Consider the following 144179-nt stretch of genomic DNA (forward strand, 5'->3'; position numbering starts at 1 on the left):
TCACGAATTGAGCAATCTCTCGCTTCATTCGAGTCCACCAATACGACTGCTTGATGTCATGGTACATCTTCATACTTCCAAGATGAATGGAAAGAAGGGAATTGTGCGCCTCATTCATAATGACTTTCCTTAGATCACCTTTAGGAACCACAATTCGGTCCTCGAAGAATAGAGTGTGTTTGACATCAATGCGATAGCACTTGTATTTGGGTTAGCTCTTGGCAATCCCATGTTTCATCTTCTTCACCATGGAATCCAGGAGTTGTGCCTCACGAATTTGATGTTTCAAAGTAGGAGAGACTTGGAGATTGGCAAGAAAGCCTTGAGGAACAACTTGGAGGTTCAGTTTGTGGAAAGCTTCATAAAGGTCCGGTTGGAAGGGCTTGAGAATTAAGCTGTTGTAGTAAGCCTTCCTGCTCAAAGCATCTGTAGTGACATTGGCCTTTCCTGGAGTATATTCAATACTCGGATTGTATTCTTGAATCATTTCAACCCATCGAGTCTGCCTGAGGTTGAGGTTCGGTTGAGTGAAGATGTACTTGAGGCTCTTATGATCTGTGAAGATGTCCACTTTCCTTCCCAACAATAATGCATGGACAACTGCCGCCAACTCAAGATCATGAGTGGGGTAGTTCCTTTCATTGGGCTTCAACTGGCGAGAGGTATAGGCCACAACTTTCTTCTCTTGCATTAACACAGCACCGAGACCTTGCAAGGAAGCATCACAGAAAACTTCGAATGGCTTGGATTTGTCAGGAGGAGACAAGACAGGAGCTGTGACCAGCTTCTCTTTCAGGGTGTTGAAGGCAACGTCACACTCAGGCGTCCAGACATACTTGACATGCTTCTGGAGGAGGTTGGAAAGAGGCTTTGCAATCTTAGAGAAATTCTCAACGAATCGTCGACAATAACTTGCAAGCCCAAGAAAACTACTGAGCTGTTTGACATTCTGAGGAGGTTCCCAATTCACAATTGCAGACACCTTCTCGGGATTAACAGCGATGCCTTTGGCAGAGATGATATGACGAAGGTAAAGAACCTCATCAAGCCAGAACTCACACTTGGAAAAGTTCGCATAGAATTGATGCTCTCTGAGTTTGTCGAGCACCAATCTCAAATGCTTGGCATGATCCTCCTTATTCTTGGAGAAGACCAAAATATCATCGAGATACACCAGAACGAAATCATTTGTGTAAGGGTTGAAGATGAAGTTCGTCATGCGAGAGAACATTGGAGGAGCATTGACAAGGCCGAATGACATGACAGTATATTCATAAGAACCATAGCTTGTTCTGAATGCTGTCTTGGGGATATCTTGTTCAAGAATGCGAATCTGATGATAACCCATACGGAGGTCGGGCTTGGAGAATACTTTGGCACCTTTAAGTTGCTCGAATAGCTCATTGATGTTGGGAAGTGGATACTTCTTCTTTATTGTCTTCTTGTTCAATGGATGGTAGTCGACGCAGAGTCGTTCCGTTCCATCCTTCTTATTGACAAAAAGAACACCACAACCCCATGGATATGAACTCGGTCTAATCACACCCATACGCTCTTGTTCATCGAGTTGTTTCTTCAATTCCATCAACTCCTCTGGTCCAAGCTTGTAAGGACGCTTGCAAACAGGTTCCGTACCAGGCTCAAGATCGATAACGAATTCAACTGGCCAGTGAGGAGGCATTCCCAGAAGCTCTTCTGGAAAGATGTCTTGATATTCACAAATGACTGGAATCTGAGAGATGGCATTCAACTCACCCTTCTCATTGAGAGAAAATAGTCGAATGGTATCATCACGAGCGGCATAGATGATCACATCCTCAGAAGAGTGTGTCAATTAAATCTGCCTGGCAGCACAATCAAGCTGAGCCTTGTGCTTAGAAAGCTAGTCCATGCCAAGAAATAGATCAATATCCGAGTGACCAAGAACAATTGGAGAAGACAGAAATTTATAGTTTCCCATCTTGATAGAAACATCCAGAACCATGGAGCTTGCGTTCATGCATTTACCCGGACAGACTACTGATAACGGTCGAGGCAAAACTTGGAAAGCCAACTCATGCTTAGATACAAATGGTCTTGAGATGAAACTAAGTGATGCACCGGTGTCAAAAAGAAGTTTTGAAGGAAAGTCATTAACAGGAAGATTACTCATGATCACTTCTGAAGAATCCTCTGCCTGAGCTGCGTTCATCATGTTCACCTTTGCAAACTTGGAATTATGCTTGACCAATGCATTGTTGGAAGATCTCACAGGAGGAGGAGGAGGCGGAAGGCGCCTTTGGTTGAAGCACTTGTTTGCATAGTGCCCTTTCTACTGACACTTGTTGCAAGTAACCTCTGAGAGCGAACGATGATATGGAGCACTTGACCTTGGAGTTTGAGACTGAGCTTTGTTCTGATAGCCTGGGTTGGGTGGGTGGGAAGATCCATTGCCACCTTTGCTCTTCTGCTGGTAGGGCTGACGAAACGGAGGAGGAGGCAACCAGAACTTCTGTTGCTTAGCTACCACTTGTGATGAAGAAGAAGATTGAAGTGCATCCCTGACTCTCTTCTTAGAAGCCTCACACTTGAGCTGAGCAGCTTCTTTCTTTAGTGCCATGTTGTAGAATTGATCGAACTTAGTCGGCTCAAGAAGCACGAGAGCTAACTACAGATCTTCTCTGAGGCCACCTCTGAATTGATAGATCATACTCTTTTCGTTAGGAACGTCTTGTTTAGCGAAGCGAGCAAGTTTCTGAAACTGGATATTGTATTAATACATGGACATGCTGCCTTGCTTGAGATTGTGGAACTCCTCACGCTTGCTCTCAGCAACACTTGGTGGGATGTGATGAGCTTTGAAATCTCGGCGGAAATCATCCTAGGTAATCACACGACCTCCTCTGGAATCTCTGTATTGTTGTAACCACTCAGCAGCTTGGTCCTTGAGTTGAAACGAAGAAAACTTGACAAAGTCCTCAGGTCTGACATTGCTACAATCAAAATGCTTGCAGATGTCCACGAGCCAGTCGTCGGCGTTTGTGGCCTCGATACAGTTGCTGAAGGACTTCGGCTGGTTGGCGAGGAACTGGTTGAGGGTAGCAAGCTGAGGCTGATTGTTGCCTTGGCCTTTATTTCCTTGGTTGCCTTGACCTTGGTTGCGCTCTTGCAAGAGTTAAGCATCAGAGTGTTGGCGTTGGTGGCTGCCATGATAGCTTGCCATGCCTCCGGAGGTGGAGGTGGTGGCGGAGGGTTCGACTGATCCCCATCATTGCGGTCCAGATTCTGACGCGTTGGAGGAGCCATCTTGAAGAGGGTGACATCCGTTAGAAACTTGAAAGGCAGATAGACAAGTTGAATCAATGGATCAAAATTGCAACATATAGTCTTAACATTCAAACAAGGATGAATGAATGAATTCCAAAGTAAAACATCACACATCCATTAAGTTGAGAAGCCACTTAGATAAAGGTAGATGAATAAAGCAACAAGGTACATATATGAACAAATTAGTGGTATGGATTACCCAATCACATACCAAATATCTGCGGGAAGAAATACTAGAGCTACTAGAATTCCCACCTATGAAACTCCTGGAACTTTCTGGTTATGCAATAAAGTGTTGGGGATACAGGGGAAGCATAGTATCTCACCCAAACTAACAATTCCTACATCCAGCTGTATCCATCCTTCAACACATAACCAAGAAACCTTCGGAAATCATGTACCTCAACCTTCAAAAAGCATCCGCTATATGAGTTATTGCAATACTCCCAAACTCCCGCCCTAGTACTAGGTGGCATCGAGGTTATCTCACCAACAACAGCATAGAAGAGATGTTCGATGTCGGCAAACTCAAGTATTCCAGAACTGCCACGATAAAATGTGACGACAACACCTTGGAGCTCAACTCCCCGGGACACTACCACAACCCCTAAATGACAGGAGGCACCAACAACAATGTTCCCGTCACAAGACTATCGGAACGATTCCAAGATACCCGCGTGATCCTAATTTTTTTCGTGAAATTTGAGGAGAGGGAAGTCAAAACTTCTTCGTCAGGAGGCCTCACCAGAGCGATGAAGGGATTGAGGAGTAAAAAGAATCCTACTCTCCGATATATATATAATCCTAAGACTCGAAACATTTTGTTCTAGACTCAACAACATCAGCGATTCGATCTTGCATGGGGCTCCTAAGTCGGACCTGGCTCTGATTACCAACTTGTAACACCCACAATGCGGCTATATCTCCCACGTGTCGGGGCACGACTTAGAGGCATAGCCGCATGGTAGTTTTGTCGCAAGAGGGGTAATCTTCACACAATCCCATGTACTGAATACGAAAGGGATAAAGAGTTGGCTTACAATCGCCACTTCGCACAATACATAAAAAATCCATACATCATCCAAAGTACAATAAAAGGTCCGACTACGGAACCAAAATAAAGGAAGACAACCCCAAATGCCAGATCCCCGATTGTCCCAACTGGGTCCACTACTGATCATCGGGAAAAGAAACATAGTAACGGCCCGAATCCTCGTCGAACTCCCAATTGAGTTCGGTAGCATCACTTGCACGGGTATCCTTGGCATCTGCAACTTTTTGGAAGTATCCGTGCGTCACGAGGACTCAGCAATCTCACACCCGCGAGATCAATACTATTTAAGCTTATGGGTAGGAGAAGGTAGTGAGGAGGAGCTGCAGCAAGCACTAAGCATATATGGTGGATAACATACGCAAATAAGAGCGAGAAGAGAAGCAACGCAACGGTCGAGAAGTTAGAAGTGATCAAGAAGTGATTCTGAAAACTACTTATGTTCCGGCATAACACAAAACCGTGTTCACTTCCCGGACTCCGCCGAAAAGAGACCATCACGGCTACACACGTGGTTGATTCTTTTTAATTAAGTCAAGTGTCAAGTTCTCTACAACCAGATATTAACAAATTCCCATCTGCCACATAACCGCGGGCATGTCTCTCGAAAGTTTATACCCTGCAGGGGTGTCCCAACTTAGCCCATCACAAGCTCTCATGGTTAACAAAGGATATTCCTTCTCCCGGGAAGACCCGATCAGTCTCGGAATCCCGGTTACAAGACATTTCGACAATGGTAAAACCAGACCAGCAAAGCCGCCCGACAGTGTCGACAAATCCCGATAGGAGCTGCACATATATTGTTCTCAAGGCACACCGGATTGTCCAAACTTCCGGTAGGCCAGCCCAGAGTTGCCCCTAGTGGCCACCGGCGGTTGACAGGTTGGACCAACACTCAGAGGAGCACTGGCCCGGGGGTTTAAAATAAAAATGACCCTTGAGTCTGTGTAACCCAAGGGAAAACGCTTAGGTGGCAAATGTTAAAACCAAGGTTGGGCCTTGCTGGAGGAGTTTTATTAAAAGCGAACTGTCAAGGGGTTCCCATAACACCCAACCACGTAAGGAACGCAAAATCAAGGAACATAACACCGGTATGACGGAAACTAAGGCGGCAAGAGTCGAACAAAACACCAGGCAAAAGGCCGAGCCTTCCACCCTTTACCAATTATATAGATGCATTAATTAAAATAAGAGATATTATGATATCCCAACATAACCATGTTCCAACATGGAACAAACTTCAACTTCACCTGCAACTAGCAACGCTATAAGAGGGGCTGAGCAAAAGCGGTAACATAGCCAAACAACTTTTTGCTAGGAAGGTGGGTTAGAGGCTTGACATGGCAATATGGGAGGCATGATATAGCAAGTGGTAGGTAGCACGACATAGCGATAGAACGAACAACTAGCAAGCAAAGATAGAAGTGATTTCGAGGGTATGGTTATCTTGCCTGCAAAGTTCTCAGAGTTGTCGAAAGCTTGATGTCGTTAGCGTACTCAATAGGTTTGTCGGTCACTTACTCGTCTCCTGGCTCTACCCAAAGCAAGAACACAAGCAATGGAACAACAATCAATCACGGTGCAATGCACAAGCAACATGATGCAATACATGGCATGATATGCAACATGTGATATGCAATGCATATGCGTGCTCCGAAAGGTAAAGAAAGATCAAGGCATCAACTTGGAAAACTAAGTATGCCACTATAAAGATGAGAAGATTTCAGTCGAAAATGATATAAAGATCACCGGAAACGGATGCACGGTTTACAAATGGCAAGCAAAGCAAGAATGACACAATTCTGCGATTAACAGCATGATGCCATCTAGAATGCAACAAGGAACTAAGGTACTGCACTCCAACATAGCAACAAAGCATATGGCAGTGATGTGCTAGAGATGCTTGACAAAACATGAACACTGAGCTATGGCTAAATCACACTAGAACAGGTTCAAACAACCATGGCAAAAGTGCAAAAGATATCAGGTTCGCAGACTTGGTGAAAATACTAACATGTCAAAAACAACATCAGCAAGCACTGTTTATAGTAAGCAAACAACATGCTACAGGAACATATCATAGCAAACAAAGCATGGCATGATTCTACTAAAAGCATAGAACAAAAGTCTCTTACTGATCATGAGCAAAAAAGGCACAGAAGATATGATTGCACCCATGTAAACATAGCAAGTTTTATTAATAGTCTCAGACTTAGCAGAAAAACAGAGCATGACATAAATAGATTCACAATAGCAACTTTGCGAGCTCATACCACTCACTACAAAGCATTAAATGACAATATAAGCAAACCAGCAAGATGACATGTTCATGAAGCTAACCATGGCAAGAGCAAGTTCATAGGACGCATGGGTCACTAGAAACAACCATGGCAATTTTGATTAACATGTTAACATTCTGGCAGGAACATTTTATAGGAAACATAGAGTAAGAAAAATACATACTAGGGCACTCCATAATTGCAAACAGGGGCATGCATAGATAGAGAATAACCACATGTTCAAAACATGCCCACTGAAGTATCTCAAAATAAGCATGGATCTCAAAGTAGCATCAAGTTTACATACCATCAAAATAACAACAGGAGAAGGACTTTGCAAAAACCAAAGTCCCTGAAAACAGCAACATTATGAAGCCTAGTTTGCATGATTGTTCTAGTCCCCACATAGCTCACAAAAATACAATACTTGAACCCCTATAAAGATGGCATGTTGTGCTTCAAAACACATGTATACCTCATGCTCATATGATGCACACATCAAATTGAAGAGACTAGACCTCAACCAGTCTGATCTCTGTGCATCAGTGTCATCCCTGGATCGGTAATGCTGACACGCACAGTACTTGAAGGATTTATAACAGAGTAGCAATCACACACTTATTACATCGAATGACTCAAAAGAGAACTTATTACAATAAATATGGCTTAAGGCCATCTAATAACGATAACAGTGGAAGGCTTGGAAGATAAGTGAGTCCATCAACTCCAGCGGCATCACTGAGTATAGAACCACGACCTAAAGGCACCTTACTCGTCGTCTGAAAAGTCTGCAACATGAAAATTGCAGCCCGAAACGGGCCAGCACATGGAATATGCTGGCAAAGTAACACATATAGAGTAATGAAAGAATAAGGCTATACTACATGCATATTTGGCTGGTGGGAAGCTCTATGGTTACAGTTTTGCGTAAAGCCAATTTTTCCCTGCTGCAAAGGAATAAATTTTATTTAACTATCATGGTAGTTGTTAAACATTGAGAGTGTAGACACCCTCTCAATCCCAATTAAGCATCATCATTAAAAACCCAACAAAATTAATTAGAGTAACATGATGAGATTCACATGATAATCCAAGTACTAGATACTCAAGTTGTCCATAACCGGGGACACAGCTAACCATGATTAGTTTATACACTCTGTAGAGGTTTGCGCACTTTTCCCCACAAGACTCGATCTCCTCCGTTGGGATTCTCGCACTACATGGTGTTTGAGAAACGGTTGACCGAGACGTAGTCTTTCAGAAGTGCTAGCACCTTACGAACGGGTAGACCGTTACACCTACTTTCCCCTACATATACTAGTCTACCACTGTAAGAGTTTACATGACTTAATCAACTATGCTAGAGCCCATAGTAGCTCGTGGCTGCACACGGAAGTTTCTAGTATGAATAATCTCATGATCCCTTTGAGCCTGGGTGGCGGTCCATAAAGAAAAACAGGCTGGAATACCCAGGTGCCTCAATCCACCCAAATGTGTGTTTAAGTTGCCACCTTAAATAAACCATTAATTTAACAATATCAGATCTGTCATGGATACACTCACCCAATCCACGTCTACTAGCATAGCATGGCAATATAAGCAAACGTAGAAGTAAATCCCAAGGGTTTGATAATAAAACAGGTAATAGGTACTACCTCATCTACTTCCCAAAACCCACAATTTAATTAGATCCTATTAATGCAATGTTTTACGATTGATCTCATACAATAAAACTGGGTAGTAGGAGGTATGATCAAAGTGTTACATGCCTTGCTGATGATCCGCGAAACCTAGCGATTCAAAGTAGCAAGAGGCGCACTCCGGGTACTCTATCGCAAACATACAAGCATACAATAAGTACTCATCTAATGCACGGGTAAAACTCAAATAATAGAACTAACCAGAAAGTTCAACTTAAGAACTCCGGTTTGCAAAAGAACCAAATTGAACGAAGCAACGAATGTCAAACGGCAAAAGAAACAAGCTTCGTTTACTAATCTGGATCTAGGTCAAATTTTACAGAAGCAAAAAACTTGTTTGAGTTGGTTAAAAGGAAAGAGGGTTTCGAGACGAAACTCCAGGCGCTTGAATCGCCTGATTCCGATAAACGAGTGAAAATTTATACTAGAACGAAAATCGGATCAGAAATCGCGATGAGAAATAATCGCGGAAAATCCAAAAAAAAGAAAAAATGACGAACAGATTCACGAACGAACATTCGTTTTCTGTAACTAAACGGTGAACGCGTTCGTTAAAACGAACGAACGAGCGAACGCTCGGTAAATAAACTAAACCGGAAATAAATTGATCTAAATAAAAAATGGATTAAAAAACCGACGAAAAACCGAACGGAAAACCGAAAGGTTTTCCGGGGAAAACCGGCGGCGGCGGCGGGGTCCAGCGGCGTCGGGCGGCGGCAGGGCGGCTCCGGGTGGCGGCGGCGTCGGCGGCGGCGGCGCGGGGCGGCGGGGTCTGGCGGCTGCGGCGGCGCGCGGCTGGCTAGGGTTAGGATTAGGCGGCGCAGGCGGCTAGGGCTTAACGGGCTCGAGGTGGCGCTATATAAAGGCCGGCCCCAAGAGTCCGGGCCGAAAGCGGCTCTAAGTCGGTTGCGCGTTTTTTTAAAATAATTATGCGCAGAAAAACAAATAAAAGAAATACTAAACAGACTCCAAAAATCCCAAAATAAATTTTCCCTGACTTCTAAAATCAAGCCGAACAGGATGAACATTTATATGGGGCCTAAATGCAATTTTGAAAAACGCGCATTTTTCCTAAATTCAAATAAAATAGCAAATAACTCCAAAATAAAATCTTATTTGATTTTATTATTAAATCCTCAATATTTCTTTATTTTGGGAAAGTCATTTTATTCCCTCTCTCATATGTTTATAATAGAAATAATTGAAGATAAAATAAATAAAATTAAATGATCCTATTTTCAAAATTTGAGAAAACTCAAATATGAAAATAACGAAATCCCCCAACTCTCTCCGAGGGTCCTTGAGTTGCGTAAAATTTCTAGGATCAAACCGAAAACAAATAAAATATGATATGCAGTGATGATCTAATGTATAACATTCCAAATTGATAATTTGGGATGTTACAAACCTACCCCCCTTAATATGAATCTCGCCCTCGAGATTCGGGTTGGCTAGAAAATAGGTGAGGGTGGTCCTTTAGCAGTTCTTCCTCTCGCTCCCAGGTGGCCTCATCCTTCGTGTGGTGGCTCCACTGAACTTTGCAAAACTTGATAACCTTGTTGAGGGTGACTCGGCTAGCATACTCAAGAATCTTGACTGGTTTCTCCTCATATGTCAAATCACTGTCCAACTGAATTGCTTCCAGCGGCACTATATCTCTCAGCGGTATATCAGCCATCTCTGTGTGGCACTTCTTTAACTGGGAAACGTGGAATACATCGTGAACTCCTGACAATTCTTCGGGAAATTCCAACTTGTAGGCTACTTCTCCCATATGCTCCAAAACCTTGTATGGTCCTACAAAACGTGGCGCTAACTTTCCCTTAACTCCAAAATGCTTAACTCCTCGAAGTGGAGATACTCGAAGATAAACTCGGTCTCCGACTTCGTAAACTGTCTCCTTGCGTTTAGAATCTGCGTACCTCTTCTACCTAGATTGGGCTACCTTGAGCCTATCGTGAATCAATTTCACCTTCTGTTCAGACTCCTTAATCAAATCCGGTCCAAACAACTGGCGGTCTCCAACTTCATCCCATGACAATGGGGTCCTGCACCTCCTTCCGTACAAGGCTTCGAAAGGGGCCATCTTCAAACTGGATTGATAACTGTTTTTGTAAGAGAACTCTGCATACGGCAAATTGTCGTCCCAACTAGATCCATAATCTAGCGCACAAGCTCTCAGCATATCCTCCAGAATCTGGTTGACTCTCTCGGTCTGTCCATCTGTCTGCGGATGAAAAGCTATACTGAACTCTAGCCTGGTACCCAAAGTTTCGTGCAACTGATTCCAGAACTTTGAGGTAAACTGGGTTCCTCTATCTGATACAATGCTCCTCGGAACTCCATGCAGACATACTATCCTGGTCATGTATATCTTTGCCAACTTTGTACTAGTGTAGGTAGTCTTCACTGGGATGAAATGAGCTACCTTTGTCAAACGATCGACTACAACCCAAATCGAGTCATAGCCTGAACGAGTTCTGGGCAATCCCGTAATAAAATCCATGCCTAGCTTATCCCACTTCCATTTGGGTATCGGCAATGGCTGTAGCAATCCTGCTGGCTTCTGATGCTCTGCCTTTACTCTCTGACAGACATCACAAACTGCTACATACTCCGCAATATCCTTCTTCATTCCGGTCCACCAGAAAATATCCTTCAAATCCAAATACATCTTGGTATTTCCTGGGTGAATCGAATATGGTGAATCATGGGCTTCCTGCAGAATTAACTTCCTGATCTCTGGGTCATTGGGCACATAAACATGGTCTTCAAACCATAGGGTATCGTGTTCATCCTCACGAAATCCTTTAACTTTTCCTTTGCTCATCTTCTCATTTATAGAGGCAATCTCCTTGTCAGTCTTCTGAGCTTCTCTGATCTTATCCATCAAAGTAGACTAAATCTCCAATGCTGCTACATAGCCTCTCGGAACTATCTCCAAACATAGCTCACGAAGGTCCTCGGCTAACTCCTTCGGTAAATCTCCCGTCATTAGTGTGTTGACATGGCTTTTACAGCTCAGCGCATCGGCTACTACGTTAGCCTTTCCGGGATGATAATGCAATCTCATGTCATAATCCTTGATGAGCTCTAACCATCTTCTTTTCCTGAGATTTAGCTCCTTCTGTGTGAAAATGTACTTCAAACTCTTGTGATCCATGTACATTTCACAATGGTTTCCAATGAGAAAATGTCTCCAAGTCTTTAATGCATGCACTACGGCTGCTAACTCCAAATCATGCGTGGCATAATTCAACTCATGAGGCTTAAGCTGTCGTGAGGCATATGAAACAACTCTTCCCTCCTACATAAGCACTGCTCCTAGTCCTCGACATGAAGTGTCGCAATATACCTCATAATCTTTGGTCTGATCCGGCAAAATGAACACTGGTGATGTAACCAAACGTTTCTTCAACTCCTGGAAACTGGTCTCACATTCCTCAGTCCATTTGAACTTGGTATTCTTCTTCAACAACAACGTCATAGGTTTTGCAATCTTCGAGAAATTTTCAATGAATCTCCGGTAGTATCCTGCAAGTCCAAGAAAACTCCGGATTTTCTCCAACTATTGTTGGGGCTTCCCAATTTTTCACAGTGTCAACCTTGGTGGGATCTACTGCTATACCTTCTCCGGATATAATGTGTCCGATGAATCCAACTTCCTTCAACCAAAACTCACATTTGCTAAACTTGGCATATAACTGATGTTCTCTGAGCTTCCCAAGTACCAAACGCAAATGCTCCTTATACTCCTCTTCATTCTTCGAGTAAACCAGAATATCATCAATGAACACTATGGCGAACTTATCCAAAAACTCCATAAACACTTTGTTCATCATGTTCATAAAATAGGCAGGTGCATTAGTCAAACCAAATGACATAACGATATACTTGTACAGCCCATACCTGGTGGTAAAAGCCGTCTTAGGTATATCCTGTTCTCGAATCTTCAACTGATGGTATCCTGATCGCAGATCGATCTTGGAAAATACCTTAGCTCCTTGCAATCGATCAAACAGATCATTGTTCATCGGTAGTGGGTACTTGTTCTTGATTGTTACTTCACTCAATCCTCGATAATCAACAACCATCCTTAATGATCCATCCTTCTTTTCCACTAGAAGTACTGGTGATCCCCAGGGCGAAGAACTTGGGCGAATATAACCTTTATCCAGTAACTCCTTAATCTACTTCTTAATCTCCTCCAAATCCTTTGCGGGCATCCTGTATGGTCTCTTAGATATTGGCCCTGTGCCTGGCAAAAGCTCAATCAAAAACTCAATGTCTCTATCCGGTGGCATGCGTGGCAACTCCTCTGGAAATACATCAGGAAAATCCTTTACCACCGGTACTTCCTCCTGTACAACTCCTGTTAGGGAATTTACTTGAGTCCTCTTAGGCACATGTCGTGATACATACTTGATCCTTCTTCCTTCTGGGGTGGTAAGCAAAATCGACTTACCGGGGAAATCGATGTTTCGTCCATACATCGACAGCCAATCCATACCCAGAATTACATCCAAACCTTGTAATTCCAAAATGATCAAATCCGAGGGAAACACATGCCTACCTATACTCAATAGCACTTGAAAACACCCTCGGCTGGCCATATACTCCGCTCCTGTTGAGCTTACTAGCATAGGTGTTCTAAGAACCTTAGTGCGCAGGTTATACTTATCCACAAATCCCCATGAGATGTGTGAATGCGATGCACCAGTATCAAAAAGAACGATTCCAGTAAAAGACTTAACCAAAAACTTACCGATTACTGCATCCGACTGCTCTTCAACCTCCTCCACGTTAACGTGGTTCACCTGTCCCCTATTGAAAGGGTTCGACTTCTTCCCAGAGCTTCCATTGCCATTTCCATTCTGGGATTCAGGACATTCATTGGCATAATGTCCGCTATTATGGCACTTAAAGCAAGTGACTTGGCTCAGGTCTCTCTTGGCTGGGGTTGATGGGTTGGTACGGTTCTGGCTATTGCTTCCTCCAGTCCCATTACCATTCTTGGGGCCATTATGATTATGCGAACTTCCACCTCCATGAGTATGCTGAAAAGGTCCTCCCGGTTTAGGGGTAAAACGCGGCTTCTACTGCGCTCCAGAATTGTACTTCCCTTGTCCATACTTCCTCTTGCGGTTCTCAATCTGCTGCTGCTTCCCTTCAATCATAAGAGCGCGATCTACCAACTCCTGGTAGTTGTTGAAGATTGTTACCATCAACTGGACGCTCAACTCATACTGGCTTACTAAAGTCATCCACATACTGGCCAACTGTCCGTCCTCCTTGGCGCAAGTTGCGAAACTCACGCTTCTTCATGGCCATAGCTCCTGCTGAAACATGGGCAGTACGAAAAGCCTGCTGAAACTGGTCCCATGTGACAGTGTCGATAGAGTAAGTGGCTGTGAAATTCTCCCACCATGATGATGCGGGTCCATCCAACTGATGTGCGGCAAATTTCACCTTTTTCGCATCTGTGCACCCTGCCGTGGTCAACTCCCTTGCTGTCTTGCGGAACCAATCATCTGCTACTATAGGCTCGGTGCTACTGGAGAACACCGGTGGATTCAGCCTAAGAAAACGGGTTAAGTGATCAACAGATGGTGGTGGTGGTGGTGGGTTATTGTTGTTGTTCCCTTGATTTTGATTCTGGACTAGCAACTGCATCAACGTATTCTGCTGCTGGATCAACTGAGTGAGCTCCGGTGGGAAGGTAAATCCGGGGTCACATCTCGGAGGCATCTGATGGGTTTAGAAAAGATGAGATTTAAGAATAGAGAGAGGTCTAGAGAGAAAACACCACCCATATGCACATGAGGCACATGTAAACAATTCACTTCATTCAATCAAACAAGGGCATACAATCGGTCTAACTATCGCAAAAGTGCTCGGACTACTCTATTTACATGGGGGAATACTACTACTGATGGGGTGGTCTACTAGAAATATTCTTCGGTTGCAGACTCCATGATATCTACTCCAGCTTCATCAACATAGTTATCATCACTATCGTCTGGGTCCGAGTCTCAAAGACTTATATGAGCATGATACAACTTTTGCCATTCCTTATGCCAAGTGTTTGTCAAATACATCTTGGGAACGCTATTACATCAAAGATGGCTACTTTATGAGAGCTAACAAACTTTGCATTCCCGATTCCTCGCTTCGTTTGTTGCTTTTGCAGGAATCTCATGGAGGATGCTTAATGGGATACTTCGGATGCGACAAGACGTTCGCCACGCTCTCGAAGAGCTACTTTTGGCCAAAGATGTTTCGGGACGTCAATCGCTTCACCAACCGGTGTTCTACATGTTGCAAAGCTAAGTCCAAAGCTCAATCTCATGGTCTCTATATGCCTTTACCGATTCCATACCAACCTTGGGAAGACATTAGCATGGACTTTGTACTTGGTTTGCCTAGGACTCGCAATGGGAAAGATTCCATATTTGTCGTTGTGGACCGTTTCTCAAAAATGGCACACTTTATTCCTTGTAACAAGATAGACGATGCTTCACATGTGGCTAATCTCTTTTGTAGGGAAATATTGCGTCTACATGGTGTGCCAAAGACTATCGTCCAGGACCGCGACGTCAAGTTCCTTAGCTACTTTTGGAAGACCCTATGCGCCAAGCTCGGAATCAAGCTACTCTTCTCCACGGCATACCATCCTCAAACCGATGGCCAAACGGAGGTGACAAACCGCACACTCTCTGCTCTACTTCGAGTACTCATCAAGAAGAACATCAAGGAGTGGGAGGAGTGTCTACCCATTGCTGAGTTCACCTACAACGGAGCAAGACACTCAACAACCGGCAAGTCCCCTTTCGAGGTCGTCTACGGGTTCAACCCTTTGTCACCATTGGATATTCTACCTCTACCACTCCAAGAGCGAATCAATTTGGACGCAAGTGCACGAGCGACCCATATCAAGAAGGTGCATGAAGATACAAGAAACACCATCGAGCGCCAAGTACAACGCCTTGCGACCAAGATCAACGTCAACAAGCAACCTATGGTCTTCAACATTGGTGATCTCGTGTGGCTACACCTTCGCAAGGAGCGCTTTCCACAAGAACGCAAGTCTAAGCTTCGACCTCGAGCCGATGGACCCTTCAAGGTGCTCGCACGCTACAACGACAATGCTTACAAGATCGACCTCCCACGGGACAAATACAACATGAGCGACATCTTCAACATCAAAGATCTCTCTCCCTTCCATGGTGATGAAGAACTCGATCCGAGGACGGATCTTCCCCAAGGGAGGGGACATGATGCGGAGCATCCCACGACCATCCACATGGACGCCACCTCAACTATCCAAGCTCCAAGTGGACCAATGACAAGGGCTAGGGCACGTGCTATTCAATCCGAGGTGACATCACTCCTACTTGAGTTTTCCCCCTCTTCAAGTGAGACATGGCTACTGCCTAAGTCCGAGATACTATGTGTCATCAAGTACAACGCTCAAGACTCGGAGCCGAGGAAGGTAGAAGAAGAGACAGGCGTCAACACTCTGGACAGCCCAAAACTTCCAGCCAGAGCCCGGAACTTCCGGCCCCCGGAGCTTCCGGCCGACCCGGAGCTTCCGCCCGCCGACGACTTCGACCAACCCAGGCGTGCCAACTCTCGGGTTAGCCCGGACCTCGTCCCGGACCTTCCGGCGCCCGGAACTTCCGGCCTGCCCGGACCTTCCGGCCGCCGGATGCCAGCACAACTCCACCGCACCAACTCTCTGGTTAGGCCGGACCCTCCCCGGAACCTCCGGTGTCCGGAACTTCTGGCCTAGCCCGGAACTTCCGGCCCTGCCTGCGCGCAGCCACTTGGGCCGAGGCCCGTGTACCCTTTCGTTACCTAGACTTTATATACTCTATCTCTTACAACTTTCTAGGGTTAGCATTGGTTTAGCTCATTGAGAGATAGAGCATTGCTCATCCATATCGGATCTACTCCACGAGAGAGACCGCGGCCCCTCTACGGAGAAGATCCACCTTGGATTCAAGACCCCTTTACGGGAAGATCCCCTTGTGGATTCAAGACCTCCTCTCGGAGAAGAACCGGCTACCCTTTTGTATCGTCCTTAGTTGTCCGTGGATTCGTGTATCGTTTTATGTATCCGAGGATCTAGCACATGTGTGACTTGTTCTTGTTAGTTTGAGTGTTTTCTGTCGTGTTTCCCCTCGTGTTCTTCGTGTTTCTCTTTGGGGATCCGCTCCTTTCATGAAAGATCGGCCATCTAGGGTTCTACCCTACATCAGATCGTCAAGGTTGACTCCCACAGAAAACTATAGCCACCATCTCATCGAAACATCGGGACTCCTTTGCCTCTATCACCAAGAAACGAATGTATCTGATAATTCAATTGGGGTGCACGAGCTCTAGTGATTGGTCTAGTATGTATAGCAGCAGGGGTTGTGGGTGTAACAATGGTATTGATGTCCTCATCATATGTTCTTTCATTTTGAAGGATTCATAAGGCGATACCGTCATGAGACAATTTGGTCATGTGAAGGCATACACGATGTGCAACACCAACATTTGCGAGAATCTCCTAAAGGTGAACTCCTTCCCATTTGAGCCATCCTCAATTATGCATATTGGATGGGTCACTCTTTCATTGTTGTCTCCTTCTTGTTGTCTACATGATACATCTCGCGAATGGAGGAGCGACATGGGAGATTGGCTCTATGGGCCTTCAAGTTGAGGATCGCTCGGACTTATTGGATGCACCTTCGAACCTCGACTCATGCCACGACATTGAGCATTGGTACACCAACACCTCCATATTTGTTGATTGTGTTCACACATGTCATGCTCGATGGACATATCATACACATGACAAATTTGCATCTTATGCATGGATTGACTCACATTATGATTGCCTTGTTGCATCTTGTATTCCCATGTCATCCATGATATATGAGCTTGTGCATTTCCTTAGCAAATTTGTTGTGATCTTCCTTGATGGCATATTCATACATGATGATCATATTTCCCACCATCAATTGCATGATCACATCACATTGAGCACCAATTATCATGTTCATGCTTTTGATACACCATCCCATTATGACATCGTTTTGCACAATGGTTGCATTGATCATATTCACAACACCTTTGTGCACATGATAAATGAATTTGCTCCCATGAATGCTTTGCATACCATTCCATATCTTTTGGATAAGCTTCATGCACCTTGTCATGATCAATCTTTTCGCACGGACTCATTCTTACATGATGGACACTTTGTGTGCGCTAACCATTGTATTTCCGAGTGTCGTTTGTGTTCGCTCTTTTTGCATGTGTACCACTCCGGAGACACCTTGGACTACTTGGATTGCGCCATGTCTTCCACTTTGTCCAACTACAAGTTCGTCCACGACAACCGTTTCCATGGTGATGAGGTTTTTGATCCGAGGTCGGATCTTTCCCAAGGGAGGGCAGATGATGCGGAGCATCCCACGATCATCCCCATGTACACTACGACTACTCCCCAAGCCCCAAGTGGACATACGATCATACCTCGACCATTCGCCATTGGACACAAGGTGAACCCGCTCCTAGATGCTTCCGCTTTCCATTCATGTGAGACATGGTTGCTACCTAATGCAAAGACACTACGTGTGCTTAGGAACCGAGGTGACCATGGAGATGCTCGAGACACACACCAAGTCCTCACAGAAGCGAAGCGTGAAGTGCAAGTGGAGTCGCCGCGATGCTACAATGGCCGGACATCCGGCAGGAGCCCGGACATCCGGCGCCACCAACTAGAAGAAGAACAGAGAGAGACGGACGCCAGACGACTCTACAGCGGCTGGACATCTGGCCGACCCTCGGACATCCGACGCCCCACGACGGGCCGGACATCCGGTGCATGCCCAGAAATCCGGCACAAGCAATCCCGAGAGCAGAAGAATCGGCCACTCCAGCCTGGACATCCGGCACCCAGCCCGGACATCCGGCTCCTCGTGAGCCGCCGGACATCCGGCCCCCAGCCCAGACATCCGGTGCCTGTCTGCGCACAGTGAACGGGCCAAGGGCCCATGTATCCCACTTACCCCTTCGTGGCTTAGACTATATATACTCCCCCACCTCCTTCTAGTTAGGGTTAGCGTTGGTTTAGCTCATTTGAGAGATAGAGCTACGCTCATCCATATCGGATCTACTCCACGAGAGAGACCGCGGCCCCTCTACGGAGAAGATCCACTTTGGATTCAAGACCTCCTTGCGGAGAAGATCATCAAGACCCCCTCTTGGTCGGCCCCCTCAAGACCTCCTCACGGAGAAGACCGTTACCTCTTGTATTGTCTGTTGTTGACTTTGGATCTTGTATCTTCCTTTGTGTTCGAGGATCTAGCACATGTGTGATCTATTCATGTTGGTTTGAGTGTTTTCTCTCATTTTCCCCTTTGTGTTCTTCACGGGATTCCGCTCCTTTCGTGAAATATCGGGCCATAGGGTCCCTACCCTACATCAGATGTCCTCATCAAATGGCTTCCCAAGGTTGGTACGGAATTGGTAGAGGCATATAAAGGCTGTGTGATTGAGCTTTGGACTTAGCTTTGCAACATGTAGAGCAACGGTTGGTCAAGCGATTGACGTCGTGAAACATCTTTGGCCAAAAGTAGTTCTTCGAGAGCGTGGCGAACGTCTTGTCTCATCCAAAGTGTCCCATTAAGCCTCCTCCATGAGATTCCTGCGAAAGTAACAAACGAAGAGAAGACTCGGGGATGCAAAGTTTGTTAGCTCTCATAAGGTATCCATCTTTGATGTAATAGCGTTCCCAAGAGGTGTGCGACAAACCTTGGCATAAGGAGTAGCAAAAGTAGGATCATGCTCATACAAGTCTTTGATATGTTCAAAACCAATGACATCCAATTCAAGTTGAGTAACAAGCATGCATATGCGAGAAAGTGCATCTGCCACAATGTTTTCTTTGCCCTTAATGTACTTGATGACATAAGGAAAAGACTCAATAAATTCACTTCATTTAGCATGACGCTTGTTCAACTTGGTTTGGCCTTTAAGATACTTGAGCGTTTCATGATCGGTATGAATGATAAACTCAGGTGGGCGAAGATAGTGTTCCCATTCATGCAAAACACGGACTAAAGCATATAGCTCTTCGTCACAGATGGGGTAATTGAGTTGCGTGCCGGAGAGTTTCTCACTAAAGTAAGCTATGGGGCGCTTCTCTTGCGTTAACACGCCTCCTATGCCATTACCACTAGCATCGCAATGAATCTCAAATGGTTTGTCAAAGTTTGGTAAAGCAAGCACAGGAGCATGACCTAAGCAAGTTCTTAAGCTCATTGAAAGCGGTAGCTTGGGATGGTCCCCAAACAAAAGGTGCGTTCTGCTTGCTCAAAGCATGCAAAGGCGAAGCAATGGTGCTAAAATACTTCACAAAGTGACGATAGAAACCCGCAAGGCCAAGAAAGCTACACACTTGTTGCAAATTGGTTGGTTGTGGCCAAGTCTTAATAGTATTAATTTTGGACTCATCAACATGAACACCATTAGAAGAAACAACAAAACCCAAGAAAATGAGCTTATCAACGCCAAAAAGGCATTTCTCCATATTAGCATAGAGTTGCTCTTTTCGAAGAGTTTGCAAAACGGTTCGAACATGGGTGACATGATCTTTAAGAGATTTGCTAAAAACAAGGATATCATCAAACTAGACCACAACAAATATACCGATGTAAGGGCGAAAGACATGATTCATAAGACGCATAAAAGTACCCGGTGCTTCCGAGAGACCCATAGGCATGACTAGCCACTCATACAAGCCAAACTTGGCTTTGAAAGTGGTTTTCCATTCATCACCCTCTTGTATACGGATTTGATAGTAACCACTCTTGAGATCAATTTTAGAAAAGATGGTGGCACCACTAAGCTCATCAAGCATATCATCTAGGCGTGGAATGGGATACCTATAGCGAACTATGATAGCATTGATAGGTCTACAATCGGAGCACATGCGAAAGCTACCGTCACGTTTTGGCACAAGAATGACCGGGATGGCACAAGGGCTCAAACTTTCACGCACATGTCCATGGTCTAAGAGATGCTTTACTTGCCTTTGTATTTCTTTGGTTTCTTCGGGGTTGACGCGGTAGGGAGATTTGTTCGGAAGCAGTGCTCCGGGGATGAGGTCGACGTGGTGCTCAATGCCTCGTAGCAGAGGTAGTCCCAGAGGTAGCTCGTCGGGGAAAACATCGTGAAATTCCTGCAAAAGAGAAGATAACACTAGAGGAAGAGTGTGAGAAGTGTTAGTAATGCGGAGCATCCCACGACCATCCCCATGGACGCCACCTCAACTATCCAAGCTCCAAGTGGACCAATGACAAGGGCTAGGGCACGTGATATTCAATCCGAGGTGACATCACTCCTACTTGAGTTTTCTCCCTCTTCAAGTGAGACATGGCTATTGCCTAAGTCCGAGATACTATGTGTCATCAGGTACAACGCTCAAGACTCGGAGCCAAGGAATGTAGAAGAAGAGACAGGCGTCAACACTCTGGACAGCCCGGAACTTCCAGCCCCCGGACCTTCCGGCCGCCGATGACTTCGACCAGCCCAGGCGTGCCAACTCTCGGGTTAGCCCGGACCCCGTCCCAGACCTTCCGGCGCCCGGAACCTCTGGCCTTCCCGGACCTTCCGGCCCCTGGATGCCTGCACATCTCCACCGCGCCAACTCTCTGGTTAGGCCGGACCCTTCCCGGAACCTCCGGCGCCCGGAACTTCCGGCCCTGCCTGCGCGCAGCCACTAGGGCCGAGGCCCGTGTACCCTTTCGTCATCTAGACTATATATACTCTATCCCGTACGACATTCTAGGGTTAGTGTTGGTTTAGCTCATACTCAGAGATAGAGCTTCGCTCATCCATCCGGATCTACTCCACGAGAGAGACCGCGGTTCCTCTTCGAAAAAGATCCACTTGGATTCAAGACCTCCTCACGGAGAAGATCCCCCCGTGGATTCAAGACCTCCTCATGGAGAAGAACCGGCTACCCTTTGTATCGTCCTTAGTTGTCCGTGGATTCGTGTATCATTCTATGTACCCGAGGATCTAGCACATGTGTGACTTGTTCTTGTTAGTTTGAGTGTTCCTCTTGTGTTTCCCCTTGTGTTTTCCCTCGTTTCCCTCCTCGTGTTCTTCGCGTTCTTCGCCGGATCCGCTCCTTCCGTGAAAGATCGGGCGATTAGGGTTGTACCCTACATCATCTTGGTATCTAGAGCAAGGTTGATCACGATTTCTGAGCCTCCCCGTTGTATTTCTAGCCTAATTTTGTTGTTTTTCGTCCTAATCCGAAAATCCAAACCAAAAATAGCCCCAATATTTTTTTGTGATTTGTTCGTGTGTTGAGATTTTGTTGGTTTTGATCCGTGAATTTTGTGTGTGGCTCGTGGATTTAGCCTCCCCACCTTTCTTTTCCTCCAATTTCTTCTTTTCCCCTTCGGATTTGGGCCTTTCCCCCAGTTTTTCAGCCCAAATCCACGAACCCGAAGTCTCTGTTCTTGGCAGAATCCCGACCACCGGAACTTCCGATCCAGCCCGAACTTTCCGGCCCCCGTACCTTCCGGCCTTCCCCGGAACCTCCGGACCACGGACCCTCCGTCTTGCCCGGAACTTCTGGCTTCGACAGAAAGTCTGCACTACTTCCACAACTCCGCCCAAATTCCACCAAATTTTGTTCCAGTGCTCACCATATACCATATATACTTCCTCATACCTCCTCCACTTCCGCATAACCCAACTATTTTTAGACCATTTCGCTCTCCGACACAATTGCTACTTTGAGGTTTGAGAATTTGAGTTGCAGTACCGTATCCTTTTGTGTTTCGGCTATCTAGGTACGGTTCGACATCGACATCACCGCTGCTCATCTCCACCACGGAGGCGTCATCAACAACGACCACCTCGACTACGACTTGGTATTCGTGCCACCATTTTGACACCATACCGGAAGCAAGACCGGTAACCTCATCTTGGTATTGGACATATCACTCTTGCCACTACATTGATAGCCATCATAGCCTTACTCCTTTGCGTTGCTTACCCATCGAGACTAGCCATTGAGTATTGTCGGCAACGAGACTTGTGCACATTAGTGATCATACTTCTCATAGCATACATACATGATTGTTGCCTATATTGGTATCATCTCTTGTGTCACAAAGTTGTCATCGCATACTCACTTGCTATCTTGGTTCGTCAAGCATTGCATGAGAAAAGAGCTCAAACATCAAATAGCCAACCAAGCGTTTAAGCAAAGAGGAAAGATAAGCTAAGAGCTTTTAAGCAAGAACCATAGCATCATACAACATTAATATTTTCATACTCGATCATCTTGGATCATATCATAGCAACACCTTGCATTCAAAATATTTGGGATAGAAGTCGCTGCATTTTTGCTAAGTAGGTTGTGCACAAGTTCTTGTATCCGCCTATCGTGCAATCGTGCTAGCGTCTCTCTAGTGTTGTGCAACAAGAGCATTTTTGTGGATTCCACATTTTGGCTCACCCTTGGTTGCACAACCCCACTTATCTTTTTGCGGGTGTGTTTCCGTGTACCTTATATGCTTGGTCTACTTGTTACATTGCATCTTGTGAATCTTTTCCAACATTATTGAAGCTCACTTACAATTGCATCAAATTTTGTGCCACCATCCTAACCAAGCTCCACCAAAAGCTTTTACTTGTGTAGGTGTGAGAAACCGATAAGAACTCGTACCAATTGTGCTATTTCCTTGTCCTACATTGGAGTGATCCTCGATCCACTTTCAACTTCGGTCAAGGTACATTTGGTACTCGTTCCTCTCTTTCTACCACTCACATTTGTCTTGGAATGATGGATAGGCCAAGTACTTCTACCAACCCACTCTTCATGGAGCAAGACGACGACATGAACTCCTTCGTCACCAAGAGTCATCTCTTTGGTGCACAACGAGCTTTGCATCAAGAGCAACAAGCTATGAGTGAACGCATCGACAACCTTGCCGCCGACTTGCGACTTTCCGAGCAACGTACAAGGGACTACTTCGACCACAAGCTCGACGATCACAAGAAAGAGAATGTGATGAGGACATCAATACCATTGTTACACCCACAGCCCCTACTGCTATACATATTGGACCGATTACTAGAGCTCGCGCACGCCAATTGAATTATCAGGTACTTTCGTTTCTTGGTAACGATTCTAATGTTCATGAGAATATGATGCTGCCTAAATTGGATACATTTGTTTTGCTTACAAATGAAGGGCCCAGCTTGGACAAGAAAGATGAACCTTGGAGCAAGTTCAAGCATGGGGATGATGGCATGCGCAAGGGGAACAAGAACGGAGTTACAAGTGATGATTCCAGGACTTTGAAGCCACCATAATGAGTGCATGAAGCATGGGATGAAATATATAAGATGCCACTTCATAAATTTCGTCCAAAGGCTATTTTAGGTGCTGCGTCACCTTATTATTGGGCCAGGCCCATGTATTTTCGAAGTACTTAAGCTTAGGCTGTTTTTAGAGTCCGTATGTGTGGGGAAAACAAGAGTTAGGGTTGGTTTCGGACCCCTCCACCAAGGGCCACGAAATTCCCCCTCTCTCCTCCATATATACAGCCCTTAGGGCATCGTTTAGACTTTGGGTTTTGTCTAGATTAAAAGTTCGCCATAGCTGCAACTTCGCGTACTTCGTTTGTGTTCAACGACCAGACCAAGGCGTCACAGAACCCCACCTTGATCAATTCCATCTTATATTCGCAATATCCAGATTGCAATCTCAGTTTCTTGCTTGTTCTTCGTTTGCTTGCAGGAAACAGACCCTCATGGTCAGGTTGATCGTGCTCCGGCGTGGTCAATAACCCTCGGAAGTTGGTTTAGCGATTGCTAAGGCGCGACGTCTCGCACGTTCGTAGTCGGATCGTCAAGGTCGACTCCCACAGAAAACGATAGCCACCATCTCATCGAATCATCGGGACACCTTTGCCTCTATCAAGTGGTATCAGATTTCCAAGTTGCTTGGTGAGATTTTACCATTTTTCATAGATTAGATCGAGTCTGTTCTTCATACCTACAGTCCACGAAAAAGCCACAAAAAAAATTAGGGTTAGTTCATCATATCCGAACCAATCTGAGCCTTTGCATAATCTTTTTAGGGTTTTTGCTTTGTTGAATTTGCGGTTGCATCATCGTGTCAAGTTGCTGGTCTTAGAGTGCCGAAAGAGGAGTGCAAAAAAAAGGAGCGCAAAAAAAAGAGCGGGAAAAAAAGTTCCAGAGTGTGCTTTTCCCTTGTTTACGTGCATCACCGTGATTTTGTCAGTGTTCTAGGCTCGCGTCTCTAGCACGGTCTCGTCTAGGACCAGCACAGTACCGTCGTTGAGCGTTTATTCAACTTTGCATCTCTGAATTGATTATTGCTGACCTTTTTTGCTGCCATATTATAACCCTTCCCAACTCCACATACATTTACGTCGTGCATTTGACTCTCCCTGGTAATCGCTCTATCCAAGCTTTGAGAGTTTTGACTACGCCGGTTGCCGATCAGCGCCTGCTGCTGGGTAAGAACTGGTAAGAATTTGAGATTTGCTTGACGGATTTGTGACACTCCACCACCGCCGTTTTTTAGTAGTCTGTAGGTTCATATTCTTGTGTGTTTCTATTGCTGAGACCATGGCAGGATCACAACCCGACGCGATTGACTAGGAGAACATGACGAACAAAGAGTTACATGATAAGTTTCAGCAAATGATGAGGGACAGGTGGAAGATGTGCTAAACAGATTTGAAGAGGCCATGGAGAAGATAGATGGCATGGAGAAGACGTTTGAAACCAAGCTCGATAACAAGTTTACTGAATTGCTTTCGCGTTTTCCACCACCGGCTGCTCCTGCCGCACCTCTGCACCAACAGCAACAACACTGACTACCTCCACGTCGGGAAACAGCCCTCCGCCGAGCAAGCTGTGTCCCTCTTCAGCCTGGCCAAACTGCTGGTGCTGCTGTTGATACTTCTATGTCTCCTGCTGCTGATGTGGAGTAGGATGATTATGTGGGAGATTACGAGGATGAGGTTGATCAAAATCAGAACTACGTGCAACCACCAGCACCACAACCACCAGGTCGTCCACATGCAAATAATGGCAATGTTAGGGCTCCCCCTCAGGTAAGAGATCATGACCATCTCCCTAAACTAAAATTGAATATTCCACTATTTGAGGGTAGATATGTTCCTGATATATATCTTACTTGGGAGTTAGAAACTGACCAACGATTTACATGTTTACAATATCCTGAGGAGAGACGTGTTCCTGCTGCTGTTTGTGCTTTCACTAGCTTTGCATGTGTTTGGTGGTCTGAACATTGTAGATTATATCCTATTCCAGCTACTTGGGCTGCTTTGAAAATTGCTATGCGTACTCGTTGGGTTCCACCATATTATCAACGTGAATTACTTCAAAAATTGCAGCGATTAAGACAAGGAAAAAATTCTGTAGAAGAATATTATCAGGAATTGCAAACTGGCATGATTAGATGTGGTATTGTTGAGGAGAATGAAGCTATGCTTGCACGTTTTATGGGTGGATTAAATAGAGAGATTCAGACCATTCTAGAGTATAAGGAGTATACTAATATCACTCGTTTATTCCATCTTGCTTGTAAAGCTGAACGTGAAGTGCAGGATCGACAGGCATTGGTGCGGACTAACTTTTCTGCAGGTCGACCTTCATCATGGACACCACGTGCATCATCTACTTCCACACGTTCTGCTACACCAGCACCTCCGTCGGCTGCCACCTCCAACCGTGATACAATAAAGCAGGCACAATCACCACTATCTGCCAAGAGCACACCTTCCAGGCCTGCAAAGAGCTCTTCTTCATCCATGGCATCAACAGGGCAAACACATGATATTATTTGTCGACATTGCAAGGGTGGAGGTCATTATGCGAGAGAATGCCCATCTAAGCGTGTGATGATTGTTACTGAGGATGGTGGGTATGAGTCCGCTAGTGACTATGATGAGGAGACTTTGGCTCTTATTACACGTGACGAGCACGGTGGAGACGATTCTGATCATGAGACACAATACATGGCTCCTGAAGATGCTGACAGGTATGAATGTTTAGTTGCTCAACGTGTTTTGAGTGTGCAGGTTACACAAGCTGAGCAAAATCAAAGGCATAATTTGTTCCATACAAAGGGAGTTGTGAAGGAACATTCTGTTCGCGTGATCATAGATGGAGGGAGTTGCAATAACTTGGCTAGCATGGAGATGGTGGAGAAGCTATCTCTCACCACAAGACCACATCCACATCCTTACTATATCCAATGGTTCAACAACAGCGGCAAGGTTAAGGTAACACGTACTACTCGTGTGCATTTTAGTATCTCTACATATGCTGATTATGTTAATTGTGATGTGGTACCTATGCAAACATGTTCCTTATTACTTGGTCGACCATGGCAATTTGATAAAAATTCTGTACACCATGGTAGAAACAATCAGTATTATCTTGTTCATATGGATAAAAATATTACTTTGCTTCCTATGACTCCTGATTCCATTTTGAAAGATGATATTAATAGAGCTAATAAAGCAAAATAGGAGAAAAATAAGAGTAAAAATCAGATTGTGGCAAAAGAATTTGAGCAACAAATGCAGCCTAATAATAAACAATCTAGTGTTGCTTCTGAAATTAAATTGAAAAGTGCATGTTTACTTGCCACCAAATCTGATATTGATGATCTAGATTTTAGCAAATCTGTTTGCTATGCTTTTGTGTGCAAAGAGGCATTATTTTCATTCGAGGATGTGCCTTCCTCTTTGCCTCCTGCTGTCACTAGCATTTTGCAGGAATTCGTTGACGTCTTTCCACAAGACGTGCCACCGGGATTACCACCTATTCGAGGGATTGAGCATCAAATTGACTTAATTCCCGGTGCATCATTACCCAACCGTGCACCATACCGTACCAATCCAGAGGAGACGAAGGAGATTATGCGTCAAGTACAAGAACTGCTCGACAAAGTTATATACGCGAATCCCTTAGTCCTTGTGCTGTTCCTATCATTTTAGTGCCGAAAAAGGATGGTACGTCGCGTATGTGTGTTGATTGTAGTGGCATTAATAATATTACTATTCGTTATCGTCATCCTATTCCTAAGCTAGATGATATGCTTGATGAATTGAGTGGCTCTACAATATTCTCCAAAGTTGATTTGCGTAGTGGATACCATCAAATTCGTATGAAATTGGTAGATGAATGGAAAACAGCATTTAAAACTAAGTTTGGATTATATGAGTGGTTAGTCATGCCTTTTGGGTTAACTAATGCACCTAGTACTTTCATGAGGTTAATGAACAAAGTTTTACGTGCTTTCATTGGACGATTTGTGGTAGTTTACTTTGATGACATATTGATTTATAGCAAATCTTTGGAGGAACATTTGGAACATTTACGTGCTGTTTTTATTTCTCTACGTGATGCACGTTTGTTTGGTAACCTTGGAAAGTGCACCTTTTGCACCGACCGAGTATCTTTTCTTGGCTATGTTGTTACTCCACAGGGAATTGAAGTTGATAAAGCCAAGATTGAAGCTATTGAGAGTTGGCCGCAGCCCAAAACGGTCACACAAGTGAGGAGTTTCCTTGGCCTCGCTGGTTTCTATAGGCGTTTTGTGAGAGATTTCAGCATCATTGCTGCACCTCTCAACGAGCTTACAAAGAAGGATGTGCCTTTTGTTTGGGGTACCTCACAGGAGGAAGCCTTCACGGTATTGAAAGATAAGTTGACACATGCTCCTTTACTCCAACTTCCTAATTTCAATAAGACTTTTGAGCTTGGATGTGATGCTAGTGGAATTGGATTAGGAGGTGTGTTATTACAAGATGGCAAACCTGTTGCATACTTTTCTGAAAAATTGAGTGGGCCTAGTCTGAACTATTCTACTTATGATAAAGAATTATATGCTCTTGTTCGGACCTTAGAAACATGGCAACATTATTTATGGACCAAGGAGTTTGTTATACATTCTGATCATGAATCTTTGAAACACATTAAAAGTCAAGCAAAACTGAACCGTAGACATGCTAAATGGGTTGAATTCATTGAGACTTTCCCTTATGTCATTAAACACAAGAAGGGTAAAGAAAATGTTATTGCTGATGCATTGTCTCATCGTTATACTATGCTTTCACAACTTGACTTTAAAATATTTGGTTTGGAGACCATCAAAGATCAATATGTTCATGATGCTGAATTTAAAGATGTATTGCAGAATTGTAAGGAAGGGAGAACTTGGAACAAGTTCGTTCTAAACGATGGATTTGTGTTTCGTGCTAACAAGCTATGCATTCCAGCTAGCTCCGTTCATCTTTTGTTGTTGCAGGAGGCGCATGGAGGAGGATTAATGGGACACTTTGGCATCAAGAAGATGGAGGTATACTTGCTACACATTTCTTTTGGACAAAGATGAGACGGGATGTTGAGCGTTTTGTTGCTCGCTGCACTACATGTCAAAAAGCTAAGTCACAACTCAATCCTCATGGTTTATATATGCCTTTGCCTGTACCTAGTGTTCCTTGGGAGGATATATCTATGGACTTTGTTTTAGGGTTACCTCGAACAAAGAAGGGGAGGGATAGCATATTTGTTGTCATGGATAGGTTCTCGAAAATGGCACACTTTATACCATGTCATAAAAGCGATGATGCTGTTAATGTTGCTGATTTGTTCTTTCGTGAAATTATTCGCTTGCATGGTGTGCCAAATACTATTGTTTCAGATTGTGATACTAAATTTCTTAGCCACTTTTGGAGATGTTTATGGGCTAAGTTGGGGACTAAGCTGCTTTTTAGTACTACTTGTCACCCCCAAACTGATGGACAAACTGAAGTAGTCAATAGAACATTGTCTACTATGCTTAGGGCTGTTTTGAAGAATAACAAGAAAATGTGGGAAGAATGCTTGCCTCATATTGAATTTGCTTATAATCGTTCATTGCATTCTACTACTAGGATGTGCCCTTTTGAAATTGTGTATGGTTTCCTACCTCGTGCACCTATTGATTTGTTGCCTCTTCCATCTTCGGAGAAGGTTACTTTTGATGCTAAAGAACGTGCTGAATTGATTTCAAAAATGCATGAGTTAACTAAGGAAAACATTGAGCGTATGAATGCTAAATATAAACTTGCTGGAGATAAGGGTAGAAAAAATGTTGTGTTTGCACCTGGAGATCTTGTTTGGTTACATTTGCGTAAGGATAGATTTCCTAATTTGCGCAAATCAAAGCTAATGCCACGTTCTGATGGTCCTTTTAAGGTGTTAGAGAAAATAAATGATAATGCATATAAACTTGAGCTGCCTGCAGATTTTGGTGTTAGTCCCCACTTTTAACATTGCATATTTGAAGCCTTATTTGGGTGAGGATGATGAACTTTTGTCGAGGACAACTTCATTTCAAGAAGGGGATGATGATGAGGACATCAATACCATTGTTACACCCACAGCCCCTGCTGCTATACATACTGGACCGTTTACTAGAGCTCGCGCACGCTAATTGAATTATCAGGTACTTTTGTTTCTTGGTAACGATTCTAATGTTCATGAGAATATGATGCTGCCTAAATTGGATACATTTGTTTTGCTTACAAATGAAGGGCCTAGCTTGGACAAGAAAGATGAACCTTGCAGCAAGTTCAAGCATGGAGATGATGGCATGCGCAAGGGGAACAAGAACGGAGTTACAAGTGATGATTCCGGGACTTTGAAGCCACCATAATGAGTGCATGAAGCATGGGACGAAATATACAAGATGCCACTTCATAAATTTCGTCCAGAGGCTATTTTAGGTGCTGCGTCACCTTATTATTGGGCCAGGCCCATGTATTTTCGAAGTACTTAAGTATAGGCTGTTTTTAGAGTCCGTTTGTGTGGGGAAAACAAGAGTTAGGGTTGGTTTCGGACCCCTCCACCAAGGGCCACGAAATTCCCCCTCTCTCCTCCATATATACAGCCCTTAGGGCATCGTTTAGACTTTGGGTTTTGTTTAGATTAAAAGTTCGCCATAGCTGCAACTTCGCGTACTTCGTTTGTGTTCAACGACTAGAGCAAGGCGTCACAGAACCCCACTTTGATCAATAAAGCTTCCATCTTATATTCGCAATATCCAGATTGCAATCTCAGTTTCTTGCTTGTTCTTCGTTTGCTTGCAGGAAACAGACCCTCGTGGTCAGGTTGATCGTGCTCCGGCGTGGTCAATAACCCTCGGAAGTTGGTTTAGCGATTGCTAAGGCGCGACGTCTCGCACGTTCGTAGTAGGATCGTCAAGGTCGACTCCCACAGAAAACGATAGCCACCATCTCATCGAAACATAGGTACACCTTTGCCTCTATCAGAATGACGCAAGGATGGACGAGATTCGCGCTTTGTTGCTCAACCGCTCTTCTTCCACTTCAAGAAGGAGCCGTTCAAGTCGCCATTCTGACTCAAGTACACCGACATCGAACAGTCTTCGTCGAGCCGCGCGCACCGACCGTCAAGCAAACCTCAATCCGCTTCGGGATACTGACTCTCAAGAGCGCCGACGACGTCAAGCTGAAGAAGCCTTTGCGCTAGCTCGAGAACGGCAACAACAACGCCAACATGAAGAGGAAGAACGCATGCGTCTACACCAAAATGCACAAGATGCCGAGGCTCAACGTCAAGAACAACAACTCCGTCATGCTCAAGCACTTGAGGCGCAACAAGCTCTACGCGATGCGAGTCGAGCCATTGCCGACCGAGGCCGACAAGCCCATGAAGAAGAGGAAGCACTTCGCGAAGAAATTCACGAGCGATGATTTCAAGCTCGCATGCATCGTCTAGTTCCCCCTCGAGCTTGACGCGTTCCTCCACAAGCTCTCCAAGACCATCAAGTTCATCAAGAGCATGAAAACAATGGGAATCCTCTGCGACAAGAGCAACACGAGGTTGACAAGCCTCCGCGTTAAGAGCACCACGAGTTGGAAAATCATCTTCAACATGGGCGTCATCATCCCCGACCCCAATACAATGAAGAGCAACGCTACGATAAGCTCAAGTTCACCATGCCCAAGTTCAACGGAAGCAACGATCCTGAAGAATACCTTTCATGGGCATTGAAAGTTAACAAGATCTTCCGTTTGATCAATTATGAAGAAGAGAAGAAGACGCGATGGCATCCCTTGATTTCCAAGACCACGTCCTCATTTGGTGGGAACAAGTCATTGAGCGCCGTGAGGCAAGAGGTGATCGACCCATCACTACTTGAGCACAAATGAAGGATGTCATGAGAGCACGCTTCGTGCCTACCTACTACAACCGCGACCTCTTCAAGAAACTCCAACAACTCAAGCAAGGAACCAAGAGCGTTGAAGAATACTACAAGGAGATGGAGATTGCAATGATAAGAGCCAATGTGACGGAAGATGATGAGCAAACTATGGCACGTTTCTTGAATGGACTCAATCATCCTATCAAGAAGGTCGCCGACTTCCAACCATACTCAAATCTCATTGAGCTCATGCACCAAGCTACCAAAGCGGAACGCCAAGTGCAAGATGATTTCAAGTACGCCAAGTTCTCATCCAAGTCCTACGGCTTCTCCAATAACCAAGCTTCAATGACTCCAACACCGACTACAAGACCGTCTACTTCCAACATCGACAAGTCGACTTCCAAGAAAGCTTCGCCTACTACAAGCAACTTCCAGCCGAGAGCTTCATCATCATCAAGCCCTACCGATGAGGCCGTCATGACGAGCTCCCTCAAGTGTTTCACTTGCGGAGGCCGAGGCCACAAGTCCTATGATTGCACCAACAAGTGCAACATGATCTTCAACGACGATGGCACTTATGATTCCATGAGCGAAGGATAAATGGAAGCCCTTGAGCAAGTCGCCATGCACCGCCAAGTGAACAATGAAGAAGAACAAGTATTTTGTGATGAGGAATCAAGCCCCGCATTTGTTGTCTCCAAAGTCTTGACTCTCCAACATCACCAAGATGAAGACCAAAGATGCACCATATTCCACACCAAGGCCGACATCATTGGACGATCCGTCAAGGTCATCATCGATGGAGGGAGTTGTCACAATCTCGCAAGTGAAGAACATTGCTCCAAGCTCCAATTGCCCAAGACGAAGCATGCACATGCATACAAAGTGCAATGGCTTAGTGACTCCGGCACTATCCAAGTCGAGCACCGGGTACAAGTCTCCTTCAAAATCGGCGCCTACGAAGACACCTTGGAGTGCGACGTCATCCCAATGACCGTTTGCCATCTTCTCCTTGGATGGCCATGGCAATTCGATAGAGGAGTCGTCCACAATGGGCGTACAAACCACTATAGCTTCAAGATGCAAGGAAAGGAGTTTGTGTTACGACCTATGTCTCCAAGCCAAGTGATCGCCGATAAGCTAGCCAACCATCATGGAGAGAATGGTGAGAGAGTGGGCCACAAAAAAGAAAGTGAGCGCCACAAGCCCAAACTGAGTGCCTCCACGATGAGCGAAAACAAGAATCTAGTTCTATTTGCCACAAAACATGAGATGAGAGAAGTGTGTGAGAACCCATCTAGTGTCCTACACTACGTCCTCGTGTGCAAGGACAACACACCACAAACTAACACTTCTCACACTCTTCCTCTAGTGTTGTCTTCTCTTTTGCAGGAATTTCAAGATGTTTTCCTCGATGAGCTACCTCCGGGACTACCTCCATTATGAGGCATTGAGCACCGCATCGACCTCATCCCCGGAGCACCGCTTCCGAACAAAGCTCCCTACCGCGTCAATCCCGAAGAAACCAAAGAAATCCAAAGGAAAGAAAAGCATCTCATAGACCATGGTCATGTGCGTGAAAGTTTGAGCCCTTGTGTTGTACCGGTCATTCTTGTGCCAAAACGTGACGGTAGCTTTCGCATGTGCTCCGATTGTAGACCTATCAATGCTATCACCGTTCGTTCTGGGTATCCCATTCCACGCCTAGATGATATGCTAGATGAGCTTAGTGGTGCCACTATATTTTCCAAAATTGATCTTAAGAGTGGTTGCTATCAAATCCGCATACAAGAGGGTGATGAATGGAAAACCGCATTCAAAACCAAGTTTGGTTTGTATGAGTGGTTAGTCATGCCTATGGGTCTCTCGGAAGCACCGGGCACTTTTATGCGCATTATGAATCATGTCTTTCACCCTTACATTGGTATATTTGTTGTGGTTCACTTCGATGACATTCTTGTGTTTAGCAAATCTATCCAAGAGCATGTCACCCATGTCCGCACCGTTTTGCAAACTCTTAGAAAAGAGCGTCTCTATGCTAATATGGAGAAATGCCTTTTTGGTGTTGATAAGCTTGTTTTCTTGGGTTTTGTGGTCTCTTCTAAGGGTTTTCATGTAGATGAGTCCAAGATCAATGCTATTAAGACTTGGCTGCAACCAACCAACTTGCATCAAGTGCGTAGTTTTCTTGGTCTTGCGGGTTTCTGTCGTCACTTTGTGATGGATTTTAGCACCATTGCTTCGCCTTTGCATGCTTTGAGCAAGGAGAATGCGCCGTTTATTTGGGGACCATCCCAAGATACCGCATTCAATGAGCTTAAGAATTTGCTTACTCATGCTCCCGTTCTTGCTTTACCCAACTTCGACAAGCCTTTTGAGATTCATTGCGATGCTAGAGGTAATGGCATAGGAGGTGTGTTAACGCAAGAGAAGCACCCCATAGCTTACTTTAGTGAGAAACTTTCCGGAGCGCAACTCAACTATCCCATCTATGACAAAGAGCTATATGCTTTAGTCCGTGTTTTACATGAATGGGAACATTACCTTCGTCCCCATGAGTTTATCATTCATACCGATCATGAGACCCTCAAGTATCTCAAGGGTCAAACTAAGTTGAACAAGCGTCACGCTAAATGGAGTGAATTCATTGAGTCTTTTCCCTATGTCATTAAGTACATCAAGGGTAAACAAAACATCGTAGCGGATGCTCTTTCCCGCATATGCATGCTAGTCACGCAACTTGAGTTAGATGTCATTGGCTTCGAGCATATCAAATAATTGTATGCGCATGATGAGACTTTTGCCACTCCTTATGCCAATTGTTTGTCGCATACATCGTGGGAACGCTATTACATCAAAGACGGCTATCTTATGAGAGCTAACAAACTTTGCATCCCCAAATCGTCCCTTCGTTTATTGCTTTGGCAGGAATCGCATGGAGGAGGATTAATGGGACATTTCGGACGCGACAAGACGTTCGCCACGCTCTCGAAGATCTACTTTTGGCCAAAGATGTTTCGGGACGTCAATCGCTTCACCAACCGATGTTTGACATGCCGCAAAGCTAAGTCCAAAGCTCAATCTCATGGTCTCTATATGCCTTTACTGATTCCATACCAACCTTGGGAAGACATTAGCATGGACTTTGTACTTGGTTTGCCTAGAACTCGAAATGGGAAAGATTCCATATTTGTCGTTGTGGACCGTTTCTCAAAAATGGCACATTTTATTCCTTGCCACAAGATCGACGATGCTTCACATGTTGCTAATCTCTTTCATAGGGAAATTTTGCGTCTCCATGGTGTGCCAAAAACCATCGTCTTGGACTGTGACGTCAAGTTCCTTAGCTACTTTTGGAAGACCCTATGCGCCAAGCTCGGAATCAAGCTACTCTTCTCCATGGTGTACCATCCTCAAACCGACGGCCAAACAGAGGTGACAAACCGCACACTCTCCGCTCTACCTCGAGTACTCATCAAGAACAACATCAAGGAGTGGAAGGAGTGCCTACCTATCGCCGAGTTCGCCTACAACCGAGCAACACACTCAACAACCGGCAAGTCGCCTTTCGAGGTCGTTTACGGATTCAACCCATTATCACCATTGGACATTCTTCCTCTACCACTCCAAGAGCGCATCAATTTGGACGCAAGTGCGCGTGTGACACATCTCAAATAGATGCATGAAGATACAAGAAACACCATCGAGCGCCAAGTTCAACGCCGTGCGACCAAGCTCAACTTCAACAAGCAACCTATGGTCTTCAACATTGGTGATCAAGTGTGGCTAGACCTTCGCAAGGACCGCTTCCCACAAGAACGCATATCCAAGGTTCGACCACGAGCGGATGGACCCTTCAAGGTGCTTGCACGCTACAACGACAACGCTTACAAGATCGACCTCCCGCGCGACAAGTACAACGTGAGTGACATCTTCAACGTCAAAGATCTCTCTCCCTTCCATGGTGATGAAGATTTTGATCTGAGGACGGATCTTCCCCAAGGGAGGGGAGATGATGCGGAGCATCCCAAGGTCATCCCCATGGACCTACTATCGTCTCATCAAGTGCCTACCGGACCCATGACTCGATCATGTGCAAGCGCCCTTGAAACCGAGGTGACATCTCTCCTCTCACAATTCCACTTCGATGCACATGAAGCATGGCTACTACCTCATATGGATACTTTGTGCATACTCAGGTACAATGGAGAAGCTAAAGAGCAAGGACAAGAAGAAGAGGAAGATGGACGAGAAGACGGAGAAGAAGAAGGGCTGCGGGAAAAGTCCCAGCCACCGGACGACCGGCCGGGACCGGATGTCCGGCGCCTGAAGCATCTACCGAGTCCTAGCGAGCGGACGTCTGGTCCAGACCGAACGACCGGTGCCCCGACACCCGAAGCAAACGAGCGGACATCCGGTCCAGACCGGACGACAGGCACCCCTGCACCCGAGGCCAATGAGTGGACGTCCGGCCCCGACCGGACGACTGGCGCGACCGCACCTGAGCCGAAGTCAGCGGAAGTCCGGAGCCTCTGGACGTCCGTCACCCCCATCACAGGGCGAAACCAGCGGACGACCGGAGAACACCGGACGTCCGGCAGCTCCTGAGACACCGGACGACCGGTCCCCAGCGGACGTCCGGTACTTGTCTGCGCACAGTGTTCGGGCCCGAGGCACATGTACCCCTTCACTTCGCCCCCCATTTGCACTTAGACTATAAATAGACCCCCCATTCATCCTAGCTAGGGTTAGCATTGGTTTAGCTCATTTGATAGAAAGAGCATTGCTCACCCATATTGGATCTACTCCTCGAGAGAGACTACAGCCCCTCTTAGGAGAAGATCCACCTTGGATTCAAGACCTCCTTGTGGAGAAGATCCCCTTGTGGATTCAAGACCTCCTCACGGAGAAGAACTGGTTACCGTGTATCGTCCCTAGTTTTCCGTGGATTCGTGTATCGCTTTATGTACTCGAGGATCTAGCCCATGTGTGACTTATTCATGTTGGTTTAGTGATTTCCTATTGTGTTTTCCCCCCGTTCATCCTCGTGTTCTTCGTGTTTTTCCCCGGGATCCGCTCCTTTCGTGAAAGATCGGGCTCTAGGGTATCTACCCTACGTCACATATTTGACTTGGCCATGGAGAAGATAGATGGCATGGAGAAGATGTTTGAAACAAAGCTCGATAACAAGCTTAATGAATTGCTCGCGCGTCTTCCACCACCACCACCGGCTGCCCCTAACGCACCTCTCCAACAACAACAACAACAACAACAACAACAACAACAACAACATCAACGCCGCTTTCCAAATCAAGTGGGACGAGCACAGCGTGTTCCCATTGACCCTGGGCAAACTTCTGGTTCCGCTCCTGCTGCTACTGCAGAGGTGGAGGACCATTACGAGGATGAGGTTGACCAAAATCAGAACTACGTGCAACCACCACCACCACCACCACCACTAGGTAGGGCTGCACCACCACATGAGGTACATGACCATCTTCCTAAACTAAAATTGAATATTTCACCATTTGAGGGTAGATATGTTCCTGATATATATCTCACTTGGGAGTTAGAAACTGAACAACGATTTACATGTTTACAATATCGTGAGGAGAGACGTGTTCCTGCTGCTGTTTGTGCTTTCACTAGCTTTGCATGTGTTTAGTGGTCTGAACATTGTAGATTATATCCTATTCCAGCTACTTGGGCTGCTTTGAAAACTGCTATGCGTACTCGTTGGGTTCCACCATATTATCAATGTGAATTACTTCAAAAACTACAACGTTTAAGACAAGGAAAAAATTCTGTAGAAGAATATTATCAGGAATTACAAACTGGCATGATTAGATGTGGTATTGTTGAGGAGAATGAAGCTATGCTTGCACGTTTTATGGGTGGATTAAATAGGGAGATTCAGACCATTCTATAGTATAAGGAGTATACTAATATCACTCGTTTATTCCATCTTGCTTGTAAAGCTGAACGTGAAGTGCATGATCGACAGGCATTGGCGCGAACTAACTTTTCTGCAGGTCGATCTTCATCATGGACACCACGTGCATCCTCTACTTCCACTCCACCAGCACCTCCATCAGGTGCCACCTCCAGCCGTGATACAAGAAAGCAGGCACAACCACCACTATCTGCCAAGGGCACACCTGCTGGACCTGCGCAGAGCTCTTCTTCTTCCATGGCATCAACAGGGCACACAAGTGATATTATTTGTCGTCATTGTAAGGGAAGAGGACATTTTGCGAGAGAATGCCAATCTCAGCGTGTGATGATTGCTACTAAGGATGGTGGGCATGAGTCCGCTAGTGACTATGATGAGGAGACTTTGGCTCTTATTACACGTGAAGAACACGGTGGAGATGATTCTGATCAAGAGAAGCAATACATGGCTCCTGACGATGCTGACAGGTATGAATGTTTAGTTGCTCAACGTGTTCTGAGTGTGCAGGTCACACAAGCTGAGAAAAATCAGAGGCATAATTTGTTCCATACAAAGGGAGTTGTGAAGGAACGTTCTGTTCACGTCATCATAGATGGAGGGAGCTGCAACAACTTGGCTAGCATGGAGATGGTGGTGAAGCTATCTCTCACCACAAGACCACATCCACATCCTTACTACATTCAATGGTTCAACAACAGCGGCAAGGTTAAGGTAACACATACTGTTCGTGTGCATTTTAGTATCGCTACATATGCTGATTATGTTGATTGTGATGTGGTACCTATGCAAGCATGTTCCTTATTACTTGGTAGACCATGGCAATTTGATAAAAATTCTGTACACCATGGTAGAAACAATCAGTATACTCTTGTTCATAAGGATAAAAATATTACTTTGCTTCCTATGACTCCTGATTCTATTTTGAAAGATGATATTAATAGAGCTAATAAAGCAAAACAGGAGAACAATAAGAGTGAAAATCAGATTGTGGCAAAAGAATTTGAGCAACAAATGAAGCCTAATATTAAACCATCTAGTGTTGCTTCTGAAATTAAATTGAAAAGTGCATGTTTACTTGCCACCAAATCTGATATTGATGATCTAGATTTTAGCAAATCTGTTTGCTATGCTTTTTTGTGCAAAGAGGCATTATTTTCATTCGAGGACGTGCCTTCCTCTTTGCCTCCTGCTGTCACTAACATTTTGCAGGAGTTCGCTGACGTCTTTCCACAAGACGTGCCACCGGGATTACCACCTATTCGAGGGATTGAGCATCAAATTGACTTAATTCCCGGTGCATCATTACCCAACCGTGCGCCATACCGTACCAATCCAGAGGAGACGAAGGAGATTATGCGTCAAGTACAGGAGCCACTTGACAAAGGTTATATACGTGAATCCCTTAGTCCTTGTGCTGTTCCTATCATTTTAGTGCCGAAAAAGGATGGTACGTCGCGTATGTGTGTTGATTGTAGAGGCATTAATAATATTATTATTCGTTATCGCCATCCTGTTCCTAGGCTAGACGACATGCTTGATGAATTGAGTGGCTCTACAATATTCTCCAAAGATGATTTGCGTAGTGGATATGATGCGGAGCGTCCCACGACCATCCACATGGACGCCACCTCAACTATCCAAGCTCCAAGTGGACCAATGACAAGGTCTAGGGCACGTGCTATTCAATCCGAGGTGACATCACTCCTACTTGAGTTTTCCCCCTCTTCAAGTGAGACATGGCTATTGCCTAAGTCCGAGATACTATGTGTTACCAGGTACAACGCTCAAGACTCGGAGCTGAGGACTGTAGAAGAAGAGACAGGCGTCAACACTCTGGACAGCCCGGAACTTCTGGCCCCCGGACCATCCGGCCGACCCGGAGCTTCCGGCCGCCGATGACTTCGACCAGCCCAGGCGTGCCAACTCTTGGGTTAGCCCGGACCCCGTCCCGGACCTTCCGGCGCCCGGAACCTCCGGCCTCCCGGACCTTCCGGCCCCCGGATGCCAGCACATCTCCACCGCGCCAACTCTCTGGTTAGGCCGGACCCTCCCCGAAAACTCCGGCGCCCGGAACTTCCGGCCTAGCCTGGAACTTCTGGCCCTGCCTGCGCGCAGCCACTTGGGCTGAGTCCCGTGTACCCTTTCGTCACCTAGACTATATATACTCTATCCCGTACAACTTTCTAGGGTTAGCATTGGTTTAGCTCATTGAGAGATAGAGCATTGCTCATCCGTATCAGATCTACTCCACGAGAGAGACCGCGGCCCCTCTACGGAGAAGATCCACCTTGGATTCAAGACCCCTTTATGGGAAGATCCCCTTGTGGATTCAAGACCTCCTCACGGAGAAGAACCGGCTACCCTTTTGTATCTTCCTTAGTTGTCCGTGGATTCGTGTATCGTTCTATGTACCCGAGGACCTAGCACATGTGTGACTTGTTCTTGTTAGTTTGAGTGTTCCTCTTGTGTTTCCCCTTTTGTTTTCCCCCGTTTTTCCTCGTTCCCCTCTTCGTGTTCATCGTGTTCTTCACGGGATCCGCTCCTTTCGTGAAAGATTGGGCCACTAGGCTTCTACCCTACATCATCTTGGTATCTAGAGCCAGGTTGATCACGATTTCGGAGCCTCCCTGTTGTGTTTCTAGCCTAATTTTGTTGTTTTTCGTCCTAATCCAAAAATCCCCACCAAAAATAGCCCCAATTTTTTTTGTGATTTGTTCGTGTGTTGAGATTTTGTTGGTTTTTCCATGAAGTTTGTGTGTGGCTCGTAGATCTAGCCACTCCACCTTCTTTTCCTCCAATTTCTTCTTTTTCCCCTTCGGATTTGGGCTTTTCCCCAAGTTTTTTCGCCCAAATCCAGGATCCCCAAGTCTCTGTTCTTGGCAGAATCCCGACCACCAGAACTTCCGGTCCAGCCCGGACATTTCGGCCCCCGGACCTTCCGGCCTTCCCCGGAACCTCCGGACCCCGGAACCTCCGTCTTGCCCAGAACTTCCGGCTTCGACAGAAAGTTTGCACTACTTCCACATCTCCGCCCAAATTCCACCAAATTTTGTTTCGGTGCTCACCATATACCATATATACTTCCGCATACCTCCACCATTTCCGCATAACCCAACTATTTTTGGACGCTCTCCGACACAATTCCTACTTTGAGGTTTGAGAATTTGAGATGCGGTACCGTATCCTTTTCTGTTTCGGCTATCTAGGTACGGTTCGACATCGACATCACCGCCGCTCATTTTCGCCACGGATGCGTCATCAACAACGACCACCTCGACTATGACTTGGAATTCGCGCATCCATTTTGACACCATACCGGAAGCAAGACCGATAACCTCATCTTGGTATTGGACATATCACTCTTGCCATTACATTGATAGCCATCATAGCCTTACTCACCGAGACTGGCCATTCAGTATTGCTGGCAACAAGACTTGTGCACATTAGTGATCATACTTCCCATAGCATACCTACATACATCATTGTTGCCTATACTGGTATCATCTCTTGTGTCACAAAGTTGTCATCGCATACTCACTTGCTATCTTGGTTCGTCAAGCATTGCATGAGAAAAGAGCTCAAACATCAAAGAGCCAAACAAGCTTTTAAGAAAAGAGGAAGGATAAGCAAAGAGCTTTTAAGCAAGAACCATAGCATCATACAACATTAAGATTGTCATACTCGATCATCTTGGATCATATCATAACAACACCTTGCATACAAAGTATTTGGTATAGAAGTCGTTACATTTTTGCTAAGTAGGTTGTGCACAAGTTCTTGTATCTGCCTATCGTGCAATCGTGCTAGCGTCTCTCTAGTGTTGTGCAACAAGAGCATTTTCGTGGATTCCACATTTTGGCTCACCCTTGGTTGCATAGCCCCACTTATCTTTTTGCGTGTGTGTTTCCGTGTACCTTATATGCTTGGTCTACTTGTTACATTGCATCTTGCGTACCTTTTCCAACATTATTGAAGATCACTTACAATCACATCAAATTTTGTGCCACCATCCTAACCAAGCTCCACCAAAAGCTTTTACTTGTGTAGGTGTGAGAAACCGACAAGAACTCATACCAATTATGCTATTTCCTTGTCCTACATTGGAGTGATCCTTGATCCACTTTCAACTTCGGTCAATGTACATTTGGTACTTGTTCTTCTCTTTCTACCACTCACATTTGTCTTGGAATGATGGATAGGCCAAGTACTTCTACCAACCCAGTCTTCATGGAGCAAGACAACGACATGAACTCCTTCGTCACCAAGAGTCACCTTTTTGGTGCACAACGTGCTTTGCATCAAGACCAACAAGCTATGAGTGAACACATCGACAACCTTGCCGCCGACTTACGACTTTCCGAGCAACGTACAAGGGACTACTTTGACCACAAGCTCGACGATCACAAGCAAGATAATGACGCAAGGATGGACGAGATTCGCGCTTTGTTGCTCAACGGCTCTTCTTCCACTTCAAGAAGGAGCCGTTCAAGTCGCCATTCCGACTTTACCATCTCCGGCTCAAGTACACTGACATCGAACACTCTTCGTCGAGCCGCGCGCACCGACCGTCAAGCAAACCTCAATCTACGTCGGGACACCGACTCTCAAGAGCACCGACGACGTCAAGCCGAAGAATCCTTTGCGCTAGCTCGAGAACGACAACAACAACAACAACGCCAGCATGAAGAGGAAGAACGCGCGCGTCTACACCAAAATGCACAAGATGCCGAGGCTCAATGTAAAGAATAACAACTCCATGACGCTCAAGCACTTGAGGCGCAACAAGCTCTACGCGATGCGAGTCGAGCCGTTGCCGACCGAGGCCGTCAAGCCCGTGAAGAAGAGGAAGCACTTCGCAAAGAAATTCACGAACGATGACTTCAAGCTTGCTTGCATCGTCTAATTCCTCCTCGAGCTCGACGCGCTCCTCCACAAGCTCGCCAAGACCATCAAGTTCATCAAGAGCATGAAAATAATGGGAATCCTCCGCGACAAGAGCAACACGAGGTTGACAACCCTCCGCGACAAGAGCACCACGAGTTGAACAATCATCTACAACATGGGCGTCATCATCCCCGACCCCAACACAATGAAGAGCAACGCTACAGCAAGCTCAAGTTCACCATGCCCAAGTTCAACGGAAGCAACGATCCCGAAGAATACCTTTCATGGGCATCGAAAGTTGACAAGATCTTCCGTTTGCACAATTATGAAGAAGAGAAGAAGATCGCGATGGCATCCCTTGAGTTCTAAGACTATGTCCTCATTTGATGGGAACAAATCATAGAGCGCCGTGACGCAAGAGGTGAACCACCCATCACTACTTGGGCACAAATGAAGGATGTCATGAGAGCACGCTTCGTGCCTACCTACTACAACCGCGACCTCTTCAAGAAACTCCAACAACTCAAGCAAGGAACCAAGATCGTTGAAGAGTACTACAAGGAGATAGAGATTGCCATGATACGAGCCTATGTCACGGAAGATGATGAGCAAACAATGGCACGTTTCTTGAATGGACTCAATCATCCTATCAAGAAGATCCCGACTTCCAACCATACTCAAATCTCATCGAGCTAGTGCACCAAGCTACCAAAGCGGAACGCCAAGTGCAAGATGATTTCAAGTATGCAAGGTTCTCATCCAAGTCCTACAGCTTCTCCAATAACCAAGCTTCAACGACTCCAACACCGACTACAAGATCTTCTACTTCCAACATCAACAAGTCGACTACCAAGAAAGCTTCGCCAACTACAAACAACCCTACTACGGGCAACTTCAAGCCGAGAGCTTCATCATCATCAAACCCAACCGATGAGACCGTCAAGACGAGTTCCTTCAAGTGTTTCACTTGCGGAGGCCGAGGCCACAAGTCCTACGAGTGCACCAACAAGCGGACCATGGTCTTCAATGACAATGGCACTTATGACTCCATGAGTGAAGGTGAAATGGAAGCACTTGAGCAAGTCGCTATGCACCGCCAAGTGAACAATGAAGAAGAACAAGTCTTTTGTGATGAAGACTCAAGTCCCGCACTTGTTGTCTCAAAAGTCTTGACTGTCCAACATCACCAAGAAGAAGACCAACGATGCCACATATTCCACACCAAGGCCGGCATCAATGGACGATCCGTCAAGGTCATCATCGATGGAGGGAGTTGTCACAATCTCACAAGTGAAGAACTTTGCTCCAAGCTCCAATTGCCCAAGACGAAGCATCCACATCCATACAAAGTGCAATGGCATAGTGACTCCGGCACCATCCAGGTCGAGCACCGAGTACAAGTCTCCTTCAAGATCGGCGCCTACGAAGACACCTTGGAGTGCGACGTCGTTCCAATGACCGTTTTTCATCTTCTCCTTGGACGGCCATGGAAATTCGATAGAGGAGTCTTCCACAACGGTCGAACGAACCACTACATCTTCAAGATGAAGGGCAAGGAGTACGTCCTCCGTCCAATGTCGCCAAGTCAAGTGATCGCCGACAAGCATACCACCCATCATGGAGAGAATGGTGAGAGAGTGAACCACCAAAAAGAGAGTGAGCGCCATAAGCGCAAATTGAGTGCCTCCACGATGAGCGAAAACAAGAACCTTGTTCTATTTTCCACCAAACGTGAGATGAGAGAAGTGTGTGAGAACCCATCTAGTGTCCTACACTACGTCATCGTGTGCAAGGACAATGCACCACAAACTAACACCTCTCACACTCTTCCTCTAGTGTTGTCTTCTCTTTTGTAGGAATTTGAAGATGTTTTTCCCGATGAGCTACCTCCTGGACGACCTCCTCTACGAGGCATTGAGCACCGAATCAACCTCATCCCCGGAGCACCACTTCCAAACAAAGCTCCCTACCGCGTCAACCCCGAAGAAACCAAAGAAATTCAAAGGCAAGTAAAACATCTCATCGACCATGGACATGTGCGTGAAAGTTTGAGCCCTTGTGCCGTTCCGGTCATTCTTGTGCCAAAACATGACGGTAGTTTTCGCATGTGCTCCGATTGTAGACCTATCAATGCTATCACCATTCGTTATAGGTATCCCATTCCACGCCTAGATGATATGCTTGATGAGCTTAGCGGTGCCACTATACTTTCCAAAATTGATCTTAAGAGTGGTTACTATCAAATCCGCATACAAGAGGGTGATGAATGGAAAACCGCCTTCAAAACCAAGTTTGGTTTGTATGAGTGGTTAGTCATGCCTATGGGTCTTTCGGAAACACTGGGCACTTTTATGCGCCTCATGAATCATGTCTTTCGCCCTTACATTGGTATATTTGTTGTGGTCTACTTTAATTATATTCTTGTGTTTAGCAAATCTATCCAAGAGCATGTCACCCATGTCCGCACCGTTTTGCAAACTCTTAGGAAAGAGCGTCTCTATGCTAATATGGAGAAATGCCTTTTTGGTGTTGACAAGCTCGTTTTCTTAGGATTTGTTGTCTCTTCAAAGGGCGTTCATGTAGATGAGTCCAAGATCAATGCTATTAAGACTTGGCTGCAACCAACCAACTTGCATCAAGTGCGTAGTTTCCTTGGCCTTGCGTGTTTCTATCATCGCTTTGTAAAGGATTTTAGCACCATTGCTTCGCCTTTGCATGCTTTGAGCAAGAAGAATTTGCCTTTTGTTTGGGGACCATCCCAAGATACCGCATTCAATGAGCTTAAGAATTTGCTACTCATGCTCCCGTGCTTGCTTTACCCAACTTCGACAAACCTTTTGAAATTCATTGTGATGCTATTGGTAATGGCGTAGGAGGTGTGTTAACGCAAGAGAAGCGCCCCATAGCTTACTTTAGTGAGAAACTTTCCGGAGCGCAACTCAACTACCCCATCTATGACAAAGAGCTATATGCTTTAGTCCGCGTTTTGCATGGATGGGAACACTACCTTCGTCCCCATGAGTTTATCATTCATACCGATCATGAGACTCTCAAGTATCTCAAGGGACAAACTAAGTTGAACAAGCGTCATGCTAAATGGAGTGAATTTATTGAGTCTTTTCCATATGTCATCAAGTACATCAAAGGTAAAGAAAACATAGTAGCGGATGCTCTTTCCCGCATTTGCATGCTTGTCATGCAACTTGAGCTAGATGTCATTGGCTTCGAGCATATCAAAGACTTATATGAGCATGATACAACTTTTGCCATTCCTTATGCCAAGTGTTTGTCGAATACATCTTGGGAACGCTATTACATCAAAGATGGCTACCTTATGAGAGCTAACAAACTTTGCATTCCCTAGTCCTCGCTTCGTTTGTTGCTTTTGCAGGAATCTCATGGAGGAGGCTTAATGGGACACTTCGGACGCGACAAGACGTTCGCCACGCTCTCGAAGAGCTACTTTTGGCCAAAGATGTTTCGGGACGTCAATCGCTTCACCAACCGGTGTTCTACATGTCACAAAGCTAAGTCCAAAGCTCAATCTCATGGTCTCTATATGCCTTTACCGATTCTATACCATCCTTGGGAAGACATTAGCATGGACTTCGTACTTGGTTTGCCTAGGACTCGCAATGGGAAAGATTCCATATTTGTCGTTGTGGACCGTTTCTAAAAAATGGCACACTTTATTCCTTGTAACAAGATAGACGATGCTTCACATGTGGCTAATCTCTTTTGTAGGGAAATATTGCGTCTACATGGTGTGCCAAAGACTATTGTCTCAGACCGCGACGTCAAGTTCCTTAGCTACTTTTGGAATACCCTATGTGCCAAGATCGGAATCAAGCTACTCTTCTCCAGGGCGTACCATCCTCAAATCAACGGCCAAACGGAGGTGACAAACTGCACACTCTCCGCTCTACTTCGAGTACTCATCAAGAAGAACATCAAGGAGTGGGAGGAGTGTCTACCCATCGCCGAGTTCGCCTATAACCGAGCAAGACACTCAACAACCGGCAAGTCCCCTTTCGAGGTCGTCTACGGATTCAACCCTTTGTCACCATTGGATATTCTACCTCTACCACTCCAAGAGAGAATCAATTTGGACGCAAGTGCATGAGCGACCCATATCAAGAAGGTGCATGAAGATACAAGAAACACCATCGAGCGCCAAGTACAACGCCTTGCGACCAAGCTCAACGTCAACAAGCCACCTATGGTCTTCAACATTGGTGATCTTGTGTGGCTACACCTTCGCAAGGAGCACTTTCCACAAGAACGCAAGTGTAAGCTTCGACCTCGAGCCGATGGACCCTTCATGGTGCTTGCACGCTACAACGACAACGCTTACAAGATCGACCTCCCACGGGACAAATACAACGTGAGCGACATCTTCAACATCAAAGATCTCTCTCCCTTCCATGGTCATGAAGAACTCGATCCGAGGACGGATCTTCCCCAAGGGAGGGGAGATGATGCGGAGCATCCCACGACCATCCACATGGACGCCACCTCAACTATCCAAGCTCCAAGTGGACCAATGACAAGGGCTAGGGCACGTGCTATTCAATCCGAGGTGACATCACTCCTACTTGAGTTTTCCCCCTCTTCAAGTGAGACATGGCTACTGCCTAAGTCCGAGATACTATGTGTCACCAGGTACAACGCTCAAGACTCGGAGCTGAGGACTGTAGAAGAAGAGATAGGTGTCAACACTCTGGACAGCCCGGAACTTCCGGCCAGAGCCCGGAACTTCCGGCCCCCGGACCTTCCGGCCGACCCGGAGCTTCCGGCCGCTGATGACTTTGACCAACCCAGGCGTGCCAACTCTCGGGTTAGCCCGGACCCCGTCCCGGACCTTCCGACGCCCGGAACCTCCGGCCTGCCCGGACCTTCCGGCCCCCGGATGCCAGCACATCTCCACCGCGCCAACTCTCTGGTTAGGCCGGACCCTCCCCGGAACCTCCGGCGCCCGGAACTTCCGGCCTAGCCCAGAACTTCCAGCCCTGCCTGCGCGCAGCCACTTGGGCCGAGGCCCATGTACCCTTTCATCACCTAGACTATATATACTCTATCTCGTACAACTTTCTAGGGTTAGCATTGGTTTAGTTCATTGAGAGATAGAGCATTGCTCATCCATATCGGATCTACTCCACAAGAGAGACCGCGGCCCCTCTACGGAGAAGATCCACCTTGGATTCAAGAACCCTCTATGGGAAGTTCCCCTTGTGGATTCAAGACCTCCTCATGGAGAATAACCAGCTACCCTTTTGTATCGTCCTTAGTTGTCCGTGGATTCGTGTATCGTTCTATGTACCCGAGGATCTAGCACATGTGTGACTTGTTCTTGTTAGTTTGAGTGTTCCTCTTGTGTTTCCCCTTGTGTTTTCCCCCGTTTTTCCTCGTTCCCCTCTTCGCGTTCATCGTGTTCTTCGCGGGATCCGCTCCTTTTGTGAAAGATCGGGCCACTAGGGTTCTACCCTACATCAGGATACCATCAAATTCGTATGAAATTGGGAGATGAATGGATAACGGCATTTAAAACTAAGTTTGGTTTATATGAGTGGTTAGTCATGCCTTTTGGGTTAACTAATGCACCTAGTACTTTCATGAGGTTAATGAACGAAGTTTTACGTGCTTTCATTGGACGATTTGTGGTAGTACTTTCATGAGGTTAATGAACGAAGTTTTATGTGCTTTCATTGGACGATTTCCAAAAAAAATTCGTGCCCATCCTATCAGTTTGACGAGGGAAGAGTTTTGAGACACTCGCCATTATTGTGATTTTTCGCAAAAAATAGAGGAGCGCAAAAAAAAGAGGAGCGCAAAAACAAAAAGCGAAAAAAGAGCGAAAAAAGGTTCCAGAGTGTGCTTTTCCCTTGTTTACGTGCAGCGCCGTAATTTCGTTAGTGTTCTAGGCTCGCGTCTCTAGCACGGTCTAGCCTAGGACCAGCACCGTACCGTCGTTGAGCGTTTATTCAACTTTGCATCTCTGAATTTATTATTGCTGACCCTTTTTTATTATAAGCCTTCCCAGCTCCACATACATCTACTCGTGCGCTTGACTCTCCCTGGTAATCGCTCTATCCAAGCTTTGAGAGTTTTGACTACGACGGTTGCCGATCACCGCCTGCTGCTGGGTAAGAACTGGTAAGAATTTGAGATTTGCTTGACGGATTTGTGACATCCACCACCACCTCTTGTTAGCAGTCTGTAGGATCATATTCTTGTTTGTTTCTATTGCTGCTAACCATGGCAGGATCACAAGCCGACGAGACTGACTGGGAGAACCTGACGAATAAGGAGTTGCATGATAAATTTCTGCAAATGATGAGTGGACAAGTGCAAGATGTGCTAAACAGATTTGAAGAGGCCATGGAGAAGATTGATGGCATGGAGAAGACATTCGAAACAAAGCACGATAACAGGTTTAATGAATTGCTCGCGCGTCTTCCACCACCACCACCGGCTGCCCATAACGCACCTCTACAACAACAACAACAACAATGTCGCTTTCCGAATCAAGTGGGACGAGCACAGTGCATTCTCATTGACCCTGGGCAAAATTCTAGTGCCGCTATTGATGCTTCTGTTGCTCCTGCTGCTACTGCAAAGGTGGAGGACCATTACGAGGATGAGGTTGACCAAAATCAGAACTATGTGCAACCACCAGCACCACCACCACCATGTTGTCCTCATGCATATCATCGCAACGGTAGGGCTGCACCACCACCTGAGGTACATGACCATCTTCCTAAACTAAAATTGAATATTTCACCATTTGAGGGTAGATATGTTCCTGATATATATCTTACTTGGGAGTTAGAAACTGAACAACGATTTACATGTTTACAATAACCTGAGGAGAGACGTGTTGCTGCTGCTGTTTGTGCTTTCACTAGCTTTGCATGTGTTTGGTGGTCTGAACATTGTAGATTATATCCTATTCCAGCTACTTGGGCTGCTTTGAAAACTGCTATGCGTACTCGTTGGGTTCCACCATATTAACAACGTGAATTACTTCAAAAATTGCAGCGTTTAAGACAAGGAAAAAATTCTGTTGAAGAATATTATCAGGAATTACAAACTGGCATGATTGGATGTGGTATTGTTGAGGAGAATGAAGCTATGCTTGCACGTTTTATGGGTGGATTAAATAGAGAGATTCAGAGCATTCTAGAGTATAAGGAGTATACTAATATCACTCGTTTATTCCATCTTGCTTGTAAAGCTGAACGTGAAGTGCAGGATCGACAGGCATTGGTGCGAACTAACTTTTCTGCAGGTCGATCTTCATCATGGACACCACGTGCATCCTCTCCTTTTCCACTCCACCAGCACCTCCATCAGGTGCCACCTCTAGCCGTGATACAAGAAATCAGGCACAACCACCACTATCTGCCAAGAGCACACCTGCCGGACCTGCGCAGAGCTCTTCTTCTTCCATGGCATCAATAGGGCATACAAGTGATATTATTTGTCGTCGTTGTAAGGGAAGAGGACATTTTGCGAGAGAATGCCAATCTCAGCGTGTGATGATTGCTACTGAGGATGGTGGGTATGAGTCCGCTAGTGACTATGATGGGGAGACTTTGGCACTTATTACACATGAAGAACACGGTGGAGAGGATTCTGATCATGAAACGCAACACATGGCTGCTGAAGATGATGACAGGTATGAATGTTTAGTTTCTCAACGTGTTTTGAGTGTGCAGGTTGCACAAGCTAAGCAAAATTAGAGGCATAATCTGTTCCATACAAAGGGAGTTGTGAAGGAACGTTCTGTTCGCGTCATCATAGATGGAGGGAGCTGCAATAACTTGGCTAGCATGGAGATGGTGGAGAAGCTATCTCTCACCACAAGACCACATCCACATCCTTACTACATCCAATGGTTCAACAATAGCGGCAAGGTTAAGGTAACACGTACTGTTCGTGTGCATTTTAGTATCTCTACATATGCTGATTATGTTGATTGTGATGTGGTACCTATGCAAGCATGTTCCTTATTACTTGGTAGACCATGGCAATTTGATAAAAATTCTGTACACCATGGTAGAAACAATCAGTATGCTCTTGTTCATAAGGATAAAAATATTACTTTGCTTCCTATGACTCCTGATTCCATTTTGAAAGATGATATTAATAGAGCTAATAAAGCAAAACAGGAGAAAAATAAAAGTGAAAATCAGATTGTGGCAAAAGAATTTGAGCAAGAAATGCAGCCTAATAATAAACCATCTAGTGTTGCTTCTGAAATTAAATTGAAAAGTGCATGTTTACTTGCCACCAAATCTGATATTGATGATTTACATTTTAGCAAATCTGTTTGCTATGCTTTTGTGTGCAAAGAGGCATTATTTTCATTCGAGGACGTGCCTTCCTCTTTGCCTCCTGCTGTCACTAACATTTTGCAGGACTTCGCTGACGTCTTTCCACAAGACGTGCCACCAGGATTACCACCTATTCGAGGGATTGAGCATCAAATTGACTTAATTCCCGGTGCGTCATTACCCAACCGTGCACCATACCGTACCAATCCTGAGGAGACGAAGGAGATTATGTGTCAAGTACAAGAACTTCTCGACAAAGGTTATATATGTGAATCCCTTAGTCCTTGTGTTGTTCCTATCATTTTAGTGCCGAAAAAGGATGGTACGTCGCGTATGTGTGTTGATTGTATAGGCATTAATAATATTGCTATCCATTATCACCATCCTATTCCTAGGCTATACGACATGCTTGGTGAATTGAGTGGCTCTACAATATTCTCCAAAGTTGATTTGCGTAGTGGAAACCATCAAATTCGTATGAAATTGGGAGATTAATGGAAAACGGCATTTAAAACTAAGTTTGGTTTATATGAGTGGTTAGTCATGCCTTTTGGGTTAACTAATGCACCTAGTACTTTCATGAGAGTAATGAACGAAGTTTTACGTGCTTTCATTGGACGATTTGTGGTAGTCTATTTTGATGATATAGTGATTTATAGCAAATCTTTGGAGGAACATTTGGAACATTGACGTGATGTTTTTATTGCTCTATGTGATGCACGTTTGTTTGGTAACCTTGGAAAGTGCACCTTTTGCACCGACCGAGTATCTTTTCTTGGCTATGTTGTTACTCCACAGGGAATTGAAGTCGATAAAGCCAAGATTGAAGCTATTGAGAGTTGGCCGCAGCCCAAAACAGTCACACAAGTGAGGAGTTTCCTTGGCCTCGCTGGTTTCTATAGGCGTTTTGTGAGAGATTTCAGCACCATTGATGCACCTCTCAACGAGCTTACAAAGAAGGATGTGCCTTTTGTTTGGGGTACCGCACAGGAAGAAGCCTTCACGGTATTAAAAGATAAGTTGACACATGCTCCTTTACTCCAACTTCCTGATTTCAATAAGACTTTTGAGCTTGAATGTGATGCTAGTGGAATTGGATTAGGAGGTGCGTTATTATAAGATGACAAACCTATTGCATACTTTTTTGAAAAATTGAGTGGGCCTAGTCTGAACTATTCTACTTATGATAAAGAATTATATGCTCTTGTTCGGACCTTAGAAACATGGCAACATTATTTATGGCCAAAGGAATTTGTTATATGTTCTGATGATGAATCTTTGAAACACATTAAAAGTCAAGCAAAACTGAACTGTAGACATGCTAAATGGGTTGAATTCATTGAGACTTTCCCTTATGTCACTAAACACAAGAAGGGTAAAGAAAATGTTATTGCTGATGCATTATCTCGTCGTTATACTATGCTTTCACAACTTGACTTTAAAATATTTGGTTTGGAGACCATCAAAGATCAATATGTGCATGATGCTGAATTTAAAGATGTATTGCAGAATTGTAAGGAAGGGAGAACTTGGAACAAGTTCGTTCTTAACGATGGATTTGTGTTTCGTGCTAACAAGCTATGCATTCCAGCTAGCTCCGTTCGTCTTTTGTTGTTGCAGGAGGCGCATGGAGGAGGACTAATGGGACACTTTGGCGTGAAGCAGACGGAGGACGTACTTGCTACACATTTCTTTTGGCCAAAGATGAGACGGGATGTTGAGCATTTTGTTGCTCACTGCACTACATGTCAAAAAGCTAAGTCATGACTCAGTCCTCATGGTTTATATATGCCTTTGCCTGTACCTAGTGTTCCCTGGGAGGATATATCTATGGACTTTGTTTTAGGTTTACCTCGAACAAAGAAGGGGAGGGATAGCATATTTGTTGTCGTGGATAGGTTCTCGAAAATGGCACACTTTATACCATGTCATAAAAGCGATGATGTTGTTAATGTTGTTGATTTGTTCTTTCGTGAAATTATTCGCTTGCATGGTGTGCCAAATACTATTGTTTCGGATCGTGATACTAAATTTCTTAGCCACTTTTGGAGATGTTTATGGGCTAAGTTGGGGACTAAACTGCTTTTTAGTACTACTTGTCACCCCCAAACTGATGGAAAAACTGAAGTAATCAATAGAACATTGTCTACTATGCTTAGGGCTGTTTTGAAGAATAACAAGAAAATGTGGGAAGAATGCTTGCCTCATATTGAATTTGCTTATAATCGTTCATTGCATTCTACTACTAAGATGTGCCCTTTTGAAATTGTGTATGGTTTCCTACCTCGTGCACCTATTGATTTGTTGCCTCTTCCATCTTCGGAGAATGTTAATTTTGATGCTAAAGAACGTGCTGAATTGATTTTAAAAATGCATGAGTTAACTAAGGAAAACATTGAGCGTATGAATGCTAAATATAAACTTGCTGGAGATAAGGGTAGAAAACATGTTGTATTTGCACCTGGAGATCTTGTTTGGTTACATTTGCGTAAGGATAGATTTCCTAATTTGCGCAAATCAAAGCTAATGCCACGTGCTAATGGTCCTTTTAAGGTGTTAGAGAAAATAAATGATAATGCATATAAACTTGAGCTGCCTGCAGATTTTGGGGTTAGTCCCACTTTTAACATTGCAGATTTGAAGCCTTATTTGGGTGAGGACGATGAACTTTCGTCGAGGAAGACTTCATTTCAAGAAGGGGAGGATGATGAGGACATCAATACCATTGTTACACCCACATCCCCTGCTGCTATACATACTGGACCAATTACTAGAGCTCGCGCACGCCAATTGAATTATCAGGTACTTTCGTTTCTTGGTAACGATCCTAATGTTCATGAGAATATGATGCTTCCTAAATTGGATACATTTGTTTTGCTTACAAATGAAGGGCCTAGCTTGGACAAGAAAGATGAACCTTGGAGCAAGTTCAAGCATGGAGATGATGGCATGCGCAAGGGGAACAAGAACGGAGTTACAAGTGATGATTCCAGGACTCTGAAGCCACCATAATGAGTGCATGAAGCATGGGACGAAATATACAAGATGCCACTTCATAAATTTCGTCCAGAGGCTATTCTAGGTGTTGCGTCACCTTATTATTGGGCCAGGCCCATGTATTTTCGAAGTACTTAAGTATAGGCTGTTTTTAGAGTCCGTATGTGTGGGGAAACAAGAGTTAGGGTTGGTTTCGGACCCCTCCAACAAGGGCCACGAAATTCCCCCTCCCTCCTCCATATATACATCCCTTAGGGCATCGTTTAGACTTTGGGTTTTGTTTAGATTAAAAGTTCGCCATAGCTGCAACTTCTCGTACTTTGTTTGTGTCCAACGACCAGACCAAGACGTCAGAGAACCCCACCTTGATCAATAAAGCTTTCATATTATATTCGCAATATCTAGATTGCAATCTCAGTTTCTTGCTTGTTCTTCGTTTGCTTGCAGGAAACAGACCCTCGTGGTCAGGTTGATCGTGCTCCGGTGTGGTCAATAAACCCTCGGAAGTTGGTTTAGCGATTGCTAAGGCGCGACGTCTCGCACGTTTTTAGTCGGATCGTCAAGGTCGACTCCCACAGAAACGATAGCCACCATCTCATCGAAACATCGGGACACCTTTGCCTCCATCACAATACCATTCTTGAAAAAAAGTAATCAGAAAATTGGCTCAAACTTTTCCAGAGGAAAGTTGGAGAGAGAGAGTTGTTGTATATCCTGCTTGGCAGTTGTTTTTCATCATTATCTTTACTGCCGTTGTGACCTTCACTTATATCTTGCTGTCCAGAGCTATTTAGTATCCTTCATTGATGCTAGTTGTGCTACGTCGTGACCTCATTAGTGTTCTAGGCTCGCGTCTCAAGTCCGGTCTAGCCTAGGACCAGCACAGTACCGTCGTTGAACGTTTATTCAACATTGCATCTTTGAATTGATTATTGCTAATCTTTTGCTACCATATATAGCCAACCCAGCTCCACATATTTCTATACCGTGTATACGTACGTTCCCCTGGCAATCGCTTTGCACAATCTTGAGAGTTATTTGACACCGCTGGTTGCCTGTCACCACCTGCTGCTTGGTAAGAACTTGTAAGATATTGATATTCGCTTTACTGTGAGCGCTTTACCACCACACCCTAGTAGTTCATAGGAACATTATTCTTGAATTTTGTTTCTTGTTTCTACTAATCATGAAAGGTTCCGAAGATAGAAGTTCTTGGGCGACGAACACATCTTCACCATCACGAGAGTTGGGACAACACACACAAGCACATAGTCAGGTTATCTTTTTACCGTCATTTGAGGGTAGATTTAATCCTACTACTTATCTAGCTTGGGAGCTTGAAGTAGAACAAGTTTTTAGTCACCATGACTTTTCTAAACTTGAGCGAGTGCGAGCAGTCACTAGAGCATTTACTGGTTTTGCTTCTGTTTGGTGGAGTGTACATTGTAAGAAAAACATTGATAACCAACCCACAACTTGGAAAGTTTTGAAAGCTGTAATGAGACAACAATTTTTTCCTCCTTACTATCGTCGTGAATTACTTCGCAAATTTGAACAATTTAAACAAGGCAACAACACTGTTCATGCTTACTACCAAGAGTTCAAATCTTATATGCATCATTGTGACATGCTCGATTGCATAACACGACATTCTGTGACATGCCCACTTCCATGGTAATTCAAACTCCGGGTTCCAAATGGCAAACTTCTAGAGTAAGCCATGGGAATGAAATTCTTGTCGATAGACTTGTCTTCCTTGCATCCTTAATAGCTCTCAAGTCCTCGGACATAAACATCATCTTGGGTATGGACTGGATGTCAGCTCATTATGCTGAAATTGATTGTGCCACTAGAACCGTTCAACTTACTCACCCATCGGGCAGGACAGTCAATGTCTTAACTCGAGTGGCCAAGCGCCAGCTTTACTCCCTAAATGCCAACCCCCTTCTAGACCTTGAAGATATTCCGATAGTCTGAGACTTTCCGGAGGTCTTTCCAGAAGAACTACCAAGTGTTCCACCTGACAGGGATGTCGAGTTTGTGATAGACCTTGCTCCAGGAACCGTTCCAATCTCTAGAAGACCCTATAAGATGGCACCCTTAGAACTAGCCGAGCTTAAGAACCAACTCGATGAGTCCTTGAAAAAGGGTTTCATCCGTCCTAGTTCCTCCCCTTGGGCTTGCCCCGTCCTCTTCGTCAAGAAGAAGGATGGAACGGATCGGATGGTTGTAGATTACCGACCTGTCAACTTGATCACTATCAAGAACAAGTATCCGCTTCCCAGGATCAACGATCTGTATGATCAGATCGCTGGATCCTCAATCTTTTCCAGGATGGATTTGAGGTTGGGCTACCATCAAATCAAAATCATAAACGGGGACATTCCCAAAACGGCCTTTGTTACCCGCTATGGCCAATACGAGTACACCGTCATGTCCTTCGGTTTAACAAATGCCATAGCCACCTTCTCTCGGTTAATGAACTCGGTCTTCATGGAGTATTTGGATAAATTCTTCGTAGTATACCTCGATGATATACTCATCTACTCCAAGAATGAGGAGGAACATGCCGAACATCTAAGGCTGGTATTGATGAAACTTCGAGAGCATCGCCTTTATGCTAAATTCTCCAAGTGTGAATTTTGGTTGCCAGAAGTGACCTATCTAGGCCATGTAATCTCTGGTAAGGGTATTGCTGTCAATCCCGAGCGAGTTCAAGCCGTCCTTGATTGGACTCCACCTGAGACGGTCAAGCAAGTTCGGAGCTTCCTTGGCCTAGCGAGTTATTGTCGTTGCTTCGTCGAGAATTTCTCCAAGGTTGCTAAACCCCTAACTGAACTCCTCAAGAAAGATAAAAAGTTCGAGTGGACCCCACAGTGCGAGTTCAGCTTTCAGGAACTGAAAAGACGCCTGACATCTGCTCCCGTACTGGTACTACCAGATTTCTCCAAGGACTTTATTATCTATTGCGACGCCTCGCGACAAGGACTAGGTTGCATACTCATGCAAGATCGTCAGGTAATTGCCTATGCTTCACGGAAATTACACCCACATGAGGAAAATTATCCGACACATGATCTAGAGCTTGCATCTATAGTCCATGCACTTAAAACATGGCGACATTACCTTCTCGGTAATCGTTGCGAGATCTTCACTGATCACCAAAGTCTGAAATATATCTTCACCCAACCAGATTTGAATCTCAGGCAAAGACGTTGGGTCGAGTTGATCTCGGATTATGACATAGGAATAACTTACACCCCGGGTAAATCCAATGTCATGGCTGATGTGCTAAGCCGTAAATCTTATTGTAACAACCTGATGTTACAACAAAGTCAACCACTTCTCCATGAGGAATTTCGTAAGCTTAACCTTCACATTGTTCCTCAAGGATTCCTATCCACCCTGGTGGCGAAACCGACCCTTATGGATCAGATCATAATCGCCCAGCGGTATGACAAGGGGATATCTCGGATCAAGGAAAACATCACTAGCGGAGTTGCTAAATGTTTTTCCATGGATGAGCGAGGCGTTGTCTTGTTCGAGAACCGCTTGGTGGTTCCAAAGAAACAACATCTACGCCAGTTGATTCTTAAGGAAGCTCATGAATCCCCTCTCACCATCCATCCCGGTAGTACTAAAATGTATCAAGACCTACGCCAGAGGTTTTGGTGGACTAGGATGAAGAGAGAAATTGCTCAATACATTGCTAGTTGCGACGTCTGTCGTCGTGTTAAAGCAGAGCATCAACGGCCTGCTGGCACCCTTCAACCTTTGGCTATTCCTGAGTGGAAATGGGATAAAATCAGTATGGATTTCATTATTGGGTTTCCCAGGACCAAGAGAGGGAATAATGCCATCTTCGTCGTGATCGATCGTCTTTCCAAGGTGGCCCACTTTCTACCTGTTCGTGAGAGTATCACCGCTAGCCAGCTAGCTAATTTATACATCTCCCGAATAGTGTCTCTTCATGGTGTCCAATTGGAAATTAACTCAGACCATGGGAGTCTCTTCACCTCTCGATTTTGGGAAAGTTTCCAATATGCTATGGGAACTCGTCTCTCTTTTAGCACCGCCTTCCACCCTCAATCAAGTGGTCAAGTAGAGCGAGTCAATCAAATTTTGGAGGATATGCTCCGAGCCTCTGTCATTTCATTCGGAATGGGTTGGGAGAAATGCCTTCCATTCATGGAGTTTGCTTATAACAATAGTTATCAAGCTAGCTTGGGCAAAGCTCCTTTCGAAGTTCTCTATGGACGAAAATGCCGAACGCCTCTTAACTGGTCAGAAACCGGGGAAAGACAACTCTTTGGCCCGGATATGATTCAGGAAGCAGAAGAGCAGGTTCGCGTTATTCGTGAGAAATTGAAAACAGCCCAATCTCGTCAAAAGAGCCAATATGATCATAAACATAAGCTCATGACTTATGAAGTCGGTGAGAAGGCTTATGATGCGGAGCATCCGATGATCATCCCCATGGACCTACCATCGTCGCATCAAGAGCCAAGAGGACCCATGACACGAGCACGAGCCAGAGCTCTCGAGAACGAGGTGACTTCTTTCCTTAGTGATATCACATATGATCCACTCGAGACATGGTTACTACCTGATGCGGAGCATCCTATGGACATCACCATGTCAAGAGTACATTCGGCAAGTGACACGTGCGACATCTACTTCACATACATAAAGGTGAGTTCTCTCCTTTACACGTGCTCACTTGACCCCTTCGAGGATGGTATACTACTTGACCCTCCATCGTGCATGCATAGGTATTGTCGGAGCTTCACGAATGACGAGGATGAGTGCAAGCACCAAGGATCACCTACACCATCCGCGAGGGAAGCATGGAAGAGAAGGAAGAAGAAGCCTGGACAAGCTTCTGGAAAGCCCGGAACTTCCGGCCGCTGCCCGGAACTTCCGGACATCCCGGAGCTTCCGGCCCTGCTGCACCGAAGCCGTCCGAGAGTGTGCCAACTCTCTAGATAGCCCGGACCCTGCCCGGACCTTCGCCCGGAACCTCCAGCGCCCGGACCTTCCGGCCGTCCCCGGAACTTCCGGCCCTGCCTGCGCGCAGACACTTGGGCCGAAGCCCATGTACCCTTTCGCCCGTCACTTACCCCTTTGTGGACCTAGACTATATATACTCCTCCACCTCCTCCTTTGCAGGGTAGCATTGGTTTAGCTCATTGAGAGATAGAGCATTTCTCATCCATATCGGATCTACTCCACGAGAGAGACCGCGGCCCCTCTACGGAGAAGATCCACCTTGGATTCAAGACCCCTTTACGGGAAGATCCCCTTGTGGATTCAAGACCTCCTCTCGGAGAAGAACCGGCTACCCCTTTGTATCGTCCTTAGTTGTCCGTGGATTCGTGTATCGTTCTATGTATCCGAGGATCTAGCACATGTATGACTTGTTCATGTTGGTTTGAGTGTTTTCTCTCGTTTTCCCCTCTTGTGTTCTTCGTGTTCTTGTACGGGATCCGCTCCTTTCGTGAAAGATCGGCCATCTAGGGTTTCACCCTACATCATCTTGGTATCATGAGCAAGGTTGATCACGATTTCGGAGCCTCCCCTCTTTGTTTGCTAGCCTAATTTTGTTGATTTCTTCCTAAATTCGAAAATCCCCACCAAAAATAGCCCCAAATTTTTTTGTGATTTGTTGGTTTGATGATGTTTTGTTGATTTTGATCCATGGATTTGCTTGGTTTCAAGTGGATCTAGGATCTCCCCAAGTTTCCCCACTTTCCATCCATGAAATCGTCCCAATTTTGACCTTGGAAATCGAGTTTTTCCGCCCCCATTCTTAGATCTGGAATTTAGGGTTCGTCCCGAAAGAAATTCCACGACCCTCGGAACTTCCGTCCCCTGGAACTTCCGTGCTTACCCCGAAACTTCCGGGCTAAGCAGAAAGTTTACCCCAAAATTCCCCAGACTCCCCGCAGTTTTTCCGCGACCCCTGGAACTTCCGGCCACCCCCCGGAACTTCCGGAGCCCGGAACTTCCGGCCCTAGGCCCGGAACTTCCGGCCTAACCCGAAACATTCCCCAAAATTTCAGCATCAGCCTCTTTCACCGTTTTGGTCACAACTTTTTACTCCGAACTCCGATTTGAGTGTTCTTTGGCTCGTTTTGAAGCTATCCACGTGCCCGAGGACCTCACCTTGGTTTCACCACCTTTTGACACCATCAATGTTTTGGAATTTTGGCATCTTTGCCTAGGCCTTCCACCATATCATCCGCATAACCACCACCGACTTCCGCAACCTAACCCATTTCGTTCCATATAGCATTTGCGGTTGTTTGAGTAGTGACTTGAGTCTCCTAAGGTGTTTAGGCTACTTAGCGACGGTTGCTTATTCATCACCCACCGCCATATTCTTCTGCATAGGATTGCCTACCATACACTTCCACCACCCCAACTTAACCCAATTTAGTTTGTGTTGTGAGTTGTGTCTCCTAAGGTGTTTCGGCTACTTAGGGACCATGCTTCCAACTCCGACACCGTGTATAGTCCACAACCTTACCCTCGACTTCCGCATTGCATCTCAAAACCCATCATTGCCATTCCGCAATCCCATTGAGCTTTCGCAAAACCACCACCGCATCCCGCTACCAGCATTTCACATTTGCCATTTGAGATTTTCAGTTCGCGTTTTTTTCCGTTTCCTAATGTGTTTCGGCTACTTAGGGACGAGTCTCCATCATCTTGGCATCTTGTAGCGACCAGACCTCAAACTGTCTGATCTCTGTGCTCCGGTGTCATCCCTGGATTAGTAATGCCGACACCACACAGTACTCAGAGGATTTATAGCAGAGTAGCAATCACACACTTATTACATTGAGTGTCTCAAAAGAGAACTTATTACAATAAATATGGCTTAAGGCCATCTAATAACGATAACAGTGGAAGGCTTGGAAGATAAGCGAGTCCATCAACTCCAACGGCATCACTGAGTATAGAACCACGACCTAAAACTCCTTAATCGTCGTCTGAAACATTAACATTGCAGCCCGAAACGGGTCAGCACATGGAATATGCTGGCAATGTAACACATAGAGAGTAATGGAATGAAACAGCTATACTATATGCATATTTGGCTGGTGGAAAGCTCTATGGTTACAGTTTTGCGTAAAGCCAGTTTTTTCCTACTTCCAAGGAATAAATTTATTTAACTATCATGGTAGTTGTTAAACATTGAGAATGGTTGACAACATTCTCAATCCCAATTAAGCATCATCATTAAACATAACCCAACAAAATTAATTTAGAGTAACATGTTGAGATTCACACGATAATTCGGGTACTAGATACTCAAGATGTCCATAACCGGGGACATGGCTAACCATGATTAGTTTATTACACTCTGCAGAGGTTTGCGCACTTTTCCCCACAAGACTCGATCGCCTCTGTTTGGTTTCTCGCACTACAGGGTGTTTGAGAAGACGGATGACCGAGACATAGTCTTTCAGAAGCGCTAGCACCTTACGATCGGGTAGACCGTACCACCTACATCCCCTACATCTGCTAGTCTACCACTGTAAGAGTTCGCATGACTTAGTCAACTATGCTAGAGCCCATAATAGCTTGTGGCTGCACACGGAAGTTTCTAGTATGAATAGTCTCATGATCCCTTTGAGCCTGGGTGGCGGTCCAAAAGAAAACAGGCAAGTCCTGGAACACCCAGGTGCCTCAATCCACCCAGATGTGTGTTTAAGTTGCCACCTTAGATAAACCATTAATTAACAAAACTCACACTGTCATGGATATCACTCACCCAATCCACGTCTACTAGCATAGCATGGCATAATAGGCAAACGCGGAAGTAACTCCTAAAGGTTTGAAAATAAACAGGTAATAGGTACTACCTCAACTACTTCCCATCCCACAATTTATTTAGATCCTAATCATGCAATGTGTGAGGATTGATCTAATGCAATAAAACTGGGTAGTAGAAAAGGTATGATCAAAGTGTTACTTGCCTTGCTGATGATCCGCAAAACCTAGAGATTCGAAGTAACAGGCGGCGCCACTCCGGGTATTCTATCGCAGACAAACAAACAAGCATACAATAAGTACTCATCTAATGCACGGGTAAAACTCAAATAAGAGATCTAACCAGAAAGTTCAACGTAAGAACTCCGGTTGGCAAAAAGAATCAAATCGAACGAAACAACGAAAGTCAAACGGCGAAAGAAAACAACTTCGTTCTACTAATCTGGATCTAAGGCAATTTTTAAAAGTAGAAAAACCTTGTTTAAGTTGGTTATACGGATAGAGGGTTTCGAGATGAAACTCTAGGCGCTTGAATCGCCTGATTCCGATAAACGAGCGAAAAGTTATACTAAAAAGAAAATCGGATGAGGAATCATGATCAGAAAAATCGCGGATTTAATCCGAGAAAAAGAAAAACGATGAACGCTCGCTAGAACGAACGAATGGACGAACGCTCGCTATTTAAATAAACTGGAAAAACCGATCTATTTAAAAAAACCGAATCTAAAAAAACCGACGGAAAAACCAACGGAAAACCAATCGGTTTTCTAAAAAAAACCGGGCACGGATTCCGAGGCGGCAGCGAACCTTGGCAAGCATGCGGCGGTAGCGGCGGGCGGCGGCTGCGCAGGCGGGCGGCGGCCGCGGCGTGTGCGGCTGCGGCGGCGGCGGGCGGCGCGGGGCGGGGCGGGGCGGCTCGGGGCTAGGGTTTGCCCGGGTGGGTGCCCCGGCTTGTAAAGCCTGCCGGGCCAGAGTCTCGGACGGACACGGCCCGGTTAGGTCGGTTCACTTTTTTTAAAAAAATAATTACGCTCGGAAGAAAAATAAAAAGAAATACTAAACGGACTCCAAAAATTCCGAAATAAATTTTCACGGGCTTCTAAAATCAAGCCGCACAAGGTGAAAATTTATTTGGGACCTAAATGCAATTTTGAAAAACGCACATTTTTCCTAAATTCAAATAAAACACCGAAAAACTCCAAAATAAAATCCTATTTGATTTTATTATTAAATCCTCAATATTTCTTTATTTTGGGAAAGTCATTTTATTCCCTCTCTCATATTTTTGTAATAGAAATAGATGATGATAAAAATAGATAAAATCAAATGATCCTATTCTCAAAATTCGAGAAAACTCAAATATGAAAATAACGAAATCCCCAACTCTCTCCGTGGGTCATTGAGTTGCGTAGAATTTCTAGGATCAACCAAAATGCAAAATAAAATATGGTATGCAATGATGATCTAATGTATAACATTCCAAATTGAAAATTTGGGATGTTACAAACCTACCCCCCTTAAGATGAATCTCGCCCTCGAGATTCGGGTTGGCTAGAAAATAGGTGAGGGTGGTCCTTGAAAAAATCTTCCTCTCGCTCCCAGGTGGGTTCATCCTCTGTGTGGTGGCTCCACTGAACTTTGCAAAACTTGATAACCTTGCCGCGGGTAACTCGACTGCAAAACTCGAGAATCTTAATTGGTTTCTCCTCGTACGTCAAATCGTTATCCAACTGAATAGTTTCCAAAGGAACTGTATCTCCCAAAGGTATGTCAGCCATCTCCGCGTGGCATTTCTTTAACTGAGAAACATGGAACACATCATGAACTCCTGATAATCCTTCGGGCAATTCCAACTTGTAGGCCACTTCTCCCATACGCTCCAAAACTCGATATGGTCCTACAAATCGTGGTGCTAACTTCCCTTTAACTCCAAAACGCTTTGTTCCCCGAAGTGGAGATACTCGAAGATAAGCTCTATCTCTGACTTTGTAAACTGTCTCCTTGCGTTTACAATCTCATAACTTTTCTGTCTGCACTGGGCTACCTTGAGCCTATCGCGAATCATCTTCACCTTCTGTTCAGACTCTTTAATCAAGTCAGGTCCAAACAACTGGCGGTCTCCAACTTCGTCCCATGACAACGGTGTCCTGCACCTCCTTCCATACAAGGCTTCGAAAGGGGCCATCTTTAAACTGGTTTGGTAACTGTTGTTGTAAGAGAACTCTGCATATGGCAAATTATCGTCCCAACTAGATCCATAATCTAGCGCACAAGCTCTTAGCATATCCTCCAAAATCTGATTGACTCTCTCGGTCTGTCCATCTGTCTGTGGATGAAAAGTTGTACTGAATTCTAGCCTGGTACCCAAAGTTTCGTGCAACTGCTTCCAGAACTTTGAGGTAAACTGGGTTCCTCTATCTGATACGATACTCCTTGGAACTCCATGCAAACATACGATCCTGGTCATGTATATCTTTGCCAACTTAGCACTGGTGTAAGTGGTCTTTACCGGGATAAAATGAGCTACCTTCGTCAATCGATCAACTACAACCCAAATCGAGTCATAGCCTGAACGAGTCCTGGGCAATCCCGTGATAAAATCCATGCCTAGCTTATCCCACTTCCATTCGGGTATCGGCAATGGTTGTAACAATCCTGCTGGCTTCTGATGCTCTGCCTTTACTCTTTGACATACATCACAAACTGCTACATACTCCGCAATATCCTTCTTCATTCCGGTCCACCAGAAAATATCCTTCAGATCCAAATACATCTTGGTATTTCCTGGGTGAATTGAATACGGTGAGTCGTGTGCCTCTTGCAAAATCAACTTCCTGATCTTCGGGTCATTGGGCACGTAAACACGGTCTTCAAACCATAGGGTATCGTGCTCATCCTCACGAAATCCTTTAGCTTTTCCTTTGCTCAGTTTCTCCTTAATAGAGGCAATCTCTTTGTCAGTCTTCTGAGCTTCTCTGATTCTATCCATCAAATTTGAGTGAATCTCCAATGCTGCTATATAGCCTCTCGGAACTATTTCCAAACATAGTTCACGAAGGTTTTCTGCTAACTCCTTGGGTATTTCTCCCGTCATTAACATATTGACATGGCTCTTACGGCTTAATGCGTCAGCTACTACATTAGCCTTTCCGGGGTGATAATGCAATCTCATATCATAATCCTTGATGAGCTCCAACCATCTCCTTTGTCTGAGATTCAACTCCTTCTGTGTGAAAATGTACTTCAAACTCTTATGATCCGTGTACACCTCACAATGGTTTCCAATGAGGAAATGCCTCCATGTTTTCAAAGCATGCACTATGGCTGCTAACTCCAAATCATGCGTGGCATAATTTAACTCGTGAGGCTTCAGTTGTCTTGAGGCATATGAAACAACTCTCCCTTCTTGCATAAGCACTGCTCCAAGTCCTCGACGTGAAGCGTCGCAATACACCTCATAATCTTTGGTCTGGTCTAGCAAAATCAACACTGGTGAGGTAACCAAACGTTTCTTCAACTCCTGGAAACTAGCCTCACATTCCTCCGTCCATATGAACTTGGTATCTTTCTTTAACAACTCAGTCATAGGCTTCGCAATCTTTGAGAAATTCTCAATAAATCTCCGGTAGTATCCTGCGAGTCCAAGGAAACTCCGGATCTCTCCAACTGTTGTTGGCGCTTCCCAATTGGTCACGGTATCAACTTTAGTGGGATCTACTGATATACCTTCTCCGGATATAACGTGTCCGAGGAATCCTACTTCCTTCAACCAAAACTCACATTTGCTGAACTCGGCATATAATTGATGTTCTCTGAGCTTTCCAAGTACCAAACGCAAATGCTCCTCATGCTCCTCTTCATTCTTCGAATAAAGCAGGATATCATCAATGAACACTATGACGAACTTATCCAAAAATTCCATAAACACTTTGTTCATCATGTTCATAAAATAGGTAGGTGCATTAGTCAGACCAAATGACATAACGGTATACTCATATAGCCCATACCTGGTGGTAAAAGCTGTCTTCGGAATATCCTATTCTCAAATCTTCAACTAGTGGTATCCTGATCGCAGATCGATCTTGGAAAATACCTTAGCTCCTTGCAATCGATCAAACAGATCATTAATCATTGGTAGCGGGTACTTGTTCTTGATCGTTACTTCGTTCAATCCTCGATAATCAACAACCATCCTTAACGATCCATCCTTCTTCTCCACTAGAAGTACTGGCGATCCCCAAGGCGAAGAACTTGGGAGGATATATCCCTTATCAAGTAACTCCTTAATCTGCTTCTTAATTTCCACCAAATCCTTTGCTGGCATCCTATATGGTCTCTTTGATATTGGCCCTGTGCCTGGCAATAGCTCAATCAAAAACTCGATATCTCTATCCGGTGGCATGCCTGGCAACTCCTCTGGAAATATTTCAGGGAAATCCTTTACCACTGGTACTTCCTCCTGCACAACTCATGTTAGGCAATTTACTTGAGTCCTCTTTGGCACATGCCGGGATACATACTTGATCCTTCTCCCTTCTGGGGTGGTAAGCAAAATTTACTTACTAGCACATTCAATATTCCCTTCATACTTTGATAACCAATCCATGCCTAATATCACATCCAATCCTTGGGATTCCAATACTATTAGGTCCGAGGGAAAAACATAGTTACCAATCCTTAATGGTAACCGATCACACCATAGACTAGCCACATACTCTGCTCCTGGTGAGGTTACTAACATGGGTGACCTAAGGGCTTGGGTTGATAGGTTATACTTATCCACAAATCCCCTTGAGATGTATGAATGCGATGCACCAGTATCAAAAAGAACGAGTGCAGTAAATGACTTAAGCAAAACTTACCTATTACTGCATCGGGCTGAGCTTCAACCTCCTCTACGCTAACGTGGTTCACCTGTCCCCTGTTGAAAGGGTTTGGCTTCTTCCCAGAACTTCCATTGCCATTTCGGCCTTCAGGACATTCATTGGCATAATGTCCGGTCTTCTGACACTTAAACCAAGTGACTTGGCTCAGGTCCTTCTTGGCTGGGGTTGGTGGGTTGGTGCGGTTCTGGCCGTTGCTTCCTCCATTGCCATTACCATTCTTGGTGCCATTGTGATTGTGCGAGCTACCTCCTCCATGGGTATGCTGAAAATGTCCTCCCGCTCTAGGGGTAAAACATGGCTTCTGCTGAGCTCCTGAATTGTACTTCCCTTGTCCATACTTCCTCTTGCAATTCTCAATTTGCTGCTGCTTCCCTTCAATCATAAGAGCACGATCTACCAACTCCTGGTAGTTGTTGAAGGTTGCTACCATCAACTGCATGCTCAACTCATCATTCAGTCCTTCCAGAAACTTCTCCTGCTTAGATGCATCTGTAGCGACGTCATTTGGGGCATAACGTGCTAACTTACTAAAGTCCTCCACATACTGGCCAACTGTCCGTCCTCCTTGGCGCAAGTTGCGAAACTCACGCTTCTTCATGGCCATAGCTCCTGCTGAAACATGTGCAGTTCGAAAAGCCTGCTGAAACTGGTCCCATGTGATAGTGTTGACTGGGAAAGTGGCTGTGAAATTCTCCCACCATGATGCTGCGGGTCCTTCTAACTGATGTGCGGCAAACTTCACCTTCTCCGCATCTGTGCATCCTGCTGTGGTCAACTCCCTAGCTGTCTTGCGGAGCCAATCATCTGCTACTATCGGCTCGGTGCTACTAGAAAACACCGGTGGATTTAGCCTAAGAAAACGGGCTAAGTGATCAACAAGTGGTGGCGGTGGTGGTTGGTTGTTGTTGTTGTTCCCTTGATTCTGATTCTGGACTAGCAACTGCATCAATGTGTTCTGCTGCTGGATCAACTGGGTAAATTCCGGTGGAAAGGAAAATCTGGGGTCACGTCTCGGAGGCATCTGAGGGTTTAGAAAAGATGAGATGTAAGAATAGAGGGGGTCTAAAGAGAAAACACTACCCATATGCACATGAGGCAAAATCAAACAATTCACTTCATTCAATCAAACAAGGGCATACAATCGATCTATCTATCGCAAAAGTGCTCGGACTACTATATTTACATGGTGGACTACTACTACTGATGAGGTGGTCTACTAGAAATATTCTTCGGTTGCAGACTCCATGATATCTTCTCCCGCTTCATCAACATAGTCATCATCGCTACTATCTGGATCCGAATCGGTGCCGTCGATGATGATGTAGTCTTCCGGGCTAATCTCCTTGGGTTCTTCGTCTTCCTCTACTGGCGTAGGGCCTCCCATAAATATTCCAATCTTCTTGATCAGGTCGTCATTCTTCTCCACCAATACTTCAATTTCCTCTTCATAATCTTCACGTGTAGCCTTGAGTTCTTCCTCCAGTTCCTTGATTCTGGTCTTAGCCTTCTTTAGATCTATCATGTCGGCGCACATCTGGTTCTCCTGTCGTCGAATGTGCTGGTTTAGCTCCTTGATAAAAGCTGCGATTGATCTATCCTTCCTGGTGCTGATCATCTCCCAGTGTTCATCTCGGCGCCCACAAATCTGGTAGATAGTATCCTTGAGATCATTGCGGTAGACATCTCCAATGCGTCCCATGGCGATGTGAGCTGCCATGCTCTTTCCTAGACTCCAAGTTGGTGCATCAAAAGAAAACTCTATGGGCTTAGTGACTGGCATGAACGTCCTTCTTGGAACTTGAACTTGAATCATCCAGCGCTCTTCTTTAGGTAAAGTGGCGTTGTAGGTTCCGGTGAAGCTTGGTACTCCTATGTTCAGGTATCTAGTGACTTCCGTCAAGTGACGTCCAAACGGTGTATCTTCATCCGGTTGCGTGAACTTGTTCCTTGCATCCGCCATCGTAAAAGAGTAGAAAAATATGAGAAGTCAGAAGAGAAGAGAGTGAATAGTGATCTAGGTCTTTAGCTTAGTGGTCGTGTCCTACAGTCAGTGTGTGCTCTGATACCATCTCTGTAGCGACCAGACCTCAAAGAGTATGATCTCTATGCTCCGGTGTCATCCCTGGATCAGTAATGCTGACACCACACAGTACTCGGAAGATTTATAGCAGAGTAGCAATCACACACTTATTACAACGAATGTCTCAAAAGAGAACTTATTACAATAAATATGGCTTAAGGCCATCTAATAACGATAACAGCGGAAGGCTTGGAAGATAAGCGAGTCCATCAACTCCAACGGCATCACTGAGTATAGAACCACGACCTAAAACTCCTTAATCGTCATCTGAAAAGTCTGCAACATTAACGTTGCAGCCCGAAACGGGTCAGCACATGGAATATGCTGGCAATGTAACACATAGAGAGTAATGGAATGAAACAGCTATACTATATGCATATTTGGCTGGTGGAAAGCTCTATGGTTACAGTTTTGCGTAAAGCCAAATTTTCCCTACTTCCAAGGAATAAATTTATTTAACTATCATGGTAGTTGTTAAACATTGAGAATGGTTGACAACATTCTCAATCCCAATTAAGCATCATCATTGAACATAACCCAACAAAATTAATTTAGAGTAACATGTTAAGATTCACACGATAATTCGGGTACTAGATACTCAAGATGTCCATAACCGGGGACATGGCTAACCATGATTAGTTTATTACACTCTGCAGAGGTTTGCGCACTTTTCCCCACAAGACTCGATCGCCTCCGTTTGGTTTCTCGCACTACAGGGTGTTTGAGAAGACGGATGACCGAGACATAGTCTTTCAGAAGCGCTAGCACCTTACGATCGGGTAGACTGTACCACCTACATCCCCTACATCTGCTAGTCTACCACTGTAAGAGTTCGCACGACTTAGTCAACTATGCTAGAGCCCATAATAGCTTGTGGCTGCACACGGAAGTTTCTAGTATGAATAGTCTCATGATCCCTTTGAGCCTGGGTGGCGGTCCAAAAGAAAACAGGCAAGTCCTGGAACACCCAGGTGCCTCAGTCCACCCAGATGTGTGTTTAAGTTGCCACCTTAGATAAACCATTAATTAACAAAACTCACATCTGTCATGGATATCACTCACCCAATCCACGTCTACTAGCATAGCATGGCATAATAGGCAAACGCGGAAGTAACTCCTAAAGGTTTGAAAATAAACAGGTAATAGGTACTACCTCAACTACTTCCCATCCCACAATTTATTTAGATCCTAATCATGCAATGTGTGAGGATTGATCTAATGCAATAAAACTGGGTAGTAGAAAAGGTATGATCAAAGTGTTACTTGCCTTGCTGATGATCCGCAAAACCTAGAGATTCGAAGTAACAGGCGGCGCACTCCGGGTATTCTATCGCAGACAAACAAACAAGCATACAATAAGTACTCATCTAATGCACGGGTAAAACTCAAATAAGAGATCTAACCAGAAAGTTCAACTTAAGAACTCCGGTTGGCAAAAAGAATCAAATCGAACGAAACAACGAAAGTCAAACGGCGAAAGAAAACAACTTCGTTCTACTAATCTGGATCTAAGGCAATTTTTACAGTCGAAAAACCTTGTTTAAGTTGGTTATACGGATAGAGGATTTCGAAGCGAAACTCTAGGCGCTTGAATCGCCTGATTCCGATAAACGAGCGAAAAGTAATACTAAAAAGAAAATCGGATCAGGAATCGCGATCAGAAAAATCGCGGATTTAATCCGAGAAAAAGAAAAACGATGAACGCTCGCTAGAACAAACGAACGGACGAACGCTCGCTATTTAAATAAACCGAAAAACCGATCTATTTAAAAAAAATCGAATCTCAAAAAAACCGATGGAAAAACCGACGGAAAACCGATCGGTTTTCTAAAAAAACCGGGCACGGATTTCGAGGCGGTGGCAAACCTCGGCGAGCGTGCGGCGGCTCCGGCGAGGCGGCGGCGGGCGGCGGCTGGCGGCGTGGGGTGAGGCGGGGCGACTCAGGCGGCTCGGGGCTAGGGTTTGCCCGGGTGGGCTGCCCCGGCTTATAAAGCCTGTTGGGCCAGAATCCCGGACGGACACGGCCCGGTTAGGTCGGTTCACTTTTTTTAAAATAATTACGCTCGGAAGAAAAATAAAAAGAAATACTAAACGGACTCCAAAAATTCAGAAATAAATTTTCACGGGCTTCTAAAATCAAGCCGCACAAGGTGAACATTTATTTGGGACCTAAATGCAATTTTGAAAAACGCACATTTTTCCTAAATTCAAATAAAACACCGAAAAACTCCGAAATAAAATCCTATTTGATTTTATTATTAAATCCTCAATATTTCTTTATTTTGGGAAAGTCATTTTATTCCCTCTCTCATATTTTTGTAATAGAAATAATTGATGATAAAAATAGATAAAATCAAATGATCCTATTCTCAAAATTCGAGAAAACTCAAATATGAAAATAACGAAATCCCCAACTCTCTCCGTGGGTCATTGAGTTGCATAGAATTTCTAGGATCAACCAAAATGCAAAATAAAATATGGTATGCAATGATGATCTAATGTATAACATTCCAAATTGAAAATCTAGGATGTTGCATATCTACACTAAGAACACCGCCACTCATCATCGACATGGACGGTAACCTCGACCACACCATTGTATATTCCCTTGCAATTGCATTGATAACTCCTAGCCCATTTTGCGTCACTCGCCTATCGAGACTAGCCATTTGAGTATTGCCGGGCCACGTTACTTGTGCACATTAGTGATCTACACCTTCCATTGCATACATATCATATCATATTGGTATCATATCATCTCGTGTGCCAAAAGTTTGTTCCCGCATATAGACAATTGCTATCTTGGTTTGTGCATTTCGCATTGTGGCCATACGAAAAAAAAGAGAATAAGCTTTTAAGCAAAATAGAAAGAGCAAAGAAGCTTGTGAGCAATAGCCATAGCATCATACCACATTGCATATAAGATTGTCATATCCGATCATCTTGAATCATCTTGAGAGAAACACCGGGAACCATACATACATAGCATACTTGGGATAGAAAGTTTATCCATTTTGCATATCATAGGTTGTGCACAAGTGTCGTATCCGCCTATTGAGCAATCGTGCTAGCGTCTCTCTTGAGTTGTGCAACACGACCGTTTTCCGTGGACTCCACATTTTGTGCTCATTCCTTGGTTGCACGACCCCATTTATCTATCCATGTGTGTGTGTTTCCGTGTGCCACATATTGCTATTGGTCTACTTGTTTCACTTGCGAATTTGTGGATCTCTTTCAACATTATTAACTCTTGCTAACATTTTACATCAAATTTTTGTGCCACTATCCTGACCGAGCTCCACCATAAGCCTTACTTGTGTAGGTGTGAGAAACTGACAAGAATTGGTACCAATTGTGCTATTTCCTTGTCCACATTGGAGTGATCATTGATCCACTTTCAACTTCAGTCAAGGTACATTTGGTAGTCGTTCTTCTCTTTCTCCACTCATATTGGCTCGAATCTTGTGATGGATAGGCAAGGCATTTCATCTCCGGTCTTCCACAACAATGACGGCGTGTACAACTACATCAACAACAAGCTTTCCGCACAAAAGGAGGAGCAAGATGCAAGGATGGAGGAGATTCGGACCTTGTTGATCAACCGTTCTTCCCCTTCATCATCCTCAAGGCACCGATGTTCAAGTCACAAGTCTTCGGAGCGCAAAATGGATGCAAGCGCAAGTCGTCCTCGTCCACATCTCCATGGCGACCACCATCACGTTTGTGATCCACCTCGTCATGAAGGCCAAGTGACCTCCAAGCAACATGTGCACGATGACGACGAACGACATCTACATCGAGCTCAAGCGCGACAACGACAACATCATCATGAAGATGCTCGAGATGCGCCTACCTACAAGTCCCAACAAGCCCTACTTCACACCAAGTCCAAACTTCATGACCACAAGAGAAGACCGCGAGACAAGCACCACCAAGACGGAGCTACGGCTACACCAACCACTTTGGCATCTTCGCCAAGCGACTTCAAAGCATCTTCGCCTTCAGATATATGGCATCTTCACCAACAAGCACCTCAAGACTACGCTCAAGAGAAGCTCCCCAAGCTCAAGTCCGCGACTTCCACGAGCTACTACGACCTCGACATCGACCACACGATTCCTTTCTATGGGACTCAAGAGCCCGAGGAGTATCTCGAGTGGGAGCGTTCGATGGACGACTACCTCAAGCTACATCAAGTCCCTCCCGAAGATCAAGTGAAGTGCGCCACAAGGAACTTCCACGACTACGCGTCCACATGGTGGCTTCACACACCTTCGGAGAGCTATGACATGAGTTGGCCCAAGACGAAGAGAGCTTTGCGGCGAGATTTTGTGCCTCCAACCTACACGGAACAACTTCAACGCCAATTGGAGAACACCATCCAAGGATCCAAGTCCATCAACGAGTACTTCAAGGAGATGAAGATTGCCTTGCGACGAGCCGGCGTGGACGACCCCATTTCGATGAAGTTCCACTTCATGATGGGATTGCGCAACGACATCTCCAAGATAATCTTCCTCGAGAACTACAAGTCCCTCGACGACAACCACATTGGTGCTCTCAAGGCGGAACAAGAACTCATGAAGGCCAAAGTTTCTCTACCCCAAGCTCACTTCGCGACGACCAAGCTCCATGAGAACGAGCATGAGGCTAGGACCACCACGATGTCCAAGCCCGACGAGCTCCAAGATGCTACTCCCAAGTTCGACGCCATCCCTCTTTGTGGCATTGACGATGCCGAGTCCTCCATGACTCTTTTTCAAGACGGTGCAGCGACAAGTACGACTACGGAGACCCTCAAGGACCAAGCTTTGAAGGCGAGTGGCAAGGTGGCGAGCAAGGATGATGCTTCCATCTTAGGAGGAGAGAGTGATGATGTGCCATCTTCGGCCTTCATCCATGGCGAGAGTGATGATGTGCCATCTTCGGCCTTCATCCACGGCAAGAGTGATGTTGTGCCATCTTCGGCCTTCATCCACGACGACGACTACGAGACGGTTGAGCATGGGATTTTCCCTTCGACCACGGCGACATGTGATGACTTGAGTGACTTTAGCCACCATATTGAGAGTGAGAGTGATTTCACCACTAGCCCCATATATGATGTGTTTCCACTATTCCCATGTGAGGAGAGCCACAACCCCCACCTCTTGAGTGAGATGAGTGACTCCACCATATGTGAGTTTGAGTGCACCTATTTTGAGGGAGTGAGTGAACCACCACATAGAGATAGTGAGATAGTTGATAGGTCATGTGAGGCCACTTTCAACACTAACAACTTGACCTCTATCTCTATTGTGTCTTCTCATTTGGTGCTAGGTCCCATATATGATGACGCGCTGATTCAGGATGACTACGTCCTAACTTTAGACAAGACGATGGCCATGGTGTAATATGATGCACCCCCCACATGGTTTCATCAAGTTGATGAGGATGACCACCATTTGGTCTTTACCACTTCACCTACACCACTTTAGTGGAATGAAAAAGGTAACATTGGTGAAGGTGATGCTCTTGTCCCACTAGTGTACTATCATGACATTGACTGCTTGCATGATGTTGATCCTCCTAATTCCATGCTTCATGCTAGTGTGACTTCCCCATGCGATGATTTACCCATTTATGATGAGTATGATGATTGCCATGTGGAGTCTATTAGTTGTGATGCCATGTTACATAGGATTTCTTGTGCTAATTCTCTCGGTCACATTATGTTTGCCAATCCGCTTGACTTGTCATATGCTATGCATGAGATCAATCATATGCCCTATTTGCAATCTCTTCATAGTGACTATGCATATGCCGTTCAAATTAACCCAATTTGCACTTATGGCATAGATGACAAGCCCATGGTTATTGGCATTTGTTTTTCTTGTGATGATATTGATATGCTCCCATTGCATCATTTATCTCATATGCCATGCCATGAACACCTAGCTTCGGATATGCATTGTTTTGGATGTTGTCCATTTTCTCCATGTGATCTTTCCAATATTGCTCATGAGGAGACCCCCATAGTTTCCTCATACATTTTAGGAGATTTTGATTCATCCCATCCATTGCATGATCCCCATACTTATGTGCACAATGTGCTTCCCATGAATAAACATGCTATTGATGTGCCATATACTTGTATGCTCAATTTGTTTCCCCATCATGTTGTACACAATAACTATTCTTTCATGATGGATGACATGTTCTTATACCATGCATCAAATTTCTTTGACGGATGCTTATCTTGTGCTAACTCACACATGCACATACACATCATGATGGATGATGTGTACATCTACCACACCCACAATTTATTTGGTTTGTGTCTCTTTTGTGTAGGTACCCATGAATTCTTGTCAACCTCGCAATCCCACGAGTTGACAAAACGAGCTCTAGAGAGCAATGATGACTTGGGATCCCATGGATCGCATTTCCCGCCGCTCTCTTCACACGAAGTCTTCACACATTTCTTCTACATGACCCTCACTTGGCTATGGGTTCTTGTCCACTACATATTCTATGCCCATCTTGCCATGTTCACTTTGCATGTTATGCTCATTTTTTTTGACCATGAAGACTGCAGGGCTTGCACCCCAAAGCATTTTATTAATAAAGCAAAGGCAAACAGGGTTTCCTCAAGATGAGGAAATAAATAAAATAATAAAAGAAAAGAGGGAAGGCTCTAAAGAAGGCTATATAGAGAAGGGGTGCACTATACCTATTAATTACAAAGAAACAAAGAAGCAACTCTCCTCAAGGAGGAAGAAAATCAATCCACTTAAGAAGGGCGTCTCTATATTTCCGTTTGATTCGATGAGAGAGCAGAGTAAGATCATGAATGAAGCCATTCCTCCATGCCCTGAAAGATGGTTGAATGTTCCTGAAAGCTCTATCATTCCTGATCTTCCAAATATTCCACCAGGCCATGAAAACCACCTCCCCAAAGAAAGGCTTGTTGAAATCCTTCCTAGCATGACGAGCAATTTCCACCATATCAATCTTTAAATTCAATTTGCAGATAGTTCCACACGCGAACACTAAAATTGCACTGGAAAAAGAGGTGATTTCTGTCCTCCAGTATTCCAGTCGGGCAAAGAACACATTCTGGTCCTTCATTAATCCTCCAATGCCTCTTCTGAATCATGTCCTTGGTGTTAACCCTGTCCATTATAACAAGCCAAGCAAACATCTTGATCGACATAGTACAACAGCTTTTCCATATCCACCCCAGAATGGGGTTTGATACCATTGGCTGATGGACAAAATCATAAAACCTTTTTGCAGTATATTCTGATTTCTTGCCATGCCTCCATCCCTAGTGGTCATGGGAGTTACTGTCCAAATGGAAAGACCCCATTAAAGAGGAGAGCTGCTGTAGTTCCTGGAAAGCTTGTTCAGTAAGAGGCAAGTAGAAGAGGTCCTGGAAAGTACTAGCCTCAAAGACTTCCTTGACTGAGATTTTTTTGTGGAGACAAAAAGAATATAGCCTAGGAAAACGATCTTGCAGAGGGACAGAACTGTTTCCAATTTGCCAATAGTCAGACCAGAACTGCACCGTATCTCCACTATGAACATCAACCGAAGTAACTACCCTGAAATTATCCATCAACTTGCAAACATCTCTCCACCAAAAGGAGCCACAAAGAACAGTATCATGTGGAATCCTTTCAAAATAGTAAGAATCCCAAACTAACTACACCCAGGGCACAGCCATCTTGTTATAAAATTTACTGAGATGTTTCAGTAGGAGAGCATCATTCTGCAAACCAAGGTTTAAGATTCCAAGCCCCCCCTTCGACTTAGGCCTGCAAACAAGTGGCCAAGCCGCCAGTGAATGTCCCCTTTCCTGACCATATTTCCTCCATAAACACTGCCTTTGGATTCTTTCCAATTGTTTCAAAATACCCTGAGGAATTGACAAACTGCAGATGAAAAAGATAGGCAATGAAGAAATGACATAATTAACTAATTGCAATCTACTCCCTTGAGGCAAGAACCAATAACTTGTTGTCAATCTTCTCTCCATACAATCGACAAGGGGAAGAAGGTCCACAATTTTGGGCCTGGTGGTCCCCACTGGCAGACCCAGATAAGTAAAAGGCATATTTCCTAATTTGCAACCAAAATAGGCAGCAAGGTCAGAAGCAGCCTGATCACTTACATTAATGGGATACATGAGGATTTATGGAAATTAATCTGAAGTCCAGTTGCTTGTGAGAAGGAATGCAAAACTGATTTCAGAGCCCCCAATTGATCTGTATCAGCATTTAAGAAAAGCAGTGTGTCATTAGCATATTGGACCACTGGGAAATCAGGATCATGGGTAGGCAGAGGCCTGCTTATTAAACCTTGGTGAAGAAGATTATTAATCAATGTCTGCAAGAGATCAGCCGCAATAACAAAGAGCAAAGGAGAAATTGGGTCCCCTTGCTTGACTCCACATTTGCATTTAAAGTGATTACCAGGGAATCCATTCAGAAGGACAGAAGAAGTGCCAAAAGACAGCAACTGCTTAATCCAAATAATCCATCATTCATCAAAACCTTTTGCAATTAAAATCTTTATGATAGCCTCATGCTGGATAGAATCAAAAGCCTTTTCAAAGTCTAACTTAAGCAAAAGGATGGGCCTTTTAGACTGATTGCACTGATGGATATACTCAAAGGTCCAAGCAAGAAAATCCTGCATTGTTCTCGATTTGATGAAACCATATTGATTTTTATGCACAAATTTGGTGATCTCCTGTTGGAATCTATTAGCAGCAAGCTTTGTAAGGAACTTCAGACCAACAGAGGTTAGTGAAATTGGCCTAAAGTCTCCCACACACTCAGGTGTCTGCTTCTTTGGAACCAGGGTAATGTATGCATCATTCAAATTTTCTAACTGCACTATTCCAGCATGAAACTCCTTAACCAGCTGTATAAAATCAGCAGAAATTATATGCCAACACTTTTTTGAAAAAGCCCATTAAAGCCATCAGGTCCAGGGGCCTTATCAATAGGCAAGTCCTTAATAACCTGCTCAATTTCTTTTAATTCAAACGGTTTTGTGAGCACCTCCAAACCCTGGACCCTAGGTATTAGAGACAATATGTTTGCATCCAAAGAAATTGACTTAACTGTCCCCATTCTGCTTTTGAAGGATGACAAGAATTCTTTGGCCATTTCCTCATGGTTTGACGTTACTGATCCATCAGACAGCAACAAGCTAGCAATAGAGTTTTTTCTATATCTCTCAGTTGCCATGGCCTGAAAGAATTTAGAGTTTTCCTCTCCCACTTTGATGTACCTAATTGTACATCTCTTCCTCCAGTACAGATATTGCCTGTGAAGCAGATGTTCATGGTGCAAATTTGTGATTTTCCTGAAATTAAACTCAGGCTTGGATAGAGATTTCTTATCCTCAAGATTGTCCGACCAAAGAATTACCCAGTTACACTTCTCAATTAACCTTTTAATATGTGATAAACCTTTCTGCCATTTCTTTAATGCAAACCTCAACGCTTTTAGTCTGTCAACAATTATTGCCGAAATATGGGTCTTACGAGGGGGACGAGTCCAAACCTCCTGCACACACTCCATGAAACCAGCCTGATGGATCCAAAAGTTTTCAAACCTGAAGATATGTGCTTTTGGAATTGCTGTACTCATGGTCACCAGACAAGGAACATGATCAGACACAGTCTTGGCCAAAGGGGTCAATTGGGTCATGGGATAAATGTTAATCCAACTTGCAGAAGTAAAAACCCAGTCCAACTGTTCCAGAAGAGGCCTGTCTTGCATATTAGACCAAGTAAATTTTCGTCCTTTTAGAGGAAGTTCTAACAGTCCCAAATGGCCAATTATTTCATTGAAAATAAACATATCATTTATATCGCCCCCGGGGAGATTCCTATTATCAATGGAATGGATGAAGTTGAAGTCCCCCATCAACATCCACATCTGATCCGGATCAATGTCCAAGTTGTAAATCCAGGAAACAAACTCATCACGCAACTCACCCTGACATGGACTATACATTAACTAGAAACCATTGCTCATTATTATGAACCAAGGTAAATTGCATAACGATAGCGTAGGGTTTGACTTCGAGCAGGGTGCCACAGAACACATCAGATCGCCACGCTGTTAAAAGACCCCTAGAGGCTCCACTAGAGGGAGACTCAGCAAATTGATCAAACCCATGAGGACAAATGCTTTTCATGATTGAACGCGAGCAAGAGGATAGCTTAGTTTCTTGCAAACAAAGCACTGAACACTGACTCTCTATCACTTTCTCCCTGACAGAGCGCTGCCTAGCATCTGAATTCAGACCGCGAACATTCCAACATAAAACTTTCCAACTACGTGTTGTAACATGATTCATGAATAACCATTGCGTAGAGTAGCAAGAAGAGCATGGCACATAATGCCATACCATCCAAAATAAAGTAAAGTTCAGAACCCCAATGTGCCACATCCCAGACCGGACTCAGTTCAACAGAAAAAAGACAAGCATAATAGGCGCCCTCGGCCTCGACATAGAAGATAACATAAATACTAAGCAGAAGATGTAGACGAGTCCTCCTGTGGATTAGCCATAAGCTTGTCCACCTTTAGAAGCGAAGGATCAATCTCTAGCTCCGTGCCCACAGCTTGGAGAACATGAAGTGGGGTGTGTGGTGGTGCAGTAGGCAGAGCATCTTCAGAATCATCCGCAGAAGTGGGCTGGGCCTTGTCCTCCATGGGCTTTGCACGGGGGCGCTTCTTAGATGGTTGTAGAGAAAGCTGCTCAAAAACCACGTTTTTGTAGCCATCCAACTTTGCCACGCTCCGAGTGCAACGCCTTAGTGACGTATCGACAACAGGAGCCTTCTTCTTCTCTCTCCGCTTATGAGCATAGGATTGTTCCACAGAGAAAACCAAAGGTGATGATTGAACCGATACAGGAACAGCAGAACTATCAGACCCAACTTCTTCAGAAACAGAATCTGAAACAGCCGGCAGCGCCTCAAATAAAGCTCTGGCCACCGGGCGCTTCACCATGACAGGTTTTCTGACAGCAGGAACCACAGGCAGAGAAGCAGCCAAACAAGAAATCATCCGTGATTCGTCAAAAGCAATGGACCACGACCTCTTGGAGTAAATGATTGTGCCCATCGGCTTGAAGAAGATAGACCTTGGAACTTCCTTAATTGAGAAATCGAACATAAGGTTCTGGAAAGACCTTTTCCAAACCATCTCTGGGGGAAGAGGAGGTCCAGCCACAATGCGTGCCATTCCAATAAAGATTTGCTGCTGCTGAATCGCAGGAGGATGGTAGGGCACAATGGCAACCTGATTCTCCTCAATGACAGGGTGCTGAAGTTCTGGAAGTGGTAAATCATGTTGTTGTTGGATTTCAACTTCTTGTTCTTGTTGCTCTACAGAAGCAGATCCTTCGGGCTGATCAATCACTATTGAAACTTGATCCTATTCGGGAGCAGCAGGGTGCGGGGCCTACTCATTCCCAACTTCATCTCCCCACATGGCATTGCCCCAACCAGGCGCATCGTCATTCACCCGTGGAGGAGGTGGAGCGACAAGTGCATCATTCCAACCCAACATTGGGTATGGTGGTAAGACAAACATCAAATTATCTGGAACCAGATTACCAGGCAAAGGGTGAGGGTTTCCATCCAAGGGCATAGGGTCTTCGTCATTTGGCATCTGGTCTGCAAAATCTGTGCCAAGAACATAGCAAGCAGCAGTCCAAGACACTTGAGCACCTCCATACTCCGCATAATCACCAAACACACCATCTCTTGGAACCAACGGCGTATCTGGGAAACTAGCTTCAACCAAAGTCCGGACAAGATAAGGATCCTCACTGTTCCAAGAAATAAACTTTCCAAAAGTGCCTACGGCCTGCGAGATGTATTCAGTGGTGCGGTAATCTAGGGGAATCCCAATGAACATTAACCAACCCTTGCGAAAACCATGTGTTCCTTTGAAATTTTCTCCCTCATCATGCTTCATAAATCTGACAAAACGATCATTGCCCAATGGAAAAGGTGCATGCTGAACCAAGGTATATCTAACTGACGGATCCCTAACTTGAAACAGTCCTACCCCATGAAACCACGGCTGAGCAGATCGGACCAAAATACCTCTGTTTTGCAGAAACTGGACAACTTCTTCCCGAACCGGGCCGAATGGCCCCTCCGGCGCCGGCATCACCTCGGCAACCATGAAGTCCTCATGCTGACAGAGCGGACGTGCGGCGGGCGTGAAGAAGGTGCGTGGTAGCCGACGATCGCCACCGTCAATGACGAGGTGTCCAGGGGGCACAAAGCACTGTGGATCGAGCTCGTAGTTCGCCATGGAAGAGCCTGAAGCTTGTCGGGGGTTTTCTTTGGCTTGGGGAGAGGGAAGATGCAATGGAGGCGGCGGTGATGGGACTGGACAGTCTATCCCAATAACTCCGGCTCTGTTCCCATGAGAAGTAGCAGATTCTGATAAACTCATTTTTTGTTGCACCGAACTTGGCCTCCAAACCAATCCATTGGAGCGCGCGAAATCATTACAGGCATGGCTAGAGTGACCAGGACGAGAGCAAGCCGTACAGACTACTCGCATTCCACAAGTCGTTGACAAGTGGCCCTTCTGAGAACAAATAGTACAGGTAACCACACGGACCACCATGTCATCGACCATAGCTTCAAACTGCCTCGCAGCCTCCTGAGATGTAGGGATATCTGAACAATGGCCCAGAGGAGTTGGGACCGGAGGCGTGGAAGGCCTAGAGGCAGATGGGCTAAGCAGCAAAGATGGGGTAGTAACCCGACGGGCCTCCAAAGCCACTAGGTCAGAAACCTGACAATTGTTTCGAATGGGTGACAATCCCGCCTCTGCGCAACTTACGGGCGAAAACTCCGCATGCACAGGGGAAAGGTCCTCCGAAACTGGATCAATTACCGGTGAAGAAGATTCCGGCCGGCTCAACACCGGCAAGGGAGTGACTGTACCAAAAACAATAGGTGGACGAGCCACCGTCCAAAACAAGTCCACGGGTGGCGATTGATGTATGACTACACGTTCATGAGCAGGAAGATCATACCCCGCATCTGTCATGATGTCAATGCACTCTTGCGTAGCCGGATATCTATATCCCTTGCAAGCAGAGTATCGCTCAAATGTAGCAAAAGAAAGCTTTTTATGAGCAGATGCAGCAGTCTTAATAGCTGATCTAACCGGAGGCTTATTCATGGCCAAAAGACCTAAAGATGATCGACGCTTAGTAGGACTAACTAGAATCCATTCAGTGTCACATTCTTTCCTCCAGATCCGGAGCTCTCTAATCCAATTAGGGCCCCCATTTCCCCACAAATGAAAATAGCACTTGAACAGATCACATGCATAGGAACGGAGATCCATAATAAGAAAACCAACTTGCTTGCAAGATACATGAAAGGAGTAAACCTTATCTTTATGTGATCAACCTGAAGATCAATTGTTGAACCTCCAATTACTGCCTCCAAAACCGCGGCCACAGAATCCTCCGAGAGACCAAAGGCATGGCGGCTGAATGAAACCACTAAGATGAATGATCTCCTGTGTCCTGAAGGGTGGACCGTATGCCCAGTAGATCTGAAAACCTCATCTGTAAAAACCCTACCCTTGGAGAAATCCAAGCCAAGGGTAGATCCACCAGAAGAACCCATTGGAGATGGGTATTTCTTGATCCAAAGAGGATGCCGGAGCAGATGATCGGTGAGAATCCACAAATTACTGGAGAAAGAGGGAGATCGCCGGAGAGGGTGGGAGAGCCACGGTGGGGGGTGGGAGCGCCATTAAGTTCCTTGTTGACGCACCGTGGTCAGAACTATCGCTATTCCATGTTATGCTCATTACTATGCTTTTGCCATGCATTCGTGACCCATGCTTTGCATTACACATGATGATTGATTCTCATACTTGTATATGTATTTGCAAGCTTGGTGGAGATATTGCTTGCTATTGCTATGTTTGCTTTGTACCCCATGCCTATGATGATACTTTCATCTTGCTATGTGTTCGTGCTTGCGATATGTCATGTGCATTGTCTATGCCTATTATTTGCTCTCATGACATGATTGCCATGATTTACTATAGTATGTTGCATCTTCTCACTACTAGCTTCCACGACTTGATTACTATGCTTGACTTGATTGCCTCACACATGATGAACAATTGCTCTTTCTATTGTGTTGAGTGCCACACTATATTCACTACACCCCATGCACATTATGCTTGGATTGTCTTACCCTTGACCCATGTGTTTAGACACTTCATTTTACTTGGTGTTGTGAATGATTCATATGCCTACCATCGACCTTACATTGAGCAATTTGTGAATGCTTGCTATGAACTTGAGGTAGATGCTTCTTCTCTTGTCACACATATTTGCATCACTACCTCACATTCACATGCTTGTTTCCATGATGCCCTTCTTTGTGCTCAATTTATGTGCTTACATGCCATGTCACAATCCTTTGTCACACCATATGCTATGCTTGATGGCAACACTTGTTGGGTGAATCACCTCTTGAATGCTTGGTTTTGCACTAACGCTAACCGCATTTGTTTTTCAAAGTGTTTGTTCTCCTTGCTCCTTTTGAAGGAATCACGAGACGGTGCGACATTGGAGAGTTCCCATTTCAAGCTTCAAGATGACGAGAACTTGGTGATCGACCACTACTACACGGCGACGCCATCTCTTTCCCATGGTGATTTGGGTTTCGATCCGAGGTCGGATCTTTCCCAAGGGGGAGGGGATGATGCGGAGCATCCTATGGACATCACCATGTCAAGAGTTCATTTAGCAAGTGACACATGCAACATCTACTTCACATACATAAAGGTGAATCCTCTCCTTTACACGTGCTCACTTGACCCCTTCGAGGATGGTATACTACTTGACCCTCCATCGTGCATGCATAGGTATTGTCGGAGTTTCACGGATGACGAGGAGGAGTGCAAGCGCCAAGGATCACCTACACCATCCGTGAGGGAAGCGTGGAAGAGAAGGAAGAAGAAGCCTAGACAAGCTTCTGGAAAGCCCAGAACTTCCGGCCGCTGCCCGGAACATCCGGCCACCGGAACCTCCGGCCATCCCGGAGCTTCCGGCCCTGCTGCACCGAAGCCGTCCGAGAGTGTGCCAACTCTCTGGATAGCCCGGACCCTGCTCGGACCTTCGCCCAGAACCTCCGGCGCCCGGACCTTCCGGTCGTCCCCGGAACTTCCGGCCCTGCCTGCGCGCAGACACTCAGGACGAAGCCCATGTACCCTTTCGCCCCTCACTTACCCCTTCGTGGACCTAGACTATATATACTCCTCCACCTCCTCCTTTCTAGGGTAGCATTGGTTTAGCTCATTGAGAGATAGAGCATTGCTCATCCATATTGGATCTACTCCATGAGAGAGACCGCGGCCCCTCTACGGAGAAGATCCACCTTGGATTCAAGACCCCTTTACGGGAAGATCCCCTTGTGGATTCAAAACCTCCTCACGGAGAAGAACCGGCTACCCCTTTGTATCGTCCTTAGTTGTGTGTGGACTCCTGTATCGTTCTATGTATCCGAGGATCTAGCACATTTGTGACTTGTTCATGTTGGTTTGAGTGTTTTCTCTCATTTTCCCCTCTTGTGTTCTTTGTGTTCTTGTATGGGATCCACTCCTTTCGTGAAAGATCGGCCATCTAGGGTTTCATCCTACATCACTACCTAAGTCCGATATGCTATGCATGATCAGTTGTCAAGAGGAGCCTCCCAAAGATGCACGTGAAGACGCACAAGCTGCCAAGTCCACGGATGAAGAGAACCAACGGAAACGGGCAAGTTCTCCATCCAGGCCCCGGACATCCGGCCAAGACCCCAGACATCCGGCCCCTGGAGATGCCACCATAGCAGCCGCAACCCAGCCAGAAAAGCTACAGGGCCCGGACATCCGGCCCCGCGCGCCCGGATATCCGGCCTCCCCCGAAGTCCCGGAAATCCGGCCCTTTGCCCGGAAATCCGGCCTCGTCTATCCAGAGACCACAAAAGTTTTCACCACCAGCCCGGACATCCGCCCCCCCAGCCCGGACATCCGGCCACTCCTAACGCCCCGGACATCCGGCCCGACGCCCGGACATCCGGCCTCGCCTGTCTGTGAACAGTGAAGGGCCGAAGCCCATGTACCCTCTCGCCCCCCAGACTATATATACTTCATCCCCTTCCTCTTTCTAGGGTTAGCGTTGGTTTAGCTCATATGTGAGATAGAGCTTCGCTCATCCATACAGATCTCCTCCTCGAGAGAGACTGCAGCCCCTCATCGGAGAAGATCGACTTGGATTCAAGACCCCCCTCTTGGGCAGCCCCATCAAGACCTCTTTCTAGGAGAAGAACCGGTTACTTTGTATCATCCTTTGTTGACCTTGGATCATCGTGTATATCTTTGTGTTATTGGATCTAGCGCATGTGTAATCGAATCTTGTTGGTTTGAGTGATTCTCTCGTGTTTCCCCTCGTGTTCTTCATGTTTCTCTTTGGGATCCACTCCTTTCGTGAAAGATCGGCCATCTAGGGTTTCACCCTACATCATCTTGGATCAGAGCCAGCTTGTCTCTTGATACCATCATCTTGGTATCATGAGCCACGTTGATCACGATTTGGGAGCCCCCTCTTTTTGTTTTCTAGCTTGATATTGTTGTTTTTCGTCCTAATCCGAAAATTGCCCCACAAAAATAGCCCCAATTTTTTTTTGTGATTTGTTGGTGTGATGAAGTTTTGTTAGATTTGATTCGCGGATTTCGTGTGTTGCAGGTAGATCTAGCATTCCCCCACCTTTTCCCCAAATTCCATCCACAAAATCTTCCAAATTTTGCCCCGGATTTGACCTCTCCACGCGGTGTTCTTCGAATTCGTCCACGGATCTAGCGCCCGGACATCCGGCCCGACCAGCCCGGACACCCGGCACCCCGGACATCTGGCCATCACCCCCGGACATCCGGCCCCTGGCAGCAAAACAACCCATCCACCATACGTTTCCCGCCTAACTCTCGCCAAATTTCGTTCCGGTGCCCACATACATTTCCGCATACCTCCACCACTTCTGCATAGCACCACCCTAGCCTTTCCCGCTACCAACTTCGACAATTTTGCCAAATTTTGCTTTGAGAATTTGAGTTGTGGTTTCCATGTCCTTTTGTGTTTCGGCTATCTAGGTACGGTTCGGCATCAACATCACCACCGCTCATCTTCGCCAAGGACTACTATGAACGGCTACATTACTTTGGGTATCACCTTCACCTTGGATATCAACTTGGTATCGTGATATCATCATACTCTTTTGGAATCGCATTGATAACCACATGGCCTTACTTTTGCGTCACTTACCCATCGAGACTAGCCCTTGAGTATTGCCGGCAACGTGACTTGTGCACATTAGTGTTCATACTTCCCATAGCATACATACCATCATCGTGTTGCATCTCTTGGTATCATCACTTGTGTGACAAAGTTGTTGTCACATACACAATTGCTATCTTGCTTCGTGAAACATTGCATGAGAAAAGAGCTCAAACATCAAAGAGCAAAACAAGCTTTTAAGCAAAAGAGGAAAGACAAGCAAAGAGCAAGAACCATAGCATCATACAACATTAAGATTGTCATACTCGATCATCTTGGATCAATGCATAGGAACATCATACATATAGCATACTTGGGATAGAAGTCATTGCATTTTTGCTTAGTAGGTTGTGCACAAGTTCGTATCTGCCTATTGTGCAATCGTGCTAGCGTCTCTCTAGTGTTGTGCAACAAGAGCATCTTGGTGAATTCCACATTTTGGCTCATCCTTGGTTGCATAACCCCATCTTATCTATTTGCGTGTGTGTTTCTGTGTACCATATCTTGCTATTGGTATACTTGTTGCATTTGCAAATTCGTGAATCTTTTCCAACATTATTGAGTCTCACTTACAATTGCATCAAATTTTGTGCCACCATCCTAACCGAGCTCCACCATAACCTTTTACTTGTGTAGATGTGAGAACTGACAAGAATTGGTACCAATTGTGCTATTTCCTTGTTACACATTGGAGTCATCTTTGATCCATTCTCAGCATCGGTTAAGGTACATTTGATATTGGTTCTTCCCTTTCTTCCACTCACACTTGTCTTGGAATGATGGATAGGCCAAGTACTTCTACCAACCCGCTCTTCATGGAGCAAGACGACGACATGAACTCCTTCGTCACCAAGAGTCACCTCTTTGGTGCACAACGTGCTTTGCATCAAGAGCAACAAGCTATGAGTGAACGCATCGACAACCTTGCCACCGACCTACGACTTTCCGAGCAACGTACAAGGGACTACTTCGACCACAAGCTCGATGATCACAAGCAATAGAATGACGCAAGGATGGACGAGATTCGTGCTTTGTTGCTCAACCGCTCTTCTTCCACTTCAAGAAGGAGCCGTTCAAGTCACCATTCCGACTTCACCCTCTCCGGCTCAAGTACACCGACATCGAACACTCCTCGTCGAGCCGCGCGCAACGAGCGTCAAGCAAACCTCAATCCACTTCGAGACACCGACTCGCAAGAACATCGACGACGTCAAGCCGAAGAAGCCTTTGCGCTAGCCCGAGAACGGCAACAACAACGCCAACATGAATAGGAAGAACGCGCGATTCTACACCAAAATGCACAAGATGCCGAGGCTCAACGTCAAGAACAACAACTCCGTGACGCTCAAGCACTTGAGGCGCAACAAGATCTACGCGATGCGAGTTGAGCCATTGCCGACCGAGGCCGACAAGCTCGACTACATCAAGAAGCACTTCGCGATGAAGCTCAAGAAAGAATTTACCAAAGACGTGTGCATCGACAAGCTCCTCGTCAAGATAGACAAGCTCCTCGTCAAGATAGACAAGCTCCCCCTCAAGCGAGACAAGAACATCAAGTCCATCGAGAGCAAGAACACAATGGACCCAATCCTCGCCAAGAGCAACATGAGGAAGACATCCAACTTCGCCAAGAGCACGATAAAAATGTCAATCCTCAACGACATGGGCGTCATCATCCCCGACCCCAGCACAATGAAGAGCAACGTTATGGCAAGCTAAAGTTCACCATGCCCAAGTTCAATGGAAGCAATGACCCCGAAGAGTACATCTCATGGGCATTGAAGGTTGACAAAATCTTCCGCTTGCACAACTACAAAGAAGAGAAGAAGATCGCAATGGCATCCCTTGAATTCCAAGACTACATCCTCATTTGGTGGGAACAAGTCATTGAGCGCCGAGCGGCAAGAGGTGAACCACCCATCACCACTTGGACACAAATGAAGGATGTCATGAGAGCACGATTCGTGCCAAACTACTACAACCGCGACCTCTTCAAGAAACTTCAACAACTCAAGCAAGGAAGCAAGAGTGTTGAAGAGTACTACAAGGAAATGGAGATTGCCATGATACGAGCCAATGTCAAAGAAGATGATGAGCAAACTATGGCAAGGTTCTTGAATGGACTCAATCATCCTATCAAGAAGATCACCGACTTCCAACCATACTCGAACCTCGTCGAGATAGTGCATCAAGCTACCAAAGTGGAACGGCAAGTACTAGACGACTTCAAGTATGCCAAGTTCTCATCCAAGTCCTATGGCCTCTCCAACAATCAAGCTTCGACGACTCCAACACCTTCTACCTCAACCAAGCCTTCTACAAGCAACGGCGACAAGTCAAGTTACAAGAAAGCTTCGACAAGCTCAAGTCGTCCTCCTACTACAAGCAACTTCAAGAAAGCTCCATCATCATCTACTCCACCCGATGACACCATCAAGACAAGTTCTATCAAATGCTTCACATGCGGAGGCCGAGGCCACAAGTCCTTCGAGTGCACAAACAAGCGCACCATGATCCTCAACGACGACGGAGCCTATGACTCCATGAGCGAAGGAGAAATGGAAGCTCTTGAGCAAGTGGCCATGCACCGACAAGTGAACAATGAAGATGAAGATGACCAAGTCTTTTGCGATGAAGATTCAAGTCCCGCTCTTGTTGTCTCCAAGGTCTTGACTCTTCAACATCAACAAGACAAAGATCAAAGATGCCATATCTTCCACACAAAGGCCGGCATCAATGGACGTTCCGTCAAGGTCATCATCGATGGAGGTAGTTGCCATAACTTAGCAAGTGAAGAACTATGCTCTCTAATTGGTCAAGATGAAGCACCCTCACCCCTACAAGGTTCAATGGCTAAGCGACACCGGCACCATACAAGTCAAGCATAGAGTACAAGTCTCTTTCAAGATCGGCGCCTATGAAGACACATTGGAACGTGATGTCCTTCCGATGACCGTTTGCCACCTCCTCCTTGGACGGCCATGGCAATTTGACTGACGTGTCATTCACAATGGGCATACAAATCACTATAGCTCCAATTGGTCAAGATGAAGCACCCTCACCCCTACAAGGTTCAATGGCTAAGCGACACCGGCACCATACAAGTTGAGCATAGAGTACAAGTCTCTTTCAAGATCGGCGCCTATGAAGACACATTGGAATGTGATGTCCTTCCGATGACCGTTTGCCACCTCCTCCTTGGACGGCCATGGCAATTTGACCGAGGTGTCATTCACAATGGGCATACAAATCACTATAGCTTCAAGATGAAAGGGAAGGAATTTGTGCTACGTCCTATGTCTCCAAGCCAAGTGCTCGCCGACAAGCAAGCCACCCATCATGGAGAAAATAGTGAGAGAGCGACCCACCAAAAAGAGAGTGAGCGCCACAAGCCCAAATTGAGTGCCTCCATGATGAGCGACAAGAAAAACTTAGTTCTCTTTGCCACCAAACATGAGATGAGAGAAGTGTGTGAGAACCCATCAAGTGTCCTACACTATGTCCTATTGTGCAAGGACGAGGTCACAAAAACTAACAACTCTCACGATCTACCTTTGGTGTTATCTTCTCTATTGCAGGAATTCCAAGATGTTTTCCCCGATGAGCTACCTCCGGGTCTACCTCCACTATGAGGCATTGAGCACCTAATTGATCTCATCCCCGGAGCGCCGCTTCCCAACAAAGCTCCATACCGCGTCAACCCCGAAGAAACCAAAGGAATACAAAGGCAAGTAAAGCATCTCATAGACCATGGACATGTGCATGAAAGTTTGAGTCCTTGTGCCGTACCAGTCATTCTTGTGCCAAAACGTGACGGTAGATTTCGCATGTGCTCCGATTGTAGACCTATCAATGCTATCACCGTTAGATATAGGTACCCCATTCCACGCCTTGATGATATGCTTGATGAACTTAGCGGTGCCACTATCTTTTCCAAAATTGATCTTAAAAGTGGTTACTATCAAATCCTCATACAAGAGGGTGATGAATGGAAAACCGCTTTCAAAACAAAGTTTGGTCTCTATGAGTGGTTAGTCATGCCTATGGGTTTATCGGAAGCACCTGGTACTTTCATGCGTCTTATGCATTACGTGTTTCGCCCTTACATTGGTGAATTTGTTGTTGTCTACTTTGATGATATCCTTGTGTTTAGCAAATCTCTCAAAGAGCATGTCACCCACCTTCGCACCATGCTACAAACTCTTCAAAAAGAGCAACTTTATGCTAATATGGAAAAATGCCTATTTGGCGTTGACAAGCTTGTTTTCTTGGGTTTCGTAGTTTCTTCTAAGGGTGTTCATGTTGATGAATCTAAGATCAATCCTATTAAAACTTGGCCCCAACCAACTAATTTGCAAAAAATGCATAGTTTTCTTGGTTTAGCCGGTTTCTACCGTAGATTTGTGAAGGATTTTAGCACCATTGCTTCACCTTTGCATGCTTTGAGTAAGAAAAATGCACCGTTTGTTTGGGGAACATCTGAAGATATTGCTTTCAATGAGCTTAAGAATTTGCTTACTCATGCTCCCGTGCTTGCATTACCCAACTTTGACAAACCTTTCGAAATTCATTGCGATGCTAGTGGTAATGGCATAGGAGGCGTGTTAATGCAAGAGAAGCGCCCCATTGCATACTTTAGTGAGAAACTATCCGGAGCGCAACTCAATTACCCCATCTATGACAAAGAGCTATATGCTTTAGTGCGAGTTTTGCATGAATGGGAACATTACCTTCGCCCACATGAGTTCATCATCCATACCGACCATGAAACACTTAAATACCTTAAGGGACAAACTAAGTTGAACAAGCGTCATGCTAAATGGAGTGAATTTATTGAGTCATTTCCCTATGTCATCAAGTACATTAAGGGTAAAGAAAATGTTGTGGCGGATGCGCTTTCCCGTATATGCATGCTTGTCACTAACCTTGAGTTGAATGTCATTGGTTTTGAGCATATCAAAGACTTGTATGAACATGATCCTACATTCGCCATACCTTATGCCAAGTGTTTGATGCATACTTCGTGGGATCGATACTACATCAAAGATGGATATCTTATGAGAGCTAACAAACTTTGCATCCCCGAGTCCTCTTTTCGTTTGTTGCTTTTGCAGGAATCTCACGGAGGCGGACTCATGGGACACTTTGGACGCGACAAGACATTTGCTACGCTCTCCAAGAACTACTTTTGGCCCAAGATGCATCGCGACGTCAATCGTTTCACCAACCGTTGTTCTAGATGTCGCAAAGCTAAGTCTAAAGCCCAATCTCATGGCCTCTATATGCCACTTCCAATCCCATATCAACCATGGGAAGATATTAGCATGGACTTTGTGCTTGGTTTGCCTAGAACTCGAAATGGCAAGGATTCCGTTTTTGTTGTTGTGGACCGTTTCTCCAAAATGGCTCATTTCATTCCTTGCAACAAGATAGACGATGCTTCACATATTGCAAATTTGTTTTGTAGGGAAATCTTGCGCCTTCATGGAGTGCCAAAGACGATTGTCTCGGACCGCGACGTCAAGTTCTTGAGTTACGTTTGGAAGACCTTATGCGCCAAGCTCGGAGTCAAGCTTTTTGTTCTCTTCGGCATACCATCCACAAACCGACGGCCAAACGGAGGTCACCAACCGTATGCTCTCCACCCTACTATGCGTGTTGATAAAGAAGAACATCAAGGAGTGGGAAGAGTGCCTACCCATCGCCGAGTACGCCTACAACCGAGCAAGACATTCGACTATCGGCAAGTCCCCCTTTGAGGTCGTCTATGGCTTCAACCCATTCTCCCCATTGGACATTCTACCTCTACCGCTTCAAGAGCGCACAAACTTGGACGCGAGTGCCCGAGCCAACTTCCTCAAGAATATGCATGAAGATACAAGGAACACCATCGAGCGCCAAGTACAAAGACTCGCGACCAAGCTTAACGCCAACAAGCAACCCATGATGTTCCATATTGGAGATCTTGTGTGGCTACACCTTCGCAAGGATCGCTTCCCCAATGAACGCAAGTCCAAGCTACTACCATGAGCGGATGGACCCTTCAAGGTGCTTGCACGCTACAACAACAATGCATACAAGATCGACATCCCACGCGACAAGAACTCTGTGAGCGACATTTTCAACATCAAAGATCTCTCCCCGTACCATGGTGATGAGGATTTCGATCCGAGGTTGGATCTTTCCCAAGGGAGGGGAGATGATGTGGAGCATCCCATGATCATCCCCATGGACCTACCATCGTCGCATCAAGAGCCAAGAGGACCCATGACACGAGCACGAGCAAGAGCTCTCGAGAACGAGGTGACTTCTTTCCTTAGTGATATCACATATGATCCACTCGAGACATGGTTACTACCTAAGTCTGATATGCTATGCATGATCAGGTGTCAAGAGGAGCCTCCCGAAGATGCACGTGAAGACGGACAAGCCGCAAAGTCCATGGATGAAGAGAACCAACGGAAACGGGAAAGTTCTCCTTCCAGGCCCCGGACATCCGGCCAAGACCCCGGACATCCGGCCCCTGGAGATGCCACCACAGCAGCCGCAGCCCAGCCAGAAAAGCTACAGGGCCCGGACATCCGGCCCCGCGCGCCCGGACATCCGGCCTCCCCCGAAGTCCCGGAAATCCGGCCCTTTGCCCGGAAATCTGGCCTCGTCTATCCAGAGACCACAAAAGTTTTCACCGCCAGCCCGGACATCCGCCCCCCCCAGTCCGGACATCCGGCCACTCCTGAAGCCCCGGACATCCGGCCCGACGCCCGAACACCCGGCCTCGCCTGTCTGTGAATAGTGAAGGGCCAAAGCCCATGTACCCTCTCGCCCCCCTAGACTATATATACTTCATCCCCTTCCTCTTTCTAGGGTTAGCGTTGGTTTAGCTCATATGTGAGATAGAGCTTCGCTCATCCATACAGATCTCCTCGAGAGAGACTGCGGCCCCTCTTCGGAGAAGATCGACTTGGATTCAAGACCCCCCTCTTGGGCGGCCCCATCAAGACCTTCTTCTAGGAGAAGAACCGGTTACTTTGTATCGTCCTTTGTTCACCTTGGATCATTGTGTATCTCTTTGTGTTATTGGATCTAGCGCATGTGTAATCGAATCTTGTTGGTTTGAGTGATTCTCTCATGTTTCCCCTCATGAATCCCCTCGTGTTCATCGTGTTTCTCTTTGGGATCCGCTCCTTTCGTGAAAGATCGGCCATCTAGGGTTTCACCCTACATCAGCTTACCAAACGAGGAGAAGTTGCCTACCAATTGGAACTACCTCCGCATCTTTCCAGAGTTCACGATGTCTTCCATGTTTCTCAACTCAGGCGTTGCTTCGCAGATCCTATCCATGGAGTGCACCACGAAATGCTTGATCTACAAGATAATCTCTCGTATCGGGAATATCCCGTTCGTATCCTTGATCAAGCCGAGCGTACCACCCGACGCCATAACATCAAGTTTCTCAAGGTTCAATGGTCACACCATTCCAAAAAGGAAGCCACTTGGGAAAGGGAGGATCGTCTTCGACTCGAGTACCCCACCTTCGTCCCAACAGATCCTAAATCTCGGGACGAGATTCTTTTGAGTGGTGGTGAGTTGTCACACCCTAACTAGTTCATGCATTAGAGTGATTGCATCATGTTTAAATTTCCCAGAAAGATGAAATGGGGATGATAGAACCCCCAGCACCCCCCTGGAACAACTAGGGTTTACTAAAAACTTTTCCAACGAACCTGAAATGCCCTTCTAAAAAGTCCACCCTTTTTGTTTTGGGTTAAAACCTTTGACAAAAATGGTGAACATTTTTCTAGGACATCTTAAGGTCATTGGATTAATTCATATAGTATTTGCATTTGGGCATTTAAATGCTATAAAATATTTTGGATGCTCAAATAATCATAAACTAAAATGTTTACTGTTGGATATATTCTAAGCAGTAGCCATGTTTAATTTTATGATTTTTGGAAATGCCCTGGCATTTTTAATAAAGCCCTAAAGTCACAGAAATAATAGAAAATAGAAAAACAGAAACAAATAAGAGAGGGAGAGAGTTCCCTGGACCAGCCCACCTGGCCGGACCACCTGGCAGCCCAGCCAACTGGCCTAGGCCACCGCCGCCTCCTCCCCTGTCGTCTTCCCCCTTTGCCAGGAGGACGGGCGCGTGCCTGACGCGCGCGCACCACCGTGCGCCACCTCCTACTTGCCGCTTCGACGCTGGACGGGCTGGACGACCTCCACGTCGCGCCCCCGACCCCCTGGACACGTCCACTCTCCCCTGCCTCTCTCCCTCGTCCCCCTTCGCCATGGCCGAAGCAGCCGCCGCCGTAGCCGTAGCCACCGTCGTCTCTGCGCCGCCGTAGCCGTAGCCACCGTCGTCTCTGCGCCGCCCTACCATGTCCTCAGCCTCCGCCATCGTCTGACGCTCCGCCCAACCGTGGCCCCGAGCGCTAGGACGGCCTGCATCACCGGCCGCCTCGTCTTCTTCCTCCTCGGCCGCCGAGGACCGCCACCGTTGATTCATCGCTGTCAGGTCTTCCCCGAGCCTGCGGAGTAGCTCGTCACAACCGCCGTGAGCCACTAAACCTCCCCACCCTCTCCATTCCCTCTCTCGAGCCCCGTAGCGACTGCACGTAGCTCACCCGCATGCGCCGCCGCGGAGCTCGTAGCCGACGAGGCTCCGGCCACCCAACGGCCGTGCCACCTTCTCCACTAGCCCTACCTCACCCCCAGGAACTCAACGCACTAACCCACGCACCTCTCTGTGCCCCCTAGCGACGAGTCCGAGCTCACCCGAGCTCCGGCCGCCGCCAAACTCGACGCCGGCGACGACTTCGGCCACCCCAGGCCCAACCACCCACACCACTGGACGCGGACGAGTGCCCGCGTCACGTAGATGCCCTCCGCCGGCCAAATGGTCGCCGGAGGAGGAAACCCGCGTCCCTCCGCCGTCCTTGGCCTTGCCGGCGACGAGCCCCGGGTCAACTCCGGCGAGTTTGACCCGGGTTGACCCTAGTTTGACCCCGCCCGTCACTGACATGTGGGGCCGGCTCCTAACTAAATTAGATTAGTTTTTAATTAGTGCTAACAACTCTGTTAGAGGTTAATGACCTCGTTAACTAAGTCTCTCTCACTGACATGTGGGCCCAGGGCCTAACTAACCTAGTTTAGTGCTAACTAAACACTAACTAACTATGTTAGTTAGCTGAGACACTGACAGATGGGGCCCACCAGTCAGGTTTGACCTGGGCTGGCGCCTTTGACCCGCTGACGTCATAGTGACACAGTGCTGACACAGTTATTTATTTTCTGGATTTATTTTTTTATATAGGAAATTCCAGAAAATAGCCAAAACTTCTAAAAAGTCATAGAAAATTAACCACAGCTCCAAATCAAACAAATTATATACGAAAAATGATCAGAAAAATTCAATCTTTCCATCTGTAATGGTTTCATGCATGACAAAACACTTTAACCTTGCTGTTTAGGTGAAACAAGCTAATACACTTATAATGCATAAGAACTTAAGCTTCCATTTGAATCTTTGATTCAAATGGACCCATTTCAACTTGTTTCACATTGCATTAGGCAGGACACCTCATATTGCCATGTCATAGCATGCATCATATTGTTGCATATTGTGATAGAGGCAAAGGTGTCCCGTCTTTCGATGAGATGGTGGCTATCGTTTTAGAGGAAGTCGACTTTGGCGATCCGACTACGAACGTGCGAGGACGTCGCGCCTTAGCAATCGCTAAACCAACTCCGAGGGGTTATTGACCACGCCGGAGCACGATCAACCTGACCACGAGGGCCTGTTTCCTGCGAGCAAATGAAGAACAAGCAAGAAACTGAGATTGCAATCTGGGTATTGCGAATATAAGATGAAAGCTTTATTGATCAAGGTGGGGTTCTGTGACGTCTTGGTCTGGTCGTTGGACACAAACGAAGTACGCGAAGTTGCAGCTATGGCGAACTTTTAATCTAAACAAAACCCAAAATCTAAACAATGCCCTAAGGGCTGTGTATATGGAGGAGAGAGGGGTAATTTTGTGGCCCGTGGTGGAGGGGTCCGAAACCAACCCTAACTCTTGTTTCCCCACACATACGGACTCTAAAAACAGCCTATACTTAAGTATTTCGAACATACATGGACCTGGCCCAATAATAAGGTGACGCAGCACCTAGAATAGCCTCTGGACGAAATTTATGAAGTGGCATCTTGTATATTTCGTCCCATGCTTCATGCACTCATTATGGTGGCTTCAGAGTCCTGGAATCATCACTTGTAACTCCGTTCTTGTTCCCCTTGTGCATGCCATCATATCCATGCTTGAACTTGCTCCAAGGTTCATCTTTCTTGTCCAAGCTAGGCCCTTCATTTGTAAGCAAAACAAATGTATCCAACTTAGGCAGCATCATATTCACATGAACATTAGAATCGTTACCAAGAAACGAAAGTACCTGATAATTCAATTGGCATGCGCGAGCTCTAGTAATTGGTATAGTATGTATAGCAGCAGGGGCTGTGGGTGTAACAATGGTATTGATGTCCTCATCATCCTTCCCTTCTTGAAATGAAGTCGTCCTCGACGAAAGTTCATCGTCCTCACCCAAATAAGGCTTCAAATCTGCAATGTTAAAAGTGGGACTAACCCCACAATCAGCAGGCAGCTCAAGTTTATATGCGTTATCATTTATTTTCTCTAACACCTTAAAAGGACCATCAGCACGTGGCATTAGCTTTGATTTGCGCAAATTAGGAAATCTATCCTTACGCAAATGTAACCAAACATGATCTCCAGGTGCAAACACAACATGTTTTCTACCCTTATCTCCAGCAAGTTTATATTTAGCATTCATATGCTCAATGTTTTCCTTAGTTCACTCATGCATTTTTAAAATCAATTCAGCACGTTCTTTAGCATCAAAATTAACCTTCTCTGAAGATGGAAGAGGCAACAAATCAATAGGTGCACGAGGTAGGAAACCATACACAATTTCAAAAGGGCACATCTTAGTAGTAGAATGCAATGAACAATTATAAGCAAATTCAATATGAGGCAAGCATTCTTCCCATACTTTCTTGTTATTCTTCAAAACAGCCCTAAGCATAGTAGACAATGTTCTATTGACTACTTCAGTTTGTCCATCAGTTTGGGGGTGATAAGTAGTACTAAAAAGCAGTTTAGTCCCCAACTTAGCCCATAAACATCTCCAAAAGTGGCTAAGAAATTTAGTATCATGATCTGAAACAATAGTATTTGGCACACCATGCAAGCGAATAATTTCACGAAAGAAAAAATTAGCAACATTAACAACATCATCGCTTTTATGACATGGTATAAAGTGTGCCATTTTCGGGAACCTATCCACGACAACAAATATTCTATCCCTCCCCTTCTTTGTTCGAGGTAAACCTTAAACAAAGTCCATAGATATATCCTCCCAAGGAACACTAGGTACAGGCAAAGGCATATATAAACCATGAGGATTGAGTCGTGACTTAGCTTTTTGACATGTAGTGCAGCGAGCAACAAAACGCTCAACATCCCGTCTCATCTTTGACCAAAAGAAATGTGTAGCAAGTATATCCTCTGTCTTCTTGACGCCAAAGTGTGCCTTTAATCCTCTTCCATGCGCCTCCTGCAACAACAAAAGACGAACAGAGCTAGCTGGAATGCATAGCTTGTTAGCACGAAACACAAATCCATCGTTAAGAACGAACTTGTTCCAAGTTCTCCCTTCCTTACAATTCTGCAATACATCTTTAAATTCAGCATCATGCACATATTGATCTTTGATGGTCTCCAAACCAAATATTTTAAAGTCAAGTTGTGAAAGCATAGTATAACGACGAAACAATGCATCAGCAATAACATTTTCTTTACCCTTCTTGTGTTTAATGACATAAGGAAAAATCTCAATGAATTCAACCCATTTAGTATGTCTATGGTTCAGTTTTGCTTGACTTTTAATGTGTTTCAAAGATTCATGATCAGAATATATAACAAATTCCTTGGGCCATAAATAATGTTGCCATGTTTCTAAGGTCCGAACAAGAGCATATAATTCTTTGTCATAAGTACAATAGTTCAGACTAGGCCCACTCAATTTTTCAGAAAAGTATGCAACAGGTTTTCCATCTTGTAATAACACACCTCCTAATCCAATTCCACTAGCATCACATTCAAGCTCAAAAGTCTTATTAAAATCAGGAAGTTGGAGTAAAGGAGCATGTGTCAACTTATCTTTCAATACCGCGAAGGCTTCTTCCTGTGCGGTACCCCAAACAAAAGGCACATCCTTCTTTGTAAGCTCGTTGAGAGGTGCAGCAATGGTGCTGAAATCTCTCACAAAACGCCTATAGAAACCAGCGAGGCCAAGGAAACTCCTCACTTGTGTGACCGTTTTGGGCTGCGGCCAACTCTCAATAGCTTCAATCTTGGCTTTATCAACTTCAATTCCCTGTGGAGTAACAACATAGCCAAGAAAAGTACTCGGTCGGTGCAAAAGGTGCACTTTCCAAGGTTACCAAACAAACGTGCATCAAGTAGAGCAGTAAAAACAGCACGTAAATGTTCCAAATGTTCCTTGAAAGATTTGCTATAAATCAATATGTCATCAAAGTAAACTACCACAAATCGTCCAATGAAAGCACGTAAAACTTCGTTCATTAACCTCATGAAAGTACTAGGTGCATTAGTTAACCCAAAAGGCATGACTAACCACTCATATAATACAAACTTAGTTTTAAATGTTGTTTTCCATTCATCTCCCAATTTCATATGAATTTGATGGTATCCACTACGCAAATCAACTTTGGAGAATATTGTAGAGCCACTCAATTCATCAAGCATATCATCTAGCCTAGGAATAGGATGACGATAACAAATAGTAATATTATTAATGCCTCTACAATCAACGCACATACGCGACGTACCATCCTTTTTCGGCACTAAAATGATAGGAACAGAACAAGGACTAAGGGATTCGCGTATATAACCTTTGTCGAGCAGTTCTTGTACTTGACGCATAATCTCCTTCATCTCCGCTGGATTGGTACGGTATGGTGCATGGTTGGGTAATGATGCACCGGGAATTAAGTCAATTTGATGCTCAATCCCTCGAATAGGTGGTAATCCCGGTGGCACGTCTTCTGGAAAGACGTCAGCGAACTCCTGCAAAATGTTAGTGACAGCAGGAGGCAAAGAGGAAGGCACACCCTCGAATGAAAATAATGCCTCTTTGCACACAAAAGCATAGCAAACAGATTTGCTGAAATCTAAATCATCAATATCAGATTTTGTGGCAAGTAAACATGCACTTTTCAATTTAATTTCAGAAGCAACACTAGATGGTTTATTATTAGGTTTCATTTGTTGCTCAAATTCTTTTGCCACAATCTGATTTTCACTCTTATTTTTCTCCTGTTTTGCTTTATTAGCTCTATTAATATCATCTTTTAAAATGGATTCAGGAGTCATAGGAAGCAAAGTAATATTTTTATCCTTATGAACAAGAGTATACTGATTGTTTCTACCATGGTGTACAGAATTTTTATGAAATTGCCATGGTCTACCAAGTAATAAGGAACATGCTTGCATAGGTACCACATCACAATCAACATAATCAGCATATGTAGAGATACTAAAATGCACACGAACAGTACGTGTTACCTTATACTTCCGCTATTGTTGAACCATTGGATGTAGTAAGGATGTGGATGTGGTCTTGTGGTGAGAGATAGCTTCTCCACCATGTCCATGCTAGCCAAGTTATTGCAGCTCCCTCCATCTATGATGACGCGAACAGAACGCTCCTTCACAACTCCCTTTGTATGGAACAAATTATGCCTCTGATTTTGCTCAGCTTGTCTGACCTGCACACTCAAAACACGTTGAGAAACTAAACATTCATACCTGTCAGCATCTTCAGGAGCCATGAATTACGTCTCATGATCAGAATCATCTCCATCGTGTTCTTCACGTGTAATAAGAGCCAAAGTCTCCTCATCATAGTCACTAGTGGACTCATACCCACCATCCTCAGTAGCAATCATCACACGCTGAGATTGGCATTCTCTCGCAAAATGTCCTCTTCCCTTACAACGACGACAAATAATATCACTTGTGTGCCCTGTTCATGCCATGGAAGAAGAAGAGCTCTGCGCAGGTCCGGCAGGTGTGCTCTTGGCAGATAGTGGTGGTTGTGCCTGCTTTCTTGTATCACGGCTGGAGGTGGCACCTGATGGAGGTGCTGGTGGAGTGGAAGTAGAGGATGCACATGGTGTCCATGATGAAGATCGACCTGCAGAAAATTTAGTTCGCGCCAATGCCTGTCGATCCTGCACTTCACGTTCAGCTTTACAAGAAAGATGGAATAAACGAGTGATATTAGTATACTCCTTATACTCTAGAATGGTCTGAATCTCTCTATTTAATCCACCCATAAAACGTGCAAGCATAGCTTCATTCTCCTCAACAATACCACATCTAATCATGCTAGTTTGTAATTCCTGATAATATTCTTCTACAGATTTTTTCCTTGTCTTAAGCGCTGCAATTTTTGAAGTAATTCACGTTGATAATATGGTGGAACCCAACGAGTACGCATAGAAGTTTTCAAAGCAGACCAAGTAGCTGGAATAGGATATAATCTACAATGTTCAGACCACCAAACACATGCAAAGCTAGTGAAAGCACAAACAGCAACAGGAACACATCTCTCCTCAAGATATTGTAAACATGTAAATCGTTGTTCAGTTTCTAACTCCCAAGTAAGATATATATCAGGAACATATCTACCCTCAGATGGTGGAATATTCAATTTTAGTTTAGGGAGATGGTCACGATCTCGTACCTGAGGGTGAGCCCTACCATTGCCATTATTTGCATGTGGACGACCTAGTGGTTGCGTTGCTGGTGGTGGCACGCAAATACAAACTTGTTGGAGATAAGGGTAGAAAACATGTTGTGTTTGCACCTGGAGATCTTGTTTGGTTACATTTGCGTAAGGATAGATTTCCTAATTTGCGCAAATTAAAGCTAATGCCACATGCTGATGGTCCTTTTAAGGTGTTAGAGAAAATAAATGATAATGCAAATAAACTTGAGCTGCCTGCAGATTTTTGGGTTAGTCCCACTTTTAACATTGCAGATTTGAAGCCTTATTTGGGTGAGGACGATGAACTTTCATCGAGGACGACTTCATTTCAATAAGGGGAGGATGATGAGGACATCAATAGCATTATTACACCCACAGCCCCTGCTGCTATACATACTGGACCAATTACTAGAGCTCGCGCACGCCAATTGAATTATCAGGTACTTTCATTTCTTGGTAACGATTCTAATGTTCATGAGAATATGATGCTGCCTAAATTGGATACATTTGTTTTGCTTACAAATGAAGGGCCTAGCTTGGACAAGAAAGATGAACCTTGGAGCAAGTTCAAGCATGGAGATGATGGCATGCGCAAGGGGAACAAGAACGGAGTTACAAGTGATGATTCCAGGACTCTGAAGCCACCATAATGAGTGCATGAAGCATGGGACGAAATATACAAGATGCCACTTCATAAATTTCGTCGAGAGGCTATTCTAGGTGCTACGTCACCTTATTATTGGTCCAGGCCCATGTATTTTCTAAGTACTTAAGTATAGGCTGTTTTTAGAGTCCGTATGTGTGGGGAAACAAGAGTTAGGGTTGGTTTCGGACCCCTCCACCAAGGGCCACGAAATTCCCCCTCTCTCCTCCATATATACAACCCTTAGGGCATCGTTTAGACTTTGGGTTTTGTTTAGATTAAAAGTTCGCCATAGCTGCAACTTCGCGTACTTCGTTTGTGTCTAACGACCAGACCAAGACGTCACAGAACCCCACCTTGATCAATAAAGCTTTCATCTTATATTCGCAATATCCAGATTGCAATCTCAGTTTCTTGCTTGTTCTTCGTTTGCTTGCAGGAAATAGGCCCTCGGAGTTGGTTTAGCGATTGCTAAGGCGCGACGTCCTCGCACGTTCGTAGTCGGATCGCCAAAGTCGACTTCCTCTAAAACGATAGCCACCATCTCATCGAAAGATGTGACACCTTTGCCTCTATCACACCATATCCACCTCGACATCCATCCAAAATCCACGAAATCCATTCAATTTTGACCCGACCCACTGGACGACCGCAACTTACCGGACGTCCGGCGACCCAGGAACCACCGGACGTCCGACCTTACCGGACGACCGGAACCTCTAAACCGAGCTGAAATTAGCGGATTTCCGACCCTAACGGACGTCCGGCGACCGGACATCCGTCCACTTCCGGACGACCGCTATTGTAAAAATTGTTTTCACTCAAATTTTGTTTCGGCTTCCACCACATCATCCACCACACCACCACCGACTTCCGCAAACCTTTTCCAATATCCCAACCCACACCACCACTTACCCGCTACCTACTCCGACACAATTGCTACTTTGAGGGTTTGAGAATTTGAGTTGCGGTACCGTATCCTTTTGTGTTTCGGCTATCTAGGTACGGTTCGACATCGACATCATCGCCGCTCATTTTTTCCACGGACGCGTCATCAACAACGACCACCTCGACTACGACTTGGTATTCGTGCCACCATTTTGACACCATACCGGAAGCAAGACCGGTAACCTCATCTTGGTATTGTACATATCACTCTTGCCATTACATTGATAGCTATCATAGCCTTACTCCTTTGCGTTGCTTACCCATCGAGACTAGCCACTGAGTATTGCCGGCAACAAGACTTGTGCACATTAGTGATTATACTTCCCATAACATACATACATACATACATCATTGTTGCCTATATTGGTATCATCTCTTGTGTCACAAAGTTGTCACTGCATACTCAATTGCTACCTTGGTTCGTCAAGCATTTCATGAGAAAAGAGCTCAAACATCAAAGAGCCAAACAAGCTTTTAAGAAAAGAGGAAAGATAAGCAAAGAGCTTTCAAGCAAGAACCATAGCATCATACAACATTAAGATTGTCATACTCGATCATCTTAGATCATATCATAGCAACACCTTGCATAGAACATATTTGGGATAGAAGTCATTGCATTTTTGCTAAGTAGGTTGTGCACAAGTTCTTGTATCCGCCTATCGTGCAATCGTGCTAGCGTCTCTCTAGTGTTGTGCAACAAGAGCATTTTTGTGGATTCCATATTTTGGCTCACCCTTGGTTGCACAACCCCACTTATCTTTTTGCACGTGTGTTTCCGTGTACCGTATATGCTTGGTCTACTTGTTACATTGCATCTTGCGAATCTTTTCCCACATTATTGAATCTTTCTTACATTCACATTAAAAATTGTGCCACCATCCTAACCAAGCTCCACATTAGCTTTTATTTGTGTAGGTGTGAAAAACCGGCGAGAATCCGTACCAATTGGGCTCTTTCCTTGTCCTACATTGGAGTGGTCATCGATTCACTTTCAACTTCGGTCAAGGTACATTTGGTATTCGTTCTTCTCTTTCTACCACTCACATTCGTCTTGGAATGATGGATAGGCCAAGTACTTCTACCAACCGACTCTTCATGGAGCAAGACGATGACATGAACTCCTTCGTCACCAAGAGTCACCTCTTTGGTGCACAACATGCTTTGCATCAAGAGCAACAAGCTATGAGTGAACGCATCGACAACCCGATGAGGACATCAATACCATTGTTACACCCACAGCCCCTGCTGCTGTACATACTGGACCAATTACTAGAGCTCGCGCACGCCAATTGAATTATCAGGTACTTTCGTTTCTTGGTAATGATTCTAATGTTCATGTGAATATGATGCTTCCTAAGTTGGATACATTTGTTTTGCTTACAAATGAAGGGCCTAGCTTGGACAAGAAAGATGAACCTTGGAGCAAGTTCAAGCATGGAGATGATGGCATGCGCAAGGGGAACAAGAACGGAGTTACAAGTGATGATTCCAGGACTCTGAAGCCACCATAATGAGTGCATGAAGCATGGGACGAAATATACAAGATGCCACTTCATAAATTTTGTCCAGAGGCTATTCTAGGTCCTGCGTCACCTTATTATTGGGCCAGGCCCATGTATATTCGAAATACTTAAGTATAGGCTGTTTTTAGAGTCCGTATGTGTGGGGAAACAAGAGTTAGGGTTGGTTTCGGACCCCTCCACCAAGGGCCACGAAATTCCCCCTCTCCTCCATATATATAGCCCTTAGGGCATCGTTTAGACTTTGGGTTTTGTTTAGATTAAAAGTTCACCATAGCTGCGACTTCGCGTGCTTCGTTTGTGTCCAACGACCAGACCAAGACGTCACAGAACCCCACCTTGATCAATAAAGCTTTCATCTTATATTCGCAATATCCAGATTGCAATCTCAGTTTCTTGCTTGTTCTTCCTTTGCTCGCAGGAAACAGACCCTCGTGGTCAGGTTGATCATGCTCCGGCGTGGTGAATAACCCTTCGGAAGTTGGTTTAGCGATTGCTAAGGCGCGATGTCTCGCACGTTCGTAGTCGGATCGTCAAGGTCGACTCCCACAGAAACGATAGCCACCATCTCATCGAAACATCAGGACACCTTTGCCTCTATCAAGTGGTATCAGATTTCCAGGTTGCTCGGTGAGATTTTACAGTTTTTCGTAGTTTAGATTGAGTTTGTTCTTCGTACCTATAGTCCACGAAAAAGCCAAAAAAATTAGGGTTAGTTCATCCTATCCGAACCAATCTGAGCCTTTGCATAATCGTTTCTGTATTTGCTTTGTTGAATTTGCGGTTGCATCGTCGTGTCAAGTTGCTGGTCTTAGCGTCTAGTCCTTTAGAGTTTCGAGTTCTGTTCACAGGTTGTCACGTCCCCGCTGCCATATATCACCACCGCATCATCATCATCGCTGCTGCCATATACCACCACCACACCAACTTCATCGTCGCTGCCATATTCACCACCACATATTCACCACCAATCCGAGTCCATATACGCCACCACATATCCGCCGCCATCACGCCAATCTGAGTCCACCTGCAACATATATCCGCCACCAGTCCGATTTCCACCAGATTCATCGCCGCCACAAATCTGAGATTCCACCAGATTCATCTCCGCCGCCAGTCCTAGTCCGAGTCCAGTATTTGTTGCTTTGTTTTCGAGTTCCAGATCACGCGATACTCCGAGTCGTGACAGAGTAGGACTCCCCAACTTTCGAGCCATCCGCAGAAGAAAAATAGTTCCATTGTTTAGACTTTAGGGCATCGTTTAGACTTTGGGTTTTGTTAGCAAATTTGTTGTGATATACCTTGATGGCATATTCATACATCATGATCTTATTGCCTACCATCAATTGCATGGTCACATCACATTGAGCATCCATTACCATATTCATGCTATTGATAAACCGTCTCACTATGACATCATTTTGCACCATGGTTGCATTGATCACATCCACAATACATTTGTGTGCAAAATGAATGATTTTACTCCCATGAAGGCTTTACATGTCATTTTACATCATTTGGATAAGCAGCTCATGCATCTTCATGAACAATTCCTTTGGACGAACTCATGTTTATTTGATGGACACCTTGTGTGTGTTAACCATTGTATTTCCGAGTGTCATTTGTGTTTGCTCTTCTTGCATGTATACCACTCCGGCGACACCTTGGAGTACTTGGATTGCGCAATGTCTTCAACTCCGTCCAACTACAAGTCTGTCCACAACTATCGTTTCCATGGTGATGAGGATCACGATCCGAGGTCAGATCTTTCCCAAGGGGGGAGATGATGCGGAGCATCCCACGTTCATCCCCATGTACACTCCGACTACTCTCCAAGCCCTAAGAGAACATAAGACGAGACCTCATCTATACACCATTGGACACAAGGTGAACTCGCTCCTCTTCGAACCATCACTTCCCATACGTGAGACATGGCTACTACCTCAAACATGTGTGCTATGCATGACCAGGAACTAAGAGGAAGACCATGGACAAGAAGGCGAGGATACCAAGCGCGGGGAACGAGAAGAAGAGCTACGGAAGAAGCTCCAGCCACCGGACGACCGGTCGGGACCGGACGTCCGACGCCTGAAGACCCACCGGACGACCGGCCCGGACCGGACGACCGGCAATCCCGCACCCGAGCCAAATGAGCGGACGTCCGACAAGTCCTGGACGTTCGACACACTCCAGCGACCGGACGTCCGACCATCTCCGGAAATCCGGCGCCACGTCAACCGAGCCAAAACGCCGGACGTCCGACAAGTACCGGACGACCGGACCCTCGTGAGCCATCGGACGTCCGGTACCCGTCGGACGTCCGACGCCTGTCTGTGCACAGTGTATCGGGTTGAGCCCATGTATCCCTTCACCCTAACTTACCCCTTCATGGCCCTAGACTACATATACTCCTCCACCTCCACCATTTGAGGGTTAGCGTTGGTTTAGCTCATACTTAGAGATAGAGCTTCGCTCATCCACATCGGATCTACTCCTCGTGAGAGACCGCGGCCTCTTTGGAGAAGATCCCTTTGGATTCAAGACCTCTGAGGGAGTCCTGGATTAGGGGGTGTTCGGATAGCCGGACTATACCTTCAGCCGGACTCCAGGACTATGAAGATACAAGATTGAAGACTTCGTCCCGTGTCCGGATGGGACTTTCCTTGGCGTGGAAGGCAAGCTTGGTGATGCGGATATTCAAGATCTCCTACCATTGTAACCGACTCTGTGTAACCCTAACCCTATCCGGTGTCTATATAAACCGGAGGGTTCTAGTCCATAGGACAACTTCATCATACAACAATCATAGCATAGGCTAGCTTGTAGGGTTTAGCCTCCTTGATCTCGTGGTAGATCTACTCTTGTACTACCCATATCATCAATATTAATCAAGAAGGAGTAGGGTTTTACCTCCATCGAGAGGGCCCGAACCTGGGTAAAAACATCGTGTCCCTTGTCTCTTGTTACCATCCGCCTAGACGCACAGTTCGGGACCCCCTACCCGAGATCCGCCGGTTTTGACACCGACATTGGTGCTTTCATTGAGAGTTCCTCTGTGTCGTCGCAATCAGGAAGGATGCCTCTTCCCGTCTTTAAAGACGGCACCGTTGCTAAGGGAGCTTTGGATGTCGGCCAAACTCTCCGGCTCGGCGGTTTTCTTATGACCGCCTGTTCGGCTGTTGCACCGACGATGACCTCTCGGGTCATCAAAAGCAATCTTCACGTCAGCTCGGAACTCGCCGAGCAGTTAGATCCAATGGAGCTCTCTTCCGTAAACGAGCTCTTGGATCACATCGCCGCCCTGGGGGTCACTACGGATTACGACCAGGTTGGGCTTAAACCCGATCTAAGAGAAATTAACTCTCCCCAGGCCACCCACCACGTCGCCGTGGTAGAGGCGCAGTGCGGCGACCCTTCATCTATTTTAAGGACTAGTTACGTCCGAATTCCTGACCCCTCCAAGCCGGATACCCGCGGAGGGGAGGATGTAACTCGAGACCTGAGCTTAAAATCAGGCAACGGGCTAGACTCATTGGACAACATACAAGAATCCGGACCTCAGAGTTCGGAAGCTCTTCGGCCTCTGAATCTTAGATTGGGCGAGGTTTCAGAATCAACACCACCCGCCCACCCGAACATAAGCGATCTTTCCCAAATCAGGCAAAAGCCCGAGGAAACAGTACATCATTACTAGGCCAGATTCCTCCTGGTTATGAACAGGATTAAGGATTGCCGTGAGGGAGACGCAATATCAATCTTCTGCGGTAATTGCACGGACGAGGGAATCCTTAACGCCATAAGTCGTTGTGATATTACACGCTTCGCTGACTTGGCATCCATAGTACAAAAGTACTGTGCGATGGAAAGTGCCTGGAAAACCGAAATAAAATTTTGGGATAATCTGGCCTTGAATAGCAATCCCGTCCGAACTAAGAGGGTGCATCATCATAAGACACCCGGGTTAAACACCAAAAAACCAAAACCCTCTACAGAGCATGGAACCGTACTGGAAAGATGGCTTGATGGACCCTATAAAATTCACAGTACAGAGGACGCCACACCAACTCACAGCCTTAGAGCATGTTGGATACTCCGTCAGGTGGCCAAAATTGGTGAGGACCTCTTAATTTCGGAGGCCACAAAAAACCACCCCGGAGACACCAGTACCGTTCTCACAGTCTTCGAGACCTTCGCATCAAATAATACGCGAAAAAGAACACTCCGCAGCCTTGCCGAAGTCTATCAAGTAGCAACAATAAACCCATGGAGCGACACGGCTATTACCTTCAACGCAAGTGATGAACCTAAATTCCGAACAGACTGAGCACCAGCCGCATTGGTCCTCAGTCCGATAGTGGACGGCTTTCGCCTCACCAAGGTACTCATGGATGGAGGCAGCGGATTGAACCTCATTTATGAGGAAACTCTTCAAAAAATGGGACTAGATTGGAGCCGCATTGAGCAAAGCAGCACAACCTTTAGAGGAATAATCCCCAGTCGGGAAGCGCGCTGCAAAGGAAAAATCACACTAGATGTGGTGTTCGGCACGCCGGATAATTACAGATCCAAAGAGGTCACATTTCAGGTGGCCCCGTTCAGCAGCGGATATCACGCCCTACTAGGGCGGGAAGCATTTACAATTTTCCAAGCAATACCCCATTACGGGTACATGAAGCTCAAGATGCCCGGGCCGAACGGTATTATCACTCTCGCTAGTGATCCGGACATAGCACTCCGTGCCGAAAACAAGACAGACGCATTAGCCCTGGAGGCACTATCCGAAGCCTTAGCAGCTGAGGAACTGACTGCGCTGCGCTCCACAGTTAACAGGGATGATGTGATACTCGACAAGAGATCCAAGTCCACATCCTTTAAGCCAGCAGACGAAATAATCAAGTTCCAGGTCCATCCAACGGACCCCAATAAAACAACATCCATCGGGGCACGATTAAACCCTGATATGGACGCCGCACTGCGAGAATTTCTACGTGAAAATTGGGACATCTTCGCCTGGCACCCTTCAGACATGCCAGGAATCCCACGCAGGCTGGCCGAACACAGCTTAAATATCCTAAAAGGATTCAAACCTGTCAAACAAGCCCTTCGGCGTTTTTCCGAACCCAAGAGACAGGCTATGGGAGAAGAGCTAGCCAAGCTATTGGAGGCCAGATTCATTAGAGACATAAAACATCCGGACTGGCTAGCAAACTTGGTGATGGTACCAAAGAAGGACAAATCCTGGCGCCTGTGTGTCGATTTTAAAGACCTTAACAAGGCTTGCCCAAAGGATCCCTTCCCCCTCCCCCGTATCGATCAAATTATCGATGCCACCGCAGGACACGATTCGTTGTGTTTCCTCGACGCATACTCCGGTTACCATCAAATTAAGATGGCAGAATCAGACCAAGCCGCAACAGCATTCATCACACCATACGACCCATTCTGCTTCAACACAATGCCCTTCGGGCTGAAAAACGCCGGCGCAACATATCAGCGCATGATTCAGACATGTCTGGCAAACCAGATCGGCAAGACAGTGGAGGCGTACGTGGATGATGTGGTCGTCAAAACAAGACATGTCGAATCTCTAGTAGATGACTTGAGGCTAACATTCGACAACCTCCAAAAATACGACATCAAGCTCAACCCGGAAAAATGCGTCTTCAGCGTTCCAGCCGGAAAGCTTTTGGGCTTCATTGTATCCGGTAGAGGAATTGAAGCAAATCCGGCCAAGATCCGAGATTTGTCGCAACTAGATATCCCAAAGGACCTCAAACAAATACAAAAATTAACCGGATGCATGGAGGCTCTAAGCCGCTTTATCTCTCGCTTGGGAGAAAAGGCACTGCCCCTTTATCGCCTCCTTCGGCGCACCGAACACTTCGAGTGGACGGATGCTGCCACGGCCGGACTTGATGAAATAAAAGCCATATTGGCAACAAACCCAGTCCTGGCCGCGCCAAACACTGGCGAACCAATGCTATTGTACATTGCAGCAACCCATCAAGTTGTCAGCACAGTACTCGTCGTCGAGCGGGAAACGGACGGACACAAACTCCCCCTTCAAAGGCCGGTCTACAACGTGTCCACTGTCCTCACTCCATGCAAATCACAGTACCCGCATTATCAAAAGATTGCATACGCGGTATTCATGGCATCCCGGAAGCTACAACATTAATTTCAAGAGTGTTCCATAACAGTAGCCTCGGAAGTACCACTCAACGATATTATCAACAACCGCGATGCAACGGGCCGGATCGCAAAATGGGCCATCGAGCTCCTCCCATTCGATATAACCTATAAGCCACGGCAAGCTATTAAATCGCAAGTTTTGGCCAACTTCATCGCAGAATGGAAGGAGGCCGAGCTCCCTAAAGAGTACGGCACATATTGAAACTGGATCATGCATTTCGACGGCTCCAAAATGTTGGCCGGACTAGGGGCTGGCATCGTCTTGACGTCCCCCACAGGAGACACAGTTCAATATGTGCTCCAGATCATGTACACGGACTCCAACAATGCAGCCGAATATGAGGCCCTCCTACATGGTCTCCGGATGGCAGTATCCATGGGCATTCAACACCTAGAGGTACGCGGGGACTCAAACCTCGCGATACCCCAAATAAACGGAGACTTCGACGCCAAGGATCCAAAAATGGAAGCTTACCGCAACGCCGTCCTAAAAATGTTAGCTCGGTTAGAAGGGTTGGAGTTTCATCATATAGCCCGAGAAAACAATCAGGCACCGGACGTCCTGGCACGCATTGGAGCAAAACGCGATGCAGTCCCCCCAACATCTTTTTAGAAAGACTGTTCAAGCCATCCGTAGCATGGGAGGGGGAACCCGCAAATAACAGCCCGGACCTAACCGCACCACTCGACGCCGAACAATCTGACATAATTGGAGGCCCTGCCACCGAAATTACACCTTCAGCCCACATAATAATGGCGGTCATCGCCCCGTGGACAGAACCGTTCCTAGCCTACCTTACTAGGCAGGAACTCCCAGAGGACCAAAACAAGGCACGCTGCATAGTGCGGCGATCTAAAGCCTATAAAGTCCATGAGGGAGAGCTTTATAAGACAAGCACCACCGGAGTCCTTCAAAGGTGCATCTCCGAAGAGGAAGGGCGGAACTTGCTGGCTGAAATTCATGCCGGACTCGGTGGCCACCACGCTGCAGCTCGGTCCCTTGTAAGCAAGGCTTTCCGTACGGGCTTTTACTGGCCGACGGCCCGAGCAGACGCTCAGGACTTGGTCCAACGATGAGTCGGTTGCCAGCTTTTTGCAAACCAAAGCCATATGCCACCCACCGCCCTCCGAACTATCCCCATCACTTGGCCCTTCGCGGTCTGGGGGCTTGACATGGTTGGACCCCTTAAAGGCGGAACCCACAAGAAAAAATACTTACTGGTCATGGTGGATAAGTTCACCAAATGGATAGAAGCTAAGCCTGTTAAGACGGCCGAATCTGGACCTATGATAGACTTCATATCCGGGGTTGTACACCGTTATGGCGTCCCCCACAGCATCATCACTGATAACGGCACAAACTTCACTTCCGACGAGGTAAAACTTTGGTGCAAAAACATGGGCATCAAGCTCGACTATGCTTCCGTCTATCACCCACAAACTAACGGCCAGGTCGAACATGCAAATGGTCTTATCATGAGCAGAATTAAACCTAGACTAGTGCGGTCCCTCAAGGAATCTAACACGCACTAGGTAGAGGAGCTCGACTCCGTACTCTGGGGACTGCGGACCATGCCGAATCACACCACCGGATACACACCATTCTTTATGGTGTACAGCGCAGAAGCAGTTCTGCCCTGCGACATAATTCATGACTCACCTCGAGTGCGCATGTACGAAGAAAGAGAAGCCGAGCTCGATCGGCAGGACAACTTGGACGCCTTGGAGGAGGAGCGTGACGTGGCAAAAGCCCGTTCCGCATTTCATCCACAGCAGGCTCGAAGATATCAAAGCAAAGAAGTACGAGCCAAAAATTACAATGTTGGCGAACTAGTTCTATGCCTGCCGGATAAGAAAAAGGACAAACTCAAGCCCAAGTGGGAAGGTCCATTCATAATCGACCAAGTCCTGACTGGTGGAGCATACCGCCTGCGAGATGCGTCGGATAATCGACTCGAGCCGAACCCATGGAACGCCTCCCGTGTCCGAAGATTCTATGCCTAGCGTCGGACTCTGTGTTTGTCTCCTTCCTCTGTCCATTTTTTACATTTTCTGTCTTACATTTCTCTCCTTCCCCTCTTTTCTCTTATAGCCCTTAAAGGCTCATTAAGTGACGCGCTACCCGCGCTCATTAAACCTGGGGGCTTCTTTAACAGAAGCTTATTTATATGGGCTTCACGCCCAACACATGCGTCAGACTTCCGCATGTACCTTTTCTTCACCATTATATGCACCGATATGACTTAAGTTTTGGCCAAGCTGGGTTGCCTGGCTCCTGTGCTTACCCCTACGTTCCTGATTGTTCGGCTAGGCGGTAAAGGGAGCACCTCTGCGATTGTTACTGCCGGATCAGCCGGATGTGTACCTCGGACTGCGTGAAGCCGAAAGCTAGCGTTTTAAGGGAATATTCGGTCGGTGAACTAAAATACGACCTTTTTTACTTATTTATATACATGCCCCCAGATGATTTTCCTACATTTGCAGTCCGGACATGCACTTTAGGGCATGCCTCCCAGAGAAAGGAACCCCTAACGGAACTATTCTCTCTGGAAGATGTTTCTTACTAACCATGTAATATAACATAACTAGTTGGGCACTTGTCTGATAAAGCACTAATGACCCCTACGCCTGGTCTCCATGCATACCCCGGTTCGTACATAACCGGTAGGGTATTCGGACACACTCCGGACCGTCAGGTCCCGAGGTAGAAGCGAAAAGGTCGGCAATGACAAACGATCTACAATCCGGCTAGAAGGCATTACACATGTCAATTAACAATTACATAGTCACTCTGACTGATTGTATTCCTCTTCTATACCATCTAACAGGCTGTCTAATTTACAGTCCTGTTGGGAATACTTTGCGGCCAATTCTACTTGGTCGTATACTAAGCTTATAGGGATCTCCTTCCCATCAGGCCCCACAGGTCTGACTTCGGCCATGTGGTTTGGGTCAGACCTCGTAAACCGGGTCTTCACCATGGCCCAGGCCTCCCTAGCACCTTGCTGGCAGGCCGATATCTTCCACAACCAGAAGCGCCGGCGAGCTCCCTTAAGCTTCTCCGCAAGCTCTCCAAGGCCCTTGGGCATGGAGTGGGATGGCCATAAGGCTTGGGCAACGCCTCGCATTGCCTGCCGAACTCGCTCGTGCAGTTGCAATAGCTCGGGAAGAAGGTCACCCGTAGAACCGGGCATCTCCTCTGCAGGACGACCTGTTAGCATACCTACAGACATTACTCTGTTAGTCGACTTCCTCGGCGAACTCTTTTTTCAAAAGATTCTCTTAAGCACTTACTAAATATGCCGCGTCGAAGCCGCTGATTCTCCTTAGTGGAGTCCGACAGCTGGCCATGAACATCTCTAAGTTCAACGTCCAGCTTGGTGTTGGCATCCTGAAGATCATTCTTCTCTCGCCTCACCTTTGTCAGTGTACTCTCACCGGCCTTTAGCCGGCGTAAGAGTTGTTGTCTCTCCAGATCGAGTCCGGCGCCATCTACAATATGATTTGTCAGATTTGCACCCACGCCGCAAAATACTAATCTTTCGAAGTGTATCTTACCAGAGGGGGTCTCTTTGGGCTCCCCTGCCGTGGCTAGTGCGGCCTCCAGTTGGGCTTTGCACTCTTCCAGCTCCTGGGACAGTACGGTATTCTTCTCTGTAAGAACCTGCATAACAAATGATCCTTAAATCAGTTACTCTAACTGTTTCAAGTCTCGGGGGCTACTGGTATATATATATATATATTTGACCAAAATTTTCTTACCCGTATGTCTTTTACATACTGCTCCGTGGCTCCGGCTAAACCATTTTGAGCGGCACGGAGGTACGCATCTCCCGAATTGAAGGCATCTAACGCCTCTTGGGAGAAACAAGCGTCGCGAAGAACTGTCTGGCGACGCCTGTGGTTCATGGCACTCTCCACCTCAGAATTCGTGGCAGAAAGCTTGTCCGCATCCTCTGTCGGAGGAGCGTCCGGTGCGCGCCTTGTGCTCGCCTCCGCTTTCGGGCCAGACGTTGGAGCCTGGCTGGTGGAGGCGCGATTGGCAACCTCTCCGGATATAGTCCGGTGAGGTTTCTTCGTCCTGAAGATAGCACGAATGTTAATATGCCCTGAAGGAATAACACCAGGGAAAAAGAGGGTGCGCTATACCTTTGCGCCGGCATCTCAATCCGAACCACATTCCTTTTTACCCCACGGGGCACTGCGGCCCCTCATTTGGCTAGCCGCCGCAGGTTCGGCCTCCCGCCTCGGAGATCTCCCCTGCAAAACGCATTTGTCGTTAGAAAAACTGAAATACATGAGAATGGAATCCTTCTCAAGGGGATGAGGCTCCGGTCTCTATCACCTGGGAGGCCGGGATTAACCCTGGGTAATCAACCGTAATGGCCACCAAGGTATTGTCCTTGCTTAGCTGATGGAACACCCCATCTATAAGCTCCACCGATATGTCCGAATCCTCTTCGGAGTCCAGATCGAGGGACCGTTCTGGATCCTCGGGCTGTGGAGGATGGCTGTTTATATCCTTTACCTCCTGACGCAGTTCCTGCGTTGAAGTCGTTAGACTATATATTTAATCATGGGAATGTAAAACGAACGGGCAAGCACAATTGTCCACTTACCCAACTTGGAGGGTTGTACATAGTAAATCCGCCCTGCGGGTTGACGCAGCGGAATTCCTCCTCTTCTCCCTTGTACAAAGAGGATAAGATCTTTACTAGAGCGGCAGCTGAGGCTGGCCCCTTACGACCGTAACGGGTGGCGTCATCCTCCCCGTTAAAATCCCACATGGGGTGGCCTCTATATTGAAGCAGCTGCACCCCCCGCATGATGCATGCGGCCATGACTCCAATCATGGTTAGTCCGGAATGAGCCAATAGTCTTATCCAGCCCATCAGGTAAAGGACGTCTCTGTCGCTTTCTCTCTGAGAGATCCGCGGACGCCAGCTCAAGCGTTTCTTTAATGGAGCATTGCTGAACTCAGGGAGACCGACCCGGATAGGGTCCGGTAGCGGGACATCATCTATATAAAACCATTCCGAAGGCCAGTCCTCGGACGCCTTCTTTGGGGTCCCGGATAGGTATTCGGTCCCGGCGATGCGCCACACTTTGGCTCCGCCCACTTGATATATAGACCCCTCTTGAGAACGGGGCACCAGGCAGAATATCCTCTTCCATAGTGTGAAATAAGCCTCAACACCCAAAAATAGCTCGCAAAGGGCGACGAAGCCCGCGATATGCAATATAGAGGCGGGCGTGAGATTGTGCAGCTGGAGGCCGTAGAACTCCAGAAGCCCACGGAGAAACGGATGAACTGGAAATCCCAGTCCCCTTACTAGATAAGGGACGAAGCACACCCGCTCTCCCTTAGAGGGATTGGGGGTGCTCTCCGCTTGTTTTCCGCCATTATAGGTGGCGAGTCCGGCTCGGACTGGGACCATATAAGCCTGAGGGAGAAATCCCTTGGCCTGAAGCGACACTAACTCGCCGTGCGGGATGGAGCAACTTTCCCAGTCTCCGGGTTTAGGACTGGAAGGGCGAGGGGAGGAGCTGCGACAGCTGGCCATGTTGGAATGGACCTTTGCTGGAGGCGCTCTGATGATTACTCGCGGAGAGGAGAAGGTGTGGTTTGGATCTGAATCCCCATCCCATTAAATAGGTGGCTCGTTTATGCGGCTAGGGGTGTGGATGTAAAAACGCCCTGGCTTTTCGCATTCGTTTGACACGTGGAAGATGGCCATTATTGGGCGTGGAAGCCAAGGAGCGCTACATTACAAAAATCGGACATTATTCCTACAGGAACACAGAATTTGGAGAAGAACCCGCCTTGCAATGCCGAAGACAATCTGCGCGCCGGACTCGTCGTCATTGAAGCCTGGTTCGGGGGCTACTGAGGGAGTCCTGGATTAGGGGGTGTTCGGATAGCCGGACTATACCTTCAGCCGGACTCCAGGACTATGAAGATACAAGATTGAAGACTTCGTCCCGTGTCTGGATGGGACTTTCCTTGGCGTGGAAGGCAAGCTTGGCGATGCGGATATTCAAGATCTCCTACCATTGTAACCGACTCTGTGTAACCCTAACCCTATCCGGTGTCTATATAAACCGGAGGGTTCTAGTCCGTAGGACAACTTCATCATACAACAATCATACCATAGGCTAGCTTCTAGGGTTTAGCCTCCTTGATCTCGTGGTAGATCTACTCTTGTACTACCCATATCATCAACATTAATCAAGCAGGAGTAGGGTTTTACCTCCATCGAGAGGGCCCGAACCTGGGTAAAAACATCGTGTCCCTTGTCTCCTGTTACCATCCGCCTAGACGCACAGTTCGGGACCCCCTACCCGAGATCCGCCGGTTTTGACACCGACAACCTCCTTTTGGAGAAGAACATCAAGACCTCCTCACGGAGAAGACCGGATACCTTTGTATCGTCCGTTGTTGACTTTGGATCTTGTATCTCACCTTTGTATTCATCGATCTAGCGCATGTGTGATCTATTCTTGTCGGTTGAGTGATTCTCTCGTGTTTCCTCTTGTGTTTTCCCTCGTTTTCCCCTCGTGTTCTTCGCGTTCTTGGACGGGATCCGCTCCTTTCGTGAAAGATCGGGCCCTTGGGGTTCTACCCTACATCACACCATCTCATCAAAACATCAGGACACCTTCGCCTCTATCACGCTCTGGTCCTACGAAGGCCACCGCTCCTCCACTCAGTCGACACCAAGCTTGGTGGGGCAAACATTGGCGGCTGATTAGCCGCTTGACGGCGACATGGAGGCGAAATCTTCAGAACCTTGTGCTCCGGAGGAGGAGGTTATCAAGGCGGAGCTGGACAAAGCCGAGGCGGATGAGGAGGAGGAAAAGGCAATGACCGGTGTTCTCGGGGCTCATGGCCGGATATGGTGGTCGGGCGCCGGTGATCGTTTAGATTAGGTTCACAGCAGGTTTTAGTATGGTTTGTGCGAAATATGTAATGAATTTCGTCCACTTTATTGGAAAAGTTTTCGAAATGTAATGAATTTCATCCGATTAATTTGAAATTTGCTTTTTGCACAAATTTCGTCCGGTCAGTTCATATAGTTGTCGAAATGTATGCGGGCAGTATTGGATGTCATCCTGTGGCATCAGTGTCCTCGAATAGATGCCGGTGTAAATTTGTGGGCTAGCGGTGGAGATTCCCTAACTATCATGCTATAATCGCTAATAGTGCTCCATTATTTCGCAAGGAACAGTTATCCCTCGATCAAAATCAGATCCGCCGTGTTTCGCACTCCTCCCATGTAAGAGTGTAGACACTTGCTTACATAAAAATGGAGCAAGTGGACGACACTGTAGCACGTCATATCACTGAAACTAGTCCCCCTAACGCACGGGAAAACCCCGCCCTTGTCATTTTGTTCTGGATTTCTATCGACTGATCGCACGAAAATGTTACGCTTTGCAAGTTCAAAAGGAAAAGGCGGCACACTTAAGACTCGTACGCGTTGCGTTCGCGTCGCACACCCGATAGTTCGGCTCGCACGCCGCTCACCAGAGGGGACATGTGTTGTCTTGCATTTTCAATGACATGTGGGACTGCAATTGAATAAATCGTAGATAGCCGAAATCAAATCGCTCGGTGGGCGTTAGCTAAGAAGAGAGAGGCGGGGGAGGGAGAAGAGATCGCCCGCCCACCGCGCACGGACTTCAAGAAATATATGGTGATAATGTGAGGTGGGCCATGCGGGAGTCCAAACCGGTTCCAAGCCCGCTTCTGACCGCCCTGGCCCACCAGAAAACCCCTCCCCCCTCCCGCGCGCTCCCCCCTCAGACGGCGCCAGCTGCCCGCATTCATAGCAAGTAGTACTAGTAAAAAACTGGGCTATAAGCCCGCTTATGTGGACGAGAGAGATGCATTGACAAAGTCAAGGAATGGGCTCTACAAGAGCCCGTCTCTACATGTGCTCCTACGTATAAAAATCTAATTCTAAAAAAAGAGGTATAGAAAAACAATCGTGTCTAAAAAATAAAGGTAAAAAACATTTGAGAGGAAATAGATAGAGAGAAAGTCTGAAAAAGTTGTAACCTTATAGCCAACCTTATAGTCAACACTATGGTAGTATTACATGAAGGAGGGAGTTGTGCACATGCCAAGTTCACTGGGCTGCCGTGTATCACACTCCTCCATTGATGCGGAGCATCCCAAGATCATCCCCATGGACGCACCTACACCTCCAACGACACCACTTGGACCAATGACACGAGCCCGAGCCAAGGCTATCGAAGATAAGGTGAACTCACTCCTCTCCGAACTTCCACTTTCTATGCATGAGACATGGCTACTACATAAGTCTGAGGTGTTGTGCATGATTAGGCACCAAGAGGACCCTCCCGAAGATGCGCATGAAGATGTACAAGTCCCCAAGTCCACGGATGAGGATAACCAACGGAAGGAGCCAAGAACATCTCCCCGGCCCTGGATATCCGGCCATGACCCTGGACATCCGACCCCTGGAGCATCATCCACTACAGCAGCACAGCCGCCAGAAGCTACAGGCCCCGGACATCCGGCCCCGATAGCCCGGACATCCGTCCTCTCCCGAGCCCCCGGACATCTGGCCACCAGCCCGAAAATCCGGCCCCTCCGAACCCGAGAGCAACAAATGCCACCACTCCAGCCCGGACATCCTACATCAACTGAAAGCCCGGACATCCGGCCCAACCAGCCCGGACATCCAACCTCCCCTGTCTTCGCACAGTGAAGGGCCGAGGCCCTTGTATCCCTTCTCCCCCTAGACTATATATACTCCCCCTCCACCTACGTTTTAGGGTTAGCATTGTGTTAGCTCATTTGTGAGATAGAGCTTCGCTCATCCATCCGGATCTACTCCATGAGAGAGACCGCGGGCCCTCTTCGAAGAAGATCCACTTGGATTCAAGACCTCCCCATGGAGAAGATCCCCTCGTGGATTCAAGACTTCCTTTGGAGAAGACCATCAAGACCTCCTTTCGAGAAGACCGGTTACCCTTTGTATCGTCCCTTGTTGATCGTGGAACTTGTATCTTCCTTTGTGTTCATGGATCTAGCGCATGTGTGATCATTCTTGTTGGTTTTAGTGTTTCCCCTCATGATTCCCCTCGTTTTCCCCCTCGTGTTCTTCGTGTTCTTCGCGGGATCCGCTCCTTTCACGAAAGATCGGGAGATTAGGGTTCTACCCTACATCATCTTGGTATCAGAGCCACATTGATCATGATTTCGGAGCCTCCCCGTTGTGTTTCTAGCCTTGTTTTGTTGTTTTTCGTCCTAATTCGAAAATTCCCCACCAAAAATAGCCCCAATTTTTTTGTGATTTGTTGGTGTGTTGAGATTTTGTTGGTCTGGATCCGTGGATTTGCTTTGTGTTGAGTGGATCTAGCTTTTCCCCACCCTTCCCATCCACAAATTCCTTCGAATTTCACCGGATTTGACCTCTCCACACGGTGTTCATCCTGATCATCCCCGGATCCAGAGCCCGGACATCCGGCCCGACAAGCCCGGACATCCGGTGATGCGGAGCATCCCAAGATCATCCCCATGGACGCACCTACACCTCCAACGACACCACTTGGACCAATGAAACGAGCCCGAGCCAAGGCTATAGAAGATGAGGTAAACTCACTCCTCTCTGAACTTCCAATTTGTATGCATGAGACATGGCTACTACCTAAGTCCGAGGTGTTGTGCATGATTAGGCACCAAGAAGGCCCTCCCGAAGATGCGCATGAAGATGTACAAGTCCCCAAGTCCACGGATGAGGAGAACCAACGAAAGGAACCAAGAACATCTCCCAGGCCCTGGACATCTGGCCATGACTCCGGACATCCGGCCCCTGGAGCGTCGTCCACTACAGCAGCACAGCCGCCAGAAGCTACAGGCCCCAGACATCCGGCCGCGACAGCCCGGACATCCGGCCTCTCCCAAGCCCCCGGACATCCGGCCTCTCCCGAGCCCCCGGACATCTGGCCACCAGCCCGAAAATCCGGCCCCTCCTAACCCGAGAGCAACAATGCCACCACTCCAGCCCGGACGTCCGGCGTCGCCTGAAAGCCCGGATATCCGGCCCGACCAGCCCGGACATCCGGCCTCCCCTGTCTGCGCACGATGAAGGGTCGAAGCCCGTGTATCCCTTCTCCCCCTAGACTATATATACTCCACCTCGCCCAACTTTCTAGGGTTAGCAAAGGTTAGCTCATGTTTGTGTGAGAGCTTTGCTCATCCACTTGGTTCCCTTCTCCACGGAGATTCGAGCCTCCACCGGAGAAGATCCCCCAAGCGGATTCAAGAACCCTTTTAGGGAAGAACTCAAGACCTCCTCATGGAGAAGACCGGCTACCCTTGTATCGTCCTTAGTTGTCCGTGGATTGTCTATCTTTCCTTATGTACTCGAGGATCTAGCACATGTGTGACTTATTCATGTTGGTTTAGTGTTTTCTCTCGTGTTTCCACTCGTGATTCCCCTCGTTTTCCCCCTCGTGTTCTTTGTGTTCTTCGCGGGATCCGCTCCTTTCGTGAAAGATCGGCCACATAGGGTTCTACCCTACATCATCTTGGTATCATGAGCAATGTTGATCACGATTTTGGAGCCTCCCCATTGTGTTTCTATCCTTGTTTTGTTCTTTTTCGTCCTAATTCGAAAATTCCCCACCAAAAATAGCCCCGATTTTTTTTTGTTTTGTTGGTTTGTTGAGATTTTGTTGGTTTGGATCCGTGGATTTGCTTTGTTTTGAGTGGATCTAGCTTCCCATCCTTTTTCCCCCCATTTCCATCCACAAATTCCGCCGAATTTCGCCCAGATTTGACCTCTCCATGCAGTGTTCATCCCGTTCGTCCCTGGATCCAGAGCCCGGACATCCGGCCCGTCAAGCCCGAACATCCGGCCTTCCACCCGGACATCCGACCCCTGGCAGCAACATCTCCATCCACCGCCCCGTTTTCCGTCCATTTTTCACCAAATTTTGTTCCGGTGCCCACCATATACCACATATACTTCCGCATAGCCTGGCCATTTTGGACTGTTTCGCTCTCCGACACATTTGCTACTTCGAGGTTTGAAAATTTGAGTTGTGGTACCGTATCCTTTTGTGTTTCGGCTATCTAGGTACGGTTCGACATCGACATCACCGCCGCTCATCTTTTCCACGGACGCGTCCTACATCATCACCGCTGTCCTACATCATCATCAACAACGACCACCTCGACTACACCTTGGTATTCGTGCCACCATTTTAACACCATACCGGAAGCAAGACCGGTAAGCTCATCTTGGTATTGGACATATCACTCTTGCCATTACATTAATAGCCATTATAGCCTTACTCCTTTGCGTTGCTTACCCATCGAGACTAGCCATTGAGTATTGTCGGCAACGAGACTTGTGCACATTAGTGATCATACTTGATGAGGACATGGCCACCACAGTTACACCCATATCCCGTGTTGTTTTACCTCTTGGAACAGTTGCTAGAGCTCAGATACGCCAATTAAATTATCAGGTACTTTCGTTTCTTGGTAATGTTTCTAGTGTTCATGAGAATATGATGCTTCCTACCTTAGATACATTTGTGTTGCTTGCAATTGAAGGGCCTAGCACGAACAAGAAGGTTGAATATTGCAGCATGGTCAAGCACGGAGATGAAGGTGCGTGCAAAGAGAACAAGAACGGTGGTTCAAGTGGAGATTTCCGGACTTTGAAGCCACCATGATGACATACAAGAAGATGGACGAAATATACAAGATGGCCTTTCATAAATTTCGTCCATAGCTTATTATTGGTGTTGCGCCACCTTATTTTGGGAAAGGCCCATGTAATCTATTTTTAGAGTCCATATTGTAGGGGAAACGACTTAGGAGGTGTTTTAGTCCCACCTTGCTAAGGGTGGACAAAATCCCCTCTCTTTTCCCTATAAATATAGCCCTTAAGGCATCGTTTAGACTTGGGATTTGTTTAGTTAAAAGTTAGTCATTGCAACTTCGTGTACTTCGTTTGTGTCCAACGACCAGACCAAGACCGCTTACGGATCCCCACCATTATCAATACTTCATATATATTCACAATATTCAGATTGCATTATCATATTCTTGCTTGTTCTTCGATTGCATGGAGGAATAGACCTTCGTGGTCAGGCTGATTGTACTTCCAGCATCGTCAGTAACCTCGGGAGATTGGTTTAGCGATTGCTAAGGTGCAACGTCGTGCACGTTTGTAGTCGGATCGTCAAAGTCGCCTCCACCAAATCGATAGTTATCATCTCATCGAAAGATCGGGACACCCTCGCCTCTGCTGCTATACATACTGGACCGATTGCTACACCATTGGGACATCAATACCATTGTTACACCCACAGCCCCTGCTGCTATACATACTGGACCGATTGCTAGAGCTCGCGCACGCCAATTGAATTATCAGGTACTTTCGTTTCTTGGTAACGATTCTAATGTTCATGAGAATATAATGTTGCCTAAATTGGATACATTTGTTTTGCTTAGAAATGAAGGGCCTAGCTTGGACAAGAAAGATGAACCTTGGAGCAAGTTCAAGCATGGAGATGATGGCATGCGCAAGGGGAACAAGAATGGAGTTACGAGTGATGATTCCAGGACTTTGAAGCCACCATAATGAGTGCATGAAGCATGGGACGAAATATACAAGATGCCACTTCATAAATTTTGTCCAGAGGCTATTTTAGGTGCTGCGTCACCTTATTATTGGGCCAGGCCCATGTATTTTCGCAGTACTTAAGTATAGGCTGTTTTTAGAGTCCGTATGTGTGGGGAACAAGAGTTAGGGTTTGTTTCGGACCCCTCCACCAAGGGCCACGAAATTCCCCCTCTCTCCTCCATATATACAACTCTTAGGGCATCGTTTAGACTTTGGGTTTTGTTTAGATTAAAAGTTCGCCATAGCTGCAACTTCGCGTACTTCGTTTTTGTTCAACGACCAGACCAAGGCGTCACAGAACCCCACCTTGATCAATAAATCTTTCATCTTATATTCGCAATATCCAGATTGCAATCTCAGTTTCTTGCTTGTTCTTTGTTTGCTTGCAGGAAACAGACCCTCGTGGTCAGGTTGATCGTGCTCCGGTGTGGTCAATAACCCTCGGAAGTTGGTTTAGCGATTGCTAAGGCGCGACGTCTCGCACATTCGTAGTCGGATCGTCAAGGTCGACTCCCACAGAAAACGATAGCCACCATGATGCGGAGCATCCTATGGACATCACCATGTCAAGAGTCTGTTTGGCAAGTGACACGTGCGACATCTACTTCACATACATAAAGGTGAATCATCTCCTTTACACGTGCTCACTTGACCCCTTCGAGGATGGTATGCTACTTGACACCCCTCTCGTGTGCATGCATAGGTATTGTCGGAACACTACGGACGACGAGGAGGAGTGCAAGCGCCAAGGAACAACTACACCATCCGCGAGGGAAGCATGGAAGCGACGACGGAAGAAGACGGAGACAGCTTCCAGGACCCGGACATCCGGCCCTGGCCCGGACATCCGGCCCCTGGACGTGTCACCAGCAGCAAGGAGCCAGCGGCCAAGTCTACAGGGCCCGGACATCTGGCGACCAGCCCGGACATCCGGCGCGTCCCGAGCCCCCGGACATCCGGCCTCCGTCCTGGAAATCCGGACCCCGCCATTCCAGAGAGCAACAAGGTTGGACCCTGCCAGCCCAGACATCCGGCCCCAGCGCCCGGACATCCGGCGTCTCAGGAAGTCCTGGACATCCGACCCGATGCCCAGACATCCGCCCCCCCTGCCTGCGTGCAGCGCATCTGGGCCGTGGCCCATGTACCCCTTCGCCCCTTAGACTATATATACTCCCCCTCCACCTAGGTTTTAGGTTTAGCGTTGTGATAGCTCATTTGAGAGATAGAGCTTCGCTCATCCATATCGGATCTACTCCTTGAGAGAGACTGCGGCCCCTCTTTGGAGAAGATCCACCTTGGATTCAAGACCCCTTTACGGGAAGATCCCCTTGTGGAGTCAAGACCTCCTCACAGAGAAGAACCGGTTACCCTATGTATCGTCGTTTGTTGGATTTGGATCGTGTATCTCTTTGTGTTTCGAGGATCTAGCACATGTGTGACTATTTCTTGTTGGTTGAGTGATTCTCTCGTGTTTTCCCTCGTGAATCCCCTCATGTTCTTCGTGTTTTTCTTTGGGATCCGCTCCTTTCATGAAAGATCGGCCATCTAGGGTTTCACCCTACATCATCTTGGTATCAGAGCTTAGGTTCATCATGATTTCGGAGCCTCCTCGTTGTGTTTTCTAGCCTAATTTTGTTGTGTTCTTCCCCGATTTCGAGAATCCCCACCAAAAATAGCCCCAAATTTTTTTGTGATTTGTTGGTGTGATGATGTTTTGTCGGATTTGGTCCATGGATTCGCTTAGTTTCGAGTGGATCTAGCATTTCCCCAAGTTTCCCCACTTTCCATCCACAAAATCTCTCCAATTTTGACCTTGAAATCATCAATTTCCGCCCCCAAATCGAGTTCCTCGAGTTCATCCTCGGATTTGGAGCCCGGACATCCGGCCCGACCCCCGGACATCCGGCCGCCCCGGAAATCCGGCCATTAGCCCGGACATCCGGATCCTGGAGCGCATTTCGCACGTGATTCTGGACATCAGGTCCCGGATATCCGGCCCCGAGCCCCGGATGTCCGACCCCTGTAACTTCAGCCTTCCCCGTTTCACCGTTTTGTCCATAACTAACTCATCCGGAGTCCGATTTTCGCGTTCTTTTGCTCGTTGAAAAGCTCTTGACATCCCCCTTCCCACAAAAATACTACCAACACCATTTCACTCCATCAAAGTTTTGGAATTTTGGCATCTTTGCCTAGGGCTTCCACCACAATCTCCGCATAACCACCACCGACTTCTGCGACCTAACCAATTTTGTTCCCCATCGCATTAGTGGTTGCTTGGGAGTGATTTGAGTCTCCTAAGGTGTTTAGGATACTTAGGGACGATTGCTTCTTCATCAACCACCACCACCACCATAACTTCCGCATAGGCTTGACCATCATACACTTCCACCACCCCAACTTAACCCAATTTTGTTTGTGTTGTGAGTTGTGTCTCCTAGGGTGTTTCGGCTACTTAGGGACCGTGCTTCCAACTCCGACACCGTGTATAGTCCGCCACCTGACTCTCGACTTCCGCATTGCGTACTCCACAACCCATCATTGCCATTTCCGCAATCCCATTGAGCTTCCGCAACCACCATCGCATCCCGCTACCACCATTTGACATTTGAAATTTTGAGTTCGCTGTTTTTTCGTTTCCTAAGGTGTTTCGGCTACTTAGGGACGAGTCTCCATCATCTTGGTATCTCCATCAAGATCACCGCCACTCATCATCGCCAAGGACGGTAACCTCCATATCATCTCTGTATCGGGGTATCCCTCCATTGTATATTCCCTTGCCATTGCATTGATAACCCCTAGCCCATTTTGCGTCACTTGCCTATCGAGACTAGCCATTTGAGTATTGCCGGCAACGTTACTTGTGCACATTAGTGATCTACACCATACATTGCATACATACCATATCATATCGGTATCATATCATCCCTTGTGCCTCAAGTTTGTTCCCGCATATACATAATAGCTATCTTGGTTTGTGCATTTCGCAAAGTGGCCATACAAAAAAAGAGAATAAAGCTTTTAAGCAAAAGAGAAAAAGCAAAGAAGCTTGTAAGCAATAGCCATAGCACCATACCACATTGCATATAAGATTTTCATATCCGATCATCTTGGATCATACCACCGAAACATCATATACATAGCATACTTGGGATAGAAAGTCAATACATTTTGCATATCATAGATTGTGCACAAGTGTCGTATCCGCCTATAGAGCAATCGTGCTAGCGTCTCTCTTGAGTTGTGCAACACGAGCGTTTTCCATGGATTCCACATTTTGTTCTCATTCCTTGGTTGCACGACCCCATTTATCTATATGTGTGTGTATTTCCGTGTGCCACCCGTATTGCTATTGGTATACTTGTTTCACTTGTGAATTTGTGAATCTCTTTCAACATTATTGACTCTTGCTAACATTTTGCATTAAATTTTTGTGCCACTATCCTGACCGAGCTCCACCATAAGCCTTACTTGTGTAGGTGTGAGAAACCGACAAGAATTGGTACCAATTGTGCTATTTCCTTGTCCACATTGGAGTGATCATTGATCCACTTTCAACTTCGGTCAAGGTACATTTGGTATCCGTTCTTCTCTTTCTACCACTCACACTTTTCTCTTGGAGTGATGGATAGGCAAGGCATTTCATCTTCGGTCTACAACAACAACGACGAGTTCGATGCCACACAAAACTCCACCGACGTGAAGATGCAAGATCAAATGGAGAAGATCAAAGCCCTCATCAAGTCCTACAAGCGGTCTTCCTCATCTTCGAGAAGACGCTCAAGAGCACATGCCTCCGAGCTACCATCTCCGGAAAGGTCACATCGACATCGACACCATCACCACCATGAACGTGAAGGTCAAGAGCTCAACACCAACAACCGCTCAACGACTTCACCATCTCCCTTGGCATCTTCGCCAAGCGACTTCAAGGCATCTTCGCCTTCGGATATACGGCATCTTTGCCAACAAGCACCTCAAGACTACGATCAAGAGAAGCTCCCCAAGCTTAAGTCCGCGACCTCCACGAGCTACTACGACCTCGACACCGACCACGAGATTCCTTTCTATGGGACTCTAGAACCCGAGGAGTATCTCGAGTGGGAGCGTTTGATGAATGACTACCTCAAGCTACATCAAGTTCCTCCCGAAGATCAAGTGAAGTGTGCCACAAGGAACTTCCACGACTACGCGTCCACATGGTGGCTTCACACACATTCGGAGAGCTACGACATGAGTTGGCCCAAGACGAAGAAAGCTTTGCGGCGAGAGTTCGTGTCTCCAACCTACACGGAACAACTTCTACGCCAATTGAAGGACACCATCCAAGGATCCAAGTCCATCGATGAGTACTTCAAGGAGATGAAGAAAGCCTTGCGACGAGCCGGCGTGGACGACCCCATGTCAATGAAGTTCCACTTCATGATGGGATTGAACAACGACATCTCCAAGACTATCTTCCTCGAGAACTACAAGTCCCTCGACGACAACTACATTGGTGCTCTCAAGGCCGAACAAGAACTCATGAAGGCCAAGGCTTCTCCACCCCAAGCACACTTCTCGAAGACCAAACTCAAAGACGACGAGCATGAGGCTAGTACCACCAAGATGTCCAAGCCCGATGAGCTCCAAGACGATGCTCCCAAGTTTGACTTCACCGCCATCCCTCTTTGTGGCATTGATGATGCCGAGTCCTCCATGACTCTTTTTCAAGACGGTGCGGCGACGAGTACGACTACGGAGACCTTCAAGGACCAAGCTTTGGAGGCGAGCGACAAGGTGGCGAGCAAGGATGATGCTTCCATCTTAGGAGGCGACAGTGATGATGTGCCATCTTCGGCCTTCATCCACGGCGACAACAACGAGATGGTTGAGCATGGGATTTTCCCTTCGACCACGGCGACGTATGATGACTTGAGTGACTTGTGCCACCATATTGAGAGTGAGAGTGAATTCACCACTAGCCACATATATGTGTTGCCACAATTCCCATCTGAGGAGAGACACAACCCCCACCACTTGAGTGAGATGAGTGACTCCACCATATGTGAGTTTGAGTGCACCTATTTTGAGGGAGTGAGTGAACCACCACATAGAGAGAGAGTGAGATAGTTGATAGGTCATGTGAGGCCACTTTCAACACTAACGACTTGACCTCTACCTCTATTGTGTCTTCTCATTTGGTGCTAGGTCCCTTATATGATGATGCGCCGCTTCTCGACGACTTCATCCTACCTTTGGACAAGACAATGGCCATGGTGGAATAGGATGCACCCCCCACATGGTTCCATCAAGATGATGATATTGACCACCATTTGGTCATTCCCACCTCACCTACACCACTTTAGTGTAATGAAAACGGTAAAATAGGTGAAGGTGATGCTCTAGTCCCACTAGTGGATATTCTTGACATTGATTGCTTGCATGATGTTGATCAACCTATTTACATGCTTCATGCTAGTGTGATTTCCCCATGTGATGATTTGCCCATTTATGATGAATATGATGATTCTCATGTGGAGTCTATTAGTTGTGATGCCATCTTACATAGGATTTCTTGTGACAATTCTTTAGGTCACATCATGTTTGGCAACCCGCTTGACTTGTCATATGGTATTCATGAGATCAATCATATGTCATATTTGCAATCTCATCTTAGTGACCATGCATATGCCATTAAACTAAACCCAAATTGCACTTATGGCATAGATGACAAGCCCATGGTTATTGGCATTTGTTTTTCTTGTGATGATATTGATATGCTCCCTTTGCATCATTTATCTCATATGCCATGCCATGACTACCTAGCTTCGGATATGCATTGTTTTGGATGTTGTCCATTTTGTCCATATGATATCCCCGCTATTGCTCATGAGGAGACCCCCATAGTTTCCTCATACATTTTAGGAGATTTTGATCACTCCCATCCATTGCATGATCCTTATACTTGTATACTCAATTTGCATCCCCATTGTGTTATACACAATAACTATTCTTTCATGATGGATGACATGTTCTTATACCATGCATAAAATCTCTTTGAGCGATGCTTATCTTGTGCTAACTCTCACGTGCACATACACATCATGATGGATGATGTGTACATTTACCACACACACAATTTATTCTGTTTGTGTCTCTTTTGTGTAGCTACCCATGAATTCTTGTCAACCTCGCAATCCCATGAGTTGACAAAACGAGCTCTAGAGAGCAATGATAACTTGGGATCCCATGGATTGTCATTCCCACCGCTCTCTTCGCGCAAAGACTTCATGCATTTCCTCTACATGACCCTCACTTGGCTATGGGTTATTGTCCACTACATATTCTATGCCCATCTTTCCATGATCACTTTGCATGATATGCTCATTACTATGCTTTTGCCATGCATTCGTGACCCATGCTTTGCATTACACATGATGATTGATTCTCATACTTGTAGGTGTATTTGCAAGCTTGGTGGAGACATTGCTTGTTATTGCCATGTTTGCTTTGTGCCCCATGCCTATGATGATACTATGATCTTGCTTTGTGTTCGTGCTTGCGATATGTCATGTGCATTGCCTATGCCTATTATTTGCTCTCATGACATGATTGCCATGATTTCCTCTAGTATGTTGCATCTTCGCACTACTAGCTTGCACGACTCGATTTCAATGCTTGACTTGATTTCCTCACACATGATGAACAATTGCTCTTTCTATTGTGTTGAGTGCCACACGATACTCACTACACCCAATTCACATTATGCTTGGATTTTCTTGCACTTGACCCATGTGTTTAGAAAATTCATTTCTTTTGGTGTTGTGAATGATTCCCATGCTTACCATAGACCTTTCATTGAGTGCTTTGCCCGTGCTTGCTATGACTTTGAGGTAGATGCTTATTCTCTTGTCACACATATGTGCATCACTACCTCACATTCACATGATTGTCCCCATGATTTCTTTGCTTGTGCTTGATTGATATGCTTACATCTCATGTCACAATCCTTTGTCACACCATATGCTTTGCATGATGACGACACTTGTTTGGTGAATCACCTCTTGAATGCTTGGTTTTGCACTAATACTAACCACATTTGTTTCTCCAAGTGTTTGTTGTCTTTGCTACTTTTGAAGGAATCGCAAGACGGTGCGACATTGGAGAGTGCCCATTTCGAGCTTCAAGATGACGAGAACTTGGTGATAGGCCACTCCTACACGGCGACGCCATCTCTTTACCATGGTGATTTGGATTTCGATCCGAGGTCGGATCTTTCCCAAGGGAGGAGAGATGATGCGGAGCATCCTATGGACATCACCATGTCAAGAGTCCGTTTGGCAAGTGACACGTGCGACATATACTTCACATACATAAAGGTGAATCATCTCCTTTACACGTGCTCACTTGACCCCTTCGAGGATGGTATGCTACTTGACACCCCTCTCGTGTGCATGCATAGGTATTGTCGGAACACTACGGACAACAAGGAGGAGTGCAAGCGCCAAGGAACAACTACACCATCCGCGAGGGAAGCATGGAAGCGACGATAGAAGAAGACGGAGACAGCTTCCAGGACCTGGACATCCGGCCCTGGCCCGGACATCCGGCCCCTGGACGTGTCACCAACAGCAAGGAGCCAGCGGCCAAGTCTATAGGGCCCGGACTCCGGCGTGTCCCGAGCCCCCGAACATCCGGCCTCCGTCCCGGAAATCCGGACCCCGCCATTCCAGAGAGCAACAAGGTTGGACCCTGCCAGCCGGACATCCGGCCCCAGCGCCCGGACATCCGGCGTCTCGGGAAGGCCCGGACATCTGGCCCGACGCCCGGACATCCGGCCCCCCTGCCGGCGTGCAGCACATCTGGGCCGTGGCCCATGTACCCCTTCGCCCCTTAGACTATATATACTTCCCCTCCACCTATGTTTTAGGGTTACCGTTGTGATAGCTCATTTGAGAGATAGAGCTTCGCTCATCCATATCGGATCTACTCCTTGAGAGAGACTGCGGCCCCTCTTCGGAGAAGATCCACCTTGGATTCAAGACCCCTTTACGGGAAGATCCCCTTGTGGATTCAAGACCTCCTCACGGAGAAGAACCGGTTACCCTATGTATCGTCCTTTGTTGGATTTGGATCGTGTATCTCTTTGTGTTTCGAGGATCTAGCACATGTGTGATTATTTCTTGTTGGTTGAGTGATTCTCTCGTGTTTTCCCTCATGAATCCCCTCATGTTCTTCGTGTTTCTCTTTGGGATCCGCTCCTTTCATGAAAGATCGGCCATCTAGGGTTTCACCATACATCACATCATCTCATCGAAACATCGGGTCACCTTTGCCTCTATCATGATGCTTCACATGTTGCTAATCTCTTTTGTAGGGAAATATTGTGTCCACATGGAGTGCCAAAGACTATCATCTCGGACCGCGACGTCAAGTTCCTTAGCTACTGTTGGAAGACCATATGCGCCAAGCTCGGAATCAAGCTACTCTTCTCCACGGCTTACCATCCTCAAACCGACGGCCAAACGGAAGTTACCAACCGCACACTCTCCACTCTACTTCGAGTACTCATCAAGAAGAACATCAAAGAGTGGGAGGAGTGCCTACGTATTGCCGAGTTCACCTACAACCACGCAAGACACTCAACAACCGGCAAGTCCCCATTCGAGGTCGTCTACCGATTCAACCCTTTGTCACCATTGGATATTCTCCCTCTACCACTCCAAGAGCGGATCAATTTGGACGTAAGTGCACGAGCGACCCATCTCAAGAAGGTGCATGAAGATACAAGAAACACCATCGAGCGCCAAGTACAATGCTTTGCGACCAAGCTCAACGTCAACAAGCACCCTATGATATTCAACATTGGAGACCTCGTGTGGCTACACCTTCGCAAGGACCACTTTCCCCAAGAACGCAAGTCCAAACTTCGACCACATGCGGATGGACCATTCAAGGTGCTTGCACGCTACAACAACAACGCATACAAGATCGGCATCCCTCGTGACAAGTACTCCGTGAGCAACATCTTCAACATCAAAGATCTCTCGCCCTACCATGGTGATGAGGATTTCGATCCGAGGATGGATCTTCCCCAAGGGAGGGGAGATGATGCGGAGCATCCCAAGATCATCCCCCTGGACGCACCTACACCTCCAACGACACCACTTGGACCAATGACACGAGCCCGAGCCAAGGCTATCGAAGATAAGGTGAACTCACTCCTCTCCGAACTTCCACTTCCTATGCATGAGACATGGCTACTACCTAAGTCCGAGGTGTTGTGCATGATTAGGCACCAAAAGGGCCCTCCCGAAGATGCGCATGAAGATGTACAAGTCCCCAAGTCCACGGATGAGGAGAACCAACGGAAGGAACCAAGAACATCTCCCAGGCCCCGGACATCCGGCCATGACCCCGGACATCCGGCCCCTGGAGCGTCGTCCACTACAGCAGCACAGCCGCCAGAAGCTACAGGCCCCAGACATCAGGCCGCGACAGCCCGGACATCCGGCCTCTCCCGAGCCCCCGGACATCCGGCCGCCAGCCCGGAAATCCGGCCCCTCCGAACCCGAGAGCAACAATGCCACCACTCCAGCCCGAACATCCGGCCTCCCCAACCCGGACATCCGGCGTCGCCTGAAAGCCCGGACATCCGGCTAGACCATCCCGGACATCCGGCCTCCCCTGCCTGCGCACAGTGAAGGGTCGAGGCCCGTGTTGTAACACCCACGAGGCGGCTATATCTCCCACGTGTCGGAGCACGACTTAGAGGCATAACCGCATGGTAGGCATGTCGCAAGAGGGGTAATCTTTACACATCCCATGTATAGAATAAGAAAGGGATAAAGAGTTGGCTTACAATCGCCACTTCACACAATACATAAATATAGCATACATCATCCCAGAATACAATCAAGGTCGGACTACGGAACAAAATAAATAAAGACAACCCCAAATGCTAGATCCCCGATTGTCCCGACTGGGCTCCACTACTGATCAACTGGAAACGAAACAACACAATGAATACGATCTTCATCGAGCTCCCACTTGAGCTGGGTTGCGTCACCTGCACTGGTATCATCGGCACCTGCAATTGTTTAGAAGTATCTGTGAGCCACGAGGACTCAGCAATCTCACACACGCGAGATCAAGACTATTTAAGCTTATGGGTAGGAAAAAGATAGTGAGGTGGAGCTGCAGCAAGCACTAAGCATATGTGGTGGCTAACATACGCAAATAAGAGCGAGAAGAGAAGCAAAGCACGGTCATGAACTAGAAGTGATCAAGAAGTGATCCTGAAACTACTTACGTTCAAGCATAACACAAGAACCGTGTTCACTTCCCGGACTCCGCCGAGAAGAGACCATCATGGCTACACACGCGGTTGATTCATTCTAATTAAGTTATGTGTCAAGTTCTATACAACCTGACATTAACAAATTCCCATCTACCCATAACCGCGGGCATGGCTTTCGAAAGTTGGAAACCCTGCAGGGGTGTCCCAACTTAGCCCATCACAAGCTCTCACGGTCAACGAAGGATATTCCTTCTCCCAGGAAGACCCGATCAGACTCGCAATCCCGGTTACAAGACAATTCGACAATGGTAAAACAAGACCAGCAAGACCGCCCAATGCGCCGACATCCTGATAGGAGCTGCACATATCTCGTTCTCAGGGCAACAACGGATGAACACTACGTACAGCTAAAACCAGCCCTCAAGTTTCCCCGAGGTGGCGCCGCAAGTGGCTCTGGTTCGGACCAACACTTAGACAAGCACTGGCCCGGGAGGGTTAAAATAAAGATGACACTTGAGTCTGCAGAACCCAAGGGAAGGTGATAGGTTGTTAGGCAAATGTAAAACCAAGGTTGGTCCTTGCTGGAGGAGTTTTATTCAAAGCAAACTATCAAGGGGTTCCCATAACACCCAACCATGTAAGGAACGCAAAATCAAGGAACATAACACCGGTATGACGGAAACTATGGCGGCAAGAGTGGAACAAAACACCAGGCATAAGGCCTGATGAGGACATCAATACCATTGTTACACTCATAGCCCCTGCTGCTATACATAATGGACCGATTACTAGAGCTCGCGCACGCCAATTGAATTATCAGGTACTTTCCTTTCTTGGTAACGATTCTAATGTTCATGAGAATATGATGCTTCTTAAATTGGATACATTTGTTTTGCTTACAAATGAAGGGCCTAGCTTGGACAAGAAAGATGAACCTTGGAGCAAGTTCAAGCATGGAGATGATGGCATGCGCAAGGGGAACAATAACGGAGTTACAAGTGATGATTCTAGGACTCTGAAGCCACCATAATGAGTGCATGAAGCATGGGACGAAATATACAAGATGCCACTTCATAAATTTCGTCCAGAGGCTATTTTAGGTGCCGCGTCACCTTATTATTGGGCCAGGCCCATGTATTTTCGAAGTACTGAAGTATAGGCTGTTTTTAGAGTCCGTATGTGTGGGGAAACAAGAGTTAGGGTTGGTTTCGGACCCCCTCCACCAAGGGCCAATGAGTTTCCCCTCTCTCATCCATATATACAGCCCTTAGGGCATCGTTTAGGCTTTGGGTTTTGTTTAGATTAAAAGTTCGCCATAGCTGCAATTTCGCGTACTTCGTTTGTGTTCAACGACCAGACCAAGGCGTCACAGAACCCCACCTTGATCAATAAAGCTTTCATCTTATATTCGCAATATCCAGATTGCAATCTCAGTTTCTTGCTTGTTCTTCGTTTGCTTGCAGGAAACACACCCTCGTGGTCAGGTTGATCGTGCTCCGGCATGGTCAATAACCCTCAGAAGTTGGTTTAGCGATTGATAAGGCGCGACGTCTCGCACGTTCGTAGTCGGATCGTCAAGGTCGACTTCCACAGAAAACGATAGCCACCATCTCATCGAAACATCGGGACACCTTTGCCTCTATCAAGTGGTATCAGATTTTTAGGTTGCTTGGTGAGATTTTACAGTTTTTCGTAGTTTAGATCAAGTCTATTCTTCGTACCTATAGTCCACGAAAAAGACAAAAAAAATTAGGGTTGGTTCATCCTATCCGAACCAATCTGAGCCTTTGCATAATCTTTTCTGTATTTGCTTTGTTGAATTTGCGGTTGCATCGTCGTGTCAAGTTGCTGGTCTTAGCGTCTTGTCCTTTAGAGTTTCGAGTTCTGTTCACAGGTTCGCACGTCGCCGCTGCCATATATCACCACTGCAGCATCATCATCGCTGCTGCCATATACCACCACCACACCAACTTCATCGTCGCTGCCATATTCACCACCAATCCGAGTCCATATATGCCACCACATATCCGCCGCCATCACGCCAGTCCGAGATTCCACCAAATTCATCTCCGCCACCAGTCCTAATCCGAGTCCAGTAATTGTTGCATTGTTTTCGAGTTCCAGATCACGCCATACTTCGAGTCGTGACAGAGTAGGACTCCCGAGATTCCGTGCTACCCGCAGAAGAAAAATAGTTCCAAACTCAAAAAAAACTATGTCTGGAAAATTCTTGCTAGGCAGTTTTTATACCATTTGTAGACTTTTTCGAAAAAAAAAATTTGTGAAGCAAAAAAAAGAGGAAAAAAAGAGGAAAAAAGTGAAAAAGGAAAAAATTCAGAGTGTGCTCCTCCATTGTTTATGTGCAGCGCTGTGATTTTGTTAGTGTTCTAGGCTCGCGTCTCTAGCACGGTCTAGCCTAGGACCAGCATAGTACCATCGTTGAGCGTTTATTCAACTTTGCATCTCTGAATTGATTATTGCTGACCCTTTTTGCTACCATATTATAAGCCTTGCCTGCTCCACATACATCTACATCGTGCGTTTGACTCTCCCTGGTAATCGCTCTATCCAAGCTTTGAGAGTTTTGACTATGATGGTTGCCTATAACCGCCTGCTGCTGGGTAAGAACTGGTAAGAATTTGAGATTTGCTTGACGGATTTGTGACACCACCACCACCTCTTGTTAGTAGTCTGTAGGATCATATTCTTGTGTGTTTCTATTGTTGCTAACCATGGCAGGATCACAAGCCAACGAGACTGACTGGGAGAACATGACGAATAAGGAGTTGCATGATAAATTTCAGCAAATGATGAGTGGACAGGTGCAAGATGTGCTAAACAGATTTGAAGAGGCCATGGAGAAGATAGATGGCATGGAGAAGACGTTCGAAACAAAGCTCGATAACAAGTTTAATGAATTGCTCGCGCGTCTTCCACCACCACCACCGGCTGCCCCTAACGCACCTCTACAACAACAACAACGACGACTACCTACACATCGTGAAACAGCCCTCCGCCGAGCGAGCCATCTCCCTCTTGCACCTGGCCAAACTGTTGGTGCTGCTGTTGATACTTCTGTGGATCCCGCTGCTTATGCGGAGGAGGATGATTTTGCCGGAGATTACGAGGATGAGGTTGATTAAAATCAGAACTACGTGCCACCACCAGCACAGCAACCACCAGGTCGTCCACATGCAAATAATGGCAATGGTAGGGCTCACCCTCAGGTACGAGATCATGACTATCTCCCTAAACTAAAATTGAATATTCCACCATTTGAGGGTAGATATGTTCCTGATATATAACTTACTTGGGAGTTAGAAACTGAACAACGATTTACATGTTTACAATATCCCGAGGAGAGACGTGTTCCTGCTGCTGTTTATCCATTCACTAGTTTTGCATGTGTTTGGTGGTGTGAGCATTGTAGATTATATTCTATTCCAGCTACTTGGGCTGCTTTGAAAACTGCTATCCGTACTCGTTGGGTTCCACCATATTATCAATGTGAATTACTTCAAAAATTGCAGCGTTTAAGACAAGGAAAAAATTCTGTAGAAGAATATTATCACGAATTACAAACTGGCATGATTAGATGTGGTATTGTTGAGGAGAATGAAGCTATGCTTGCATGTTTTATGGGTGGATTAAATAGAGAGATTCAGACCATCCTAGAGTATAAGGAGTATAATAATATCACTCGTTTATTCCATCTTGCTTGTAAAGCTGAACGTGAAGTGCAGGATCGACAGGCATTGGCGCGAACTAACTTTTCTGCAGGTCGATCTTCATCATGGAAACCACGTGCATCCTCTACTTCCACTCAACCAGCACCTCCATCAGGTGCCACCTCCGGCCATGATACAAGAAAGCAGGCACAACCACCATTATCTGCCAAGAGCACACCTGCTGGACCTCCGCATAGCTCTTCTTCTTCCATGGCATCAACAGGGCACACAAGTGATATTATTTGTCGTCATTGTAAGGGAAGAGGACATTTTGCGAGAGAATTCCAATCGCAGCATGTGATGGTTGCTACTGAGGATGGTGGGTATGAGTCCGCTAGTGACTATGATGAGGAGACTTTGGCTCTTATTACACGTGAAGAACACGGTGGAGATGATTCTGATCATGAGACGCAATACATGGCTGCTGAAGATGCTGACATGTATGAATGTATAGTTGCTCAACATGTTTTGAGTGTGCAGATTACACAAGCTGAGCAAAATTAGGGGCATAATTTGTTCCATACAAAGGGAGTTGTGAAGGAACGTTCTGTTCGCGTCATCATAGATGGAGGGAGCTGCAATAACTTGGCTAGCATGGAGATGGTGGAGAAGCTATCTCTCACCACAAGACCACATCCAAATCCTTACTACATCCAATGGTTCAACAACAGCGGCAAGGTTAAGGTAACACGTAATGTTAGTGTGCATTTTAGTATCTCTACATATGCTGATTATGTTGATTGTGATGTGGTACCTATGCAAACATGTTCCTTATTACTTGGTAGACCATGGCAATTTGATAAAAATTCTGTACACCATGGTAGAAACAATCAGTATACTCTTCTTCATAAGGATAAAAATATTACTTCGCTTCCTATGACTCCTGATTCCATTCTGAAAGATGATATTAATAGAGCTAATAAAGCAAAACAGGAGAAAAATAAGAGTGAAAATCAGATTGTGGCAAAAGAATTTGAGCAGCAAATGCAGCCTAATAATAAAAAATCTAGTGTTGCTTCTGAAATTAAATTGAAAAGTGCATGTTTACTTGCCACCAAATCTGATATTGATGATCTAGATTTCAGCAAATCTTTTTGCTATGCTTTTGTGTGCAAAGAGGCATTATTTTCTTTCGTGGACGTGCCTTCCTCTTTGCCTCCTGCTGTCACTAACATTTTGCAAGAGTTCACTGACGTCTTTACACAAGATGTGCCAGCGGGATTACCACCTATTCGAGGGATTGAGCATCAAATTGACTTAATTCCCGGTGCATCATTACCAAACCGTGCACCATACCGTACCAATCCAGAGGAGACGAAGGAGATTATGCGTCAAGTACAAGAACTGCTCGACAAAGGTTATATACGCGAATCCCTTAGTCCTTGTGCTGTTCCTATCATTTTAGTGTCGAAAAAGGATGGTATGTCGGGTATGTGTGTTGATTGTAGAGGCATTAATAATATTACTATTCGTTATCGTCATCCTATTCCTAGGCTAGATGATATGCTTGATGAATTGAGTGGCTCCACAATATTCTCCAAAGTTGATTTGCATAGTGGATACCATCAAATTTGTATGAAATTGGGAGATGAATGGAAAACAACACTTAAAACTAAGTTTGGATTATATGAGTGGTTAGTCATGCCTTTTGGGTTAACTAATGCACCTAGTACTTTCATGTGGTTAATGAACCAAGTTTTACGTGCTTTCATTGGACGATTTGTGGTAGTTTACTTTGATGACATATTGATTTATAACAAATCTTTGGAGGAACATTTGGAACATTTACGTGCTGTTTTTATTGCTCTACGTGATGCACATTTGTTTGGTAACCTTGGAAAGTGCACCTTTTGCACCGATCGAGTATCTTTTCTTGGCTATGTTGTTACTCCACAGGGAATTGAAGTTGATAAAGCCAAGATTGAAGCTATTGAGAGTTGGCCGCAGCCCAAAACGGTCACAAAAGTGAGGAGTTTCCTTGGCCTCGCTGGTTTCTATAGGCGTTTTGTGAGAGATTTCAGCACCATTGCTGCACCTCTCAATGAGCTTACAAAGAAGGATGTGCCTTTTGTTTGGGGTACCGCATAGGAAGAAGCCTTCACGGTATTGAAAGATAAGTTGACACATGCTCCTTTACTCCAACTTCCTAATTTCAATAAGACTTTTGAGCTTGAATGTGATGCTAGTGGAATCGGATTAGGAGGTGTGTTATTAAAAGATGGCACACCTGTTGCATACTTTTCTGAAAAATTGAGTGGGCCTAGTCTGAACTATTCTACTTATGATAAAGAATTATATGCTCTTGTTCGGACCTTAGAAACATGGCAACATTATTTATGGCCCAAGGAATTTGTTATACATTCTGATCATGAATCTTTGAAACACATTAAAAGTCAAGCAAAACTGAACTGTAGACATGCTAAATGGGTTGAATTCATTGAGACTTTCCCTTATGTCATTAAACACAAGAAGGGTAAAGAAAATGTTATTGCTGATGCATTGTCTCGTCGTTATACTATGCTTTCACAACTTGACTTCAAAATATTTGGTTTGGAGGCCATCAAAGATCAATATGTTCATGATGCTGAATTTAAAGATGTATTGCAGAACTGTAAGGAAGGGAGAACTTGGAACAAGTTCGTTCTTAACGATGGATTTGTGTTTCGTGCTAACAAGCTATGCATTCCAGCACGCTCCGTTCGTCTTTTGTTGTTGCAGGAGGCGCATGGAGGAGGATTAATGGGACACTTTGGCGTCAAGAAGACAGAGGATATACTTGCTACACATTTGTGTTGGCCAAAGATGAGATGGGATGTTGAGCGTTTTGTTGCTCGCTGCACTACATGTCAAAAACCTAAGTCACGACTCAATCCTCATGGTTTATATATGCCTTTGCCTGTACCTAGTGTTCCTTGGGAGGATATATCTATGGACTTTGTTTTAGGTTTACCTCGAACAAAGAAGGGGAGGGATAGCATATTTGTTGTCGTGGATAGGTTCTCGAAAATGGCACACTTTATACCATGTCATAAAAGCGATGATGCTGTTAATGTTGCTGATTTGTTCTTTCGTGAAATTATTCGCTTGCATGGTGTGCCAAATACTATTGTTTCAGATCGTGATACTAAATTTCTTAGCCACTTTTGGAGATGTTTATGGGCTAAGTTGGGGACTAAGCTGCTTTTTAGAACTACTTGTCACCCCCAAACTGATGGACAAACTGAACTTGTCAATAGAACATTGTCTACTATGCTTAGGGCTGTTTTGAAGAATAACAAGAAAATGTGGGAAGAATGCTTGTCTCATATTGAATTTGCTTATAATCGTTCATTGCATTCTACAACTAAGATGTGCCCTTTTGAAATTATGTATGGTTTCCTACCTCGTGCACCTATTGATTTGTTGCCTCTTCCATCTTCGGAGAAGGTAAATTTTGATGCTAAAGAACGTGCTGAATTGATTTTAAAAATGCATGAGTTAACTAAGGAAAACATTGAGCGTATGAATGCTAAATATAAACTTGCTGGAGATAAGGGTAGAAAACATGTTGTGTTTGCACCTGGAGATCTTGTTTGGTTATATTTTCGTAAGGATAGATTTCCTAATCTGCGCAAATCAAAGCTAATGCCATGTGCTGATGGTCCTTTTAAGGTGTTAGAGAAAATAAATGATTATGCATATAAATTTGAGCTGCCTGCAGATTTTGGGGTTAGTCCCACTTTTAACATTGCAGATTTGAAGCCTTATTTGGGTGAGGACGATGAACTTTCATCAAGGACGACTTCATTTCAAGAAGGGGAGGATGATGAGGACATCAATACCATTGTGACACCCACAGCCCCTGCTGCTATACATACTGGACCGATTACTAGAGCTCGCGCACGCCAATTGAATTATCAGGTACTTTCATTTCTTGGTAACGAATCTAATGTTCATGAGAATATGATGCTGCTTAAATTGGATACATTTGTTTTGCTTACAAATGAAGGGCCTAGCTTGGACAAGAAAGATGAACCTTGGAGGAAGTTCAAGCATGGAGATGATGGCATGCGCAAGGGGAACAAGAACGGAGTTACAAGTGATGATTCCAGGACTCTGAAGCCACCATAATGAGTGCATGAAGCATGGGACGAAATATACAAGATGCCACTTCATAAATTTCTTCCAGAGGCTATTTTAGGTGCTGCGTCACCTTATTATTGGGCCAGGCCCATGTATTTTCGAAGTACTTAAGTATAGGCTGTTTTTAGAGTCCGTATGTGTGGGGAAACAAGAGTTAGGGTTGGTTTCGGACCCCTCCACCAAGGGCCACGAAATCCCCCCTCTCTCCTCCATATATACAGCCCTTAGGGCATCGTGTAGGCTTTGGGTTTTGTTTAGATTAAAAGTTTGTCATAGCTGCAACTTCGCGTACTTCGTTGTGTTCAACGACCAGACCAAGGCGTCACAGAACCCCACCTTGATCAATAAATCTTTCATCTTATATTCGCAATATCCAGATTGCAATCTCAGTTTCTTGCTTGTTCTTAGTTTGCTTGCAGGAAACAGACCCTCGTGGTCAGGTTGATCGTGCTCCGGCGTGGTCAATAACCCTCGGAAGTTGGTTTAGCGATTGCTAAGGCGCGACGTCTCGCACGTGCGTAGTTGGATCGTCAAGGTCAACTCCCACAGAAAACGATGGCCACCATCTCATCGAAACATTGGGACACCTTTGCCTCTATCAAGGCCGAGCCTTCCACCCTTTACCAAGTATATAGATGCATTAAAGTAAGCAAGATATAATAATGATATCCCAAAAATATCCATGTTCCAACATGGAACAAACTTCATCTCCACCTGCAACTAACAACACTATAAGAGGGGCTGAGCAAACCGGTAACATAGCCAAGCAACGGTTTGCTAGGAAAGGTGGGTTAGAGGCTTGACATGGCAATATAGGAGCCATGATATAGCAAGTGGTAGGTATCGCGGCATAGCAAAAGAGCGAGCAACTAGCAAGCAAAGATAGGAGTGATTTCGAGGGTATGGTCATCTTGCCTGCAAAGTTCTTCGAGTTGACGAAAGTTTGATCCTCGTAAGCGAACTCAATGGGTTCCTCGATCACGTACTCGCCTCTCGGCTCTACCCAAGGAAAGAACACAAGCAAAGGAAACCACAATCAACCACGGTGCAATGCGCAAGCAACATGATGCAAAACATGACATGACATGCGGGATGTGATATGCAATGCATATGCGTGCTCTGGAAGGAAAAGATTGATAAAGGCATCAACATGGCAATCCAAGAGTGCCGCTGGAAAAATGAGATGATTTTGGTCGAAATCGATATAAAGATCACCGGAATCGGATGCACGGTTTGCAAATGGCAAGCAAAACAAGAATGGCACAATTCTGCTATTAACACCATGATGCCATCTAGAATGCAACAAGAAACTAAGCTATTGCACTCCAACATAACAACAAAGCACATGGCAGTGATCTACTAAAGATGCTTGACAAAATATGAACAATGAGCTACGGCTAAAACACACAAGAATAGGTTCAAACAAGCATGGAAAAGGTGCAAAAGATATCAGCTTCACAAACTTGGTGAAAATACTAACATGTCAGGAATTAACATCAGGAAGACATGTTTAGAGCAAGCTAACAACATGCTATAGGAACATATCATAGCAAAACAAGGCATAGCATGAAACTACTCAAAGCATAGAACAAAATTCCCTTACTGACCATAAGCCAAAAAGGATCAGAAGATATGATGGCACCCATGTAAACATTGCAAGTTTCGTTAACAGATTCAGACTTAGCAGAAAACTGGGCATGGCATAAACAGAATTATGAAGGCATCTTTGCGAGCTCGATTCACCCAACACAAGACATTGCATGACAAGATAATCATAGCATCAGCAAGAAGACATGTTCATAAGGCTAACCATGGCAAGAACAAGTTTATAGCAGGCATGGATCAACTACAACAACCATGGCAAAATTGATTAACATATAAACAATCTGCCAGGAACATTTTATAGCAAAAGTAGAGCAACATTAAGTAATGCTAGGGCACTCCATAAATGCAAACAGGGGCATAGATGGATAGAGCACAACCATATTTCCAAATCATCCTTACCGAAGCAACTCAAATAAAGCATGGATCTCACTGTAGCAACATGAATACATGGCATAAAAATAACAGCAGAGCAATGACTTAGTGAAATTCTAAGTCTCTGAAGTCAGCAATATCACGAGAGCTACTTTGCATGCTTGTGCTAGTTACCACAAAGATCAAAAAAATACATGGCATACACCCATGTAAACATGGTATGGCATAGACCGAAATACATGTAGAGCTCATGCCCATATGCAGCAAACAATAATTGTAGCAAAAATGACAAATCCCCATACTCTGATAAGAATCAACACCTAACAATTCATAGCACTCTTGCATCAATGATAAGGGCATCAAGATGGACTCAAACAAGCATGCAACAGTGGAGTGAAATGAAGAGCATCTCCCAATGAACATTTTGACATATCATGCGCATAAAATGGAGCACCGAGCACGAAGTTACAGCAGGTCAAAGATAGCACCAGAATGTTAGAAAACATGGACTTGGCCAAAAGATCACCTCGCAGTAAATAGGAAAGACGGATCCGGGATGCTGTTTGGATGGGTGGCCTGGTGGATCTCATCCACTCGGGATGGATCTAGGACGGGGCCATCCTGGCGGCGGCAGAGGTGGTCGGAGGCCGGCCGAACATGGCGGCGCGGGCGCGGCTTCGGCGAGCACGCGAGCGGCGGGGAGGGGACGGCTCGGGCCGGATCCGCCTGGACCCGCGGCAGAAGGTGGCGGAGGGCACCTCCGGCGAGGAGGCGGCGCGAGATGCCGACGCGGGCGGCTGGTGGCGCACGTTGGAGCGGGCGGCGACGCAGAGGGAGGATGTTGGCGGCGGCCATGCGGGGAGGTGTGGAGGCGCGCGCACGGGGTGGAGCACGGCGGCGGGCGCGGTCGGGCCCGGATCGGTCCGGGGCGGGCCCGATATGGACCGAGCGGGCTGTGGCGATGGGAGCGGGGCGTGGGGACGTGTGGCGCCATCTCATTGGCTCGGGGCGGCGGCTGCAGCGGTGGAGCCCGTTTGACGGCGATAAGTGGCAGCATGAGGGTGGCTGGGCGCGGATTTCAAGGCGAGAGGTGGAAGAAGAGCTAGGGTTACCAGATTTATACGGGGAGGATGTTTTTATAGGTAGGAGGAGTTTGGAGTGTCCAAATGATGCAGAGCATCCCAATGTCATCCCCATGGACCTACCATCGTCACATCAAGTGCCTAGTGAACCCATGACTCGATCACGTGCAAGAGCTCTCGAGACCGAGGTGACATCTCTCCTCTCACA

This window comes from Triticum urartu, chromosome 2A (assembly GCF_056163025.1).
Source record: "Triticum urartu cultivar PI428250 chromosome 2A, HENAU_Tu73, whole genome shotgun sequence".
Taxonomy (NCBI): domain Eukaryota; kingdom Viridiplantae; phylum Streptophyta; class Magnoliopsida; order Poales; family Poaceae; genus Triticum; species Triticum urartu.